General features: G+C 31.3%; 14 protein-coding genes and 1 long non-coding RNA gene across 31 annotated transcripts; 6 read left to right on the top strand and 9 right to left on the bottom strand.

Moving 5' to 3' along the window:
• Positions 1–2,696: 2,696 nt before the first annotated feature.
• On the bottom strand, positions 2,697–4,221 carry LOC108345286 (ethylene-responsive transcription factor TINY). The gene has a single exon (XM_017583877.2). The coding sequence runs from the start codon at positions 3,968–3,970 to the stop codon at positions 3,305–3,307; it is 666 nt and encodes a 221-aa protein (XP_017439366.1). The 5' UTR covers positions 3,971–4,221; the 3' UTR covers positions 2,697–3,304.
• A 12,494-nt stretch (positions 4,222–16,715) lies between these two features.
• LOC108344761 (probable glycosyltransferase At3g07620) lies at positions 16,716–19,980 on the bottom strand. Of its 2 annotated transcripts, XM_052867578.1 has the most exons (5): positions 18,868–19,980; positions 18,649–18,779; positions 18,023–18,356; positions 17,060–17,500; positions 16,716–16,977 (listed from the first exon to the last, which is right to left on the bottom strand). In XM_052867578.1, the coding sequence occupies exons 1-5, from the start codon at positions 19,534–19,536 to the stop codon at positions 16,945–16,947; spliced, it is 1,608 nt and encodes a 535-aa protein (XP_052723538.1). In that variant the 5' UTR covers positions 19,537–19,980; the 3' UTR covers positions 16,716–16,944. The 2 variants fall into 2 exon arrangements, with proteins under 2 accessions (XP_052723538.1, XP_017438737.1); XM_017583248.2 differs by having other exon boundaries at positions 16,716–17,500; positions 18,868–19,977.
• Positions 19,981–25,943: 5,963 nt separating this feature from the next.
• On the top strand, positions 25,944–27,479 carry LOC128193626 (uncharacterized). Its single transcript, XR_008244999.1, has 3 exons — positions 25,944–25,984; positions 26,063–26,152; positions 27,426–27,479. It is a non-coding gene; the product is annotated as an uncharacterized LOC128193626 (long non-coding RNA).
• Positions 27,480–46,359: 18,880 nt separating this feature from the next.
• On the top strand, positions 46,360–55,065 carry LOC108345655 (protein phosphatase 2C and cyclic nucleotide-binding/kinase domain-containing protein). Of its 3 annotated transcripts, XM_017584310.2 has the most exons (16): positions 46,378–47,203; positions 47,318–47,985; positions 49,345–49,479; positions 49,587–49,817; positions 49,998–50,123; positions 50,320–50,382; positions 50,795–50,877; positions 51,305–51,536; positions 51,611–51,924; positions 52,050–52,128; positions 52,203–52,269; positions 52,722–52,999; positions 53,099–53,164; positions 53,766–53,887; positions 54,167–54,323; positions 54,460–55,065. In XM_017584310.2, exons 1-16 carry the CDS (start codon positions 46,837–46,839, stop codon positions 54,706–54,708), a joined length of 3,237 nt encoding a protein of 1,078 aa, XP_017439799.1. In that variant the 5' UTR covers positions 46,378–46,836; the 3' UTR covers positions 54,709–55,065. The 3 variants fall into 3 exon arrangements, with proteins under 3 accessions (XP_017439800.1, XP_052723537.1, XP_017439799.1); XM_052867577.1 differs by lacking the exons at positions 52,050–52,128; positions 52,203–52,269; positions 52,722–52,999; ... (2 more) ...; positions 54,167–54,323; positions 54,460–55,065 and having other exon boundaries at positions 46,364–47,203; positions 51,598–51,738; XM_017584311.2 differs by lacking the exons at positions 49,998–50,123; positions 50,320–50,382; positions 50,795–50,877; ... (7 more) ...; positions 54,167–54,323; positions 54,460–55,065 and having other exon boundaries at positions 46,360–47,203; positions 49,345–49,484; positions 49,587–49,790.
• Positions 55,066–57,293: 2,228 nt separating this feature from the next.
• LOC108344995 (E3 ubiquitin-protein ligase ATL42) lies at positions 57,294–59,116 on the bottom strand. Its single transcript, XM_017583542.2, has one exon. It carries the CDS (start codon positions 58,745–58,747, stop codon positions 57,449–57,451), a length of 1,299 nt encoding a protein of 432 aa, XP_017439031.1. The 5' UTR covers positions 58,748–59,116; the 3' UTR covers positions 57,294–57,448.
• Positions 59,117–61,037: 1,921 nt separating this feature from the next.
• LOC108345898 (ninja-family protein mc410) lies at positions 61,038–64,328 on the bottom strand. 3 transcript variants are annotated; one of them, XM_017584745.2, is made up of 4 exons: positions 64,169–64,328; positions 63,816–64,039; positions 62,045–63,153; positions 61,038–61,738 (listed from the first exon to the last, which is right to left on the bottom strand). In XM_017584745.2, exons 3-4 carry the CDS (start codon positions 63,033–63,035, stop codon positions 61,242–61,244), a joined length of 1,488 nt encoding a protein of 495 aa, XP_017440234.1. In that variant the 5' UTR covers positions 63,036–63,153; positions 63,816–64,039; positions 64,169–64,328; the 3' UTR covers positions 61,038–61,241. The 3 variants fall into 3 exon arrangements, with proteins under 3 accessions (XP_017440234.1, XP_052723535.1, XP_052723536.1); XM_052867575.1 differs by having other exon boundaries at positions 63,816–64,303; XM_052867576.1 differs by lacking the exon at positions 64,169–64,328 and having other exon boundaries at positions 62,045–63,051; positions 63,816–64,151.
• Positions 64,329–66,295: 1,967 nt separating this feature from the next.
• On the top strand, positions 66,296–72,207 carry LOC108344868 (probable lactoylglutathione lyase, chloroplastic). 5 transcript variants are annotated; one of them, XM_052867573.1, is made up of 10 exons: positions 66,297–66,468; positions 66,752–66,950; positions 67,048–67,181; positions 67,291–67,355; positions 67,559–67,771; positions 67,860–67,907; positions 69,054–69,161; positions 69,334–69,448; positions 71,616–71,663; positions 71,818–72,207. In XM_052867573.1, exons 1-10 carry the CDS (start codon positions 66,369–66,371, stop codon positions 72,078–72,080), a joined length of 1,293 nt encoding a protein of 430 aa, XP_052723533.1. In that variant the 5' UTR covers positions 66,297–66,368; the 3' UTR covers positions 72,081–72,207. The 5 variants fall into 5 exon arrangements, with proteins under 5 accessions (XP_052723530.1, XP_052723533.1, XP_052723531.1 ...); XM_052867570.1 differs by having other exon boundaries at positions 66,296–66,468; positions 69,334–69,474; positions 71,616–72,207; XM_052867571.1 differs by having other exon boundaries at positions 66,298–66,468; positions 67,048–67,172; positions 69,334–69,474; positions 71,616–72,207.
• Positions 72,208–73,737: 1,530 nt separating this feature from the next.
• On the bottom strand, positions 73,738–78,717 carry LOC108345936 (casein kinase 1-like protein 3). Of its 6 annotated transcripts, none has more exons than XR_008244998.1 (18): positions 78,531–78,716; positions 78,372–78,412; positions 78,163–78,232; positions 77,881–78,029; positions 77,536–77,631; positions 77,354–77,424; positions 77,055–77,116; positions 76,907–76,970; positions 76,720–76,804; positions 76,519–76,645; positions 76,105–76,187; positions 75,973–76,030; positions 75,762–75,877; positions 75,401–75,594; positions 75,112–75,308; positions 74,586–74,721; positions 74,209–74,293; positions 73,738–74,118 (listed from the first exon to the last, which is right to left on the bottom strand). XR_008244998.1 is itself a non-coding variant. In XM_017584797.2 (15 exons), the coding sequence occupies exons 1-14, from the start codon at positions 78,604–78,606 to the stop codon at positions 75,412–75,414; spliced, it is 1,281 nt and encodes a 426-aa protein (XP_017440286.1). In that variant the 5' UTR covers positions 78,607–78,717; the 3' UTR covers positions 73,776–75,308; positions 75,401–75,411. The 6 variants fall into 6 exon arrangements, 1 of the variants encoding a protein (XP_017440286.1); XR_008244997.1 differs by having other exon boundaries at positions 74,702–74,721; XR_008244994.1 differs by lacking the exon at positions 74,586–74,721.
• A 707-nt stretch (positions 78,718–79,424) lies between these two features.
• Positions 79,425–80,852, bottom strand: LOC108344983 (probable xyloglucan endotransglucosylase/hydrolase protein 26). Its single transcript, XM_017583528.2, has 4 exons — positions 80,656–80,852; positions 80,434–80,534; positions 80,110–80,303; positions 79,425–79,987 (listed from the first exon to the last, which is right to left on the bottom strand). The coding sequence occupies exons 1-4, from the start codon at positions 80,837–80,839 to the stop codon at positions 79,579–79,581; spliced, it is 888 nt and encodes a 295-aa protein (XP_017439017.2). The 5' UTR covers positions 80,840–80,852; the 3' UTR covers positions 79,425–79,578.
• A 2,592-nt stretch (positions 80,853–83,444) lies between these two features.
• On the bottom strand, positions 83,445–86,180 carry LOC108345487 (aldehyde oxidase GLOX1). The gene is made up of 3 exons (XM_017584069.2): positions 85,774–86,180; positions 84,787–84,947; positions 83,445–84,624 (listed from the first exon to the last, which is right to left on the bottom strand). Exons 1-3 carry the CDS (start codon positions 85,966–85,968, stop codon positions 83,445–83,447), a joined length of 1,536 nt encoding a protein of 511 aa, XP_017439558.1. The 5' UTR covers positions 85,969–86,180.
• Positions 86,181–92,914: 6,734 nt separating this feature from the next.
• LOC108345407 (protein SPEAR3) lies at positions 92,915–95,024 on the bottom strand. Its single transcript, XM_017584008.2, has 5 exons — positions 94,667–95,024; positions 94,437–94,550; positions 93,704–93,771; positions 93,508–93,559; positions 92,915–93,372 (listed from the first exon to the last, which is right to left on the bottom strand). The coding sequence occupies exons 1-5, from the start codon at positions 94,892–94,894 to the stop codon at positions 93,256–93,258; spliced, it is 579 nt and encodes a 192-aa protein (XP_017439497.1). The 5' UTR covers positions 94,895–95,024; the 3' UTR covers positions 92,915–93,255.
• Positions 95,025–109,747: 14,723 nt separating this feature from the next.
• LOC108345606 (polyprotein of EF-Ts, chloroplastic) lies at positions 109,748–116,533 on the top strand. Of its 3 annotated transcripts, XM_017584227.2 has the most exons (7): positions 109,764–109,916; positions 110,116–110,149; positions 111,311–113,086; positions 113,274–113,363; positions 113,633–113,872; positions 114,312–115,035; positions 115,545–116,533. In XM_017584227.2, the coding sequence occupies exons 3-7, from the start codon at positions 111,361–111,363 to the stop codon at positions 116,176–116,178; spliced, it is 3,414 nt and encodes a 1,137-aa protein (XP_017439716.1). In that variant the 5' UTR covers positions 109,764–109,916; positions 110,116–110,149; positions 111,311–111,360; the 3' UTR covers positions 116,179–116,533. The 3 variants fall into 3 exon arrangements, with proteins under 3 accessions (XP_017439715.1, XP_017439716.1, XP_052723529.1); XM_017584226.2 differs by lacking the exon at positions 110,116–110,149 and having other exon boundaries at positions 109,748–109,916; XM_052867569.1 differs by lacking the exons at positions 109,764–109,916; positions 110,116–110,149 and having other exon boundaries at positions 110,171–113,086.
• Positions 116,534–116,981: 448 nt separating this feature from the next.
• LOC108344816 (uncharacterized) lies at positions 116,982–120,499 on the bottom strand. Its single transcript, XM_017583318.2, has 9 exons — positions 120,343–120,499; positions 120,163–120,219; positions 119,569–119,666; positions 119,301–119,370; positions 119,011–119,059; positions 118,380–118,468; positions 118,246–118,293; positions 117,591–117,650; positions 116,982–117,358 (listed from the first exon to the last, which is right to left on the bottom strand). The coding sequence occupies exons 1-9, from the start codon at positions 120,400–120,402 to the stop codon at positions 117,236–117,238; spliced, it is 654 nt and encodes a 217-aa protein (XP_017438807.1). The 5' UTR covers positions 120,403–120,499; the 3' UTR covers positions 116,982–117,235.
• An 862-nt stretch (positions 120,500–121,361) lies between these two features.
• Positions 121,362–122,704, top strand: LOC108345167 (uncharacterized). The gene is made up of 2 exons (XM_017583750.2): positions 121,362–121,767; positions 121,870–122,704. The coding sequence occupies exons 1-2, from the start codon at positions 121,565–121,567 to the stop codon at positions 122,450–122,452; spliced, it is 786 nt and encodes a 261-aa protein (XP_017439239.1). The 5' UTR covers positions 121,362–121,564; the 3' UTR covers positions 122,453–122,704.
• A 9,415-nt stretch (positions 122,705–132,119) lies between these two features.
• LOC108345176 (uncharacterized) lies at positions 132,120–133,366 on the top strand. Its single transcript, XM_017583757.2, has one exon. The coding sequence runs from the start codon at positions 132,265–132,267 to the stop codon at positions 133,192–133,194; it is 930 nt and encodes a 309-aa protein (XP_017439246.1). The 5' UTR covers positions 132,120–132,264; the 3' UTR covers positions 133,195–133,366.
• Positions 133,367–144,179: the final 10,813 nt, after the last annotated feature.

The following is a 144,179-nucleotide window of genomic DNA, read 5'->3' as shown; positions in this document are numbered from 1 at the left end:
TAAAGTGCACTACGGTGTTCATTGGGGATCTACACTACAAATATATGATGTTTACTGTTTGCTATATGCCTTAGATAACCAAACCTAATTTCTCAGTTTCAACCAGAGATCATAAAATTTTCTGTATACTTGCATAATTAATATGTGTATAGATTTTTGTTCCAACAAATATATTGAAGAGAAGAAAAAGACGTTGATAGTAAAAAAAGAAGAAGACTATCATTATAAAAAGAAAATAAAAAATATTGATAACAATGATTTTATAAAATAAACATTAAAATCAACTTAATCTTATAAAATCAATCTATAAATAATTTTTTTTATTAAATTAACAAGTTTTAACTAATTTTAATATTATCTTAAAATTTTAAATTTAATTCAATCTTATAAAATTTATTCATAGTATATTTATATAATATAAATTAGTCTTGTTACGTGAGATTTTTTGAAAAAATGTGATAAAAAAAATTTAAAACATTATACTCTATTGACTAAAATTTGTTGAAAAAAAGATATTTTTATTTATTTCATAAATTTCACTCACAATATTTTCTATACGTTTTAAGAAAAGAAAAAGAAGATGTTAGAGAATGAATTGCTAAAACTCTTCTTATTAAAGAAATCAGTACATAACACCTCGATTTAAATTACCAAAGACATTTTCAATCTAGATTTTTCGACACGAAAATTACCTTTGATGATTATATGATCATCTTGATCCTTATGAATTTTCATAGGACTTTTTTTTTTCTTGTAAAATAAAATATTTATTACAAAAAAATTATTAAATAACAATAAAATTTAGAAAAATAATAATTCATCATTATATTAATTAAGTTGGACACTATTTTATAAGTTAAAAAACTATTAGTATCTAAAATAATTTTTTATTATTAATAAAAAATTATAATTGATTTGTTAATTAAAGTTTACATTAATTTATAATATTAATTAGTTATTTATTATTATTATTTCTTTAAATTAATTTCTAATTTAAAAATAAAAAATAACTTAAAATTAGTAACGAAAATTTTCATATTTTAATGTTAGAGATTAATTTATTTTTTAATTTACAAATTAATTATATTTTTTTACTAATAGTAAAAATTATTTGAAGTATTAATAATTTTCAATGTAATTAATATAATAAATAGTTATTTGTTTCTAAATTTTGTAATTATTTAATAATTCTTTTAGTAACTTAAATATATGGACTCATTAAAAAAAATGCAATAATCACTTTAATTTTAACAAGTTTTACTGATATTTAACGTTATAGTTGTTAACAAATTCCAACAGTAATAGAAAATATATCATGTTAAAGAATTATTCTTCTCATTTTTATGACTTTACAAGAAACATCAGTCACACTGACACTTGAGCAGACATTTCTCTGGCTCATTGAGAACCATACATGCAACGATGGCAAAGAAAAAATAAATAAAAGGTTGTTATCCACCACCACCGATATAATAATATATATATATATAATTAATATTTTATTTAAAAATAAAATAAAATTTAAAATATATGATTAAATATAAATTTTTAAATTAAATTTAAAATTAATTTTTTAATATGATATTATAGAATTATACGTTAAATTCTATCTTATCATATTATTCATTAATATCTAATTTTATATTTGAAATGTATAAATTAATGTGAAATATATATATATATATATATATATATATATATATATATATATATATATATATATATATATATATATATATTTATTTATTTATGTGTATGTAGTGTTACTTTATGATTCAAGCTTGAATTTGTGTGTGTTTGACCATATTGTAAAGTGTAGAAATCATAAGCATACAGCCACACGCGTCACAACAATGCCATCAAAATAAACTGTCACTAGAAAGAGCTATTACAACCCCACAACGCCACTAAAGTCAGGTGCATATATAAATGATGTAGAAAAGGGGAAAAAGTACTGTTTTTACTTTTTTTTTTCTTTAGATTTCTTCCATCATTTCTTTTATTTATGACAAAATATTAAATAAATAACACTTATTATTATTATATAATCAGAAAATCACATGTATCATGCCTCTAAATTATTGCATCTAGAAGTAACTAGCGACCACAATGTTAAGGCTAAAGTAGCAATTAAAATGGAATATACGTTAGTTCAAACAGTTCCATATAATAATGCAATAATACTTTTAGTCAAACAGTGATACCATTAAGTATTGATTAAATTCCTGCTACCTGCTATCAACATATTTATAATGTATAAATAAATCTTTCTTCCAAATCATCGCATCACATTAAATAACACAAAATATCCTAACATGGGACAGAATAAAAAGTAAAAAAATAGGAAAATTCACTTTCTTTTTTACTTTCTGTAAAAAAAAAATAGAATAATTGAGGAAAAAACATGAATTTTAAGGTTGCGTGTGTCGAACCGCATCGCTTCATTGCTAGCTGTATGTTTATGTAGCATGACTCCATGAGTTGAATTTGTGTTCGAAGCTTCATACTCTTTGAAAACATATTAAATAAAAAATGAAGGGTGCATGCAGTACATTAATCATTATTATGGTTGTTTTATTCGATCACACATACGATGTAGACTTGTAATTTTGTTACCGTCAAGAGGGTCATTTTCTGGAAACAGAGAAACCAAAAAACAATGAAAAGAGGAAGAATGAGCTGTAAAAAAATAGAAATAAAAATCCAATGGAGAATCTCCCTTTAACCTTTATTCTTGTCCTCTAAAAGCAGAACTATATAATGTAAGCTTAGAACAACTTTCTACACGTATCTTTCGCTGCATTTCCATCGTCATTATCATCATCATCGTAATGAAAAACCACAACACCAATCATCTACCACCATTGTAATCGTGTATGAAGAAGCTCAATAACAAACCAAAAGAAGGAGAAGAAGAAGAAAGAATAAACAAAGTAATTACAAGCAAGAAACAAAAAAAAATTCATATATTATGACCCTTGAAAGGAAAAATTTGCCGAAGGGCCCATATAAGTACTATGCAATTCAGGAAAAGGAAAAAAAATACAAAAATAATGAAAACTGTTGAACCTAAAGTTCCTAATCGAGAATTATGGTATAATTTCTCGATATATTGTATCGATTTTGGCAGGTCAATATAGATATTATTTTTCTATTCAATATACATGAGCCTGAAAAATCGAATTTTTTTACCAAATACTTAAGAAAACACGATCATGAACTAAATACCACACACAAAAATATGAAGAAGAAAAAAACCATACTTCAATGGGTAGCATTAGTGTAATAATTTGTTTGCCGGAGTTCAAGGCCATAAGGAAAGAACCATGCTTTCTGACTCTTGCATTGAAACCATGTTCATGTCGCCGATGAAGTACCCACCGTCATAAATGCCGTGACACCACGGTTGAGGATAGGGCCACCCTTCATCCGGGTCGACGAACACGAACTCCGTATTCGGGTCGGGCGAGTCGAAGATGGACCCCAGAGGCGGCAGCTCCACAATCTCGCCGAGGTCGTCCTCCGGCGCTGCGGCGGGGGAGGGAGGGGTCCGAGGAGGCGGCGCCTCCATGGAGGCGGCCTTGGCCGCCGCAGCCTGCACGTCGCGGGGGGAGTTGGAGGCGGGGCGCGGCAGCGAGGCGGCGAGTTCGGGGAAGTTAAGGATGGCCGAGGAGCCCTTTATGGTAAGCGCCGCCACGTCGTGCGCACGCGCCGCCATCTCGGCGGTGGCGAAGGTGCCGAGCCAGATTCGGTTCTTTTTTCGCGGCTCGCGGATTTCCGACACCCATTTCCCCCACGTCCGCATTCTGACTCCTCTGTACACCGAATGCTTTCTGTCGTTACTACTACTACCATTGCTGTCGTTGGTTCTTCCTCGTTTCTTAGAACTCGACGACGACGATGACGGCGAAGAAGCAGAACTGACGGCGTTTCTGGTCTCTGATTCTGAGGATGGTGCCGGGTCGACCATTGTTTAAGGAATAGAACCTTGTTCGTTCGTTGTTGTTGTTGTTCTTTGCTTGATGTGTAACAATGTCCCTATGACAGTGACACAGTGTGATGAAAGAGTGAGAAAAGGAGATGAAGAGAGTTTGAGAGTAAGGAGGGGTTTTAGTAGAAGGAAATTAATTGGGAAGAGAAAAGAAAACGTGGGGGTGTTATGTACGTAAGCAAGGACCCTCCAGAGACCCACACGAATGGCTCTGCTTTCAAAACCCCATCATCAAACATACAAGCTTATCTATCGTCAATACAAACATAAACATCCTTAAGTATGGTTAACAAAGTAGATTTTAAATTTTACGTTGGAACTCTCACGTCGACGATTACAAAAATTTCACCTTGCTAATTTTATAAAGTTGAATTAAGGATCAAAATCTATTTTCTAATGATATGATTTAACATCAGAGTCTATCTTTTAATATTATATTTGAGTATATTCTAAATTTACTTTATTTCTAGATTTCCAACATTACATTTTTATACTTAATTTCTTTGCAGCTCCCGAAGGATGGAGGAAGCTCACCACACAGCCTGGCACTTTTTTTCATCCCATGCCTAATATTTATATTTATAATCTCATTTTTCTCTTGTATGTATCTGGGGAGAACCAAATCTCAAGCGACAGTAAAAATCACTGAAACAAAAACTAATGTTAAACATTAGTTATGTTGTTTTGTTTTTGCGTTTCACCTATCTATCACCCTTTGGTGGTATAGGGATACTGTTATTGTCCCATTCTATGTTTTTTTCTTTCTCTCTTTTACTACTGTTAATGACACGTTTCACATTATTATTATTATACGCGAAGACGATCCTATGTAGCCACGTCTTTTGTCCCCCTCTGAGAGAAAAGAAGAAGGAAACAGTCGTAATTGTTAGTGTGGTGGTGGAATTAGATTAAAGTGCAGAATTAGTTAGGATTATGTCATGTTATTAAAGTAATATATTGTAAAGTATGTCGGTGACATTACTATAGATTATATATATATATTGAAGGGTGGGGTTGGGGAGAGATTTTAAGAACTATAAGGAACTGTTATGGAGTGTTATAGAACCAATACGTAGAAGATGAACAAGCTTCGTACAACATGAAAGTAAATTTGGAGTTTAATTTTGTTCCTGTATATTCCCCTTTTGTTCGTGTGAATCGAAATTCAGAATTTGAATTCTTTGCTAGATTTTTTTTTGTGCTGAATAAATGTTACATTATAGACAAAATTAAACTTATAAATTTGTGAGTATTAATTTTAGTTCGACTTTATTTTAATTAAAAAGCATATTTTAATTTAAAAATTAGGATTAAGATGAATTTGGAAATGTGATTATATCCGCTTTGAGTTTTGTTTTTGCGCAAGTAAAATAGAAATATTATTAAAACATCATCGCTTAGACTTTTTTCAACCCACCTTATTATTATAAGTTTAAACTTGTCAACAAAATTATAAAATTTTACCAATTTTAAATTTGTTTTGAAGTTATTCCAATTGAACAAAAGTTTACGACGAAAACCAAATGCATGATTAAGCAGAAAGGATAATTATGTGCATAAAAATATCCTTTTGTCCATTAAAGGTAGCTTTATTTTTATAAATATGCTTACATAAAGAAAATTATTATATTTTATTGATAGATCATATTAAATGTTATAATTATCTTGTTTGTATAATTTATTTTACTACAAGCTTTCTTTTCCAAAAGAAACATTAACAAAACCCACCTTTTAAAATTAGAATTTTACATGTATAATTAATAGCACATTTGATTTCTAAATACTCAGTATTTAGTTTTTATAAAAAAACTGACAGTAGATATATATATATATTGTATGTATGACCCAGCAATAATAGTCGTACCTCAATTTAATTTTATATAGCCAAAATGCAATATAATAATATAATTGGTTAGGAAAGAGGAGATGTATTATATATCATTAGTTTTAAAGAAATGAATAAACTAGAAGTCTCCTCAAACAATAGATTATTTCAGAGAAAAAGAGACGTGTACTAATTTAGGTACACATAAGTTTATATTGCAACGATTAAAAAAATAAAAATAGTAAAAAAAAAAAAAGAAGCAAGTGAATATTATTTGGACCAATTGCATTTTAAGGTGTCCTACCAAAGCATAACATAGCTTATTGATCCGGTAAAGGTGGCTTAAATTGAACAACAAAAATATATTAAATTTTCTCTCACTCAAAATTAATGATTATTTAGGCAAAAACAATTTAGTTTTATGACAGCGTTCTTTTATTTATAAATAAAATAGGTATAAATCATTTATTTTTGAATAATAGAAAATTTTAGTTACAGAGAATAAAAAATAATAACAAAATATAAATATAATAACAAAACATGATATATCTCCTAAGTTATAATATTTTTAATTAAATGTCATTTATTCGAGGAACGAACATAGGTCTAATTTTTGGATTCACAACTTTATATTGATCTTTAAACATATTATTCATCAAAAATCAGATTTAAATTTTAGCTCCAACATATCCTATAATATATATATATATATATATATATATATATATATATATATATATATATATATATATATATATATATATATATATATATATATATTATTGAATACAATGAAAATTGTGTATGATTAATTTTTTAAGTTGAATATATATATTCTATTTATAATAAAAGAAATACGAATTAATTTTTTATTCTAAAATTTTTCTTAAGTTAAATATATATATAATTTTGTAATTTTTCAAAATTTTAAATTTGTGTCTAAATTTTTGAAATCTGGATTTACAAATCTTTTTCTGAATTTTCTTAAATTTTGAAATTCGATTCTAAATTTTGTTGTTGATCTTAGATGAAAGAAAATGATAAGAGGAAGAAGGAGGTGCAAATATGAGACACAAATGAGATAAAGGTTATAAACCATAATGAAAATCAAAGTCTAAAAGGTGATAGGGGTAATATTTGGAATAGAGGAAAGTTTGGGGGTGTAGGGGAAGAATATGGGGTGCAGGAAGAAGCGCCCCTTGATCCTCCAATGCAACCTTCATTCTTCGAACCTTGGTGCTTGTCAGTTTAACTTGTTTGCATTGTATTCTTAAAATCTGTATATATAAATTTTTAATTAATTAATTAATATGCTTAACTAATAAATTGAAATAATTATTATTTTTACTTGTTAAATTGTTTTATCGTAATTAATAATTTAAATTTAATTTGTGAATATAATATTATTGTATATATGTATTTTTTAAATAATATAACATAAAAGTGATTAATTGACTGAATCCACGAATTGACCTATAATCTAAAGTCTAATTTATCATCAATTTATTACATTTTTTAAATTTGAAGATATTGAGCATATCCTTCTTTTCTATCTCATATAGTATTGTTATTCATTATATCGTTTCTTTGTAATAATTTAATTAAGGTCAAGTGGTAATAATTCATATTAGTTTTATATCAATGCATTTATCACATTTTGTAATTCTTGGATCGTGATTTCTCACTTTACTTTACAATATATTGATTTGATTCGCTGATATAACTTGAATTGTTAACTATTGTATGACTCTCTTTGAATTCTATTTTTACTTTGTGGATATAGCAAAAATAAACACAATTTTAATTGGTTTGCCTAAATATGATTGTTGCTTTACTTTACTTTCTGGCTGTTTAATCTATATTTTTTATCTCCAAAACTTTATGATATTTGAACTTTTGCAAGAATAATAAAATTGTTTTTTTGTTTTATAAGAAATATATTATGGATATATTGATGAGGTAAAATAGTAACAGAATGTTGTTCTTTTAAGGAATTTGAAAATGAAATTAAATATTTAAAGATAAACTTTATAAAATTTTGTGAATAATTTAACATATACAAGAAATATAAAAAATGTTTTAATAAGTTAAGTGATAAAATTATATATTTTTTCTTATGATTAAAATTAATAAAAAATGAAATATAATTAGTTAAAATTAATTCAAAATAAAACTTTGGTGATTTTCTTAATAAAAAAATTAATAAGTGTAGTTAATTTAAAGGGAGTTAAGAAAAAGTATTGAAAATATATATATATATATATATATATATATATATATATATATATATATATATATATATATATATATATATATATATAACAACATGATTAAAACATGTAATATATATCACCCCTAAATTGAACCTGTGCTATCAATCCCTCCTCTGTTAAATACTACCGTAGATCATTTCAACGAAAATGTTCATAATACTCATTACTAAATAACAAACGATCCTTGGTTATCTAAATCTTACCACTTTTTAATTTTATTTATTTTTTGTTTAACCTTTCACTTTTAAGTTTTCAAATTTTAAATTCATTACTAATTAAATTGATAATTATATTTTGTTTAATGGTTTGTTTTTCATCAATTAAAATAGCAACTAAAATTATTAAAAAGTGAATATAAGTATAATTCATCTTCACAATATTATTTGATTTGTAAGATTTTATCATTTACTAAGATCACTAACTCATTTCTCTCTCTCTCTGACACACACACACACATATATATATATATATATATATATATATATATATATATATATATATATATATATATATATATATATATATATATATATATATATATATTGTATGAGATTAAATATTTATAGATGATTTAATACTGGATGATACAATAAACATAATAATCTTAGCTAAAATGATGTCTATTATCATACTAAAAAAATATATTTAATTAAGTTAATTTATTGTTAAAAACTTTATATTAACTGGAAATAAAATTAATTTAAAATATATAAATAAATATAAACTTCATTTTACAAATAATTTTTTATAAAATTGAATTAAGCTTAAAACTCACTTTTTAATATTTACATTCACTTTTGTTTCACTTCTATTTATATAGAAATTGTTAGGGATTCAAAGGATTTTTCTTCTATTTCCTACCAATTTTGGATAATATAGTTAGAAATGCCTGCAATTATAATGAATGTTAGAAGTGTATATGTATTATCCATACGATAGAAATATATTTTTAAACGATTTCTATTTTTAAAATAAACAAATTAATAATTTCTTTAAATTTAATATGTTAACACCATAACACTGTTATCCAAAAATGAAGGATATTAGACAAACACTTCAAATTATGTCGTACAAAGACAAATTTATGTTCTTAAATATTTTTAACTTATAAATCAAATAAAATTCAGGATTTCTCTGTATACCAAATGCATAAACCCTAGCAGTAAACTAATTATTGATTTGTAGAACACATATCTCATTTTTTTAGCAAAATTTCAAATCTTATAGAGGAAAACAATTTGATATAAAAATAAAAAGACATTATTTGTCAACCAATTAACATTTGTTGGAATATATATATATATATATATATATATATATATATATATATATATATATATATATATATATATATATATATATATATATATATATATATATATATATATATATATATATATATATATAACCTAACCTTATTATTGCATTGTATATATATGATTGGAAGTTTATATATGTTTCCAAATTTAATGAGTCTCTAATGGAGTAAGCCTTAATGATGGAATATCTACTGTAGTACTTTTGTAGTTGAAAACCTATTAATGCATGCTCTTATTACAATATATTTTTTCTAACATATTATTTTAATGTATATTTTATTATTAGTTCAGTTTTCATTGAGATTAAGTAGGGTTTCCTAAATACGTAGTTTTACAGGTGTACTTTATAAGTAGATTTCAATCAATAATTGAGTACTATCGCTCACTTAATTATTTAGATAAATATGAGAGATTAATTACATTATATTTAGATATAAACTAATTACTGAAATTCTTTTATATTAAATTATTTAATAGTTATTGTACCGTATGGGTCGAATGACCCTGAAGGGTAGGGAGCGGCAAGACGATCTAAAGACAAGATACTAGGAGTTCGACAATTAGGACCGGACGAATATTAGTAATGTCGGATGGTTTCACTTGAGAATCGGTCTTCTCATCAAAGATTAAGGTAAGTACTATTAAGAATATTAGACTGAGATTTGACTGATATTAAGGTCTCACTAATCTCAAATTTATTTCAAAAACTATAAATAAAGGTTAAAAATAAAAGGTAAGTGATCACATTTACTGTGCATTTAAGACTATTGCTCTAACTCTTGTACGGATTGTTTATTGACTTAAGCATCAGAAAATCAGGTATCCCTCTAAACAAGCAAAGGTAAAGACAAACCGAAGACACAGTCACCGCACGACTTTGAAAAAGAAATTGTGAAAATGTTTAAAGTTACTTTGTCGTATAGCGAAACCGTTACTTTTAGTTTGTGAAGCCATTTATTTTCTTTTCCCTTCCGTGACATTTTGGAAAAAAGTGACCTAAATTATAGATTTAACATATTTGAAATAATGATATGTTTTATCGGTATTAAAAATTTATAATATTTCACGTTTGATTACGTAAAGATGTATAAAATAGTTTGAAAGTAATATTTGATGACACTGAATTATTTTATTTATAAAATATTTAATTATAAATAGATTTTATAATGTTAATTATGGGATTTGGCTTTAAATATTGGAATACAGTGAATACTATCAATGAATGATGATTTTTGTTGAAATGGTGAATGTTAAGTTGCATACAAATTGAGTTTTTTTTTCATGTAACTGTTAGGTTACTGTTTTATTTTATATGTGAATATGTGATATGAAGAAAAAAGGAAACACTAATGTTTTTATGGTGATGGTGATGATTTCCTGAATTACGTTTGATATTATATTTAAAAATAATTGTAAATTTATGAATTTTTATTGTAATATGATTAATATTTTAAATTTTTGTATTGATAAGTGTGAGTATATAACTTGTTAAATTTTGGCCAGCTTACCATTTTGTTTATGTGGTAATGTTCTATCAATTTACAGTTATCATATATTATAGGTAAATGTATGATAGTAGAAGAGATGAGTAATGAAGAGATTGTTGAGAAATAGTGAATAGTCATAACTTAGATATGCAACTCTTGTATTATAGAAATCTCTTAATTTTTAGAATTATATATATATATATATATATATATATATATATATATATATATATATATATTATTTTTCAAGTTATAATTTCTTATAAACAACTATAAATATATGTATATACTTATAAGTGATTATGCTATTTATAAGAATTTAATTAGTAGGAGGATTATACTTCAAAGTGTTACATATTATAGAATAGTGGATTTTATAACAATAATTTAAGTTGGAGATAGATATTATTGCTGAAATCATTTGTGCTGTTATAAAGTTTCTCAATAAATGAACAGTTGATTAAAATCCATGGAATCGGATAGGATATATATATATATATATATATATGATCACTATTAATTTCTTCGAACATTATTATGGTTAATAGTATGTATCCTATAAATTCCTGTGGTCCACTCTTTAATTATTCTGAGAAATATTATATTTTTTATTTGCTCTATATAACATATAATAATTTGTTAATATTAATAAAATAATTACGATTTTTTTACTTTTACATCACAATAAACAAGATTTATTGAATACTACATGAATATTTCTTTAAAAAGTTCGACAACTAAAAATAATGAAAAAAAAGCACAAAATAAGAATTTTAAGTTAGATAGAGTTTTTTTTATGTGATAAAAGAAAATTAAAGTTTTTTATTATTATTCAAGCAATAAATTAAAAAAAGTTGAAACTGTGTTACTTTTGTTTGCAAAACAAAAAGTTAAAAGCCAAAAGGCATATGCATTTTGTTTATTATGTTCTCGTAACATTCGTAAAGTTTCTTAACACATAGTAGTATAAAATTGTAATAGTTGAATTCCTTTATAATGATTTTGAGTGGAATTTTTTTTTATGAATAAATTATGAAGCTAAATTTAGTACTTTTTAAATATGGTTATGAAATCATAGATTGTAATAAGAATAATCAATTATCTTTATTAAAAAAATGTTTTTTAAAGATACACATTTAAACAACTAATATGAACAAGCCTATTTTTCACATATTTATTGTATAATAAACTATATTAAAAAATAATTAATTATTTAAAGATTTCTAAGCACGTATTTTTTTTAAAATAATTGTTCAAGTATAGTTTTAAATGATTAAAAATATCTTGGATTGCTATCTGTTGATGAATAAACAAAAATATAGGTTTTATTCATTTCGAATTCAGTGAGTTTTGTTATGTTATATGTAAGAAGGTTTTGCAGAATATATTTTTACTAAATTAATTTTGAAAGACTGCTAAAAGATCATTCAGAAAATATGTTTAAGTTATAGAATAATTCTTTTTAAAATCTGGCACAAAGGTGATATATTTGTTTATTATTTTTCTTCTAAATTAAATATGTAAACTCCTGAATCAATATGTCGTATTTTTTTTACTCTATATCAACATATACAATACGAAGGTTTCATAAAACTCTTATCTTAATGTTATGTCTCAATACGTAGTTCATGCAATGACGATATTCTAAACAACTTAAATGATTGCATTGTATTCCTTTCATAAATAAATTACAAGATTAAATTTAAAATTAATATTTTGATCAAATACAAAATTAAAATATTTTTTAAATATTTAATATAATATGAAAGAAACGGATATAATTAACTTGAATGGAGTTCAAAAGATATACTAACAATATATTAAATATTTAAAATTGTAATGAAATACACACTTTATTAAAGAGGATTAAGGAAGTGTGCTCTAATTTAGTATACACACACACATATATATATATATATATATAGTAAAATTATTATTTTTAAATATATGTATTATATTTTATATTTATTTATACATGAAGACATTTTATTTAAAATTAATATTATTTAAATGTTGAAAATAATTAGTGGTTTGAAAGTGAGATGGAAGAAAGAGAAAGGTAATGTACTAAGAAGGACCCAAAAATTTAATCTCATAAATGAGTGGAGCCATTTGGTTATTGGCTTTCCTTTTCCTCTTAATTTTATTTTGTATAGATGTCACTGCCATTCACATGCAACTTCATCTACAAGGCTTCCTCTTAGTACAACTACATTCTACTTATAGTCATGCCATTTCTTCTATCATCTTCTTTCAACTTTTACACAAAAGGAAACTTTCTTCACTCAAATTAATGCCCTCTTTTATTAAACAATCAATTCTTAAAACATTATAACAATATCAATCATCCCTTTAGATATGTGTGTGCTTGTTAATAGTAACCATAACTTGAAAAATAGTAGATTTAGTTAGTAGCTTTGATTCTATAAATAAGTTTATGATTCATTTTAATCTTTATATTTTCTTTCTAAGTAATCTAGTTTTAGCATATTTTAAATAAAGTTAATTTGGTCATTTTTATTAAATTAACATTAATGGTATTGAAATACGTTTCATTAAATTATTCCAAAAATATCACGTGTCAAAATTTATAAAGAGTTACATGTCAAACCAAATGGGTCATAAGATAGAAGATGATCTAGATTTTGACACGTAACATCTTTCAAACGATGATGTCAATTTAACCGTATGGTCCAAATTAAATCTATTTAGACATATTAAATTTAACTCTATTTGAAAGTTGTACCAATGTCAAACTATTTGAAAAATATTACGTGTAAATATTTGATTATTATAGGTTAAACCAGTTAGGTTCTAAAATAGATGATGTTCTAGCTATGTTTTGATACATGATAACTTTCATATAATATTAACATCAATTTAACTTAATAGACTAAATTAATTCTATTTAAAACATATTACATTTAATTGAATAAAAAATTATAAAACTAAAATGAACATACTACTAAATATACATAATAAATTATTAAGTTAAAATAATATAAAGTTTCTTTTGGATGAGAAATTAAATATAAAGATTTGATAAAGTGAGGAAAATGTTTACTTATAAATCATTAGATGTTTGGAGTAAGGTTATACTTTACTTTTAGGTAGAATGATGAGTTTGGTTTCTTTATTAGGTTGGTTTTTTTGTATTGTCTTGTAATATAAATTCAAAATTGACATTTTAAATTATATTATTTTTTTTAACATATTAAAATCAGATACACTATAAATAATATTAAAATCTCAGTAAAAACTCTAATTATGTTATGTAATTCTTTAAATATTTATATAGATAAGTTATTGGTATCTATACAAGGTCACCAACCTTCCAAAACTGATGATTTATTTGACAGAGATAAAATAAAAGAGATGAACAAAAAAGAAATAACATATAATTATAAACACAGAAATAAAATAAAAATGAAGTCCATAATCAATTATAACAAGAAATAATCAGGAATCCAAAAAAAGCACTTATTTTTTCCTGATTTAGACGAATTTCTTCACAATCATTCAATTATAAAATATTTTCCATCTCTTTACACATTGTTCATCATTTTTCTATTTTCATTTGAAGCAAAACGAGGATGATGAAACTCTACGAACCAAATTCTGAACTTCAATAACTGCGTACGTATGAACTGGTGAATCGAATTGAATACTGTACATTTATAAATGTTAATAGACCTGTTCCCTTTTTTGCATTAAATACACATCCTTCATTCTTCCTCAACTCCTCAAATATTTATGCGTTTTTGTTGTTGTTGAAGGAGCAATATTATTAGAATAATTTTTATTTTTCCCTTTTTTTTATTCTTCTAAATAATTAAAAAATTTACTCTTCTTTATTGCTTTCTTCATTTTTTATTTATTATTATTTTTAATAAATAAATTTTAAAAATAATTATAAAAAGTTAGTGTATAAAACGAGGTTTATACTCGATAAATTTGTCTTATTTTAGTAAATATAAAATTTCTAGCACACATTATTGTATATAGGACATATACATATCAAATGTGAGATTATATACTTAGAAAATCTGATAACAAATAATATAATAGGTCAACAAAAAATAAATTTTAATAAGATAGACTTCAGACGACTTTGATACTATTTTACAAAATGAATTTTAAGTCTAACTCAATATCACAAAATTAAGTTATAGAATTATATTCACTTATATATTATATATTACTCCAACAATAAATATATTTTATAATCTAATTTTGTTGTGGTTGAAGCTATTTGTTTGAATGAGTGTATGAAAGTGATTTAATTTAAAATATTTTCAACTAAATAAGGTACCCTAGCATTTATTTCATTTATTAATCTATGAGTGCATATGCTTGAGCATAACACAAACTTATAAATGGGAATCAATAGTGTAACCTTATGTTAGGGAATAAAAAAATGTTCCAAATTGTTCCTAAAACAAGTGTTAAAAATAAACATTGATGAGCAAAGTTTATTTGTGAACTTAGACAATGTTTTAACTATTTATATGTTGATGTTTAGTTGGTGATAAATGAATAAAGACCATAGAAAAAAAGACTAGAAAAAGAAAAAGGAAGAAGAAGAAAACAATAAATTGGTTGTTATTCAAAGAAAGGAAAGGTGGAAAAGGAAATGAAGATTGAAAATACAATGAGAAAAAATAATTGTATGTTTAAAGTTTATTTTTCATATTAATTTAGAATTTTGTCCCATAGTTCAAATATTCCCATAAGTTTTATATATCCTTTTTACATCTCTCATTTACTTTAATTACATTAGAGTATATTTTTTTAATGATAGAAATTTGATTTTATATTTTAAAATGTGAGGGTTCGATGGGCCCAAAAACATGTAGTACAATTAGTAATTAATGCAAACAGGGCATTTATGGAATTAGTCTTGTCAATTACGATTCCTTAGAATGTACACTCTACGGACTATAGTACAACCCACACATTATTTCGAACCCTATTTTCTTTTTATATAAAAATATATTTATATCATTTCAATATTTTTCAAAAATCAATTTGAAACGACAAAATACAGTTTTAGGTATCTGAACCAACCAAGCTCTATAATCTATTTATTTCCTTTCATAAAATTGACACCTTTTTGCCTTCAATGTTTGCACTGGTGACAAAAAAGCCTTGTGTTGGACTTTCAGCATGTCAAGCAAAGCCTTTGTCTTCCTGCACCCCATAATTTCAAGCAGCACCGACGTGCTGCAGTGAGTAGAGTATTTAAGTTTTCTTTTTCTACTAATATAAAACGCAGTTAGTAATAACGTGGGTGCATAAATAAAAAGCCCACTATAAAATCTGTTAAAGGCCCGCCCAGTGATGCGCATGATAGTAGCGGTTAACAAGATCCTTACACACACAAAAACTATTTTGTTCTAATATTTTTTTTTATTTTATCACGAATTTTCTTAATTTTATTGAATCAGACATTAATTCAATTTAATATATACCATTTAATCAGACATTAATTTTTTATTTTATCAGAAATACCATTTAACACACAAAAAATTAAACTTGTTAAACTAAAAAAAGTATATACATTCATTTTTATAAATTTGATAACTAAAATATATAAAAATTTGAGACATGAACGGATTCAAATTTCACTTCTAAGAAATTAGAAACATATTTAATCTTAACATATTTTTTAAGAATATCTTATCATTCGAAGCATGGTATAACTATTTTGATATTCATATTTTTCTGACATTCCTTAATTCTTTTTACCATTATACAGATATTTTAATATCAATAACTTTTCAATGCATAGTGCAGCTTAAGTTCATAAGCCTTATGACATAATGAAAACATCAGAAATAACTTTCTGCAATTACTTTATCCAGTACATCATTTCTACAGTTTTTCAAGCTGATTTCTACAAATTTTCAAGAAACTTATTCACATCAATGATATCATCACCTGGGTCTGATCTGAGAAAGCCTATTGTTCCATACTGCGTGAAGAATCATGTGAAACAAGTCATACTTAACAGGAACTTTGTGCCACAGAAAGTGCTGCCGAACCTTCTTCACTCCCAAATGCAGTGCAAGGTACTTCTCTTCTGAGATTGAGAGAAGCATGTTTCTGAGACTAGGAATATCCTTCTCAAGAACAAAAACAGAAAAAGCTTCCCAATTCAATACCTCAAAGAAAGGAGGCACATAGTTATCTGATATGATGACAGGCACACACTCAGAAAAAATGGCCTCAATGATTCTTGGTGTATGAACTTCATGACCTCTAGCACATATGCAGTACTTGCTGCTATTCATGTATTCCATATACAACTTTTTACCTTCCAAATCTCGTGGCATTGGACCAAAAATTTTCATGTCAGGTTCTTTATTCTTCCAGTGTTTTAGCAGGATTGGACGGAGATAGCCATGCATGTTTCCTGCAAAAAAGGCCAGAATAGACCTTTCTGAAGGAGGTTTTCCTATAAATTCTCTTAGTGGATTCATCACAGAGTGTATGTAGGTGACAGGTAGAGTAGTGTCCTTCCCTATTTGGAAGCCTTTAGCAGCATTGGAATTACAGAGAGACCTTATACAACCTTTCATTGGTTGCCTTGTGATTTGTGAGGCCTGCATTGTGTTCATCATCACACTATGTTAACATTGCAGAAAATTCAAGCTGCATCATATATCCAAGTTCAGCAACATGAAGAAATATAATAACTTGGGGACATTGTCTCCTTTCACTAGATACATAAGCCCTATGTGGATCATTTTCAAACAAAGTTCTTCCATGACTATGTTATAGGTTTTCTAGCATGAGAAAGTTCTTCCATGACTTAGCAGACCAAGTATTCAACAACTATGAGCATTGGCATTACTCTATTGGCTTAAGGTTTTAAGGTTTAAGGTGATATCCTGGTCTTTTGTATGGGTTAGTTCACAAAACCTTACCGTGGTATCAGAGTTTGGAACACGACTCATTGGTGTTGAATCTCCTTAATGGCTTTACTCAAAAAACCTCATGTTATATTATTGTTTGCTTTTAAGAATTTTTCTAAAAGGATGCCAATCTTAAAAGAGAATTATACCAGCACTATGGTGTAAAAATGTTACAATAATACTAATAAAAGTGATGCATTAAAAGCTCACCCAATCATGACAAGCAACAAGAAAATGGTCAGCTCCATCAGTTCTATTCCAGAAACGATATTTTCCTGCAATTAACTCCACATATTTCTCAAGGTATTGCTCCATCTGCTTCTGGTTAGGAAGAGTAGCTCTTAGTATTTGTGAACTGAATGGTAGGTAAAACAAATGAGCTTTCCGGGGATCCTTCACACTGAACCTTTTATTTCCTTCCATCAATTTCATAAACCAACCCTCTGAGGCATAAATTCCTCTCATCTTAGGTTGATGAAATATAGGTTTTGCTCCCTCCCTATAGACAAAAACTTTGAGCTTGCGCTCCATCAGAGCATAACTCCTGAACAACAAATTCATAAATGTGCTTCAGTATAGACCGAGCTTAACTATATAAGAAATTAACATAACTTTCTACTCAAAACCTTAAAGACAATAAATTAATGGATCTTGAATCTTATATAATATTATACTTTCTCATTTCTACAAATGTGGAACTTAGATTCATTCTTAGAATTCTAACAATAACCTAAAGGATATAAAAAGAGCAAGAGGGTGACATGAGAATACAAGAACAAAAGTAAAAGACTCTAACACAATGCTCAACAATTAACATAAAAGAATTGCAAGGATACCTTGAAAACTTGGAAACATTAAGGAAAACAGGTGCATAAAGTTCTGAAGAATTTGATATGACACGGGCATTTTCAATCTCTAGTTTTGCAGAAAACAGTTCCCTGTCCGGTCTAGAAGACCACCTTGGCCTCTGTCATCAATAACGTAACACATGAAAATTAGGATCCATAAAGATTCCACGCTGGCTCAAATTGGAACCAAAAAGCTGAAATCCATACCATAGAAGCAGAATTAAAACTCTGAAGCAATGAGCTCATATGTGTCATTGAAGTTGGCCACACCAACTTACTCCTGTTTGATGAGGCATCCATCTTAGGTTCCAACAGTTGTGGTTCCATTTCCACACTCTCTATTCTACTGGCAGTGGAATGTTCTTTTCCAACAAGAAACTCATCAGACATGCCAAAACCAGCATCTAGAATTTTAATGTCCTCAGAAAGAATCTCTTGTGATGCAAATTGCACATTATGTTGAATATTGTGGTTGTCATCCACAAGTGCATACTTAGGTCTTTTTTGAGTGAAACCTTCTATTGCATCCTCATGAATTCCCACTTTGAAACCCTTATTGGGGAGGTGTCCCTCTCTTGAATTTTTCCCCCTATTAGATTCCAATTCATGGTCCAAATCAGCTTCTTTCTCAGAAGCATATTCTTCTGAATGAGAGGCAAAAGTGAGATTAACCATGACATTGTTTGCTGTGGATCTATACACACCCTCGTTTTCTGAATTCTCAGAAATGGAAACTGCAACTGGGAATGCCCCTGAGCTCCCATCAGCATCCAACATAGATTTATACGTTGTCCAACAACATTGGAAAACAACTATCACAACAACGAGCACGCCAACAATTAACAACCTTCTAATTGTCATCAGACGCAACTTCATAGCTACAACAGAGAAACCCGCTTCATGCAAAACTCAAGAGGGTAACTTCCCCAGAAACTGAATCAAATGCAAGCACAGCAGCAACATATTTCGAAGAAATCTTCCGTACTAGTTACAAAGACTTCAACTTTGGAAACTTAACCAAACACCCTTTAAACATAAAACACTGGAAAAAGGAAAATCTAGGAACATTACCTTAAAAGCCATGCCATTTCAACGGGTTCTTATTTGTGTTGATCAGAAACAGCAGAATATAATATACCCTTACCAGTGCAAATAACTACGCTGTTGCCACTGCCAAACGAAAGAATGACATCGTTTTGTCTCATTGCCGAAAATATGAAAAAAATTTGTCTTGAAAACAAGAGTTGATTTTTAGAAGAAAAGAACGAACATAGGATAATGTTGGTCTCCTGGAAGTCTCACATCGGTTTGGATTTTATTTTTATATAGTTGAACTTATGTTAAGTCCAATCTAACATTTACATGGTTTCTCTTCTTGTAAATTACACTTATCATTACTTAATATAAGATTTTTAATACACTTTTTTCAAAATATATATATATATATATATATTATCATTTCCATTACCGACTTACAAAAAGAAAACTCTCCTACCAAACTTGTCAACGAAAGCCATTGAGATCAGTGTGACAATAACAAGTTAAGTTTAAATTCATTTCTATAAAATTTATATAAAATTACTTACTATTGTTTTTTATCATAATTTTTTACGATTTTGAAATAAAAAAAGTAATGTTTTAATTTCTTTTAGATTTTTTTTATTATGATAGTACCTTAAATCGTAAATTTTAAATTTAATTCTATTTCACAAAAATCAGTTTATAGTATAAATGTAATATAAATTAATTCATCTTCTCCAACATCAATCTTCCTTTGTGAATTCTGTTGTGTTCCACAAGACTTTGGGTGTCTCATAATGTCATAAACATCCTCCAATGTTAAATTGTACATAATTTAGATTTATGATTCTCATTTTTTTTAATTTGATACCTTAAATACTTTATTCATGTTCTATTTTAATAAATTTTGTGATTATGAAATTAGAAATCCATTGACTTTATTGTTTGTGCAATAACAAAATCAAAAGTATATTCCAACTAGGAATAATAATAGATTGAGTTAGTTACTCACAGTATTTACCAACTATTCGATCTAAAAAAAATTATCTTTTACTTATTTTTGTTATAAGTTGAATATCCTTTTAAAAATTATCTCTCAATATTTTTATACTCGTAGATATTTATAAATACACGTAAATATTTAAAAAAGATATTTATAAATTAAAAAAATATATAAAAAAATAAAAATTTAATTTTAATTAAATTTAATCTAATAAAATATAAATCATTTTTATTTTATTTAAATTTAATTTAATAAAATATAATCTTTTAAAATTTCTTTTTTAACAATGGATACTTGCTTATACTACACATCCTATCTATTTATAAATATATATTAAAATACATAATAGATATATGTGAATACTTACGTGAATTTAACATGCTTATTCGAGGAAACAAACAATTTTGTAATTTTAATTTCACTTAGTTAGTTTTATTAGTGTATTGTTTCTAAGAGATATTATTCAATTTTTTGTGTAATTCTTTATTGAAGGAACCTTTTTTGTGAAAAAGAAAAAAAAACAATTTTTTAGTCAATGTTGAGATTAGAGTTGTAAGGGTAATTAAATGGTGGGTTCTGATGTTATTAGTACCATGAATAACAAGAAGACCACTCGTATTCTCAATGTTTTCAACTATTTTATTATTTTTTTTAATTTATTCTACCTATTGTTTGCATTGTTTTCGATTATTTTTATGGTGGACTTTTAATAGTCTAGTGTATTCTAATTTGTTTGTTTAATTTCATATAATAGCTCTGTATTAAAATAATTGATTCAATTGTTGAATATTTTAGTGTCAATTCAATAATTATATACACCAATACGATATTTGTAAATATAATTTTATACTCAATATTTACTTATATTTCAAAATATATATTTATGAATTAAATTTAACTTTTTCAAAATATTTAAGTTGCTAAAAATTTAATAAATAACTACACAAACTTGGTTTATTCCATAAAATTTTCCATTTATATATTGACAATCTTCCATTACTTTCAATATGCATTGATAGTTTTATTTGATACACATCTTATGTCCACTGGGTTGTAAATCATATTTCTTCAGTCAAAGTATACTGTGTTTTGTTGTGAAATCTCATAAAATTTGTAGATTAGTGAAAATAATAATAATAATAATAATAATAGTAGTAGTAATTTATTATATGATAATAATAAAATAATTTCATTAATATTACATTAATTTTTTTTATAACATTATTCCTTTTGACTGATTTAAAACAATTCCATTTATATACTAACTATTTCCTTATGTAATTGTATTCTACATTATATAACCTTTTTCTTTACATTTCTCAAACCCTTTTTAGCTTGACTTTTGTATATCTTGTTTCGGTAAAGGAAATTTTATACAATGGATTTTAACTTGCAAATCTTTCTTGCAGTTTTTTTATGGTTTTTTTTTTATTTCAAAATTTGGTCTACATAAATTTTAAGCAACTGTGCTATATTATTTCCTTGGATTAATTGAAAAATACACATAATTAATTTATGTATTCTCAACAAATTTTTTTCTCACTATACATATATAACTTAATGCTTTTCATTATTAAAAGACAATTTTAGAAATGCATAATAACATTTTCACATTCTTTTGTTAATTAATAATACTATTTAATTATAATAAAAATAAGTTTAAAATCATTAGTAATATGAGAAAACAAAATGTATTTTTTTTTAAATTTTCAAAGAGTAATAAATGCATGTGTGTGTATGACTTTTGTTTAAAATTTTCAAAGAGTAAAGTTGGATGGTTTTATTATTTGTAAGAGGGTAGAGATAAAAAAATAAAAATACATTTTTCGTTCACATTTTTTTTTTTAATTAGGAACTACTGATAATAATAGTGGAATTATCCAACTATATATAGAGATAAAATTATATTCATAACTAAAACCAAGTGTAAGTCGTATTTAACTTTATATTTACTACTGTATTATATATAATTAAATGCGTTATACTTTCATTATGTTAATTTGTATTATATTGCATTATGTATCGATACTGTCATATTAACTCGTAATAAATATCTTTTAGTCAATGCTAAAATCAATAAATAATGTACATAGTGTAATAGCTAAAATAAAAAATGTAATATAATAAATCGAAAAAATAAAGGAAAATATAAAAGTAAATAAACATGTCTCATCTACATTATGAAATAATTACTTATTGTAACATCCCAAAAATATAACAAATATATATTATGGTAGTCCACAATTCTGATATAGGAGAACAGTTAGGAGTCAAACTTGCAGCTAAAGTCTTAATAATTACAGTCATCCCAAAAATGATTATAATTTAAAACTTTAAACACCCATAAGAGTATTTCAAGATAGCATAACTTAACTAAGAAATCCTAACAAACTAAGCTGCAACATCAACACCATCCAGAGCCTGCTCCAGGGGTACCTCATCCACCTCTGCTCACATCCAAGTGGATGATCATTGCAACAGAAACACGACACAAACAAATGACAAACACAAGAAGAAGGGTGAGCTAGATATACAAAAATCATGTTATACAATCACATACAATAAGCAATTAGAGACAGATATACTAGACTACACAAACATAACTTGTTGCACTTGACACTTGACTCGTCCGGACTTAAAATGATTACCGAGCTATGGCGGGTTATGCACTCGTGGTGGCTTATGAAACTTGGGTTCCCCACCCTACCACACTCACGAGGTTAGCCTGTTCCGGGCCTTGAGGCATACTGGAAGCCCCCAAGACCAAGACCTCCTACTACTCCTCACCACATGGTTCAATCCTCTCTACTTGAGAATGAAAGACCATTGGAGCGTCAGGATAACCCCCAAGACTGAGCTTCCCTGTAGATCATTCTAAACACTAGGGCACTACCATGAATCTTCTCCTTGAAGATCATGGAATTACGTCCAATGACATAGGGCACCACCATGTATCCTCCCTTTGAGGTCCATGGAATTATGTCCATTAACCATACTGTTACACTTACGCCAATCATAACTTTGTTTCATACATACTTCCAAATTATCATTCACATACAATACAACATACTTTCAATCATGTAGCAAAATCAAGCCACCCAAATCAGTTATATAGACATACATACATCTTGGCGGTCAAACAACATCAAACAACTCAAACAGATGAGGAAAAATGTGAAACTCACTACACCAGGTCGCACAGCGCACCAAGGTGCAAGGCAAGACAGCAAAAATTCGCACAGCGCACCACCCTTGGTGCGCTGAGCGAATTTTCCTGACGGGGGGAGTGTTTTTCAGCTAAAATTCGCATAGCGCACCACCCTTGATGCGCTGGGCGAATTTTCCTGACAAGGGGACAACTAAAATTTGCATAGCGTACCAAGTTTGTGCGTTATGCTAAACTTAAAATTCTAATACAAATTATCACACCCTAAACTCTCGCATAGCGCCCCAAATTCGCTATTGGAATTAATTTAGCCTTTTCTCAGGCAACCCCAGTCGCACGGCGCCCGGATTCGCTATGCGAATCACCAAACAGAGAGCAACCCTCTCTAGCCATTCGCACAGCGCACCAACTCGCTGTGCGAATGATCAAGCAGAGAGAACCTCTCTATTAGGGCTGGGCAGAATTAACTTAAAATACTTAAACTATAGTTAATTTATACTTTTTTAAACTTAAAAAACTAATAATACAGTTAACTAAAAACTAATTAACTAATTAATGGTACAGTTTAAAAATACTAAACTATTTTATATTAAGTACAGTTAACTGCAGTGCAGTTTAGGTTTATACATCCTTTCCCAATCACAGCTTCATTTTGCTTTCTGCCTTACATCTCACTCGATGCTGCTGTTGAAGGTTGCCGTTGTTGAAGGCTGCCATCGAGGTTACCGCTGGTGAAGGTTCGCCACCGTCGAAGGTTCGCCACCGTCGAAGGTTCGCCACCGTCGAAGGTTCACCGTCGTCGAAGGTTCACCGTCGTTGAAGGTTCTCCGCCGTTGAAGGTTCGCCGTCGTCGGAGGCTCACCACTGTCGAAGGTTTTGCCGCACTCTGCCGTCGCCGAACTGTCGAAGGTTCTACCACCATCGTCGAACACTTCTGAGAACACTTCTCCTAAGGTTCTCTTGTAGCTTTCCCTTCTTCACTGTTTGGCAAATGCTGTTTGTTTGAGGTTTGAGTCAGTAGTTCTTTCTTTCTCTCTCAGAGTGTTTGGTTGGAATTTTTATATTACAGGTTTGATGATTCTAGTAAACGTGTACATCGATGCTTGTTGATTCTATTTGAATATTTCGTCATTGCATTCACAATGCAGTTTGATATTGATTCAATGAAGGCACAATAGAAAAGTAACATCCAATGTTTTCAAACACTTAATTAGCACAACCTTCACTTTTCTTTATCTCTGTTTTCTGATTACATCGTACCACTTACCATGTTTACTTATTTTTATCTTTTTCATAAGTGTCAAACTGCATTTTCAATGTCCAAAATCATTTTAGAAAACAAATAAGGACAAAAGTCATGTGATTTTCATTAAAATTTTTTGTTGTATTCTCCTATTAAATTGGATTTTACCAAAAGCACTTTAAAGAATTACATCTTTCTCTAAATAGAAAAAACAAAATTAGCCTTGTAGTAGCCCTTTTATTCTCTTACACAATGAGGTTGAAACTATTGATTTTTGGCTAAGAACAGAAGGTGGGATAGTTGAGGGCGTTGTTGTTTAATGCTTCTGGCTAGAAATACTTAGGATACAAGTTTTTGTGACTGAATAATAACAAAATCAAACGAAAATGCAGATGAGTTCTTAGAGGGAATCTGCAGAATTATGAGGTTCTGAAACGAATTTATATAAAAGAGAGTTCTTTATTTAAAGTGATTATCGGTGACAAAGTTTTAAAATGAAACACGCACTCAATTTCAGATGGTACTTTAAAGTTGAACTAAAAATGTAGAGTTGATGATGTTTGAAAATATGAAGCACTGTAGTACAAAAAAGGCTCTCAAGTATGAAGTAAATATCAAGTATGAAGTAAGCTTAATTAATACATGTTCTTCATCGGCTAAAGCTTATATATAAATTATATAAATTATACATTGTTTTTCCTCTAATTATGAATTCTAATAATGTATTTGCCATCTCTTGTAACATTGTTTTTCTGCTTTATTTCTGTAAGCTGTTGGCCAAGTCAAAATATAATTTTGTAATGTTTTTTTTTCTCTGTAGAGTATATCCTCTGCACAGGCTAAACGATTCACAAAATTCAGGGAAAGGAAAGGGCTTATTGAGAAAGATGTGGTAAGCTAGTGGAATAGATTTTAAATTTGAATGACTATAAATGAACAAATAAAAGATGCTACTGATATACTGTTGAAGGTGAGAACTGATAGATCGATCCTTTCAAATATTCTACGAGATATACTGTTGACCTATTCATTTTACAACTTTGATCTTGGTTATTGCCAGGTAACTATGTCGTGCATTTTGGACTTAATTTTAATTGCTGTGAATATTATATATATGGAATATATAAATGATGTACTCCTCTTACTTTAAGAACTAGTTTTTTGGATTCAGTAAGGTAAAACTCAAATTTTTAAGAGCTAAACTTATCTGCACTGAACCATCATGCATCTGTTATCAGTAATTTAATTGAAAAACTAATAATAGCTAATAGCCCCTGTACTATTTTTTTAGCTAATAATATGCAAATTTTAGAAGACCCTTGTGAAGATATAAATTTATTCAATATAGGAAAGATCCTTTTGTCAAATGGAGATTTAGATTCCATACTTAAGTCCATTACATACAATAATTAGAATAACAGTAGCAGTGTTTGTTGTTGTTTAGGTTACATAACATGTTACAAAGCTATATCATCATCATTTAGATTTTTTCAGATCCTATATCATCATCATCATTTACAAAGCTACCATGTATTGACTACTGTTGATTAATATTACTATATATCCTAACTTTGTTTGTGCATGTTTTCATTCTACACAGTTTGGTTTGAAAAGGATTATGTGCTGGAGTTTAAGTTACATTGATTGAATTCAGTTACATTGATTGAATTTGGATGATGGCACATATCATGAATCAGGATCGTTTCACTTATTGGTGTGTATAGCTCCTTTGGACCCGTTGTAGCTCTCTCCTGGTAGTTGAAATTCTGTCCAGAAAATTTCTCCTCTCAACAGTTTCCAAGATGTCACAGCTAGTATTGTTTTCCTTTGGCCATGACTAGGGACACTCTTTTATTTGTATCTTCTATATGTCATTTTAGAAATGTCTCATAAATTTTGGAGAGACAACTTCGAAGATCTTGCTAGTGTTTCATAATTGCAATCTTCAATTTCTTCATTTCTTGATGATGTAAGCTGTCTTTTGGAACAGATACTTCAGAACTTGTTTTTCTCCCTTCTATGTTTGTTGCTGCATTTCTTTTTTGCACTTTTTGTCAGTTGAATGGGTGCGGGGAGTGCATTCTACAGTATGCATATTAGAATAAAGTGAATTCTTGTACACATTTGGTATGCCAATAGTTTTTTACTCTATAAATATAAATTCTTATGGATCTTAACATATTCATAGAAGATTATCTTAATTCTTGAGTAATGAACTATAGGAATATCAAACTATTCAAAGTTTTTATCAGGATGAAGTGTTGAATCTTATGTTTATTTTGGAGCAATGCACATTTCATTATAATTTTTTTGAACTTTCTGTTTATTTTCAGAGCAAAAGAAACAAAAAGTTTCTGAAATAAAGACTGGAATTGATGAAGCTGAAGTTTTGGTACTTCTTTTTCTTCTGCATTGGAAAGCTGTATTTATTTTCTCTGTAGTCTGGTTCAGATGGTTTATTTAATGAATCTGTAGATTCGAAAAATGGACCTCGAGGCAAGAAGTTTGCAGCCAAACGTCAAGGGTGTGCTTCTTGCTAAGTTGCGGGAGTATAAATCAGATCTAAACAATCTTCTCATGTTTAATTTACAGGATGAAGTGCAGTTTTATTAATACAATTTTACTAGTTAGTGCTATAGTTGTTAGTGTTGTATAGTTAGTGCAGTTCTTGGTTAAAATTAGTATAATTTAGTTCAAAATTAGTATAGTTAGTAGTTTAGTTCAGTTTATAGTGTAGTTTAGTACAATTAAGTATAGTTCAGTTCGGTACAGTTTAATAAAACAAAAACAATTTAGTTCAGTTTTTCTGAACTATTTTTTAGTGCAGTTTAGTTTTTCTGAACTAGTTTTTAGTTTAATACAGTTTTTAGTAGTGCAGTGCAGTTTAGTTTGATTTGCCCAGCCCTACTCTCTATACGAGGACTCGCTATGCGAAAACATTCGCTTAGCGAGTCTGCATAATCTGCAGAACGTAAGTTTTGCTAAATTATGCAACTCACACACCCCTTACCATTTCTAATCATTTTTCCCAACATCTAACACCTCTAATTTATATTTTATACTTAATTAAACTTGTCTAGATGATCTAAAACCTTACTACTACCATACTAAAGTAATTACAACTCAAATTCAACTCTAAAACGTAAATTTCCACCACTTAGGGACCCAAATTCGATTCAACCATTTTGCACTTGTTTTTATCAGTTTGATGACTCTAACAAGTCACAAATAACCTCCCTATATTGTCCCAACAGAATACAAAAGCCCTAGACCCTTAACTCTCAAATTCACTATCCCACTTCCTCTCAAAGTGACCTAAGAACTATATAAACTCAAAATTTCCTATCCAACCAAGGTTATACAGACTTCACACTTCACTCACTTCCAATTGATCAATTATAACCATTCCAAACCCATCCAAATCAATTCCAAACATCACAACACAGTTTCATAACATATGAACAATACGTACCATTTCATACACTCAAAACTTAACATATAATCCAAACAGCAGAATATTACAGATTTCATCACACATGCACACCATACAATAAAAATCAAAGAATGTCTAGCTCTCCTTACCTTGTGGTTACAGTACAGCTCACAACAATAGCAAGGCTTTGATAGCTACACAACCAGCACCCAACAAGACCCTACAATCCACTGAAGTGGGGACAACACAACTCTTAGAGCTAGAATGGACAGAAAATCGAAATGGGGCACCACCAGTTGCATGCAACCAGTAGAGTTGCATGCCCTAGGTTCAAGAAAAGTGGAGGAATTGACTTACCCGTCCAAATTAGAATTTCAATCGGATGAAAGGGAAGCTCTCAACTCCGTGAACGAGAGCACACCACCTATTTGAAATTTCAACGGTGGAAAATGGTGGAAAAGTAGAGAGAAGTCTGTTGAGACTTCGGCAAGTGTACCGAATCGTTCAAGTAATAAAACCGGTAAGACCGGGTATCGTTTCCCAAGAGACTCGTGTCCTAGACAATCGTATAATATCTAACTAATTTAGACTAAAGAATGATTCCATGTTTTTGTGATTTTCATGCAATTGAATTAAAGATAAAACATAAAGGATAAAAGTGATCTTTGATAACGCAAACACTTAGGAAATGAAAGATTAGAAATGATATGGAATGGTAATGTTGGAGGTTGATTTCACCTACTTCACTCTTATGTACAGAAAATCACTTCCTCTTCATTAATTAGCCAATGTCAATCTTCTAATTTACTCAAACCCAATCCCTTGGTAGAGAGAGCCTAGACTTACTTCTTAAACTCCAATCCCTTGGAAAACCTAACAAGTTCATCCGCTTTAAGAATTGAGATTCAAGACAACCAAAGGTCCTAGTTCTATCCCTAGATACAATTTCCTTTAGGTGTTTAATCCAGTTCTAGATTCACCCAATATTTCCCAATATCAAGCAAACCCTAAAATCATGATATGGTTGAATTACTCATACAAGCTTTAAGTAGAGGAATTAAAAACTAACAATCAATGAAAGAGGCATATAATCATTCAAAACAACTGTAATTACATAAGAGATCCGTGGTTACATCAATCCCCAACAAGAATGAAACTAGCTCTCCATGAATGGAGAGCTTGAGCTTACAACAATGGTGGAAATAGAAGAAGGAGGAGGACCCAAGGATGAAGAAGGGCTGTTCCCACAGCTCCTAGCTCGCCTCTGGACGCTCCAATTGAGAGAATTTGTGTCTGGGATGCCAAAGATATCAAAGTCCTTCTAATTTGGGGTTAAATAAACCCAATCTGCCAAATCAGCAGCAGGCGCGCTTGAGACCGCGCTCCAGCGCGCGAAAACAGGAAAAAGGGCGCTCCAGCGCCCTTTTGTAGGGGGCGCTCCAGCTAGCTCCAGTCCTGGTGCAGATCCCGCTCCAGCGCCCATGGAAAAAGGGCGCTCTAGCTAACTTTTTTCCAGATTCTGGTTCTTCATATTTTTGCTGTTTTTGCTGTTTTCTTGTTTTCTCTGGTTCCAGCACTCTTCATTTGATGCAGAGACTTCTTCCAACTAATTAACTTGTATAAATAAAGGGGTTAATGATCAATTTATCTAATTAAAGCTTAAGATGAAACCACTTCTTAAACTAAATGAAAACTAGGATTTACAAGGTAAAAAGGATGAGAAAGAGTTGATATTTTCTCTAATTCAATACTGAATTCATAGCAAAATATGCCACTATCAAAGTCAGAGCAAGAAGAGGAGAATGGAACTGAGTTTAGAGAGAGAAAGAGTAACTGGAAAATGAGTTCAGAGTTGGAGAATGAAGGAATCCCTTCTAAGGTCATGGTGCCTTTGGCCCTTTGGGCTTGGCTGCCTCAGAAAATAAGGTCCCATAACCCATACAGTTTTCGAGGACCTTACACTTATGGGCAAAACTGAAATACAATATAAGTTATAAGAAGTTAAATACTTGAGATATCTTGTAAAAAAAGACTGCAAGTTGATAAAAAAAACAACAATTATATATAAAAACCTACTAATATACTGAACAAGTTTTCAGTTGTTAAAAAAAAGGTTAAAAAATAGTTAAAATATTTAACCAATATACTAATGAATTATATAGATATAAATGTTTCGGTTCTTATTAAAAAAAATATGTTTTTTTAGTTTTTCTTATTTTGTAAGCATATCAATTAATTATATTTCTATCTTGAATATATTATAAAATACGAAATCAATTGAACAAAATTTTAGTTTAAATAATATAAATTTAAAAGAAATTAGTATTATATTAATCTGAAGAAACTAAGCATTATGTTGATGCTATTAGTCTCTTCACTCCCCTGCCTATTCAAAAATAAAATCAAGTAAGGTTTTTAAACTCTAAAGTTGGTCCATATATTTAAATTAATTAACACTTCTTTATATTTAGCATTCAATAAATAATAATTTGATCTTTACCATTATCTTATTATTGTTCACATAATTTTAACATGTTAAATGTCCATTTTTATTGAATTAAATTATTTCCTTAAGAAAAACATTAAATTAATATTTGACTCATAAATTCATGTATTTAAATTTTTATTAAAAAAATTGCAATTTGAGATCTCCTTATAACAAATATGCGATCTATGTTATATGTGAATGAAATGAATTACTCTTTTTTACATGTGATATTGAATGAATTACAAATAGAAAACAATTTAAAGTTATTTAATTATTAAAGTTTAATTAACAATTTTGCAAATTAAAACTAACCTAAAAAAAGGATGAAAAATGTTTTAACATCTCAAGATTTATAAACACTGCCCAATACAAGAGATAAAATATGACAAAAGTATGCCATTAAAATATGATTTTTATTTTTATATAAAACTAATTTTCTGCTTAATAAACAGGGTCATCTTGTTGTTTCAAACTTTTTTAAATGGTATTATTTTTTTACCTCCAATACATTTTTACATACACTTTATATTTACTGTTGATACTCTAATACATATAAATCATATAATTTTTTTACATTTATTTTATATATTATTTTCTTTTTTTTAAAATATAAAAAAATATTTTTTATTATCATTTTATCTTTATGTATTAAACAAATGTAAATATGTATTACTTTTTTTAAAAAAAACTGACAATGTTCATGCATAACATTTATTATCCTGAAGGTTAGTCAAAACTTATATAGGACGAACATTACAACATCACAGTATCATTACACAATATACCTTCATTTGACTGTGTTTCTTGTTCACTTTTTGACAAGTGCATGTTTCTAGATTTATAAGCTGATAAGGAAAGACGCATATCAGTTGGCTGGAACAGAATCTACCAATGACAAGATATTGATCAGACACTAAAAGTGAGAGGTAGATCATGTATATATATGTTGCCAATGTTCCACAGCCTACACATTGTTTCACCAAACACTTGTGTTTCTCTAAGAAAACAATGGCAGAGGGTTCATCAAATGATGCAGGGAAGGGAAAAAACATCGTTGAAGACAAAGATTATGAGAGAGAGTTTCAGTACAAGGATGAGATGCAGTTGGAGTTCGTGTTCAATGTTGGCCATGTTAAAGACTTCGAGTTGAGCATGCCATATAGGGCACAATTGACCAACGACAAGTGGAATCTTTTTCTACGTGGGCCCTACTTCGAAGATATCCTCCTACAGTTCCTCAAAGAGGAAGAAGATGTGAAAGAGGGACTCCCAGTGACAGTGTATGACAAAGGGGGACATGAGTTCCCAATGATGCTGAAAAAATTTGACAAAGATTCCATCACTTACTATGTGCTCAATCGAGGGTGGTTCAACTTTTGCGACCAAAAACGATTGCAGGAAAACGATGTTGTTGCACTGCGAACTTTTCGACATGCAATAACTGACGAGTTATCCTTTGTTGTTACTTTTACAAAAATGAGGTGAGAAACCAGAAGAATCTTATGGTGTATTAGGGTTTTTGCATTGCACATTTTTTAGTTTTTTAATAAGCCATGTGACTCTTTATATAAGAAACATGCTCAAGTGTATTGTTACAAGAAGGTGTATGAATAAAATAACTTAAATGTGATTGTTTTCTCCATTTTCGTTCCAATCACCTGCATATATGCTTATTATAGTTTTTCGATTTGTTTAAGAATGTCTTGATATTGGATACAGGACAAATTTTCAAAAATGAAATAGTTTATCGTCTGCAGATTACAAAGATGGAGTGATTGACTTAAAAATTACAATTTAAAGATAGTCATGACGATTTTTCAATTGAAGTCATTATGAGTATCGATCACTTCTTCATAAAATTTTAAAAAGTGAAATCGTCATGAGTCATGATGACTTCTTTATAAATATGTTTAGTTTACAATCTAAAGATAGTCGTTATGAGTTATTACGATTTTTCAATTGAAGTCATTATGAGTACCGACGACTTCTTTATAAAATTTTAAAAAGTGAAATCGTCATGAGTCATGATGACTTCTTTATAAATATGTTTAATTTTAAAAAATTGTGCACAACTGAAGTCGTTACGAGTTAAAATAACTTTAGTTCGATTGAAAGCCGTTATTACTATAGACGACATTCTATAAATTAAAAGTCGTCACCACTCCTAAGAAGTTTTGTTCAACATATTTATAAAGAAGTCAGTACTCACGACGACTTGGTTTTTTTAGAATTTTATGAAAAAAATCGTAAAAACTCATATAACTTCAACTAAAAAATCGTTAGAATTAATGACGATTTCAAGGACATATTATCTTATTTTTAAACAAATTTCACGATGTAAATAGGTTTATGTTTTTTAAGAAAACTTACATGGTTTTTTTTGAAAGGTGAAGACTTGTAGGGATTATTCATGTTTTGACACTGTAGAAGCCTTCATAGGAATCCTATTTTTGAATTCCGTGATTGGAAGTCAAAGTTCATGCAGATGAATAATAAAATGTAGGACAAAGTCTAAAACAATGTAAAACATCAATAAATAATTTATTAGATATTAAGTATATTCAGAACACTTGACTGTTATCACATTTTAAAATTTATGAAGATTTAAAATCAAATGAATGCAATCAACTATATTAAATATGAAAACTGAAAAAAGAACTTGAAATTAAATGAAAACTTATCAAACCAAATAATGGTATGGAAAATATTAGAAAATTCAATCCTCAGTCAGTAATCAAGAACTCAATATGATAATTTCAAATTTAAAAGATGTCTTTTTTGTTGTTGCAACTTCTAGTCCAAAAATAATCAAATATTAATAAACATCTTCAATTGTGTCAAGATAACTTGACATTTGAAAAAGATTTTTTTTATTTTACTTTTATGATAACCTCTAATCAGAAAAATGTATGAAATATATATTCAAAATTTTGATAACTAATCATTTCAAGATTTATCAAGGGATTACATTCAAAAGCTTGTGTTCTTCTCTTTTCATTGATGCTATAGTTATAATTATTATGGAATCTCATATTATTATAGATTATATCCTTCTAAATGATCTGATAAAGTTATAACGTTTTGATGAAGAAAGTAATTAATTACTTATAATAGTGAATAAATTGTGAAGATATACGAGTTTGTATGTATGGTGTTGAATAACAATATATTTATGAATAAAAGGTTGGATAAACAATTATCATATATGTGGATCTCCTTTTTATTTAGTTAATAATATTTATTTTCGTTCAAATCCAATCTTAAAAACCGATATAGTTTAGATAAACTTCCAGTTTTAGACTTATTTTTCTTTGAATAGTATTTAATAATGACAAAATATATAATAGATTCCACAACAAATTTAAAGTTAACCTATATCATTTGTAAGCCAAGAATAGTCCTAATCTTTTTTTAATATATATAGTTAAAATGGCTTTAGTACATTTGACCCAATCAATTTTTTACTCTCTAAAATAACTAAATTTCTTATTTAATACTTCATACAAAAAATAGTTATTCAAAAAAGTTCCATCTTCATCCTCAATCTAATTTGATTAGTTGACATAAGAAAAAATATATGCTTTATTTATAATGAAATCATTAATTACACGTGTACGAGAAATAGACATTTATATTAATTAATTTATGTATAAAAAATCTACATATAATTAAAAAAGTGTGGTAACATTTTTGTAAATAAAATAAAATAATTATGTCATATATATTTTTGTCCAACATAAAATAAATAATGTTATGTCAAACATTATAAAGCTTGACATAAATAATTTTTTTTACGTATTCCAAAATGATGTTTGACATAAATGTGTTTCTATATATCATAAAAATGTTCCTCCTCATTCTTTATTGACTTTGTTTAGTTGTTGACTTTTGTTTTTTTCATTTGTGATGGTAAGTGCGTAGCAAAACCTTTATAGAAATGTATAAAAACTTCTGGATACCAAATATATAACCAAAATCAATTCTCTCTTTGGTTCATTTCCACCATTAAATAAAAAAATATATATTAAAATGTGTATTCTTAAACTTATTTCTATTTGAAATATTATTTATCAGAAGAAAGAATTTCTTATAAAATTAGAAATGAATTGGTGAACAAGACAAAAGTTGAGTCATTCTAGAAGATTAAGTTCAACAAATTAAAGGACACCAAGTTCTAAAAGGTAATAAATACCTTGAACTTATACAACTTAATTTACTTTTGGTGTAATCTAACCTTTTTTTTTTATATAATTTTAGCTTCTTTATTCACTATTTCTTCTTCAATTTTATCAAAATTATCAAAATCCTTCATTTAATATGCAATATATTAAATTAAAAATGTTCATATCAACGTAACTTTTTTATTGGTTACCAATTTTTTTTTATCAGACCATACTAGGTCCAACATAATATTGTGCTTTTATGTTAGATACGTGAAAATGTGACAAAAATTTATGTCAGATAGTATCAAGTCTAACGTTAACTTTAAGTCGAACACTACCCGACATAAATATACGTCGTGCAGTTTTTATGTATCATAAATTTATGTGTTTTGCAATAACTTTAGACATTTCTCTAATGTAAAATAGTAAAAAAAAATAACTTACATAAGCAACTTTCTTGTTATTGTGTTAGTGATTTTATGATTATTTTCTCCATGCTATTTTTCAAAGGATTAAAAATAAATGTATTTTTTGGATAAGTAATTTCTTCAAAATTTAAAGGGATAAAAAAATAATTATATGAATTTTAAAATCCAAAAACATTTTTAATTCTTAAATATATATCATTAAAAATAAAATAATATCTGTATCATATAAAATATTGACTGAGTGGTTATAACCGGATTTTCAAGTAATCTGTTTATATCTTATTCTGTTTATATTTTATTAGGCTTATATCAGCTTAGGATCCAATTATAAATACAAGGCCAAGACCGAAAGCGAGGTGCGTTCCACTTACACATTATTTACTCTACATGACTCTCAAATACTCAATAGTAAATCACACGCCTAACTTGAGCGTTTTTTATGCCAACACCGATCGGCCAATAGCAGGAGTTTGGAAGCGAGCGATTTAGACATATCAGGTTAGTCTCTCAGTCCCACAAAATATCAACCGAAACAATATCTATAAATTAAAAAATGCCCAACAAAAATGATTGAATTGGTAACGGTTCACATTAAAGAGAAAAATAAATATCTAAAAGAAAAATAATACTTTAAATTCAAAGATCTTAAAAATGGTTACTTTATAAAACCCATTATAGTCTCTATCGTATTCAAATCCTCACAATAGTTATTCACGTGGTCATGAGGAAGATCCTAGTTCATCAAGAATAACCTAAAATTCGCAGAAAGAATCGTGATTTTCTGCAAAAACATTGATGGCAGGGAGTTCATCAAATTCAGGGAGGGCGAAAAGCGTCGTTGAAGGAAACAAACACGCAAAGGAAATCCAATTCAACGACGAGTTGCATCTGGAGTTCATACTCGATGCAGGAATCGTGAAAGACTGCGAACTGAGTTTGCCGTACGGGGTGCAATTGACGAATGACAAGTGGAACTTGTTCTTGCCATTGTTAGGGTTTGAAGAAACCCTAATAGGGTTTTTGAGGGAAGAAGAAAATGTGAGAAAAGGGATCGAAGTGAAGGTGTACGATAAAGGATGCCATGAATATGAAATGATGCTTTTGAAGGAAGAAGAAGATGTGAGAAAAGGGATCGAAGTGAAGGTGTACGACAGAGGAGGTCATGAATTCGAAATGATGCTGAAAAAATGGGTGATAGACTCAAATCAGTTCTACGTGCTCAACAGAGGCTGGTTCAGTTTCTGCAACGAACATGGTTTGGGACAAGGAGATCTCGTAGCTTTGCGTGCTTTTCGTCATTCCATAACTGATATGTTATGTTTTGTTGTCACTTTCAGAAGAATGAGGTAACAAAAACATAGTAATTTGTTAGGGTTTTTTGTTACAATCGCATTTTTTACTTTATTAATTACCTTACAATATTATATTATTTCTTAACTTACTTGAACAAATTTTCAAATTTACAAAAAATATTAAAATATATAAACTACATTTTAATGTTTTTATTAACTTATTTATGTTTTTGATCACATAATTATTACCATTAACTTATTTATACGCTTGACAGTATATATATAGAAAAAATATAATAAACTATGTGAAAAATTATGGTTGCAAAGTAAGATAAAATGCACAATTAAGTCTTTCTATATTAAAATTATTGAAATGATATTGATATAGACAGAAATCAATGACTTATTAATTATTCAATTACATTCTATTTTGAAAAATTGATACTTCTTAAACACGTGCAGTTATTAATAATATTCTATTTGTAATTGTTGTCATTGCCAAAATATATACTTTCTGAAAATGAAATTTATTAGATGCAATTCTTTTAAGAAAATATATGTAAAATTAAATAATATAATTAAGTTAACAATGTACCTAATCGAATATGAAAATTATTATTATTATTATATATCTTGTTAATGATAGATAATTTACTTTTACTATTATCAGCAAAGAAAATTTATATGTATCCACATAAGTGATTTCTCAAATTCATTATTATTAACAATCAGAAAACGCATTATAAACCCTCACCTACGTGAGAATGAAATATAACATGTTAATTTATTTTTTTATGGTTAAATATCTTTTTTATCCATAAACTTAAATATAAAATTAGAATTCATTTTATCTAAAACTTAAAAAATAAATATAAAAAACTTAATTTAACTTTACAAAATCATCTTATAATTAAATTTAAATTTATATAGGTAAGTCTTATAAGACTCCATCAAAGCTAAATGTAAAAAAGTTATAATAATTTTGAACCAGTGAATGGTACGTATAGAGGAAAAATCAAAATAAAACAGAGATTGAATGATGAAAGGATCAATACAAAACAGGAATTAAATAAATGATATTTAATTCCCTAATTCTGTATTTTAATGTGTCTGAATTTCAATAAACATATTTTTGTCTTGAAAAATAAAAAATTGAATGAAGATGAAAATGTTAATACCATAATTAAAAATGTTATGTATAAACAAATCTTTGAAGTTTTTTAAAATGAAACATGTACAACATTTTGCAATAAATCTAAGGTATATATCTTCTTATTTTATTCTAATTATAAAATATGTATATCAAAGTTATGTTTTTGTTTAGTTTCTTAGTGGATTAAAGACAGAAGAAAGATGGTAATAAAAGTTCTCATTATCAATGAAAGTCTTTTTATTTCAATACAAGGTTTTGAGGTAATGCAACATTCCTCGTATCTATTTCAATTACAAAAACAATAATATTTGAAACTACTCATAGATTCCAGAAAACCTGATTTAAAAAGTTTCTGAAATATATGTTCTTAAAATCACTTTTCCAGACAAAAAAAAATGATCATTTTAAAAATGTATGAGATTGCAAGGAGGAAATTATAAGTAAAAGGCCAAAATAAATTTATTAATATGAGATAAAATTATATTATTTTTCAGTCATTTGTAGGCAACGTGGGTAATTAACGTAGGACGGTGTGTGGGATGAGTTTTGTCTGAAGCTGATGTGACTTTAAATGATAAAAGGAGAGAGGACATGCTCAATGGAATGCCACTAACGCCTCTTCACCCTCACAAAATGATAAAAATAGATTATGCACAAAATATCTTATCTTAATCACTTTTAAATAAAAAAATTATCATTAATATCAAAAGAGACCATCACAGATACTAAAAGTTATATATAATTACTTGTTTTTTTTATAAAACACTAAATACATTACTTAATTAATTACTTATTTTCTCAACTTAAAATATTTTTAATTCAAATATTAATGATGTAATAAATGTAATTATATTTATAGTATTTATAGTAGATGTGATCATTTATCTTTTTTACCTCATGTTGTTTTGGAGTAATTAGTAACTGCTTAATTATAGTTTAATTGTTGGTAATATACTTTATTTTTAAGTTATTTTAATATAGATAATGATACTTTGACAATATTTTTTTGACAATATTTTAACACCATCTACATGTCATTCTGTGCTTGGTTCATGTTTGTGTTTATGATTATTATTATTGATTGTGGAGTAATTTTGGATCAATCAAAGAATGACACGTAGATGATGTTAAAATATTGTCAAAAAAATGTGGTCAGAGTTTCATTATCTTTTTAATATTGAAGTTAATTGTCTTGACTATATATCTATTTGTCAAGTTTCACGATTATTTGACCTGTAATAAATTGTTTAAATATCTTTAATATTGACTGATTGTCTGTTTTATGATTAACCGATCAATCATACCATAAATTAATTAATATTCTCATTTCAAATAATAAACTATAATAATAATTTCTTAAAAGTTAAAAAAAAAACATGAAATGTAAGATAACAGAGAAAAGGGAGAAAGAGAACCAGAGAACAAAGAAGAAGAGAATGGTATTGAAGAAAAGAATGAATTCAAGTTAAAAAAAAATACAACGAGGAAAAGGTATATATACAGCAAGTAAAAAAAAACTTCCTAGACCGAACGTCCTAAAAGGGAACGATCGATACAAAGAAGACAAACGGAAATAATAAAGGAAAAGGAACGAACGACAGAGCAAAGGACGAGCGTCAAAGGACGAGCGTTCCTGTCGAGCAGTGTGAACGACAGGCACTCGGACGAGCGTTCTTGTCGAGCGGAACAAATGACAGGCACGATGTCGAGCGACCCTGTCGAACGGAACGAACGACAGGCACGATGTCGAGCGACCCTGTCGAACGGAACGAACGACAGGCACGATGACGATCGTACCTGTCGAGCGACAATAACCAGATGAAGACGAACGGCAAGCGGCAACGACCAGATGATGACGAACGACCATAATAACTCTATCATCCCCCCTCAAGATGAACATGAATGTTATGCATGTTTAGCTTGGAAGTAACCATATTGAAAGGAGAAGGATAAAGAGATTTAGTGAAAACATCTGCAACTTGACTGGTAGAGGAAACATGCAGAAGTTTGATGAGACCATCTTGAAGCTTCTGTCGAGTGACATGACAGTCTATATCAATATGCTTTGTTCGTTCATGAAAAGTGGGATTCTTGGCAATGTGAATGGCAGAGTTGTTGTCACAGTAAACAGAATAAGGTGTCGGGCACGATATATGTAAATCTTGTAAAAGATATTGCAGCCATTGTAATTCACAGGTTAATGAAGCCAAAGACCTGTATTCAGCTTCAGAAGAAGATTTGGAGACAGTGGTTTGTTTCTTTGATTTCCAGGAGATAAGAGCAGTGCCAAGAAAAACGCAAAAACCAGAGATAGATCTTCTAGTGGTAGCACAGGTAGCCCAATCAGAGTCAGAATATGCGTGAATGCGGAAGGAATTATTAGCAGCATATAAAAGACCAGAACCGGGAGCATTCTTTAAATATCTAATAATTCTCATGGCTTGTTGCATATGAGGTTGGCGAGGAGTGGAGATAAACTGACTGAGTTGTTGAACAGCAAAGGAAATGTCGGGCCGTGTATGAGTGAGATAAAGAAGACGACCAATGAGACGGCGATAAGAAAAAGGATCAGTAAGAAGAGTGCCTTCATCAGCATGAAGTTTGATGGAAGGATCAGCAGGAGTAGAGGCAGGTTTACAACCTAACATACCAGCTTCAGAGATTAATTCAAGACAATATTTTCTTTGATTAATACATATCCCAGCTTGAGATCTAGCAATTTCAAAACCCAGAAAAAATTTGAGATCTCCAAGATTTTTGATGTGAAACTTGTTGTTTAGATGATCTTTGACATTGGTGATTTCAAATAGGTCATTTCCAGAAAGAAGAATATCATCAACGTATACCAGAAGAACAGTGATAGCAGTAGGAGAATGTTTGATAAAAAGAGAGTGGTCAGCAGTGCTTTGTTTAAAACCAAGAGAAACCAACTCATATGTGAGTTTATGATTCCAGTTCCTGCTTGCTTGTTTTAAACCATAAAGAGACTTGTTAAGTTTGCAGACAAGATTGGGAGCAGAAGAACGAAGACCAGGAGGAGGCCTCATGTATATCTCTTCAGATAAATCACCATGAAGAAAAGCGTTGTCGACATCCAATTGATGGAGAAACCATTTATTTATGGCAGCAAGAGCAAGAACGAGCCGAACAGTAGTGATTTTAACAACAGGTGAAAAGGTTTCATAGTAATCCAATCCTTCAGTTTGAGTGAAGCCTCTTGCTACTAAACGAGCTTTATATCTATCAATAGAGCCATCCGGTTTGTGTTTAATACGATATACCCAACGACAACTGATAGGTTTCTTTCCAATAGGAAGATTAACCAAAGTCCATGTCTGATTTCTTTCAAGGGCAGCAAGTTCAGAATGCATAGCCTGTTGCCAACATTCAAACTTGCTAGCTTCTTTAAAAGAAGAAGGTTCAACTTGAGCAGAAATATTATGACAAAAAGAAGTATGGTTAGAGGAACAATTATTATAAGAAAGAAACAAATGCATGGGATATGGGGTAGTATGAATTGGTTGAATAGCAGAAGTGATACCACAGTAATAGTCATTTAGATATGTAGGTCGAGTTTTATTTCTAAGTGAGATTCGTTGTTCAACAGTAGGAGTAATGATATTATCAGTGGGGTGAGGAATGTTACAAGGAGAATGATTTGTAGCAGTGGAAAAAGGTAGAACAGTAGGAAAATCAAAGAGAATAACATCAGAATTATCATCATTTGTAGGAGAAGAAGAGGAAGTAGAACAACTTTTATAGGGAAAAATATGTTCATGAAAAATCACATTTCGAGAAACGATAATTGAGTGGGAATACAGATCATACAGTACAAACCCTTTGGTTCCAGATTTATATCCAAGAAAAATACATTTAGTGCTTCTGGAATCAAGTTTTGTACGTCCTGCAGTGGCAGAGCTGGAGTAAGATAAACAACCAAAAACTTTTAGATTTGAAAAATCAGGTTTGAGTGAATAAACTAATTCATAAGGAGATTGATTATGAAGAAAAGGTGTTGGAAGTCTATTAATGATGTGAATGGCAAGTTTGACAGCATATGACCAGAAGATATTAGGAACTTTAGATTGAAAAAGTAAAGAACGACAAACATTAAGAATATGTTGATGCTTCCTTTCAACAATGCCATTTTGTTGAGGAGTAGCAACACAAGAGGTTTCATGAAAAATACCTTTAGTAGAGTAAAAGTCATTAAGAAAAAATTCTTTGCCATTGTCAGACCTTAGAATTTTAAGTTTACATGAGAACTGATTTTCAGTTAAGAGAATAAAGTTTGGAAGTAAGTTTTTAACATCAGATTTTTGTTTTAAAAGAAGGATCCATGTAAAACGGCTATAGTCATCAACTATAGTTAAAAAGTATTTGTATCCATCAATAGAAGAAATAGAGAGAGGACCCCAAATATCAACATGAATTAGATGAAAGAAACAAGGAGATTTAGTTTTGCTAACAGAAAATTGAAGACGTTTTTGTTTAGCAAAAGCACAGGCGTCACAAGCATCAAAAGATTGAAATGAAATATCAGTATATTGAGAGGCTAAAATTTGAAGAACTTTATTTGAAGGATGTCCAAGTTTCATATGCCACAAATTACAGGAATCATTAGAACTGTTATGAAAGGCAGAATGAGAAATATTCAATTCAGAAGTAGTGGTGACATTATTACTAAGAAGATAAAAAAGGCCCTTGTATTTCTTAGCTACTCCAATCGTCTGGTAAGTATCCATCTGCACAATGAGACAGCTATCTTGATGAAAAACAATGAAGAAATTATTTGAATGTAATAATTTTGAAATAGAAATAAGATGAACAGAGAAGTTAGGAACAAAAAGAGTGTTATGTAAAATCAAATTGCCTAAATTTACAGTGCCAGAAAATTCAGCAGTAACAAAACTATGATTTGGTAAACGTATAGAAATAGGAGTAATGGGATGCAAGGAATGAAAAAGAAATTTAGAAGAACATATATGATCAGTAGCGCCACTATCTATAATCCAAGAAGAAAAATTAAATGAAGAAAAAGAACCTGATGACTGTGGAGTGCATTGATTAACACTGGCCTCCTTAGTAGTAGGAGATTGAGATTGTTTCAATAAACTAAGAATGGCGTTATACTGATCTTGAGAAAAAAAATGTTGAGGTTGAGTTTTATCAGCAGAAGAATCATCATTGGAATTATCAGTAGAGGTGTGTGAATCACCATTAGTGATGTTGGCAGAAGAATTGGAGATAGCTAAATGAGGTTTGATGACGGGTTTATAACCTTGAGGAAGACCATATTTGAACCAGCAATTATCAGAAGTATGATTAGTTCTTTTGCAATGATCACAGTACTTAGAACGACCACCAAATTTAATATTACGTCCTCGTCCACGACCAGAAAAAAATACCAGAACGATCAGTTTTATAAGATTTGTGTTGAGGATCGTAAGAATTGAAATTGGCCATAGAATCTTGTGGAGTTTGTGAGGACGAATTATGAAATTCACGTTCTTGTTGAAGAATCAAAGAAAAGGTTTTGGTAAGAGTTGGCATGGGTTCCATTAGCATGATTTGAGAACGTACAGAAGAGAATTCATCATTTAATCCACGGAGAAACTTGATTACAGAATCATCATTACGATCTTGTTGAATCTTGACTAACAATCCACAATTGCAAGGAGAATGGCAGGTACATACAAGAATGGTTTGATATAGAGAAAGCTCTTTCCAAATTATTTGAAGACGAGTATAATATTGAGATACAGTGGAATCACCTTGTTTGCAAGAATGAATGGCTTCTTGAAGATCAGCAATACGAAACTTGTCACCATGAGAAAAACGTTGAAGAAGATCAATCCAGATGTCATAGGCAGACTCCATCCACATAACAGATTGTTTAATAGGGAGCGTCATGGATCGTGTCAGCCATGAAATCACCATCTTGTTACAACGTTTCCAGGCTTCGTGAAGAACATCATCAGCAGCAGGGCAAGGAATAGTGCCAAGAACGAATTTTTCTTTATTCTTGGTTTCCAGAGCAACGAGCATATCATGGCGCCATTGTTGATAGTTGTTGTCAGAAAGAAGAGGAGTAACAAGAATAAGAGCGGGATTCTTACCGGGATGCAGAAACAGAGGGTTGGCAGGGTTGGAGAGATAATCAGTGGTAGAATTGGAGAAAGCCATGAGAAAAGTATTTGTCTACTGATACCATGTAAGATAACAGAGAAAAGGGAGAAAGAGAACCAGAGAACAAAGAAGAAGAGAATGGTATTGAAGAAAAGAATGAATTCAAGTTAAAAAAAAATACAACGAGGAAAAGGTATATATACAGCAAGTAAAAAAAAACTTCCTAGACCGAACGTCCTAAAAGGGAACGATCGATACAAAGAAGACAAGCGGAAATAATAAAGGAAAAGGAACGAACGACAGAGCAAAGGACGAGCGTCAAAGGACGAGCGTTCCTGTCGAGCAGTGTGAACGACAGGCACTCGGACGAGCGTTCTTGTCGAGCGGAACAAACGACAGGCACGATGTCGAGCGACCCTGTCGAACGGAACGAACGACAGACACGATGTCGAGCGACCCTGTCGAACGGAACGAACGACAGGCACGATGACGATCGTACCTGTCGAGCGACAATAACCAGATGAAGACGAACGGCAAGCGGCAACGACCAGATGATGACGAACGACCATAATAACTCTATCATGAAATCTAAAACATTTTGCAAGAATTAAAATTGGATAGATTTCATATATTATAGGATTTTAAACATATTTTCTAACTTAATAGACGATTTAAAAATAATAATGTTAGTTTAATACGGTGACATTGAATATTATAATTTGTACTATAATAATCAGTCACTTTTTCAATTCAATTACCATCTTTTATATATTCCATTTAATTGATTCAAGAATATCTTTCATGCCCAAAAAGTGTCCCATGATAAATTCTTGATAGATAAATCGATAAGCATTAAGGTCAGAGAAGAAGAAAAGAAAGAGTAAGGACCACTTTTCCCAAACTAGAAAAGGAAATGATGTGAAAAATTACACTTTTTAAATATCAATTTCTCATATTAAATAATATCCAAATTATTTTTTTATCTCTATTAAACCTTCAAAAATATATTAATTTTAATATATATAAAAAAATGTCAGAAAAATCTAAATTAATCTGGAAGTATCATGCATGGTGTGTGAATGGTCACTTTGTAAGGGGTTATGATTCAGTGAAGAAGAAACATGATGAAAAAATAACACTGAAACCATCAATGAATAATGACCCTACAAAAGTTGATCAATCATACAGCTCAAAATTCATTGCCATCACCACTAAATTTTTAGCGGGTCCCTTTTTCCTATCATCATATTCATTATTTATTTATTCATTTAAATTCCAACTGCAACGTTATTATTCACACATCTTCTTTTGTGAAATCAACTAAATTAATGTCAGTTGACTCAGAAAAGTTATTACATTCAAATTAAACCGTTTCGTTTGAAAGTTAGCGTACGTTTACATTTTTTTTTCATTTTTATTCTACGAAACCAATAAAAACGAAAATACATTAAATTAAACATTAAATGAATTAAATATATTTTCATTACTTAACTTTCATTAAAATTTAAAATTAATGATTTTGATTCAATTTAGACTCTTAACTTTTTGAAATGTGTGAGTTTAATTATGTAAATAATTTTTTATTAAATTTATTCAAATTTCACATCTATTTTATGATAACATTTGAGTATTGTTTGATATATTCTCTTTTAATATTAATTAAGAAATATATTTAAATTTTTAAATAAATTAAACTAAATTAATTAGAAAGATTAAATTCACATAATTTTAAAGATTGAAAATTAAATTAATTTAGAATTTTAGAAAAAAATAATTCTACTTTTTATTAAAAATTAAAAGATTAAAAAAATATTTAACCTAATATATATTTAATAGTTGTCTACACATATAAATATATAAATTAAATATATTTTTACTTATTAAAATTTAAAATAAAATTAAAATTTGTGTCAAAATTTTTATACATTAATACATTTTTGTATGTAAAAAATTAATAAATTTACTTATCTTAATTCAAATATATTAATTTTTTCATGTTAAATACGTTTTATTTTATATAAAGTATTTTAATTATTTATATCATTTGAACATAATCTATTTATTTTTAAATTTAGATAAATAATATATTATATTATTGGTTATGTTAAAGTGAAAGTTGGCGCGTGAAGATGTTAAACACACATGAGCAGCACCACGAAAACAAAACCTGTGACTCACTTTCTCTCTCTCTCTGACCTTACACACATCACATGCACCAGTCATCGTTCTCATCCACTACTAATTAAACACTGCAAATTCTTACAAAAACTTGTTCAAAACTTAACCTAATCCTATTCTTCTACTGTAATCTTTTTCTCTTTTGCCTTTCGCTTTTAACCAACCACTAAACTCCATTCGGTAGAAGCCATTTTAAACAAAACAAAACCAATCGCAATGCACGAAAATCCGATTTCGACTAATTTTTGCACTGCATCAGTAAGCATAATCTCATTTGTCATGCTTCCTGCTCATTTATTGCAAACAATTTGTGGTTCGAAATTCCTTCCTCCTAATAATTGAGATTTCAGATTAGGACACAACTTTTGTTACCCACACCACTCTCTCTCTCTCTCTCTCTCTCTCTCTCTTGATGCCAAATTTAGCATCTCAGTTTATTACTTCATTCTTCTTCTTCTTCTTCGTTTTCTTTTACTCGCTATGGGTTGCATTTACTCGCGAGTTTGTATAGGTGACAACTGCAGAGGCTCAAGCATCAACGGAGACCCCATAGCCAGAACCACCGACGTTGGAGAAGTGGCTAATTTCTCGCCCACCTCTTCCGACGTTGAAGAAGGTGAAATCAGAGACCAGCTTAACCAATTGAGCATCACGAGGGACTCCGAAGCGGGAATCCGGAGACTAGCTAGGGTTTCAGCGCAGTTCCTGCCGCCGGACGGTTCACGAATCGTTAAAGTGCCTTCTGAGAACTTCGAATTGCGATACTCGTTTTTGTCTCAGAGAGGTTACTATCCCGATGCACTTGATAAAGCGAACCAGGATAGCTTCTGCATCCACACGCCTTTCGGTACTTTTTTTTTGAAGTTGTGTTTTCTGCAGTTTCTGTTTGTGGCTTTGGCTGGTTCTTTTTGTGGAGTGTGTCTTTGGTTGTCATTGTGTGTGAGGGTTTTTATCTCGACAGGTACGAGTCCTAATGACCACTTTTTTGGTGTCTTCGACGGCCATGGTGAGTTTGGAGCTCAGTGCTCGCAGTTCGTGAAGCGGAAATTGTGTGAGAATTTGCTCAGGAATTCTAAATTCCGTGGTGATCCTGTTGAGGCTTGTCATGCGGCGTTTTTGGCGACGAATTCGCAGCTGCATGCTGATGTTTTGGATGACAGCATGAGCGGGACGACGGCGATCACGGTGCTGGTGAGGGGGAGGACGATATTTGTGGCGAATTCCGGCGATTCGAGGGCGGTGATCGCGGAGAGGAGAGGGAAGGAAATTGTGGCCGTTGATTTGTCGATTGATCAGACGCCGTTTAGGAGTGATGAGCTGGAGAGGGTGAAGCTCTGTGGGGCGAGGGTTCTTACTTTGGATCAGATTGAGGGGTTGAAGAACCCTGATGTGCAGTGTTGGGGCACTGAGGAGGGTGATGATGGTGACCCTCCGAGGTTGTGGGTGCCCAATGGGATGTACCCGGGGACGGCTTTCACAAGGAGTATTGGTGATTCTATTGCGGAGACTATTGGGGTTGTGGCGAATCCTGAGATTGTTGTGTTTGAGCTCACGCAGGATCACCCTTTCTTTGTGCTTGCTAGTGATGGGGTGTTTGAGTTTCTCTCTAGCCAGAGTGTGGTTGAAATGGTATGGTAGATCTCTTTTATTGTTGTGTCCCTCGCTTTTCTTTTAAGCTAGCTTTTTCCTTATTCAAAGGCATACATTCTTTTCTCTCTTTTTTGAGGGGTTTCGGTTGTTGAAATTTGCTTTTATGTGTACTAAAGAAGTTGGTGGCAGATTATTATTTCGTTTCAGTGGCAATCCCGATCTGGCACAATTAATATTGGGTACTGTGTCTCTCTCATATTTGGAATTAGAATCAGGAATTAGGGACTAGGAATCTTTCTCAAAATTAGGAGACCCAACTTATGCAGCTGGGGACTTTTTGACAGAAAATTCAAATTCACTCCTTTGCATAAAGCCACATGGATGTCAGGGGAAACAGAATTTTCCATATAAGGTTGTCGGGAAAGAAATTTTCAGCTAATAGTTATGGATTTCTAAGAATTGAAATTATATTCCAGCCCAACTTTAGCATCAGAAAACAAAGTTCCAAACCACTTCATTATTCCTTCTACAGTTGAAACCATTATTTAATAAGGAAATTTTTTTGGGTGATCATTGTTTGTAATAGTCACTTTGGTCATAATTCACTAAAACATATTCTTTTCATATATATATTTTATAAAATGGGAGGGAGCAATTAGTCTTTTCACCATGAGCTGTTTTTCTGTTTCATGCAAGACTTGCTTTCGTAGAATCGCAAGAACACTATCCAATTGAAACCAAGCTCACCATTTTGTGACTGTAGTTGATTTTAATGAGAAGTGATTTTTAGAAGGGTGCAATGCGCCTGCAATAGTTCCAACAAGTTTAACATTTCATTGGTTTCAGTTTTAAAATTTGATATTCTGCTATTAGTCTAATAATCAACTGGTCAAATTGGATGCAATTTTGTGTTGAAATTCGTGTCTGTTATTAAGCCTAGTAGTTGAAACGTTTAGGATTAACTGAATACTAAGTTTGAGACGTAAATTACTTAACTGCATCATACTTTTGTTGATTCGGGGCTATGTAAGTGGAGTTTTATGGAGTAAATTTTTCTCCCTCATGATAGATAAGGATATTAAAAGAACACCTTTTTGGGTAATGGTATTGTCAAATTGTCCAGGTGATGTGGAAATGTATCTGGGCATGTCTTCATTCACAGAAGCTTGGTCAGAAATTTCTATGTTCAAACTAGGTTGATGCATCATTGACCTTGGAACTATCTTTCCAAAGTCTAATCCTTGCAGATTTCTGATAATAATACGTGTAAATAATAACCATGTGCATTTGATCATGGAATTGGGTTTTGTGAATTTAATTTATTGCAACTTTAAACCTAGATATGGTGTAACATCCAATTGAAGTAAAATTGTCTCTTAATTGCCATTATGTTTGCAGGCTGCAAAATTCAAAGATCCTCGTGATGCTTGTGCTGCAATTGTGGCAGAATCTTATCGACTCTGGCTGCAATATGAAACTCGTACAGATGACATCACAGTCATCATTGTACATGTAAATGGGCTAACTGCTGAAGTATGGTACTTTTCCTGTTTTATCCTGCTTCTCTTCAATTATATTCCTAGAAATAGTCTCTCTTTCATTTACTTTATTGTTAGAACTGATCTAATCTTCCAAATCAGTCTACTGTTGCTCAGTCGGCTAGTTATGGTGATGTTTTGCGAAAACCTGTGCCACAAGTCGTAGAGGTGACAGGTTCAGAATCCCCTTCCACCTTTGGCTGGAGTGCTAGAAACCATCGTGTAAGACATGACTTGTCAAGGGCACGCCTCCGAGCACTTGAAAATTCCCTAGAAAATGGGCAAGCTTGGGTTCCTCCCCCTTCTGCCCATAGAAAGACATGGGAAGAAGAAGTAATCCCCCACTTAATCTTTTAATTTTACAATTGATTTAGCTCTTTTATTTTTCATTTTTTTATTTATTTAAATCGATAACAACATTGGTACTACTATTAAGTAATAGTTTTAGTTTCTCCCTATGGAAAGTTTAATGACTTTGAACCTTTGCTGGTGCTTCATCTTCATATGCCACAGGCACACATAGAGCAGGCATTGCATGATCATTTTCTCTTCCGAAAACTTACCGATTCTCAGTGTCATGTTCTATTGGATTGCATGCAAAGAGTGGAGGTCGAACCTGGGGATATTATAGTCAAACAGGTGAGTTTTTTAGTTGAAAGTTGAAAATAGAATTGTGCACAGTCCAACCTGGGGATATTGTAGATTCCAGGGGCAGAAATTGATGTTTACCATTCTTGAACGGAACATGTCTTTGGATCTTGTTAAAAATTTCTCTTTATATTGACTTTGATTATATTATAATTTGCACAATTGTGACAAAAGTTATACTTTGCAGGGTGGTGAAGGTGACTGTTTTTATGTTGTTGGTAGTGGAGAATTTGAGGTCTTGGCAACTCAGGTTTATAAACTTTGTCATTTGATTGCTCTATTGATTTGTGATGACTGATATTCTATTAGGAAAATATTGAAAATTGTACTAGCCAGAGGCAAAAGGCAAGGGTCGTGGCACCTTCAGGCTTTAAAAACTTCTTTAAATGTTTCTTAGATTTCCATGCTAATAATGTTTTGTTCGTGATAAAGTTCTAGGATTTAACATCTTTCAAAAACCCGCCTTATTTTTTTCTAAACCCGAGTCCATCATTTTAGCTTAATTGGATTTTTCCTTGGTTTAGTCAATGAAATCATGTTTTGAAGATCTTCAGTCATGTAACGAATGCTGCCTGTACCTAGTCTTTTCTAATATGTTGTGTGTTTCTATTTTGTCAATGAGATATGTTACTAATCCTGTTCAACATTCATTACTATTGCAGGAAGAAAAAGAAGGCGATGTACCTAGGGTTTTGCAGCGCTACACAGCTGAAAAACTCTCATGTTTTGGAGAGCTTGCTCTAATGTAAGTCACTCAATCATACATGTTAGCATCTTGTGGTTCTTCCACTCAATTGAAGTTATTCTTTTTCGCATGAAACATATCTAGTCATTGAAGTTTCCTCTCGGTTAGGTATTAATATTTTTTTGAGAACTGTTATCCAGATAGGCATATGAAGTTCAACTATAATTATTCCAGAATATATGAAATGTTATATAAAATTTTCAACCAGCTTTAAGAACTAAGTTTTTGCAACCTATTTTTTACTGAAAATGTGCAGAGTCATTTTTATGAGGGTGCCTTCACACAACAAGGCTTAGTCTGTTGTTGTTATTGTATTTAAAGTCATTTTTTTCTCTTACTCTTTTTTCATATGTAGCTGCTATGACAATATTAGCTTTTTGCCTTGCCAATTTAACACTTTTTTGTTTTTCAAAAAATGGCATTACAGGTACAACAAACCACTCCAGGCTTCTGTACGTGCTGTAACAAAAGGAACACTTTGGGCTTTAAAACGAGAAGATTTTCGTGGGATATTAATGTCAGAATTCTCTAACTTATCCTCATTGAAGTTGCTTCGATCTGTAGATCTCCTCTCAAGGTTATCAATTTTACAACTCAGTCAGATTTCTGACTCCCTTTCTGAAGTTTCCTTCTCAAATGGGCAGACAATAATAGACAATGTAAGTTATTGCTTAATTGCTTTAATCCCTTGTTCTCTTATCTTTTCTTAATGACTTTCAGTATGTCTTTGCAGAATGAAATCCTTGCATTGTACATTATACAGAAGGGATGCGTAAAAATCACTTTTGATTCTGATTTGTTGACGAGTCCAAATGCCTACAGCCTCAAGCCTGACATCCAAAACGAGGAGAATGATGTTCAGAGCAGAACAGAACTATCAATAGAGAAGCCTGAGGGAAGCTATTTTGGTGAATGGACCCTTTATGGTGAACGTATTGGTTCCATAAATGCTGTTGCTGTGGGTGATGTTGTATGTGCTTTGCTAACAAAAGACAAATTTGAATCTGTTATTGGCTCCATACAAAAGATTTCTCAGGAAGATCACAAGTACGTTTTAGTATGTGCATGTGTTACCATGTGTCAGACGACAGCTATGCAGTTCTGCTTATATGCTTATACACTGAACTTAAAAACAAAGTTTCATATAATTGACACCATTAGTTTCATCATAGGTCAAAGGATAATTCAATGGAGTTGACTGGAAGAAATTATGATTTTTCATCCCTTGATAAAGTCCAGCTTTCAGATTTGGTAAGAGTTTTCTGTTGCATTCAATTTTTTGGAAATGAGATCCTCAAATTAGCTTATGGACCATATTTTGGCAGGAGTGGAGAAAGACACTATATTCCACTGACTGTTCCGAAATAGGGGTTGCAAATTTAAAGGAATCAGGTACAAAAACATTTCTCCTATTCTTGCATGAAAAATAACTATAGAATTATTTGATCCTGGAAATAATGGACTTTCATAAATTTAATACATCAAGTGATCAACAATCAATTTCCAAATTTGATTCAATCAAGTCCTTTTGTAGATGAACTTGATATAAACCTACCAAATCTTTGGAGGATTTGTTCCCTTCTTAATTAATCAAATTTGAAGAATGATGTAGTTAGTGGATGTGAAAAATATTTGAAAAAGGACTAAGTGGATGTAAGCCTAATGTTTTAGTTGCCAAAATATAAATATTTTCTTAAAATTGTGACTTTTTTCTTCATAGGTATCTTGGTTTCCTTTTCCTACATTGATTAATAGCCTTTAAATGTATTCCATAGTGATAAAAAATGTGTATGCTGGATTTCTTTTTCTAATGAAATTTTCTGCATGAATACATTTTGGTGCAGAAAATTTGCTTACTTTGAAGAGATTTTCTAAGCCAAAGATCAAAAGGCTTGGAAAGGAATCACAGGTCTTGAAAGAGAAAGATTTGATTAAGGGTTTGGGCTCTTCAGTTAGTATACCACAGGTTTTATGCACTTGTGCTGATCGCATGTATGCTGGAATACTGCTAAATACTCACCTTGCTTGCCCTTTGTCTTCCATACTTTCAAGTCCTTTTAGTGAATCAGCCGCACGGTTTTGTGCTGCATCTGTTGTCACTGCTTTAGAAGACTTGCACAAGGTCTTGTATCTAAATAATTATTGTCTTCGCTTTTTGTGCCTTCTTTGGCTAGTCGCTAAGGTTGCCCTTTCCTTTATTCATTTCATACTTGAATTTCAGAATGGTGTTCTCTACAGAGGTGTGTCACCTGATGTTTTGATGTTGGAGCAAACAGGACAGATACAGGTTTGGGAACTTTTGTTTGATTTCTTTTCAACATATCCATGCTTATCAGTTGTATTGATGGTAAATCTTCTATAGTTATGGCAGATGACATCGCGGTAAATGATGGATGACGTTAAAGACTAAAAATATGCATAATATAGATACAACAGATCTAACACCTCATCATTAATTATGAAGATAATTCAAATGTTCTCTAACATGTCAAACTAAAATCATCACAATTCCCTGACTGTAATATAAATGCAATCAGAGGTGACACCAAGATTTTAATGCAAGTGTGACCCAGAATAAAGTCTAGTTAGAGTCTTTTAAACATTTGAGTTGAAGGAAACTTAGTTATAATACAGTATAAGTATAAAATGAAATAAACCTTCTTCTTAATTATCATGTAAAACTATTCATAGTGAAATATAAGAAACCATTAATACATACCTTCAGCTCTTAACCTGTGATGTGATCGGTGTTGTTTCATGGATGTGTAGTAACGTATTTTGGGGGTATTAATCCTTTAGAAGGGTATTAATCCTGATACAGGGATATGTATAAACAGTTATTCATAATATAGCAGTATCTGATTATTTTGTGTATGCACTGATTGCAGCTGGTCGACTTCAGATTTGGAAAACAGCTTTCTGGCGAGAGAACATTCACAATTTGTGGGATGGCAGATTCTCTGGCTCCAGAGATTGTTTTGGGAAAAGGCCATGGTTTCCCTGCCGACTGGTATAAATAAAACCTTGTCCAAACACATTAATTCTCGTTAAACTACACAAGTCCTCGTCAGTAGCAAGCTTCTGTCTTTATTTCCTTAATATCAAGAAACCTAAATTAGCATAGCATTTACTGAATGCATAATTAAAGCTTTCTTTGAATTGTAATCAATAGGATTGTAGTTACAACTGACTTTCATTACAACAAATTGGATTGAAAAGTTTTTAATTCATGGTTCTTGATTGCATTTTATGGATGTCAAGATGGCAAACTTTTCTTGTGATTATGCAGGTGGGCATTGGGGGTTTTAATATATTTTATGTTACGTGGTGAGATGCCATTTGGATCATGGAGAGAAAATGAACTTGATACAGTTGCCAAAATTGCAAAAAGGAAGCTACACCTTCCCGAGAGTTTCAGCTCTGAAACGGTTGATCTTATCTCCAAGGTATTGCAAGAACCAAGACTCTCTTTCTCTAAAGATAGTCTACGTAGTTTGCATTGCTTGAAATATACGCAATGCATAATTGGGAACATCCATGCATACTTTCTCTAATTGGATTTTATTTGACTGATTGGTTCAGCTACTTGAAGTGGAAGAAAACAATAGACTTGGAAGCCAAGGTCCTGATTCTGTCAAGAGTCACCCATGGTTTAAGGGTATTGATTGGGAAGGAATTAGAAGCCGCACTTTTCCTGTTCCTCAGGAAATTATTTCTCGTATAACACAATACTTGGAAGTTCATTCTGAAGATTGTAGTACTGTCTATCCGGGCTCGCCTTTGCAGGAGGTAGAAGAACTTAATGTGCCTGAGTGGCTTGAGAACTGGTAGAAGGATGACCATTACTTTTTGTTTTCTTTTTGAAGTTTGGCACTCCACCAATATTTACCATTGCTTATCTGGACAAATTGCAATCCAAGAATGCAGTTAACCAGAAAATGTGAACAGCGCAACAGATGCAAAATATTCCCTATAGTTTGAATCTTTTAGTTGCAGACTGGGTAGGGTAGGTTTATTAGCCTCTTCATCTCTTCCCTTTTCTAAATTTTTTTGGGGGTAATTCCCTTCCCCTGTAAATATTATATAAGTGTAAATGATTGAATTTGAATTCAGTCAATTGCAATTCAAGCAAGTTAGTTTTGTCATTGACCAAAATTCATACTAATACATAAAAGGGAAACTTATTTTTGTTCTCACGCAACTTTTGTTGCGTCCACATCAAATTTGAGGACAATTTCTCTTTCTAACACCACTTTCATTTGATTTATCATTTTGATAAACGTGTTTTATTCATTTGATCGTTTGAGTATTAATAGAAGAAAAATTCATGATATATATAGTTTTATTGTTGGTTTAATATGTTTAGCAAAGCAACACAGTGACAAATATTTTCAGTCAGTAGTAACAATATAGCAACCCAGTGTTACTTCCAGATTATCACGTTTGGTCATACGGTAGACTGATCCAAAGTTGTCCCATGAATTAAAGAAGTCCTTCCAATTTTCAGTAACATACTCCAACTGCTTTTCTTTCATGCAAATGCAAGTTCATTTTAGTACTTATCTCCTTTCTTCTAATATACTAGGTGATGGTGGCAATTCAAAGTGAGTGATCTTTCACATCAACATTCCAAATACATATTTTCTTGAAAATAAAATAAAAATAAGCCTCATCATTAAGAGAAAAAGTAGGGGAAAAGGAAATAAAATGTACTTTAGCATTCAAATTGGTAGCATAGGCACTAACGTCATGATAATGTATTACTTACATGTTTTCAACTTTGTTTATATTCAATAGCTTTCCCCCATAATCCAAACCAAAATATTTTAATCTGACAACGACAAGGAGACCTACCCCCTAAAAAAATGTGACCAATGTAAAACTACACTGACAAATGTAACAATACTTAATGTTAACATGGTACATAAAATACTCTTAAAATAAGTTTTTATGCAGCATGTAAGCACCTTGTCTATGTAGCACCTAGCCGACTTTGGATCTGCTTAATACTAAACTATTGCCATAGCAGACAGAGTTAGTCTGTTACTGAGGTCACATTTTGGCAATGGCATCCTTCATTTGGGCTTCAAGACAGTAGAATAGGGTTTATTTTTTGCGTGTTGTATTGCCTCTCTTTCGCCATGAATTAATATGCACACTTCACACACAAGAAACTGACAAAAACTACCTCTTATTTTGGAAAGCTTCTTCGGGTTATGCATATTATGGCCAATTATTCAACCTGATCACATAAATTGCAGACTTCTCTTTTTTTGTTTTTCTATTGATTGGCTTGACGCAAATTAGTTAATTGGCCAATTTACCACTGGTTATTATATACTTGTTAGATTTGATCCCAGGAAAAATTGAAGAGAAGAGATATGTAAAACTTTGGAAAGGTTAGAGATTTTTGGATTGGTTAAGCATGTAACGACTGATGAATTTGCATAATCAAATATCAGTACTTTAAATCTTTCAACTTTTGGGACTGATTCATTTTCTCCTCTTGTTTGATAAAAGTACTTACAAAAAAAAGTAGAGATGTCAAGCTTACACAAATTGAGTTAAAATTGAATCAATCTGTTCGGACAATTTTTTGGTAATCAATACATTTTATAGTTTTGTTCATTTACATATTGATGAGTTATATAAGTTGACTTAACTATATTTTGTTTTTTTAACTTATTTTATATATTTATTGTGGTATAATAAAAATAGATTGACTAAACTCATCTATCATAAAGTTAAATTATTTACCTATTTTATCAGTCATTATTATAAAGATGGTAAGTGAAAATCAAATTGTCTACCTATATGTAGTTGGACAACCAAATAAATTAATCATTCAAAACATTCAAACATTAAAAACATTCTAGTCTTAAAAAAAAATCAAAATGTGATGCTACATGATTAAAAATAGTAAATAATTATAATGAAAAGTGATGAAAAAATATAAAAGATTATTATTATGATTAAATTCGAATTGAGTTAAGATAAGTCGAGTTTAATTTGATTCACATCTAAAAAAAACTATTTTTTCCAACCTTCAGGGTGGGATAGAAAGAACTTGTTTGATTAACGAAACCATGGCGTTATTCAGCCATTTGTTGCCTAAGTTCAGTTGTTAATAATGTGCAATGTTTATATGCTAGGAAAAAGAGAATGGAAGGGATATAAAATATGACCAAGACGAACATATTTAAATTAAAGGGCTGACACACATATACCCAGCATTATTGAGCACAACGGCATGAAGCTGTCTTCTATTATTCTTGTTGAAAATCAATAGAAAATTGATTATGAGATGAAAAAGAAGATACAATTTTAAGTTTAAAAGGGTTTCGATTACTCTGCTCACGAGGGCTCCTTAAATTTTCTGCCATAGAAAGATTAAGTTTTTATGCAGATCATAAGAATTAAAGAAAATAGTGGTTGATTGAAACGAAAACAAGGAATCTGTACCTGCTTTGCTTAACTGTATACTATTCAACAACAAAAAATCTGACATCTATACGAAGTTGTTGAACAAGGACTGAAACCAAACATGTGTACCTCAGAAAGGTTGCATTGGTTATACATCTAATGGTAGTTGTTTATCCAGAGATAGCTGAGACCTTCTTTCTCTATTCACAAACCATTGAGCTGTTCTTTTAGCTATTGGAAACCAAATCTGTCTCATTTTTTCCTCTTTAAGGTTGTTTTGGACAGAAGAAGAATCCTTGAAGACCCTCATTTTCGTGCCAAAATCTCCAAATCTAGAGACAGCAGTGATTTCTGACATTGACCTTTTCTCACCTGGGTTTGCATACTTTGGTGTATGATTTGATTTTCCTGCAGAATCTGATGTAAAAGGAGGATCCTTTTCTGAAACTGATTTGAAGTTGCTAAGAGCACTAACTTTGCTCTCGAAGGAAATCTTCCTCTCCATCTCCTCCTTGATGTTCTTAATATGATCATTTTCTACCACCTCTCTTGGGGTTGACATCAGGTCTGCATTTGATTCGAAGTTGCTGAATCTGTTGCTTGATGTAGCATTCAGCATCTCCGAGTTCAAAAACATGAGGTCTGAAGAACTGACGTTGCTCCACCTGTGCTTGAACACAACATCAGATATAGTAATCATGTGGTTGTGTTTATGATACCCCTTCTGGTTACCATCACTATCTTCTGCTCCTTTTTGGATGAGCAATTCTTCTTCCTTGACACCCTTTCCCATTTTCCGAAAGCTGCTTCCAACACTGAATCTTGATGAACCATTATGATCTTCCTCTCTCTGGACAAAGATCTCTAAGTTAGATTCTTCACCTAGACCTGATTGGTTTGCTAGCCTCCTTAAACTGTTTGAATATGTGAAGGTAGTGTGGTCGTCAGGGTTGACCTTGTGCCTGCAAATAGGACAGCTAGAGTGCCTTTCAAGCCAGTGGTCTATGCAATCAATATGAAAAGCATGCTTGCACTTTGGTAGAAGTCTGAGAACTTCGACATCTTCAAACTTTGATAAGCACACTGCACACTCCAGCCCTTCCTTTGACCCTTTGAGTGAAGAGAATCTAAAGAAGGGGAGTGATTCAATGACAGTCTTGTCAATTCCTGAAAATCTAGACCTTGATCTCACAAAAGTTGGTAGATTTTCTTGGTCTCCAAGAGAAGCTGAAGCTCCGCGGTGTTGACAGAATTTTGCATACATGAGAAGAAAGAATGTCAGTAGAAACATGACACCAAGGATTCCTATGACAACAGCAAGACTTGGTTGGAAATTGGACACGGCATCTCCTGAAGGTGCAACAGTCTGTGCTCTAACATGGAGGAATAAGACTGAGAGAACAGAAAGGATAACACCAAGCTCATTCATGGTTCTGGTTTTCCTCATGCATTCCGCAGCAGAAGTTTCCAATTGATGAGTTGGAGGCTTATGAATTTATAATGGGGTTGTTGTGCATGGACATTATTCAACGATTCTCCCCCAAATGGTAACCTTTCCTTATGTCAGTTTTCTTGGTTTCTTCTCAGGTTACGTTTTGCGTCTCAACTTGATTCTTCATTTAAAATATCAATTAAATATTCGGGACTCAGTAGTGACCACAAGGTGGTGGGGTTGGCCTACAATTGTATTTAACTTGGGCTTTTTCTGACTTGGTATGTGTGTCTCAATGACATATGGTATGACAAAACAAAGTTTTGTTGTTTAATCCTTACGCCACCTTGCTGGTAATAACATGGAATATTACTCCTTAATCTCACCTTGCGTATGAAATTGAAATTTGAACTTAACCTCGTTTTGGTTTTGTCTGTACTGTTTAATCTGATACATGAAGAGTCCATATCTTTCAATAATCAGTACGTTAGTCTTTTAAGAAAGGTTAATATGCATTCCATATCAACTAGTTGAAAATCTTCTTAGATATGACTTTTACAGTAAAAATGACAGACTTACTATATAGGATGATTTGTGTAATTAAATCACTTCGTATAAGACATTTACACTTTCTATATATGTATTGTTTATTTTTCAAAATTTACATATGGGATTTGACAATGTCAAAGGTAGGAAACCCCACAAAGGATTGGGAACAGTGGTAGGTAAAAGCTGTGCTTCAGGGGAAGAAAAAAGTCATTTTGTGAGGAGGGTTTAGGCCATGCCTTCATGACCAAATGGTGGGGTAATAGCCTTGGAAAACCAGGAAAAAAAATGTCAAAGGTAGTTATCACATCACATTCCATTAGTCAAGGTTTAATCTACCTTTGCAGCTGCTCTTGCAGCTTTGGCAAACCTTCAAGACATGGATTTTAACTCACCAGAAATGCCACACGTTTTTTTAAGAGAGTTATTATGATCTCATTATCAAAATAAAAGTACTTGAAAAATTAGATTGAGAAGAAAAAGATAATCTGATCTGTCTGCATCTACTGTAAATCCGCAGTTCTGTTTGAAAATATGAAACTGATATAGCTTTTTGTGAGGAATTAAATATTATCAATGCTCAATGATGATCATGAATCCTTCACTGACCTTCCTAACAACCTGTTATATTCCTCTCAGTACTTATATTTTACTAATAGCGGCCAAGTTAACTGCATCAGTTTCGCTGACCCTGCAAAAGAAACTTAAAAAAGAAAGTGTTGAAAAAAGATGTTATTATACATATTCCAAGTTTGATTTAGTCAATTATAATAAAGCAATCAATAAAGGACATGCTTGTCTTGCTGCTGCATAATAAAAGCTGTGATGTTGCTAGACTTCGTAGCAAAGAGGTAGAAGGTTATGTAACACGTTTGGTCAAAGCAATGCTTTTTTTTTTCCATGCTTGTGTGGTGACAGCAGCAGCTGAAAAGATAATGCTAATGATACGTGGTAAACACGAAAGAAAGGGTGATATTATTGCCCTTTGGCATGATGCCATATTTAAGCTCTCGATTTAAAATGAACTGCTAGATTTGGATGATTATTATTTATTACATGTTGCAAGATAAGCAAGATAAGGAAGAAAGAGTTAAAGTAAGAGTTAAAGTAAGAGTTTAGTTCAGATATGGTATTATCCATGTTGAATCACGTGTTACTACACTTTCAAACACATGACTAGATAGGAAACTAATACTGTAAGTTTGCCATGGCAACAAAATGATATCAACAATAAAAGAAAAATTAGGTGAATATTTAAAGATTTGAAGCTCCCTATCTAAAAATGGAATTTGCCACAAAAACTCTTCATCTCTTATTATATCCTTTGGGACAAGTGAGGCTCCGTTTGAGCATGGGAAAACAAAGGGAAATGGCAGTTCAGGAGGGTCATTAATTCCCTCGAGAAATGGAGTTATCTAGAACTGATTTTTGCCCATGCCCCTTTTGAATGGGCTTGCCACGTTTCTAGAATGGGGAGTTTGGAAGACAAAAGCATTGGTTGAAGAGGAAAGTGGGTGCAGATTTTCTGGAAGTCTGACGTTCGATAATTGAAAAGGAAGCATTACTTTCAGCAGCAATGACAATAATAGTATATACCATTCAAATTAATGTTTAATCTTAACCACAATGTCGTGAAATTAAACTTCGAAAAAAAATTCTGTATAATAGCATCAAATAATGAATTCGAAATAAGTCTTTCAATTCTTACGGTTGTTTAGATAAGGAATCATTACTAACTGCTACGTCCTTGAACAGATAATGCTAGCAGGCCCATTATTACATACAAGTGCAAACTTGATTGCATTGGCTACAAGTAAATAAAGAGGAATAGCCAAACAAGTTATCAAAGTGTGTACAGAAAAATGGTAGGAAACTCATTCATCTATACAAAAATTAAAGCCCGATTTCCCTGATTCTCCTGTTGGGAACTTCAATACTAAGGTACAAATTAGACGGTACAAGACTAGCCATGGGAAGGGGCAGCAGGATTGCCGTTTGCTACTGTCCCCAAAACTCCGTTGCCCTCTGCAGCTGCTTGGTCTTCATTTGCATGGCGAACAAACTCCTCAGGGGTCATGTGGGAACCATGGCATGCACAGACAATTCGAACTTGGTTAGTGCTGTATCGGTAAGTAACACCAGATATTGTCCTGCCATTTGGACCTGAACCTGAGGTGGATACCCAAGGCAGATTTGGATAGGAACCACATCCGCCAAATTTAACATCTGCAGCAAGACCGGGCTTAATATTTGAAAAATCAATGATGGAACCTTCTCCTGCTGATTGGTCTGATATATCTTTGGCCCTAAGGTTTGTGCTTCTTCCTTTCGCATCTTCAGGTTGCGAAGAGGAGCCTTCTTCAGTGACACGCTGTTTACCATCTCCTTTGGAACGATCTAATGGCCTTCCTTCGTATGGTATTGCCTCGGATATGTTGTTTGAGATTACTTGGAGTGCAGCTATATCCATACAATAACATTATAATTGAGCTTGCAATTAATACAGAAACATATTAAACTGCAGTCTTCACAGATATACAAACATTTATCAGTGATAACTTTTCTGACATAAACGGGTTATAAGTTTAATATTTCAATCTTATATGAGATTTAACATATTTGGTTTAATTTATCAATCTTGCAACCATAATGCACTATAGATTAAATGCACAGTCCAAAACATTTTAACAATTTATCAATCACTTTTACGGAGGAGGTTTGAATTAGAAAGATTTTACCAATATGTTCGATTCATATAAAGAGTACCTGGGTTAGTTGGACCCCTGCCAACATAAGGGTGTAATTGTTGAGGACGAGAAACCAAACCCCATGGTTGGTCCTCCAACAAGGGAAGCTGAACAGGCGGATATCCAAACATTACCGGCAGGTTCCCATTATTCACTGGTTGGGTTCCTGCACGTTCACCAGTTGCAGCAGGCATTACATGCATCACTCCATGTATCTGAGGGCCTGGTGCCCCAACAGGGCTAGACTCTTGTACTGAAGAAGGGTAAGATACATTCATCATATTTACAGGTTGAACAGAAAAGGAAGCACCGTAATTCATGTTTGTGTGCTTAAAATCTTTTTCTGATGACCCATTAAACCTCTTCTGCCCGTTAAAGTCAGCAGCATTTGAGTCAGCACTTCCACGAACTTCTTTTGCTGCATCAGAAGAAGAACCAACTCTGATGAATCCTTTGGAACCATCACTGTGGTGTGAGATGGGCCTGGAGGTGGAGTTCTCAGTTTCAGAGTCAGCCACATCTTCATTTTCTGCAGTTGAACCGTCCTCTGTTATAGATATATGAGATGTTCTAGCCCTGTCATGTAAATCAGGGTGGTGGACATCACTGTCATGCTTCTTTTGACTATGTATCTCATCAAAAGGCATTTTCCGCTTATTTGCTGCCTCTGACCGTTTTTCATCCTCAATTTCAAGAGGTTTACTATTCTTTGCTACCAGAAATCCTCTTCCATTTAAATTCAAAGAAGCATTCTCTTCTTTGGCCTTTGAAAGGTCACTAAAGAAGTTCTCCTCAGGCTTTGGGGAATCAGTTCTCCGCGTCCCACTAATAGATTCAGGCTTCTGAGGAGCATTATCAAACAAGCTCTTAAAGTCATCCACCATTTTGCCACCTCTACCAACTTCTTCAGCCCTACTATCTGAGGAGCTACCATTCTTACCTTTGGGTTTGGCAGACGAGCCACCACAAGACAAACCCAGGCTGAGCTCAAGCCCACTCTCATCCTCCATATTCTAATATCCAAGCCTATCAAAATCAAAACAGATCAAACAGCTTCACGTTGTATTTTCCATAATAATTCATCGGATCACGCACACCTTTTCACCACAAGCAACCGTCCTCAAATATCTGCATTTATGTTTGAAGTCAAACATGGCAAGCAATTATCAATGGCACAACGCAGGTTTAATAAATATATGCATTTTTAGTTCGAAATCAAACAAAACAAACATTACCAATGGCATATAACAGGTTGATGTAGTGAAAATTATTAACATAATCATGGTTTTCACTAAGGATAAAGCTTAGATACCGTTCCTTAAGCACTGTTTGTATTGTTCTCTGATCAAAATTGAAATTTCACCTCAACAATCCACATCATACATGAAACGATTAGGTGGTATATTAAGATGAAAATCAAATTCTGATTGGAGAACAGCACAAACAACACCTAAAGAACTATATCTATGTTTTATCCTTTCACTTTAAGAAAGGAAACATAATAACAAAAAACTTATTCCTATCTATATTACCAAAGATGGGACAGATATCATTAAAAAAAAATGGGGAAGCTAAAGACCCCTTTGAAGCATCATACACCATTTAAGGTACTTCACCGTCCAATAAACAAATAATTAAAAAAAAAAAAAAACCAAAACCAAACACTTTCAAATAGAACTTCAAAATCTACAGCAGATTATAAGAATAACAAATTTTCAAATCAGAATAAAAAACACATATTCAGTCAAATTTACTGCAAGCAATGATGTGAATCAAGTGAAAGACCTCACCTTACTCGTGATCCAAATCTTCCCTCTCTCTCATACTCTCCCAAGGGGTGTGGAATTCTTGCTTCTGATCCCCCAATCTGAAGAAGCCAAAAGCCATAGGCCAAATCAGCAGCTACAAGAGAGTGCCTTTTCCCCCCTCAATTTGGAACCTTTGATACCCCAAAGCGTTGCTTGAAGGATAAGAAAAAATGGGTAAGGCTCCAATCGGAGATCCAAAGCTTACTCTGTAGATGCACGTGGGAGAGGAAGAAGAACCATCAAAGCAAATTAGAATCAAGGAAAATAGGGTTCACATGCCAATCATTGAAAAAACAAAGAAAGTGGTGGTATAAGGGGAAGAAGTATATATATACCCGAAATCGGGAAGATGGATGATCAAAACCCTAGGTCAAGTCTGCATCTCTCTGTGTATCAGTGGAAGATTAAGACTGTAATAGAGAAAATGCTTTAAAGGATAATATATTTTTTAAGAAAAAAAAATAGCAAATTTTTAACGTTGGAATTGCCAGTGTGATTCTTACGTTGGATCCCATTTGATATATTCACATGTTTTTCTTTTTTCTTTTTTTCATATTTTATAACAAACATATACCAGTATTGAGTAGGTGGGTCAATCAGATGTCTTTTTTAATCAATTCAACACAAAAAACTTATTAAATTAGATATTGATATATATTGATAATTTTATATTTTTGTGATGACGTTTTAATAAATATCAAAGAAAAGAAAAAAACATCACATGAAAACGTGTTTGCCTATTATTTATTGGCTTTAGATTTTGGAGGATTATGGAATTATACATAATAATTATTAACCATCAATTTTCAATTAATAATGAAATATTTATATTTTTCAACGTTTTAAGAAAACTCTAAATTCAGTTCACTCATTATGGTGATTAGGATTTTGCAAGTTGAGTTCATTAACTCATGATTTCAGCCAGAATATTAATAAATTTGATTCGAATATTTTTCATAAGAAATATAAATATCTTCATGAGAGATGTATATATATATATATATATATATATATATATATATATATATATATATATATATATATATAAGGTACGGATGATTAAATTATTTTCTACTTTCAAGTGACAAGGTATATTGATTTAAAAGAAAACAAAAATAATGTAGTAGATAGATCTTATAATTAATAGGGTGGTTTAAAGTAGAAGCCACCTACCACTTTATTTATTTTATTTTTGGTGTTTTGTTGTTGCCATTATTGATTGACCAGAAATAAGATAGGAATATAGCAAAGGTTAGAAATTTGAGTTAATTTCCAAAATTAAGTTTGTTTGGTTAGTAAATCAATACATATTTAGTATGTATTAGGGGCTAAATAAATAGTTAGGTTGTTCAATTTTTTGTTGTAACTGATTTTTTAGTTGTGATGATCATGTTGATTATTACTTAATATATATATATATATATATATATATATATATATATATATATATATATATATATATATACTTAAAAATTACTTAATATATATAAGTGGCTAGACTTAATTTGTAATTTTTTAGTTATATATATCAAGTAATTTTTTAATTTTCATTTTTGCATTTATTTATTGTTAAAAAAGTCTTATGACACAAGAGAATATAATGAAAAACTTGAGATCTTCATGAGAGAGTATTCCTTTTTATTTGTCCCTACGACATTTCCTAAATTATATAGAACGAATTAGATTACTAACTCTAGATTTTCTTAAAATTTTGTAAATACAAGTCTCACCTTTTCTGTTTTACTTCTAGACCTCTTGTAATTATTTTAAGAAAATGTTTTTTAATTGTTTGAATAATTTTATATTATTTTTACTTCTAATATGAATTTTCTTACTTATTTAAAAAAACTACACTAATATTTTTTTTTCTTAATTGCTTGATGACATTGTGTGAAATATCATGTAAGAGATATTTAAGTAACCAATAAAAAAATATTTTACTACATATAAATGTTACTTAAAAATACTTACAATTTACTCTTACACCTACTATTTTTTATAGATTATATATATATATATATATTATTCATAATCAAAATAATTTAGTTTCTAAGAATTAAATGAAATTTTAAATAATATATGTAAGAACTTAAATATGTATTTTTAAATAAACAAATAATCAAACCATAAAAAAAATTAAGAGTTATATTATAACTATTTTTCTTAATTTGTTCTCTAAAAAATATTATTTTAAGTTGAAATAATTTTGTTTTAATTTTAAACCATTAATTTAAATTTAAATATTTTTTAAATTAAAATAAATATATTATTTTATTATTTTAAATCATCAGTTATTTCAATTTTTTAATTTTTAAAACTAAATTAATTATTTATAATATTTATGATACTTGTTTAATATAATATTTGTGATACTAGTTTATATATTATATACCATTTATTTTTTATATATTATATACCATTTATTTTTCTCTAGAACTTTAGGTGTGATATACCATTTCTCTCATTGTAATCCCTTTCATTAGCCTAATATTATTCTTTTGTTTTTCTACCTTCACTTCACTCTGTTTTCTTGCCATGGCTTCTTCCTTTCGTCCCTCAATTTCTTCCTTCATGTTACCCTCCCTTTCTTCTTGCAACCCTTCTCAAAAGTTCTCTCTTTTTCATCTGGGTAGCGGTAAGCCATAACCATCTCTCTTTATGTCTTTGACCCTTTTGCAAATAGTCCCCAAAGATGCCATCTTTTTCATCTACCATGTGATCAATCAAATATTTTATACCCAATTTAAAAGGGATTTAATTTTTTCCTATTTTTATTATTAAATCGTGCTTGTTTGCGTTAATGTTGCATTTGGTATGTTCTTGTCACATGTTTTTAACAAGAATTAACACTCTTGCACGATGAGGTTGTGTGTGTGATTTTTATCAACTGAGATTGTTCTTGGATTGTTTTTATGTAGGTATTAGACGGTTTCATGATTTTGGCCTGAAACCTTCTAAGTTTTTGAGGCATGATGATGATAACTGCATGAGGGCGAAGGCATCTGGGAACACGTCCTCAATTGCTGCACCAGAAAATGCCCTGGATTGGGTCAAACATGACAAGAGAAGAATGCTTCATGTTGTGTATCGTGTTGGGGACTTGGACAAGACCATAAAGTATGTCCAAGATTACGTAGTTAGAACTTAACGATCTATATAATTTTCTACATTCGTCATTCTCATGGGAAAGACAAACTTCTTGTCGAGATTTCAGATTTTATACAGAGTGCCTGGGAATGAAGTTGCTCAGACAGCGTGACATGCAAGAGCAGAGACATACTAATGCCTTTCTTGGATATGGGCCTGAGGATGCACACTTTGCTGTTGAACTCACATACAGTAAGAGCAGTTGGGATTCCTGATAATTGCAGAACTTTGCATTTTCTGAAATTTATTTTACATTATTGAATAGTGGAAACCCTTTTGCTAATGTTGCTTTTCCTTTAACATGTTCCAGATTATGGGATTGACAAGTATGACATTGGAGATGGATTTGGTCGTTTTGGTCTTGCTGTTGATGATGTGAGTTTGCCAAACTTGTTGCTATGATTTGTAAACATTCTTCACTAGTAAAAAATATGTTTTTGTGAACTATTCCAAATGTGTCACTTTGTTGTTATTATTGTGGGCATGAAGATTCAGTTGTGGTTATTACTTGGGATTTCTATGTTCTTTCCAATCAATGTATAATATAGAATTATCTAGTCTTTATAATTATTTATTAGATCTCAAGAATAGTGGAACTTGTCAGAGCTAAGGGTGGAAAAATTACTAGAGAGCCTATGCTTGTCAAGGGAGGCAACTCAGTAAATGCATTTATTGAAGATCCTGATGGTTATCAATTTGAACTTTTAGAAAGGGCTCCCTCTCCCGAGCCTTTGTGCAAAGTAATGCTTCGAGTTTGTGATCTTGACCGTTCCATCAAATTTTATGAGAAGGTGAAGGTCAATGCAATTTTACGTTGGTTTGCTGTGTTCTTATTTTCTATACAAAACATTTATTCATTTGTGATTACTTGCTGCTTAGGCTTTTGGTATGGAGCTACTTCGAACACAGGATGATCCAGAATCCAAGGTGCCCTTGATACTCATTCTGTTACAGATATTTGGAACTGAGATTTTTAATGTATCTTGTGTATGCTCTGCACTTTAAACTAAAACATAATAGATAAGCAAGAATTCAGGGTTTATATCCCATTGTGGGGGCCCTGCTGTCCTTGTTTCTGATACCATTTTATCTGGGTGGAAAGTTAATCTTCAGGGCATGAGGGACAAAATCCCTTTCTGATCTATTCTTTAAGGTGCAATGATCTCTTTCTGGGGTTGTACCATGAAAAGTTAAAAGTGACATTGCGATTGTATGAGCTATGGCATTTTGGTGTGTGTTTTCAAAACCCAATTCTATTGTTTGGTGGTGTGCAAAAATATGTTCAGTTCAGCACTATCCTCAATCAACTTATTTAGAATGGAAGAATTCTGCGTATGTGTCCAACCAAATGACTGTTTGTGTATTTTATTGTGTGAAATCATGTATCTGAGTGTGCAGCTATCAACTTGATATAATTAAGATTGTGTGGTTATCATGTAGTTGGTGGTGAAATTTTTTCTCTTTTTCCCTGGGGCTATCAGAGGTTTGTTGAATAACTTGTGCCTTAGCATAAAAGTTGTATACAGCATCTTTTTTCTTCTTTTATCGATTTATGATTCCATAAGTTTCTATCCATGTTTTAAATACAAAACAAGAATACCAACGTTAAACCAATGATTCCTTTTGTTTCTGCTTCCCATACAATCCATCTGTATCTATATGGTTTTAGATGTCACTGAAACCTTCTATGTACGTAATTGTCCTTAAAATCACCTGTGAAGGTTAGCAAGCCCTTTTTTTGTGAGCTTACAATTGTCCAGAAAACAGACACCAACATTAAGAATCATCATCCAATGTGATTATGGACATGCACCCGTATGGCCTATAAATTATAATCCTGCTTTCAATTTATTCCCTCATATTTTTGGAAAGATTCTATATATTTTAACTAGCATATGCTTTCAGATTTATGTTTCTCTTGAAATACATGTATCATCCATTAGTCTTTTGAGGTTTAAGCCAGTTTTGCCAGTTGGTTCAATCTTGCTTGCTTTGTTGGCCTGAAAATTGTTCCCATGGCTTGTTTGATGCTTTGGCATGTGATTGTATAAAATTTTCTTCCCTTTTTGGTAGAACACAATAGCAATACTGGGATATGGTCCAGAGGAAAAATGTACTGTCCTGGAGTTGACTTACAACTATGGAGTCACGAAATATGATAAAGGAGATGCTTATGCTCAGGTAAGCAGAAGTTCCTAGTATTTTTCATTCGAATCTGCTAAGTAGTATTCATTCTTTCAATTTTACCTTTTGTTTTCTGATGTAAAGATATGGCTGAGTTTTCATATGAATTTTTTCATTGAAATGCTTGCTACCATGTGTTTCTTTGTAAACAGTTTCTTTATGTTCACAGATTGCAATTGCTACAGATGATGTGTACAAAACTGCCGAAGCAATTAAACTTGCAGGAGGGAAGATTACTCGGGAACCTGGACCAATACCTGACATAAAGACAAAGATCACATCATGTGAGGATCCTGATGGTTGGAAAACTGTATGGTTCTGTGGACATTTTCCTCTCTACTTCCAGTCTGTTGTCTATTCATCATTTTTATTAAAATACGCTTTTGGTCCCTCCTTATACTTGGTTTTAGTTTAGTCTCAAGTTTGGAAAGTTTTCACATTGGTTCCATAAAGTTTCTCTGTTAGACCAAATTAGCTTTTTCATCAGTATACCACAAGTAGTTCACCCTAACTAATACCATTAGTATGACACTTTTAAGGGAGTTAAAATGGAAATTCTTAAACCTAAGGACAAAAAACTAAAAGAAAAAAGATAATGAACTAAAAGGGTATATTAAATCATTACTTCTTATAGTGAAACATTTGTGACTAACTTGTTTTTATCACCTCTTATGTACAGGTTTTTGTAGATAATATTGACTTCAGCAGGGAGCTGGAGTAGTTTTTATGAGTCATCATGGCAATTTTGAGACTTGCTCAAAATTTTGGGGCGAGGAGAATATTTGTTTAATATTTTTTTATTTAATTTATTTTTTTTGAAATCTTTCATTCTTTAAAAACATCTTTTATACGAAGATAAAAATATATTTATTTATTATTTATGTTTAGGAATTTAAGATTGAGATATTGTAAATAATTAATATTCTTTCACATTTTTGTTTTATATATAAAGTGCATAATGCATGAATAAACTAAAACAACAAGCTTCTTATAACATTTTTTATCTCTTATATTTTCAAAATCTTGAAAAAATTCAATAAAAATGTTTTTTTTTTAAATTGTATATCATGCAAGTCCATTTTTTATTCATAGATAACTGAATAACGACTCTATACAAATGATCCTTTATATCTTTTTGCTTTAATACAGTTTCAATTATTTTGGTGATAACTGATTTTATCTTAAGACATATTTAAGGATTAAAAGAGGAAAATCCATTTAAATTGTTCTTGATTTTTATTTTTAAATAATGTGAAACTATTAAGATACCAAAAGATAAAGAGTTATCAACACATCCTCTTATGGCATTATTAATCAGGATTCTTAAACTCATAAATAATATAAGATTATTCAGATACAGAAACAAAAAGTATTATCAATCCACCTTCTGTTAGCATTATTTATCAGGAAGGAAAGTTACATAGCTAATCACAATCTATTTTGTTGACTTTTATGAGTAATATTAAAGTCATATCAATGATGAACTGCAATTAAATGGTAGGTAAAACCATTTTGCACAAACATGGTACTCTATTTATTATGTAGTTAAAATATATTTAGGAACAAACTTGATTGAACAAGTTTGGATATGAAAGATAGCCAAATTTGATATGGAGAGTGAGAGTGGACTTGAATTGTGATAAGATTTAGTGGTTGAAGTGAATGAGAGAAAGCAATGATATTGAATCAGTGTGAAGTGAAGTTTTACCTTCCTAGTTAGTAGTATACATCATTCTTTAAGTGCTGCACAGAAAAGGACAGGTTTGATTCCCACTCATGCCTCTGCTTTAGCCACTCATTATTCCTCTTCCTCCTTTACAATGTCCATTCACATTTATTCAACCATTTCAATCTCCATTCCTCACATTCTAAGAAAATTGACATGATTGAAGAAATTTGCAAGATTACTGTTCAATGGCATTTGAACATGTTTATAAACACCCTTAATCAATCATAACACACCCACAGAATAATCACCTTTATCTTTAAACCTATACTCAACCAGTTTCATCAATCATGAATGTACTCAATTGTGTCTGTTTGTAAGTGTGTGAGTTAAATGCCTCAACAAGCATTCTTGCCTGAACAAGCATGTGTGTTAAAGAGAAAGGAGTGGTTCAGTGGAACTTCAGATTATAGATGTTAATCAAATATGAAGTACCAAAAGGGAATATAACATGTTCTGCAAAACTACAGAAGTCAAATATACTATATAGTAAAACAGCAGTGTGCAGAAGATGGGACCATACATAGTTAACCAAAAAATATTAAAAGTATTAGGCCTTACTCAGATTTCTAAAATCAGGGTCCAATTGAATTATGGCCATAATTACCTTGTTTTCTTTCTTTGGTCCATAATCACCTTATTACTTTTACCCTCTTGGTTTTCTTCATTTGGCCAAAGGGCATGCACTGATTTACTTATATATCAACTTCCTTTGTTCTTTCAAGTGTTACTCCTCAGCATCAACAATGAATCATGGCAGACAAAGCTCAAAGGTACCCTTTGGAGAGAAAGAACTCTTCACTTCATCATTTTTTTCCTTCACCCTCTTCACACCAAATAATCACACCCTCTTCAGTTTCTGCCCCATGTTTTCTACCATTGAATTCAATGAGCTAAACAATTCCAATTCCTTCACACCAACTGAAGATTCATCTGGCTATTGTGATGTTCTTGAGGACCTTTCTTATGCCAAGTCAGACACAGATTCATGCAATGAGGCATGTGGTGATGAATCAGATGAAGAAGTGAGTTTGGAGGAGTTGCTGCAAGATGGAAAAACAAAGGAGAAAGTTGAAGTATTGGCTGCAATGGTTGGACTTGAAACTACTGATCCAGCAACTGTGCTGAATGAAGTAGTGAGAGTTCTTAAGGTTTTGAACAAGATAAATCAGTATCAGTTAAGTGCTTAAATGAGGTTAAGAATTTCAGTTCTTCTCATATGATGGCCTCAACCATTTTTTTACTTGTTGAAATGTGACTTGTGCACTATTTCTCATGTCTTTGAATCTAACACTTATAAACTATTGAGCTTCATAATTTTTCAGTTGGTTATTTCAGCTTTGTATCTCTCCTTTTTTCAGAAAGTTAACATAAAAATTTCATCATGAACAGTTAAGAATTTGTGTAAATAATTACTTTAATAATCCCAACAAGATCTCCATGCGAAAAAATGTTATGGATCACAACGAGAAAGATATACTGAAAGACAATATTAATAGTTGTTTTGACTTTTTCATTCTTTATCATGCACCAATAGTTTACTTTGATTCTAGAAAATACATGTAAATGGTTTAAAACTAAACACGGTCTAGCAAATATATTGTATTATAATTCACATTGAGATCTATTAATAGTTATAACATGTGAAAATTCTCACAAGCTTAAAAGATGTACACTTAAGAGGAACGTTTAGATATTTAAAGAATGTTAATTTTTCAACATTCTTTTAAGATATTATCTTCGGCTCACAAAGATTTTTTTTTTTCAAATTTGTGACAATTAATCAATGTCGTTATACATATGTTTGTCTAAATTAGAATTAAAAAAACAGGTTTAACAAGAGGATCCTAATACTAAGAATAATGGAATTAGTCAAAGTTAAACAATACAAACCTAAATTGAAATGGCCAAATTTTAGGTTGGATTAATCTATCTTCAAAAATAATAATTATAATTTAAAAAACTTAAAAATGATATTATTTTATTAAAACATATATACATATTAAATTATTACATCTAAAAGTTGAAATTGATTTATATTTTACTAATTTTTTAAAAAATAAGTATTTTATTAATAACTTTAAATTATTTTAATTTTTTTATTTCTTTTAAATCTAGCTTAAATGAGTCTCTAGCCTCATTTAGGATGAAACCAAGACAAAACATTTTAACACATTTAAATTGTGAATGATAACAATATTATTTTTCATTTAATCCCTTAGATTAAACTGTTACCCAGTTTCCCAATTTTAACATTAAGTTTACCAACCATTACATTTTAATTTGGTATCTCAAATGTTTAGATCTTTATCATAAATAAAAAAATTGATATACGTTAAACCACTTATATATATATATATATATATATATATATATATATATATATATATCTTTTATGCACGCTTTAAAAATAGATCTCCATCTTAGTATTCTGCAGTAAAAATAGTTGAGACAAGAATTTATTTTTTTAATTACACAATAAAAATAGTAAAATTAAGAAAATTACATAATTGCAGTTTTTTTTTCCTTCAAAAAATAACTGATTTTTTTTTTAAAAAAAACTTAACAAAAATAACTATAAATTTTGTTGAAAATGAGATAAAGGAGAGGAAAAAGTTATCCTTAACACTTAAATTTTTTTCATTAGTTTACTTAATTAAAATATTAAAGTTTCCTGGATCCAAAGTGAAAGATAAAATTAAGAAATTCATCTTAAAAAAATTATGTAACGGTCATGATTGGTCAAGATGTCCAAATGGAGATATTTGAATTACAAACAGTTAATATAATCTAAATACAAAAATGCAAGTTTCATTTAGCAAAGAGTTATTAGAAGAGACCAATCAATAGTCAGTTACTTCAAACTTTGCTTCTAAGAGAATATCTACAAACGTTAAAAATGTCTTTAACTGAAATAACTTACACAAGGAATTAAACTTCGTTTCTATGCATGTATTTCTCACTCTACGAAAATGAACTTCCTTTCTATGCATATATTTCGATTTAAGAGGCCTACTTATAACCAGCAAGAATAAACTCAGACCTTCGAAAATCTTAACCAACATCCATATCACAAACAACATCAAAATCAATTGTCAAGCTTGTCACAAGTACTTCCCCAAAGTGCTATGTACGAATAGGTATGTTCCCGTTGACAATGACATCCGTATAACACCAATTGTCACTCATATCTCACCCTTCAGACAATATAGGTTGAAAAAAGAAATCCTGCAAAAGAGAAAGTGTGAACTGATTGATAATTAAGCTGCTCATGCAATTAGTTCTATCATGCACTAAAAAAAATACAGCAATCCGAACCTTGAACTACATTGACACAACCAGATTTCATTCATCCCAAGAATGACTATAGTTAATCTGGCTGACCGTCAAATTCAAGCTACACCTACAAGTAAAAAAGTGCTTTTTGAGCAACATAAATAAAATTTTGAAAAATAAGAAATATGAAAAGAGGTAATCTAAAAGAGCAAATCGTTGTTTATCAACCATGGATAATTGAATAAAATTCAAAATTTGACAGTGACAGGTCCACTGGAGATTTTTCTTGAATAGCATCCAGATTTAGACTAAAATGGAAAAAACCAATGATGAAATACAGATCTTAGAGATTAGTAATCTCAGACTAACATAAAACTACAAGTTGGAAGTATTAGGTAGTAACTGCTACCAAAAACTACCTTTGGTTTCTGTTAAGAAATCATTATTTCAGGAATCATTCTGCAATGATTATGCCTCTGATTTGATAGTTAGATTCTCTTAAAACATGATCACTTTGACAGGAATAGCAACTTACCATCATCGGAGGCAAATGATCTGACAGTGATAGAAGAAGTCAGAACACCAAAATAGTTGATAAATATTTATGAGAAAAACTCAGCTAAAAATTAATGGCTAACAAAAGCCAAAAACTAAAAATCAAATATATCTTATCAGACCCACCTGAAAATATACTACAATTCATAATATCATCAATCAATTTAAACGAAACTGTGCACCATATATATATGTATTTATATATCATATGGCCAAATGATAATTATCATCAAGTAAAAAAAAGGGGAAACAAGGCTACATTCACGCATTAATTTTACATAAAAACATGGATACACAAGATTGCTGCGTGTCACATTTGAATTCTATCTACATCAAAGCAGCCAAGCCTGGGTAGTCTGTAATTTATACCAAACAATCATTTGCAGTCACCTTAGGAAAAAAAGCAACACAGATGGTCTCAGAAGATGACTAGCGTTGAAATTTATCATCCTGGCAGCACATTTGCAGTCTCCTGGATAGATCACTTGAAAATTCTTGACCAAAAATGTAAGGTTGAAGCAAGCAAATATCATGAATTTTTGCAGCTTCATAAATGTGTACGGGAATCTTCTATATCAGAACCAAACCTGGGAAACAGCATAACAGGAAGTCAGCGATAGATTGGGGCACAGTGATAATAACACTCGCTGCAACACATTTATTACGAACCATAAATTACCATATCGGTTTTCATTTGGCAGAAGACATGCGCTGAACAGATGAAATCCAGCTACTTGAAGGGCCAATTTTATTACTTCCTTGCCCGTTTACTATGTTTGCAGCTTCAGTGGACAAGGCAGGCTTCAAAGAGTTCCTTTTTGAGGTGCCAGCAAGAGAGTATGAGGTAGAGGGTATATTTGCTTCACCAAAAATCTACAAGTAAATGAACAAAATAATTAAATCATGCCTGTTAAATGTTAAAAACTGATCTCTTCCATATTGAAACATAATAGCCTGCAACTGCAACTAATGAATTGTCTCTTAAGTGTTCTAAGACGATCATAGCAAAATTCATAAATATTTATTCAAAGATGACTTACATTCTTGTCAAGAGGCTTTTCAGAACCCAGATTTTTTAAACCAGGTGATTTAAACTGAATTTTAACACCGGAACCAGTTACATTGCCTGATTTAATTCGTTCTGCTGAGACATCCCCTGAATAAGCATTAATGCAGGTCAATAAGTGATAATGAACAAGACATGTTTAAGCAGAATCACAAAGTTATATAACTTATTTCAGATGAACCAACCTCGATTGTTGTCCACATCCATTGGCACTACAGGACTGCTGCTTGCTCCAGGGACCGTCTGTAATATGACAAAACAGTATTATAAGCATGGGCGCACTCAAACCCCTATACACGTAAGGTAAATATACTTACAGACATGCGAGGTTGGGCCCTATTCTTTTGTGCCTGCTGGTACTTTAAAATAGTCCAATCAAATACATAATCAAAATCATAACCTGCACATACCAATAAGGATAAGTTACATAAATGTAGATAGAAAACAAAGACAAATTATTGGACACGAATGATGTTGCTTAGTGCTTCACACTAAGTATGTGTGTATAACATAAAGATTGCAGAGTTACAGATAGCATCTATATTGCCTTTTTTTTCCTTTTTATTTTAAAAACTCACTTCCTTTCTTTTGATATATTTAAAGGACATGTTGAATCTCAATTAGTAGTTATATTAATATCTTCCATGCCTAAAGATGCTATTCCAAAGGAATATAAACACAATCCTCCAAGTATGATTCAATATTATTCAAGAAATCTTCAAAATAATCACCTTCACGAGCAAATAGATCCCGAAACAGGCGCTTCAAGAATCCATAATCAGGTCGCTGATCAAAGGTCAGAGAGTGACAATAATGAAAGTATGAAGCAAACTCTACGGGATGAGATTTGCATAAAACCTGTGGGAAATAACAGACAAATAAGAATCATGACACTTCACATCGATAAATGTCCAAAATATCCAAATACTAACCTCAATAGGAGTTGCTACTTTCTTCTCACATATTTTATCATACTTTTGCTTCTTTGTTGCAGCCTTTAGGTTTTGCCAAGGAAGGCTAAACACAAAAGTTAAGTTATTTAAAGTTAACACATTTCATTGTACTGCTCTCAATAGATAAATGTTTGTGGAAGAAAAGTATCATGAGAAGAATGTCTACCTTCCTCTGAGAAAATACAGAAGCACATACCCAAGTGACTCCAAATCATCCCGTCGACTTTGCTCTACAAAATAAAATACAAATTGAACATAAGTAAAATTTGCATTTTATGCGCAGTGAAGAGCTTAAATAACCTTTTCCGACTTACCAATCCCAAGATGAGTATTGCAACTTGCATAGCGAGCAGTCCCTGTTAAGTTTTTGTTTTCCCTGTTCAGTACAATTTGTTAGCATTAATTCTGGCATATTTATCAGGGAAAAGAAGAGAATAAACAAAGAAAGAAATACTCTTAAAAATCTTAAGTTTTATTCATGAAAAATTACTAAGAAATCACTTGGATATGCAAGTAGAAGACAGGACGAAAATTACATGACTCCAACATCACACACTAAAGAAAAAGGAAAGAAAACTAATTCAACAGAATACTATAGTATAAAGTTAGTGACCTGTAAGGAATGTGGCGATTAGTTGAGGAGTCCCTATATCGTTTTGCAAGCCCAAAATCAATTATGTAAACCTGACAAGTACAACGTGAATACTCTTCAGTTGATGCCAACAGATAACTGAAGGAATAACAGTGCAAGTCAACCACAAATGAATGAAAACTTTAACATGACATGCTAGTCACCTGGTTTGCCTTACGACCAAGTCCCATGAGAAAGTTGTCAGGTTTTATATCCCTGTGTAGGAATCCTTTAGAATGCACATATTCGATTCTAGTCATCTGCACAAAATTAAAAAAGAAAAGCAAATTCAACATCAAATGCTCACTTCACCAACCTAGTATCACGACGCACAAAAACTTACAACACAGTGCCACCGACGGCAATTTCTTTTTTCTAAGAGACTAAATAACAGAACAAAGCTGTAAAAACAGGTTTTGCTGTCCTTTGAGATGAACCCATGGACAACTAGCAAACGACACAGTAATCCATATGTCCAACAATAATAATTTAAAGAGATGGCCGGTTACCATTTGATCAGCTAACATCAACACGGTTTTGAGGGAAAACTTTCTTCCACAGTAAACAAACAGATCCTCAAGACTAGGTCCCAGCAAATCCATAACAAGCACATTATCCTCTCCGTCGACACCACACCATTTTATGCTCGGGATGCCACCTGGATGAAACAAATGTAAAACTTCCAAACCTCACCATCTTCCTCACAGTAAAACCCTCGACCTCACACACATGCACCATACGGACAATAAAAATTAAGTCAAATCGCTTAAAGCAATCAAGAAAAAACATACTTCCTCCCTGTAGAATATTGTAGAGCTTGGCCTCGTAAAGCAATTGTGGATGCTTCGTTTTACTGTTCTCCTGCAATACCGAACAATTTTTTTTAACAGAATCGAACCTAAACCTCAAACACGAAATAACGCATCCAATAACAAGCGAATTGAGCAGAAACAACAGGACTTCAAATTAAACAAAAGAGCAGGAGTAGAAAGCAGCGTACGATCTTGACCGCCACAATTTCGAAGGTATCAATATGCGTCGCTGCGTAATTGAATTGAATCGCAATCAGAACCCAATAACATTAACATCATCAACAACAATTGCAACAATAATAATTAGGAAACGAGATTCGTGATGAAAAATCGAGTGAGAGAGAAACCGAGGTAGATTTCGCCGAAGGATCCGCTTCCGATCTTGCGACCTAGCTTGTACTTGGCGCCAATGATGCGTTCCATGGCCTTAACCCTATCGACGGCTGCTGCTACAACAATACAAACAAAGGCACGCTTCGATCCCAAAGCAGCAACACCCAAAACCAAACCAAACGAAATCACTGGTGGAGAACAGAACAAACAAATACGCACTACAGGGTATTTTTGTCTTTCCACCTCTTCATCCTATTTCCTTCTCATTTCCTCCAGCCCATATTTTTAAATCCAATATACTTAATTAAAAGTTTAAATTTCTTATTTTTGTAAACTTTAAAATACATATAAAATCAAAATAAAATATGTAATCATAACAAAATTAGTTTTTCAATCATTTTTATTACGTGTTCTGTAAAAAAAATCAAGTTAACTTTGATTTTTAATTAATAGTTTTTTTTAAGTAAAAACTAATTTAAAAATAAAAAATGACATTAAAATAGAAGAGATAAAACAATGACTATTTTGCTTACAGTTTTCTTTGTACAGTTTCTTTATTTTTTTATTAGCAAATAAAATTGACACAGTACAAAATTGTAAAGATTAAACGATGATTACTCTGCTTTATTACCTTGAGATGTGAATGTGTCATGTTTTGCTGCAGAGCCAACATCTTTTTGTTTGCATTATTCTGATTTGAGTTTGTGATTATTTGAAGATATTGACACAATTATGGAGTGTGACATCACTTATATATTATTATACTATGATAATGAAAGCCTCTATAGACATGATCGTCAACCTAGTAAGCTTTTAGATAAATGTATCAGTAAAATCATTGGCAACAGTAAAAATTTCTTCCAGAAGTGGTAAATTATTAATTTACTCTTTATTAATATTGGTGTGTGACTAAGTACCAATGACATGGAATGAATATGATGCTGATTTGCAGTACAAAATCCAGAAGGGAATCACAGATTGAAACACATACAAATGGAACAAAAACAAAAGCAATAATTGAATGAAAGAAAGCATTTTTGATCTTGCAAGTCTCTCTGGTGTTTAGAATTGTGACTTGAAGCATTCAGGAGGCATCTGTCCATGGAACCTTTTGGTATCTCTGCAATAATCATAGATCATGTAATTGTTTCTGACCCAATTCAGCTGACCCTGTTGAGCATAACTCAGTTGCTTGTATGTGGGAGAAGTCCACCAATTGGCAGGGATATTTGAAGAACATTGGTTGATGCTGATTGCTCCATTCCACTTGCAAGCCCTTGCTCTAAAATGATTCAATCTAGCTATGAATGGTGCACCATTCCAATTGGTCTTAACAAGTCCACCTCTTGTTGCCCAATCATCTGCATTCCATAGACTGGTATAAACCTTCATTCCTTGCTTGTTTGGGAAAGCAACCCCCTCATTTTCATAGTTACGGTACACCCTGATTGGTATACTATCAATGTACCACCTGAGGTAGCAAGCAAATAAATAACATAGATCATGTCATGACACAATTGAAAGTGAATAGTTCCTGTACAAATGATGTAATTAACTCAGTGCTGGGAGAGTTTTGATAGTTTATCTACTCACACAACTTCAACTGGGTTCCAGTGAATGGTGTAATTGTGAAAATCAGCAGTTGGGTCAAACCAGAGATAGAATTGTTGTTCCCTGCTTCCATTTCCTAGTGTGAATATGTTTGTATGCACAATGTATGGTTGTCCTGAAATGTTGCCTAAGAACTCAAAATCTATCTCATCATGTTGGCTTCCTGTAGATGAAAGCTGCACAAATTTATGTGTTAAGTATTTGGTCAACACTGCAATTTGATGAAGTTAACTGATTTGAAATTCACTACATGTTTTTTCAATAGGAAAAGATCAGGTGTTTCATTATCTGCACCATTGAACTTACATAATATGCAGTAACTGTTCCTGCAGAATTACCAGGAACCAACTTGATTCGTGATTCAATACTTCCAAATAAGAATGCTTTCTTTGTTTGAGCTGCAGATCCTGAAATTCAAATACAACACCAAATATTTCAGATTAAGATGATAATATAGAGTGATTAACTTCTTTTAACATTGTTTGTATTGGTTGTTAATCTTTTGCAAAACTACTAGAGTTTTTTCACCTGAGGTTTTATCCAACACAAGCTGAAGATCTTCACCCTGCATTGATGCATGTTGAGAACCCCAAGTGATATACATGCTTTTGGAGAAGGTGGCATCTACCATGACTATGCTAGATGCCACAGCACAGAGGAACAAAACCACCAACAATTTTTCAAATTGTGCCATGTTAACAGACATGAACATGTTTGATGTTTTAGAAGTGAAAACTCCAATGCATTGTCTCCTGGTTCTTGATGTCTTTATATAGCATTAGCAATGTCACATTCTCTGAGAAATATTTGACCTTTTCTTAGGATTTTGTTTTTGAAATTGTTATTTTATAAGATAGTCAAAATTCCAACAGAATTAACCTCAGCTGTCATAAATAAGTTTGACAACATTAGCTGTCCTTTTGGATTGTAATTATTAATATAAAGATCAAACTCAACTTTTAATACATACATTCAATATTCTTGTATCTGATGTTTAAGTACTTTAGACAGTTATCATGAATGGATCATAATAGTAAAGTTTATATTTGAAAACAAATATGCAGTAAAGGAGTTTAATCAGTAAAACAAACACTGCACTTTGATTTTGATGATCAGAACTTGAAATTTTGTTTTGTGATGAATTGAGAACATGAAAGCAAAAGAAAGAAAACAGACTTAGCTGGAACGCGGAGAAAAATGTCGTGCCAAAGTGTAGTGCAATGGTGGTAGGAAAAGTTATATCCAGCTACCATTGATGAGTGACCACCAAGGTCGTGCACACCTGATACAAGAAAATATTCTTTTTTAGGAACTGTTTGTGCTCTTTTTTTAAGATTAAGAACACTTTTTGTTTTTTAGTATATTATCTGGTGAAGTTGCAATTCATAATTTCTTTTTCTAAAGAAAAATTATTACCTTTTATTATTTTCTTTCTTAAAAAAGACAAAAATTTATTATTTTATGACCATTTTACTTTTTTGTATTGTATGTGAAATAAATATAAAAATGTATTATTATACCACTATTTTATTTTAAAAGAAACATTACCTTAAAGTTTAAATGAACAAAGATAAAAGTACACGTATTTCCATTTATTTGATAAGTATTACAAGATAAAAATAATCATAAAAAATAAATTTTTATACTTTTTAAAAAAAAATTAAAAAAATAATGATATCAAATTAATGTAAAATTTTTGTGTATATGAAAGCATCATTACTGGTTTATGGTTTTCCATATTGGGATTTCTTTTATCAAGAACAAATAATGCAGAATTGACTAAGTCAGTGCAAAATCTCTCATATACAATCCCATCTCAAACTAAGACACTGCAAAATCTCTCATATTATTGATATGATAAAGAAGTGCTAACATTTTTCTATACCCTAAATTTATTAAAATTAATTATTGAAGTCTTGCAGTTATATTTCTTGAGTTTCTTCTTCATGCTTCATTTTGTGTCTGTTAGTATTTCCATCTTATCATAATAATAAATATTCCTTTGCAAGTATTCAACCTTAAGTAATTAAGAAAAGTGTTCTATATATTCAGTTTATTAAAATTGAATTCATGATTGATTTTTGAAAATTCAACTGAAGACAATAGTGAATACCTCTATAAAATTGATAGTGATGGTTATCATTGATATTGAAATTTTGATTTTTGTTTGGAAAAATAAAGATGACTATTTTATTTAATTTTTAAATTTAAAACTCTTTAAAATTATATGAACTAAATTAATTTAATTTGTATAAGTAAATCTTTTAAATTTTGTAAAATTGTACTTAGAGTAAATATTAATTAAGTTGTTTAAAATATAGGAATTAATTTAATTTATTTCCAAGGAGTAAATATTTTAAACTATTTAAAATTATAGGAGTGAATTATTTTAGTCCTTTAAATTGTTTAAATTTATAGGAGTTAAATTATAAGAAATTTATAAAGATTAAATTGTAGGAAATATTATATGTTTGTCACTATTAACTAATAAGATTTAAAACTTGAAATTTTGTTTAAAACTATGATTTGGATCTTATAAGTAAACTTCTTAAATTATTATAAGAACTAAACTGTAGGAAAATTATTGGAAATAAATTATACATTTACTTCAAAGACTAAATTATAAGATCTAAACTTTGATAAATGATATATAAATGTAAAGTTTTATATTTATTTTAGTTGAACTAAGTCAACTGTGTCAAAATATATATGTCCATATGCTTTATATTTATTTTAATAATTTTATATTTAATTTTGTATTTATGGTATTGAACTTTAAATTTAATAGTGATTGGACATTTAACTTTTGGAGATTAAGTTTAACATATTAACTTTGATAGGATTTTGATTAAAGTAATTTATGTTATTCTTTGAATACATACTTGACTCTAGTGCATTATAAGTTATTATTTTCATTTTTGTGTAATTTTAAATTTAGTGTGAAAAATGCTATCATCTAAGAAAATAAACATAATTTATATATCACAATAAATTATAAGAAAATGTTAGACTTATTATATGTGTTTTCAAGAAGAATTACAAAAGTAAAAATGACATTATCGTATTATTACAATCATAATCAGTATTAATAATTTAAGTGAAAATCTTACAAACTCTATTATTCACCAACTTCAACACCTGCTTATAATAGTTGTGGTGAAGAAGTTGAAAAACTAATCATTAAGCTTGAACTAAAATACTTAAACTTTTACAAAGACTAACAAAGGGTGCGACAACAACACCATTTTTGTTCTTCAAAATAACATGATTCTCTAGATATGAGAAACTACAAAGAAAAAAAAAACTCCATGTTTGACCTACTGAAGATGCACCCACATTGCCTCGCTAGGAACCCCACGGTTGACAACGAACAACAAGTAATATCCTGGAGGAGCCACCTGAGGGAACGACGGTGCCTTTGCCAAAGCCCTGTAAATCCCTTCGGAGCTTGGAATGATGATAGTTCCAAGAACCAATAACCTCTGACTCATGGAGTAGCCATGAGTGGTAAAAGGAGGAAAATACAGGGTGATCTTAATGTCGTGCATGCCCAACTTCTGATTCATATATTTCATCCTGAACTGTGTCTCAAAGTTGTTTCCATATCTCAACCACTTCACAGAAGAATCCTCAATAATTTTGGGTCTATTTGCATCTAGGTTTGGGTCCAAGTAAGGAGGAGAGAATGCCTCGACCCTAGTCTCAGTTGGGAACTTATCAACATCCTTGTAAGTATTATGAGTGTTGCTACCACCAACCCAGATTTTTCCACTGGGAAGCACTGCTGAGGTTGAGTGATACATTCTGGCTATCGTGGTTGGATTCAATGTCTGAAACCTTTGACCCTTAGGCTTCTCTGGCCGATACAAAACTGGTGTGAAATTAGGATCATCAGCATCCCACCATGCAGCTGTTCCTTTCTGCGCACCATTGATGAACAAGAGTTGTCCGTTAGGGAGAACAAGAAGATCCCCCAAGGTTCTTGCTGAAGGCATGTCTTCACGGTCCCATTTAGGGTGCTTTTCTGTGATCACCATTCTATTGCAGTCTTTGAGAGCTGGAAGGAATTGTTTTACTGTTTCAGCCAAGTGGAAACTATCATAAGTGTTGCCACCACATACCATGACCTCAATCTTGATTTTGGAACTATCAATTTCAGTAGGGTCAAGATTTATGGGGAGCATAGCAGACACGCCTGAAGCAGGGTAGTTTCGAGAACCTCCGGGGAGCACTGGAAAGATGCGAACCACTTTGTTAGTGTTAGGGTTGAGGAGGAGGGAACGGTTATTGGCGAAGACAAAGAGATTGCCATCACTAGAGAGATGGACAAAAGGGTAAAGGTTGTTCTCATCAATGTCTGAGGTCTCATAGAGGAATGGAAAAAAGATTGATTTTTCAGTTTCTTGCCCCTCCTTTGGAAAGAACTCATAGCTAAAAGATCTACGACCTCCTATCACTATGAACTCTCCATTGGGAAGAATAACTTGAGTTGCATACCTAACATGCAAGAGTTCAAAAACATGTCAATAATACTGGTTTATGCAGAAAAAGGTAAAAGATCAAACCTGGTGTAGTTTTACACTGACATCTTCTTAACTGAATTTGGAAATTGAGCATTATTATATATTTATATTTATAGAAGTACATATATATATATACCATCTGTCTTCTTTAAATTTCAGAGGATATTCCCTCCAGTCACAAGTTTTGCAACCGTAGTAGTATCTAGAAGTTTTTCCTCCGTCACCGAAACCACCAGCAACCAGTAGGCTACCATCAGGCGCAAGCCCACCACATGAACACCACGGATCTGTCTTCACCTGCACCATGGTAAACTCTTCACATTTGGAAGTGTCAAAAAAAGGAAAAAAAGGATTCATGGTAAACATTACATTACCTATCACTCCTATTAATTTTATGTGATAAAAGTATCAGCTTGATACATGAAAAACATTAAACCAGCCTGGGATTTTGTGAGATCATACAAGTTTCTTTACTTGCATGTTTTCATTCTTTAAAGATAGTTTATTTGTCAGTATAATGTACAAAAGGTATAGTGTTACTTTAAGAAAAAATACACGCATGTTTTAGTATAAGAAAAAATGATAAATAACAAAGGAAGACATAAGAAAAAATGTATAAGAATAATAGTATAAAAAATAAGGATTGTTTTCAATCTCTAAACTATTACTTTCTTTTTACCACACTCAAGCAGTTTTACATAGCTTGCTTTTAGGAACTTTAAATTTTTTTTTCTCCTTCGATATTTCAAGATATCCCGATATCTTTTAAAAACAAAAGCGGGACGGATAGGTTTAAAAGCAAATAATATATTATATGTATGATGATTCATCTTAACGATGCCATTTAATGGACTTGAGATCGAAACATTGATGCAAACATTCACGCAAATCCTTATATCAATCTTTTAATGCTCTCACCTCACTTAAAAATTGAGATCTATGGATGTTTCAAATTGACATAATTTCACATCTAAATTTAAATTTAACCCTTCAAATAATAGTTTTTTGCATAATATATGGTATTGATGTTATGAATTATATTTTAGTTAAACAACCTATGTAGGTAAACTTTTCTAATGATCATTAATAACGTCAAAAAAGAAGAAATATGGATGGTACCAACCGTGAGTGCTCTAACTTGATTTGTCTGAATATCGTATTCCATTGCATGAGCATAACAATCATCTTTGTTTTGTTTAAGGTTTTCATCATAGAATTGAACACATGGCATTTCTGGTGGATAACGGAGTCTAGAGAGACGATAAATAGTGGCATCATAGACATTAACGGTGTTATCAGGCATCAATTGAACGTGCATGGCAGAAACACCCGAGTCTTTTGAAATTAATTCCCAGCTCCCTAAGAAATTTGTTTCATAATCAGGTCTGTCACCACCACCATCCGCAACACCAGACTCTTCAATGGCTGACAGAGGGAAAGGCTTCGTATGCTTTGGATGTGCAGCAATCTTATGGAAAATATTCTTCAATTTATCTTTGCCTTTATGTCCCTTCGCATCCACCACAAGGAACAAGACAGTGAGAAACAAAAGAATTATGTATAAACGTGTCATTGTTGGATCACTGTGTTTGTTTGATTTCATGAGAAACCTCGAAGATCTAGGAATGATGGACTAGACTCGACATGTTCTTTGTTGAGAGAACTTGGGTGTGCCTAAGTTCCGTTCTATGGTCTATGTTTCTATCTAATAAGCCTTCTTGCATGTGGGTTTTCCGATGATCATTGGTTGTTCAAGCATTTGCCAAAAGTAGTACATCAATGTTAGCCATTGGAGATAGCATTATAATATATGGTAATTAGCATTTTTCTCTTCTAGCATTGGATATAACACACGAGGTAGAACACTCGTTTTCTTCCTAACAAAACATCCACTTTTAGATAATTGTGTTAAATATCTCACATCAAGGCCTTTAGGAAAATAATACTATCAAGTAGGAATGGATTCATAAATCAGCCCAAGAGAGGAAGCCAACTAATTTTTTTTTAAGTTATTTACAAATAAATTTCTATCACCATATTTTAATTTTAGATTATATACTTATATATAATGATAATAATAATTAAAAATAATAAATTATTTTTTTATTAGCAACAACTAATATATAAATAAAAGAATGGAGTATTTAGAATGTCCCATTTGTATAAAAAAGCAAATATGTAAAAAGGACAAGACTCCTCACATCTAGACTTACAATCCTACTTGATCATTATCATGAGTAAGTTCATCTTTTGTCCTATTTTATCTTTTAAAAAATTTATTTGCATGTCATATTCAAAGGCAGAAAATGAATCTCTATTCAGTTAAGATTGTTAGAGTGTGTTCTATCAATGATCAAAATTCACTATATGTTGGTAGAGTAACTTGTGTGAAGTATAGTCTATAGAGTTTGTGAGACTTGAACATGTGTAAACTACCTTTTGGGAGTCTTATAAGAGCGTTTATCGAGGTAAAGGAAGCTAGTTATTACATTTAAATAGTTGTATTAACTTGATATGGTGAACTGATTATGTAATTGTCATTTGTATAGTAAAATTAATCTGCTTGAGTTTTTTTTGTTTAATCATGTTGATGTGTGAACAATGAATTGTGATTTTATTGATTGAAATATTGTTTTTAGGTTGTTTTAGTATTGTTGTTCGTGGAGCTTTGATTTGGCTAGGATTATCCAATATGATCTATTTGATGGTTATTTTGAACTAAAATAAGGTATTTTAAACTAAGAAGGAACTAAAGTTGCATAGATATAATCAAGTTGGATAGTTTATTTAAGTCAATTTGAGAGTTAAAACTCTGATACAACATCGATACCACAAAATCATTGGGTGCCACTTGTAGGATTTAAGTTAGTGAACTCTAGTGGTCCACAAAATTGGGTGCAACTTTAGGATCGTTGAACGCTCGACAATGAACTTCAGGGTATTAGATGGTTCGTTGGTCGTGTTAGGCACTCACTTGATAGTGAGCACCACGGAATTTGGTGTTAGGCACCAAGTGTAAGGCTTTAGACGCCATCTTGTTTTAGGTTATGTGTTGTATTAGTGAAATTTTGATTTCTGATTTGTTAGCCATTGGATTTGGCTTAAATTTTGATAGATGGTACTTGAAAATAGTTCTTCACTTTGATCGCTCAGATTGTCAATTAGAGGTTTGTTGTTGAAGAAATGATTTTTACCATTTAGATATACTTAATGGAAATATTGTAATTGAATATTATTCTAATGCAATAGAAAATAATGAGGAATTATTAACATGTAAATTGAAATAAGTAATAGGTGATTGATGCTATGAGATGAGTTTGGATTGCGATAAAATACATATGTATGACATGGTGTGATGATTTAATATTATATGAGAATGTGATTTATTTATTTTTGTTTACTCTGAATTAAGATTATTATGAATGGAATGATGAAGTAGTTATTCTTAAGGTGTGAATACTATAATGAGTTGATTTTGTGTGAGATGTATTGACGATAAGAACTAAAATGAGATAATCTTGACGCTACTAGTAATTGAATTCATATAGATGAAAATAACTAGTTGTGAGAATCGAAAGAAGTTCATGTCTAGAGTGTCGACGAACTCGTGAGATGTAGAATTTACCCTACTATATGCTTTATGGATTGGGGAACACTTCGTATATGTTATAGTTATAACTCTTGAAAGACATGAGTAATTGAACAATAACAAGTATAGGGTCTTAAGATGTTGTTTAATATACTAGTTCTCTAGAGGTTGTGATTGTGGTTCTTGGTATATATGAATGAGTTATGAGAGTCTTTAAGTTTAGATGTATTGTATAAATTGATGTAAAGTTATCTAGTGATTTTATTATTATTTTTATATAAGCTAAGTTTTTAAACTACACTAACTTATCATATTGTCTGTTGTACCGTGGTTTGTCCACCTATAATGATAGTATATTATACATAAGCATAAGATAGTACAATTGGGATATTTAGGTATATAATTTTGTATTGTATAGATTTTCTGATTAATGAATTATTAGTTATCTTTCAAGTTTGTTTTATTTTTTTCATTAAGGATCTCTAAATATATTTTATGTACTTTATATTGATGGATACTTTTTATTAATTATATCATATTTTAAATTAGTAAGATGAATTCTATTAAATTGAGATGCTAGAAGCAATCAATTTAATTTATCCATATAATTTTTTCTGAAGAATTAAAAACTTCAATTATATTTTAAATTTAAAATATAACTATTTTTAATAATAATATAATATATCACAAAATTTTCCATCAAAATTTTAATTTCATACAATTTACTACATTTTTTTCATTTTCCTCATTTAAAAAAATACTTTTTTTTGTACAAATGGATGAAAATATAATATTATTTTTTAGTTTCGTTATACATATTTATTATTAGATCGACAGAATACATATACAAAATTAAAATATATAAATATAAGAGCAATCTAAGTAATAAAATTCATATAATATAGTAATTTAAAGATAGAGTATACAATTAGTTTTTTTTTAATAGAGTGAGATTAAATATTTAGCTTCCATATTTATAATATTATATGACAAAGAATGGATTCTCTTCTTTTCAAAGAATGTATGACAAGACGGAGACATGATATAAAAAATAGAAATAAAAGGGAAAAGATGAAGGTAGAAAGTGATTATGTGAAAGTGTAGCTTTAATTAAGATTATTCCCAACCTTCGGTAAAAACATAAAAGAAGAAACAAGAGGATGATGATGCACAATCCCTTTCTTATCTTTAGAAACAGTGTTCAGTTCATAAATTTACTCGGACATTAATTATTATTTCCGTCGATATTTTTGTGAAATTTTATCCTTTTATTTTTCATTGCATATCCAATTGTTTTATGTTATCAACAAATATTTCAATTAATATCTCGTAGTTTTGAACTTGAATTGTATTTAATAATGTTCAATCATTAAAAGACGATTTACATTTGATTGAAATATTTTTTTGAAATAAAATTACCTGAAACTTACAGAAAAAAAATTGAATAAAAGATTTATAATTGAAGGTTATTTTATAATATATATAATTATGTTTTGAAGATTATTTTGTAATATATATATATATATATATATATATATATATATATATATATATATATAACGATGAGACACTTGGTGTACACTTTTATTTATTTATTATTTTACTTCTAATAATATAATTCTTAATATTAACAAGAGCAATTATATAAAATTGAATTATTTATTATATTTTATCCATTTATTCAATTGATTTTTATTTCTTCATTTTATTTTTTGGTTTTTATCCTATGCACTCTTTAATATTTCCATTGTATTGGTTCTTTTTAATATTTTTCATTTTTTATTTATTTTATTAAATTTTATTCTTTACTATATATTGTTCACTTACCTCGAAAAAATGAGAAAAATACTCAAATAGAGAGATAAAGATAGAAATTGAAAATGAATTGAACTTTAGTGCAATTTATAAAGAAGAAAAACCGTACATCCACAAAATTAAATAATGATAATGAAATACATGTCAAATATGATGTTCAAATGCAAGGATTGCAAACATGAATGACAAGTTATAAATTCACTATGAAGGAATTATTGTAAGATTCATACTCATAACATTAGTAAAAAATATGGATTTTAACTCGCGCATGTAATATCGGTTTGCAACCAAAACATAAAATTGTGCTGTAACAAATTTACAATTATTGTAAATATATATGTCTTAGTTCACAAAGAACCGAAGCCTACAGGATCTATGACCTTGGTTGTTTAGAGAACCGAGGTCATAGAGTACTTATGTTTCGGTGATACCACAAACCGAAACATAAAATAATTGAAGATATTTTTTAATTATTTTTTTGAGAAGCTTTAAGCAGCGGTTCTTAACAAAACCGAAGCCATAGAGTCCTTATTGTCTCGATTAATAAAATAACCGAGATAATGTCATGTTTACACTTTATTTTAACCTATGATTGTCTCGTTAGGCTACGATTTTTTTAGGGAACTATAACCTATACCAATATATGCTACAAATTTATTTGAAAAATAGTGTACACTTTGACAATATTTTAAAAAATGTCATCTCATTAACATATGCTACATTTCCCTATAACCATAGTTTATCCGCTCTATTGAATAAAAGGAAGTAAAATATTAAAATACATTCCAAAATTATTTACTAAACCTGTGATATATATATATATATATATATATATATATATATAACACATTCTTCAAAATCTCTCTTAAAATATCTCTCCTTAAGTTATATAATGTAAACAAAATTTAAAATTTCATAAGTCATTATTGTTAATGTATTTCTTAAACTCCTTTTCTTTTTATTATTCAGTAGGCATAATCTATCCTAAATAGATATTTTTTTTTGGGTCTTGTGTGTTTAAAATGCTGATTTTTAACCTTGAATTATGATATGCAATGCACTCTCATTGAAACTGGTGTACACATTTTTTATTTATATATCTTTTGAAAAGTATATATTTGATGTGAAAGCAAAATTGATCTTGAGATTCTTTGAGAATTATGTGCAAGATATGCACAGAATCAAAATGGAGTTAGCACTAATAATCAATTGGAAGATATAGCCTTTATGATCATTCATGTTTGATCTAATAGGATCCACTTGCAGTGATCTCTTTTAACTATTTTGTCTGCATTACTCTTTTCACTGATTGACATTAATACAGCTGGTTTTCCATCATTTCCCTCTACAAATTGATTCATTCATAGCTTTAACACTCTGGACATATGTTACCTCGCTACGGAAATATTGTAAAAGTAGCTTTCTTTAAGATCCATTCACACATGTTTATCTCAACCTATAAAAAACATGCACAGTCTTCAAACTGTTTTTTTTTCTGATAAAAGAAAGAAACACTGTGTTCAAACTTTTCTACACAGAATACAGCTTCCCTATCACCACCATGGTTCTATATACGATAGATAAAATTAATTTATAATATATAAATAAATCTAAATTTTATTTTATAAACTAATTTTGTGAGATTAAATTTGATTTAAAGTCCACTTCTTATAATATCAGAACTATATTAAAATTTATTTGAACAATATTTATTATTGATTGGACATATTGTTATGTTAGATGTCATCGTTATGTATGTTAGTCATTGTATAAAAAAAAGTCACCTAAGAGACACTTAAAGCTACTTATAATTAAAGTCAAAAACTACCATATCAAGAAAGTAACCAAATTAAGAAACTTTTGATCTGTTCATATGTACCAAAACTTCCCTATTTGTCAAAAATCTTAAACTTGATTAACTTCCAGTCTGCACGTGTCATCTGCAAAGACTTTTCTTGCTTGAGATGTGTTTTCTATTTTCATTGCCTAATCTTTGTCATTTTCAGACGTGAGAAACGAATTTCTCACTGGCTGCTTGTGGAGCAGACTTTTGTGATGTGAGAAATTTGAGAATCTTTGCAGAAATTTATTGGCAAAGAATTATTGGTATTATCTGCACTTGATTTTTCGTGAAAAATATCATTATTCATCATCATCAGTTAATGAAAGAAGAAGTTCATTATTCAACAAGTTGACATACACTTTCACAAACACATAATATTACAAATATGAGAGTTTTTCTTTCTCTTAAACATGTAATATATAATTTTTATCTTATATGTAAATTAATATATGAAACAAATATACTTTTCTTAGTCAGCAACAACATTAATTTTGATTTTATTCTCTAAAAAAACGACAAATGTGGTGATGAAGTAGAGACCAAGGGGCCAAGACCACATGTCCCAATGAAACTCCACCACTACTCATAAATTATAAGACCAAGAAGAAAAATCTTCTTTGTATATTTAGTTTAGATTTTGTCTCACTTGAGTTTAACCGAAAATATTTTGATTGGATTAAATTTCTATATATCCATTTTCATGTTGCTCTTGCATAAGCTTCTTAATGAGTATGACTTCCAAAAATCCATAGCTCAGCTGTACTTTGATAAAGTTCTCACGAAATCCACTTTTTGCACAGTAATTTGCTAATATTTTAATCTTGGTAAAGGTTTAATTTATGTTCATTACTCACGTTTTTAAATGTTTGTTAAGATATTTGTAAAAGAATTTAAGTGGTTTTGATTTATTAATTGCTATAGTATAATGTTCTTAAACATAAAATTGAAACAAAAGTAATTTTGGATGACCTTCTACAGCATGCATCCAAATTTGAAGAAAAGAAAATGAAGAAGATATTCAGTTCCGTATGATCTTTTCATGATCATTTCAGTACCATTTGTCACATATGGAGCCTTGAATGCATGAAAGATTCCAAACTAAGAGAAAACCAAATAAAATTAGAGCTAGCTATAATAAAAATAACTTCTCTTGAGTTTCTTTGATGATTTACGTTAAAAGAGAAGTTTGCATTGCTTTTATGCAAAGAGTAGTCAATATCTATATCTTCCATGACACAAGAGTATGATCCCAATGAAACTTTAAAACAAACACATTGGCTTGTTCATGTGCTTTTTCAATTCATAATTGTAAACAAAAGCATTACAATTACTAGAATTTGCCACTCAGTGGCAGCAGATCAAAGAGATAGTCTTAGCTCCAAATCTGGTTCTTGAGTGTCACTTGATTCAGAGTTCTGACTGCTTGCGCCCACTGAACCACTTCTATGCTTCTTGGTATCTATGTGTTGTGAGTCCTATATGATTATAGAAACCACCATAATCAAGGTCATTGTGAATTTAATGATGGATTCTCTATTGGGTGCCAAGCCAAATATATGTTCTATGATCAGAATATCAAATGAGATATACAATTTGAAAAGGTTGCTTACATATAGGTTAAGTAAAGGTCTTGTTTGAGCAGTGGAATTGGCATGCTCCCATCTGGTTTTCAACAAAGAATTTAACATATATATATCAGTCTAGAAATTCTTCAAGATAAAGAACAAAAATCCAACAAGTATAAACACATTTGCAGTTTAGTCATATCAACCAAAAGGGTCTAATAGGGCTGAAAGGTTGAAGTACCTTGCAGTATTAGTTGGCTGAGAATCTCCATATCTAATGCTTGTTCTTTCATACTCGGGTAGGGACATCTGCACAGGCAAACAGTGTTGTCCAATTTCAAGATCCACGATCCAAACTCACTCTTTCAATATATATATGTGTGTGTGTTACTACACTCACATGGACATGTTGGAAGTAGAAGAATTATTACTTGTACGTTTTTGCAACATTAGATGTGAAAGTAATCAGCAAAACTGTAACGACAGAGATGATTTGAATGACATTTTTTTGGTTCTTTTGATAACTTTTTGTAGCCCAGATGCTTTTCAATTAGCAGAACACCCCACACACAACCCTAATTAGCACTAACCTTGCACTTTCACATTCAACCAAACATATATACAGGAGAAAATGAATTCAGATTCTAGGGTTATATATATGCTATCTATCTATATATATACTTTCCAATATATAATAAGAAGATAAGTATCATGCCAACCATTTCCAGGAAAATAAAACAATGGTTAATCAAATTGCTTTGGGGATAACTTGAGTCTACTTGCATATATATATTTGCTTTCAGTTGTAGTTACTGACAATTATTATGAAAATATGTGTGGAAGATGTTTACTCATAGAAAGAAAACCGAAAACGAATAAGTTAAACATATGTGTACAAACAAAGCTATAGTGTGTCTGTAGAAGTGTAAAATCAATTGGGATCGGTTGAAGAAAAAGGCAAAAACTACACATACCACAATGTTGGGTTGGAAGCCATATGAAGCTGAGTATGAAGTAGATGAGGAGGAGTAAGAAAAAGATGATGAAGATGGTACTGATGAATAGGGTGTTTGCACCCTTGGATCTTCCTGCATGTTGACCAGGATCAATGAACAAAACCCCCCAATATTGGAATTCCGAAGATCCAAGCCAAAAACAGTGGCAGTTTTTGAGAGATTTTGAGAGAGAAGAAAAAGGGTCTTACATTGTTGAAGTTAGATGGGTAAGAAGCGTGCAGAGGAGGATGATAGGCACCACAACCCATTTGACCATGTAATCTGATTTTCTCCAATTGAGCAACTCCTAATCCTCTCTGTGGTTGCTTTGGCTTCTCTTGATTGTTCTTCTTCCCTTTCCTTGAAGAAGAAGAAGAAGAAGAACCACTTACTCTTTCATTTCCCATGTTTGCCTCTCCAAAAAAACTGCCATCCATGCTTCTTCTCTTCTCTTTTTCTGTGTTGCCAAATCCCTCAAGAACAGCTTCCACTTAATTTTCTGGCTGGGAAATCAGAGATCTCGTGTGGTCTCTTTTAAGCTTCTACCAAAACTCAGGAATAATTGCATCGCTGGATCAGATTGTGTATAGATTTCAATGTTAAGTTATATATATACGCCTAGATTCTATGCTCCTTATCTCTCCTTTCTCTACCCTTCAACTTCATATTTTTAACTCAATAATGATTACATTTTTTATTAGTTTTCTGCCCCATTTGTTATACGGACTTTGGAGACTATCTCTGAAAGCGATTGTCTCCCATTAAAAATCTTAAATAAGCTGTATTGGAAGACTCTACGTAGCCACGCGCCACAAGGTTGGTTGCAAATTATGTATGCACATTTTCTATTCACATCTTTCTTTAATATTCTCCATAAAATAATACACCTCTCATTGAATATTCGAATACATTTTTTTTTCTCACTAGTGCAACGCTACGATTCTTTTCAACGTTACACTATGTTTTATAAAATTCAAGCATAGTAAAAAAGAACTAAAGTTGAAAATGGTAACCTATAATCAAGTATGGACTACAATTCTATCAAATAATTATTCTTGCGAATGCAAGTATAAGTCAAAGTCTCACATTAGATAAAAATGAGAAAATAGGACACTATATAAAAGTGAAAGACTAGTTGACTCATTGTCTTAAGGTTTTTGGTAGAGAGTGGTGTCAATCCCTTATATGATTGGGCACAAATCTTATTGGTATTGGGTATCTCCGTAAACTTACTTCGTGTCCCGTTAAGATGACAAGAGCTTTTGTACGTGGTTTAGATAGAAATGAGAAAATAGGACACTATATAAACGTGAAAGACTCATTAATTCATTGTCTAAATGTTTTTGGTAGAGAGTGGTGTCAATCTCTTATGTAGTTAGGCACAGATTTCATTGATATCGGGTCTCCTCGTAAACTTCCTTCGTGTCCCGTTAAAATGAACAGAGTTTTTGTATGTGTTTGATGAAACTTTCTTTCTATTAAAATATTGATTAGTGTGTGCTACGCTATATATGCCGAGGATGATGATGAGGTTGGCACTTCTGAGACTCTCAGCAATCAGCATATATAGCCTCCTTCTAAAGTGGCATGTAGGTGATTAAATTATTGTCTTTGATTCTTCTCTACTTGATGGGTATTTTTAGAGGCCTTTTATATTTTGATTACACTGATCAAAGTAGATTACAAAGCTCTGTGCACCAGCAAAAAAATATATAAAAAGATAACAAAGCCTTAAGTAGGTTCCACTCTGCATGTGGTTTCCTAGTTCTCGGTCAATTTGTCTCAGCTGATAGTACCCTAAAGGGCCTTACCTGAAAAGCACCAGCTGTAAAATTCCATATAATTAGTAACTTATTGAGAAGGGAAAGTAATTAATAAATCATATCAGTAATGAATATTTTAGAACATTGAAAACAGTTCTGATATATATCGGTAATGAATTTCTGCAGTTTTATTACAACAGTTAAGTTAACTTCTGATACAGTGAATAACCAGAATCCAGAAAGTTAATTATGTTATCTTGATCTAAATCTAATAAAAGTAATAACCTATTGGTTAATTAATGAAGGGAGACATAAAGATTGAGATATATGTAGCTGAATCAAACAATGTAGAACTTGATGAGATACGAAATATATATGATTATAATAATAATGGGGTTATTATTAATTGTTAAGAGATACCAAATGATCTAACTGAACTGTTTCACGCATGGTTTGTGGGTCATATTTTATGAGTTGTTTGTGTGGTGGAAAGTTAGAATATCCTTCAATTTGTTAGCCAGACATGTGAACCCATACAAATTACAAGAAACCCCACTAACCCCACCAAAAGTATGTTATTTGTTGCTTAAGCAGATGACAGATTTATAAACATTTACAAAGTGTTATGGTTAAAGAGAGAAATATGATTTTGTTGCTTTACGTTATTTGGGGATCTGCTTCCTTCCCTTTCTTTTTCTCTTTACTTTCTTTACCTTTTCGTTCTTCATCTTCTTCTAATCTTCTAATCTTCTTCTAATCTTCTTGGGGGCTGATGGAATTGCTGACCTAAAAGCCACTCATTCTTTTTTTACTTTGTTTTTTATCCTCCATTTGCTGCATCCACTTAGAACTAATTGGTTGCAACTTCAGAAATGTTGACAATCAGATTGAACTATATACCTATCTGGGACCTCTACTCATTTCAATATTCAGTTTTCTCTTTACAATTATCATCAAACATATTTTACTCTTTTTTATATTAACAAATCTTATTACTTAATATGTTATGTAGTATCTGTCTGGTCAGTTATGGACTGAGTGGTCAACACATCTTGATCCATTGTGGAACACTCTATCGATTAGACGGTCGAACCACAAACAAGATTAACAAAAATAATATTCATGTTAACTGTAATTCAGGTCACCGTAATTAGATCGATACTATTCAGAAGTTCATTCCAAAATCTATAAATAGAGGTTTAATAGGTAGTTGATTATTTTTTTATTAGACATTTATTATCATAGTACTCAAACAAATACAGACTTTGACATTAGAGTGTTTTCTACAGATAATATCTGACATACCTAATCATACCGAATGAGAAAAAAAGAGTCGAGAGCTAAAACATTGACCTAAGCTTGAAACTTGAAGATTATTCGTGTAAGAAGACTTAATATATGTCTCCATAAACCAAAACATGTTACATCTGTAAAGTCAATTTAAAATTTTTTCAAATATTTTTCATGACACAGTATATGTTTCACTAAATAGTGGTAACCATATCAGAAGTCATCATCTTTAGTGAAAAAAAAATTACTCAGATTTCTTTCTGTATCAATCCAATTATAGTGACTTAAAGTGCTTTCTGATAATAATTTAATCTGGCATTTAAAAGGAAGAATCGATTGAAATTTGAAGGCTAAAAAATGTCAGTTCAGGCAACAAAAGTCACTAATTGACAGAGATCAAACCCTATTGGATATACTGTGTATTGAATTGCGTAAACAATTTGAGGAAAGAAAAAATGATCTTTGGCATTCAATACAAAATTTAAAAGCCAGCCAAAGTCAACAAACGAAAGTTTCTTATTCCCTTTAGTCAAAGTTTATCAGCTACAGTTTAGGTTCTGTAATTATGCCAATATAAAATGTTTTGTCACGTTTCAAAAATAAAAATATTAAGTTTGAATAAGTATAATATGTTTAAACAGAAAGGCCTAATTTTCAGATGATTGGTGTAGCACATCTTAACCATCTAACTAAATAAAAATTGTTTAAATTAAGCATTACTTGAAAGTCAGTTACTTAAAAAAAACGAAATTGTTATAAAAAAAAGTATTATTTGTTAATTAATGAATGAAAAAGTGTGTAAATTATGTTTTGAAATTATGTTAATGTATTATATTATTAATTATTACGATAAACAAATGTATTAATACCCATATAATTAGTAACGAGTACACTGTTAATATAATAAGTTGAACCAAAATTATAATTTTAAAAAATATTTTTTTACTATCATGTTCTCGCTATAATATAGCATTCTTGACTATATCTTTTTTAATTTGTTTATAATTTTAAATGTAAAATTTTGAAAATTTTTACATTTGTAATCGTTTGTAAATCCTCATAATTAGGCTACTCGACAATTTTAAGATATAATACAACCTTCTTCGACCACATTCATTTTCAACTCAATATACAACTATAAAATAAAGTAAATTTATCAGCTTCGTTTACCTCTTGGACACTTACCTTCCAATAAAGGTCCAAAAAGGCCTCCTAAAGAACTCCAAAAACACCAAACATGGTTAACATCGTTTTTCGTATGAAGATTAATAACACAACAATGTTGTTATATGAGTAGGATTTTTTGTGTTCTAAAAGTAGAAGGTAGTATAAACTTATTCAAAGTAGCTTTGTGGCTAAGTATGCACTCTTATGTATAAGGATTGAGTCACTCTCTATGTCTTTTATATAGTTAAAAATTTCTTATCAATTAAAGATAATATCAGTTAAGAGTATATAAGTTAGTACAAACTTCATTTTATAAATCCGATTTTTGAGATTGAATTAGACTTAAAACTTACTTCTTAAGGTATATGAGACTGACACATTTATATTTTAGTTTATAACTATTAATTGGACAAAAGATAATTTTTTAAACATTGTTAAAAAAAACCATTTGTTATAGTCTAACAATATAATATATAGTCTTGTTAATGATTGAGTGTCCTTGTTGTTGATGAGAAAATCACGAAATCACTTTTATTTTTCAATCCTTCTTTACCAAAATAAAATTATACGTAAGATAATAATATATAAAAGATAAATATTTACAAGAATAAAGGAATTTATTTTGATCAAAAGAAACACATTTTTAGTTATTTTTAACCTATTTTTCAAGTCTTAATTAAAATCATTAAACTACTAATTTTTTTCTTGTTTTTGAAAATCACGTTTCTTGGGAATTATATTTTCCGGAAACTAGAAATATGTTAAGTACATAGAAGATATTTTCAAGAATGAAAAACATAATTATATTAACAAAAATTCCTCTTCGTACGAATTTTCTATAGGGAGTTTTAGTGAAAAACTATTATTCGGAATGTTAGATTCCTGAAATCGATTTTTAAGATATTCATATCAAACCAAAAAGGAATTCAAAATTTCCAACTTCAAATGAACTCTCTTTTTTAAATGACTGAAAAAATTTGAGAATGGAAATAAACTGAATTAAACTATAAAAACCAACTTTTTTTTATAAAGAGATTCGAACTTATTATAAACTTACGTATTAGAACTTATTAAACTAACTTTTAAACTAACTTTTAAACTATGACTACCGTAAAATTTCTAACTTTTTAAACTAACTTTTAAACTATGACTAATTTTTCAAGAACAGCAAGTCTTGAAAGACTTAGTCAAATATATGAGGCTAGTAAAAATGGTTTCAACAAGGATCATTATTGTATTGCGCGTGATACTAAGCATTAAGATAATCAGAGTCTACGCAGCTATTATTTATTAACGGAAAACGTATTCAATCAAATCATGAAACAGCTGGTTCAATTTTATAATCCTTTTTCCCATATCGAAATAATCTCATTTGTCAAACTTCTAATACATTCATGACACGTGCACTCTTTCTCATCATCTTCAGGTGTCACTAAAAAAATACTTTTTTTTTTATTTTAATTTTTCTCATCTCAATTAATAAATTGGTTGGATAAAAACATAATTTTAGTATTTTTGTAGTTTGATTTAGTTTCACATTGTTTGTTTGATAGTGTGAGATTGAGCTCTTTATCTTGTTTATATAAACAACTTATAAGATTTATAAATACATCAAAATAAACATACTTTTTAATACAGTGTAAATAAATATACATATTATACGTCAAATCATGTTAAAGTTTTGTGGTGTTTATTTCTTTCTATTTATTTTCTTTCTTTTTTTTATTGTCTTGTTTCTAGCAATAATTTTGCGTTTCTTTCACTAAGTTTCAAGGTTTTGATTTATAGCTCTAAGGGATAACATAGAATACTGCACATTTATTCATCCTATTAATTGTTGAATAGTATTTTGGTAAACCACAATGTCATCCATGGAACTTGCTTCTAATTCAAGATGTTCAATGCATGCTTCGTTAATTTTACTATTTGTTTCAACAAACATATGCTTTAGCTTTAACAAGTAACGTCGGATCACACGTGTAAAACGTGGGAGAGGAAAAACCAATAGCTTATATACTTTTTTATTTGCCCATATTCTTGAACATATTTTATAATTTTTGTTTGATGAGTTGGAGCTTTAAAGTTTATTTTTTTTTATTGGTGAATGAATAAAGAAGTATTTGGGTACTTCAACCATTTTAAAAAAACATATTTACATGTCACAAAAACATAAAATACAAAAACCTAACTCTAGACCTTAAAAAAACCCTATTAATAACTTTTTGTTTGTGTACAATTTAAATATTAATTGAAAATTGTGACATTTTTATTATTTTTTATACTGTTTAAGCTGCTTTATGAGTTATGAATATAATAATGATTGTGATTAAACTGTAATTAAACCATTCAAAAGATAAAAGCTAATTATGAATAATATAAATAGAAAAATTTAAGGTAATATATTTACTACTATTACTATAATATTTATTATAATCTTTACTCGAATTTTAACTAATTTAATTGTCTGAGTATCTTTTATAAGTAAAACTCGAATGATGTAAATGATAAGAAAGATTAGAGATTAATTTCGTTAAGTCTCCACCCAACCTTGAGAAAACAACATCAATATACAATGGTATGTGGATTTAGTATTATGTAAGACAGAGAAATATAATGGAAATAAATGTTTTTTCGTGGAATGCTACATATCTTACATGAAAGATAATCATATTCAACCTATCAAGAGCACGGTATGAAATAATGTTTATAGTATTACTTTTGTAATGTTTATATGTACAAATACAATGAAAATAAACATTATAGATGACGTGATATGATTGACAAAAATAATAATCATGTTTAAGTTGGTAAAAAGTACTATAAAAAATAATGTTTTATTTTAAAAAGTTTTTTATTAATGAAGATATTTTATGTATATATAAACTCATGTTCATATTTTGTTTTACCTAATGTGTGATTTTGTTTGAATTCTAACATAGTTTAACGAAAATACTTAATTGAGTCTATGTGTTACCTTAGTTTTGAATCCTTGAAAAGAAAAGAAAAGAAAAATATAGGATGATAATGATTGTATGAACAAAGTGGAGAAGAAAACATGGGATTATGTTGATTGTGTGTGTTAGAAATAGGGCTAAGAGGACGATTGTGTGGTGATGTGTATGCGTGTGTTGCATTGTAAGAAATAGGAAAAGAAAGACAAAATGAAGTGGAAAGAGATGTTGGGAATATATGGTATCTACTGTAGATTTGTGGGCACATGCAAACTCTTACATCTTCTAAATTGCTCTGTATTAATATCACAATACCACAATCTCTTATTATATCAGATTCTCATTTCTTTTTCCAGATTACACACACGGGAACTTGTGCCTACCTCTCATCATGCTCAAGACATACACTTTAACTATTCAATTCACACTATTACACCCTTTTCCCTCTCTTACCAGTATATGTCATATTTTTAGCAGCAATGCCATTGATCATATGGTACTTTATATTCTTTTCTGTTTCGTATTGATTAGTTATAAGTTAAATTTATAGTATATAAAGTAAATATAAATTTTATTTTATAAATGAATTTTATAAAGTTGTACTATATTAAAGTCTATTCTTTAATATAATATTAGAATATGGGTTAAAATCTGTCTCATATGGACTATTAATAAAATTAATTATTTACAATATATTATGTGATTGTAAATTTTATTTTACAAATTGATATATAGATAGATTTTTCCTACAAAGTGGTAAAAACCTTACATTAGAGATAGTATTAATCCTTTATGTGAAAAAATTATATCTCATTTTTTTTCTCAAAGTTTTCTTTCAAAAGACTCAACATGATATTTGTGATTTTCATATTTAATTTTAAGGAAAACATAATGGTATATATTATAATGAACAAGAGGAAACAAGTAATTTTTGTTTGAAATCTGAATTAGCAATATTATATTAATCATGTGATTATTGGATTTCACTATCATTCTTGGTTTCGACGGAGAAGCTTTAATCACGAAGTCAATGATTTCTCCATAAAAAGTAGCTAGAAACTAGGAATCTGTCAACTTTTAAGATTTCTCATTTTTGTTTTTAAGAAAGAATATATTATCCACAAGATCTTCCATGAGTAAAAATGTATGCTTTAATTGTCCGATTCTCTATTTTATAAACGGAACCATACAATTTCTCTTCTGTCACAAGGTGTTGTTGTATGTGGGCATCATAGATTTCTCCTAATGTGCAACTATTAATAACAAGGAGAAAAATGTTTTGTGAAATATAAAGTACAGAACAATAAATTATTGTCTTTTTTTAATTTTATAATAAATGCATAAAAGAATTTTAAAATATATATAATTAAGGGTATGAGTAGATGACAACAAAACTCGTGTTCACGTGTATCCGCAGATAAAATTCGCGACGAATAATTGGTTCTAGCGGATATTTATTATCCGCAGATTACTGGTATTATAAACGGATTGAGTGTGATATTATATTATTCATACAAGCAGTTATCCATTATTTCGCAAAAAATAAAAATAAAAATTTAATTTATATTTTATTAAATTTAATTTAATTAAAATTAAAATCAATCTATATTTTCTAAATTTAATTAAATTAAATTTTAATTTATATTACATTTTATATACTTTTTTTATATTTTATTTTAAAAATTTATAAAAGTATATTTTTTAAATATTTGTTTTAGATATCATAAATATTTAATATTTTTTAATCGGATATTCGTAAAAGTAACGAGTGATTTTTTTTTATTGAATAATGAATAAATATTATATGTGTCTATTCTCATTTTAAATAAGAGTGTGTCTGTCCTATCTCATAATTAAAATGTATGATTGATCTGTGTCCTAGAAAAATTATTATTTGCAGATATCTTTTCTTAAGATGCTTAGGAAATATTTTTGTAACATGTAATCCATATTTTGGTTTGGCAGAAGATTTTGTGAGAATAAAATAAAAGTATAAGAAGGGTGTATGAACAGTATCCATAAAAATAATATATTTGGCACAACTGTACTGGGACCTTGGAAACTTCAAGGAATGGTGGTGGAGAGAAAAATGGAAGATTGAACACTTGGCTTAGGTTTAGATATGAATCTTGAATATAAAATGTTTGATGAAAGTCCCACTTATTACTTGGAAATGAGGCAGCATTAACATGATAGGTCCTCCTTGTCTCACAAAACCAACATCCCCTAGTGCTCTTATAATCTATCTTGGATATCATTTTCTGATACACTTTAATTTTTCTGATCATGTAAATGTCAAGTTTCATTATTTAATGTTCCATCTAATTTCATTTGTTGTGTGTGTGCTGTATTGATTAGGAGTGAGCAGCTTCTCTTTGCATTATTTTATGCCTCAATCATATTATTAGGGTTTTTATATTTCAATTCCACCTTTATTCATTTGCTTTCTTTAATTTTGACAAGATACATGCTGGAAGGATTCAATGGCACAAGTACAGTGGTTAACAACATAATATTTAATTCATCATATTAGTACGAAAAGCTGTGATGTTATCATGTTAATTATTTATTAGTATAATTAACATTTCTCTTGTCTGTATTTAATTCATCATGTTTCTAAGTTCTATCTTACCAAGAATTTTGGACAACCCCCAAATTCTTCAATGCTCATAAATTTGTTTATATTTAAAATATATATATAGACTAGTGCTCGTATTTGCTAAATATAAAAAAAATTAAACATTTATTAAAAAGTAAATTTTATAATTTGTAGAATAAAATTTATATACTCTCTGTTAACCTTATTGTATAGAATCTCACACATGCTCTCTTAGTAAAATAAATACCATTTATTATTGGTCCATTGGATGTTAATAGGGTTTGACCAAATTACATTCATTTGACATTGTAAAATAATAATATTTTAATTATATTTACATTATCTTTTAATTTAAAATTATAATATATATTATTGCATTATTAAGAAAAAGTGTCAAATGAATATAATTTTAAAGAGAGTGTCAAATAAAACCTTTTTCATGTTACTATAATTAAATACATATATCACGATTTGTACAAGATTTTCTATATATAACATCATTTAAAAAAAAATGAGAAAATCAAATCAAATGAAATTCTCAAAATATTAAAATTAATTTATAGAAACATGTTTATTATATAAACTAATTTTAACTTATAATATATATTATCATTTATTAAAGAAAATGTCCAGACATATATTCCCTAAATCTTTCTATACTAGAAGTGCGGTAAAACTCCAACAAAATTAATGCATAATTAGTTTGTTAAAATGTATTAGTGGAGATTCGATTATATGATCTCATGTAGAATTATATTTTTTAATGTTGGAAGTCTCACATCGACTAAAGATAAGACTAATTTATAGTTTATAAATGGATACAAATTTCATTGTGTAAGTCGGTTTTGTGGAATTAAGTTAGACTTAAAATTTATTTCTGATTGAAATGTATAAAATCTGTTTTGATGATTTTTATATTTCGAACATTATTTCCAAGAAAAAAATGGCATGCATCAGAGAGAGGGAATATTAACTATTATTACATTTAACATTCAGTTTTCTGAAGTTCTTTTATTATTCCTTCATCATTTATTTACGTAGAGATGTACGTACATACATACATCATACAGCCTAATTTGAATGTATTTTTTTGTTATTGTTTGAAAAGTGTGAATAGAAATTGTTGAATTGATTAGTTGTGCGTAGTATTGACTGAAGGAGCAGCCACATTCGGTCATGCATGACATGACAGATACTCTGTCCTTTTCACGTGTCATAAAGATTTTCTTCTCTGAGATTAATTTGGTCGTTTTTTTAATACAAGAATCACCTCGAACCTTATTTTAAACAACAATTTGGTACTTACACTTAATTTATAAACGCAATCTCAACCATACCCATGATGTCATTTCCCTCAATCTTCAAACTATTATTCAGACTTCCACACATGCTTCACTTAATTACTTTAATTATTAGGCATGCTCGTTCAATTGTATAATATCCCCGTGTCTTTCACGGAAAGTGAAAAACCTCCCTTCTATACATAAAAAAAATAATCTTAAATTTATTTCATATTATTACCAATATTTTCCTTAATGCTGAAGAATTACATAAGGGCATCACTTTTATCACTTTGGTCCCTTCACAATCTTTACTATTTACCATCTTTATATATTCAAATCTAAATCAATGGTATTTATTGATTTTATCCAGATCTTGAATGTAGGTTTTAGATAAATGTAAGATTTTAACGGTAATTTTCACCATACTTGTAAGTTTGAATAATATTTTTGCAGAGGAATGTTCGGTTACAAAATATTTTTTCACGTTTAAGCTAGTAAGAGAGTTTATAAATTTTTTTAAAATACTAACTGTATTTATAAAATCAAAATGGATAATAAATATATTTTTATTAAAATAATGCTTAAATGATAATATAGTTAATAATAACAAAATGGTACATCATCCTAAATAATAACTATAATACTAAATTTTTAATATTAGTTATAATATATAGATATGGTCTAAATAGAAATAGATTTAAATTGTTGCATAATAATAAAAATTTAATGAATCTTATTGGACAGCATTATTGAATCTACATATATATAATAAAACTATACAATATCTTTATGAAACTTAAAAAGGGGTTATGAAAGCTAATATCAAATTCTTAAAATGTGTTTCTTCCCAATTAACATATAATTGATGATGTGTTGGTGTTAAATGAAATGGTTGACGTAACATTGAGGAATATATAAGTATTTTTTTAATCTAATGAAGATTTTGAAAAAGGGGTTATGATTCTGTTGATTATTTTTTGGAATATTTTATGATGGGAAGAATGAGATTCTATGAGAAATGTGGAATAATTTTCCCTTTTCTGAAAGTTGAAATGATCCAAGAGCTTTAAGTAAAGAGAACCCTTTGTTCCTGTCCTTGATTCATGAATAGGGAAGAAACATTATATATATATATATATATATATATATATATATATATATATATATAACGAATTGATTAAATTTTTAATTAATAACTGGATTGGAAATTTTACTTTTCAATATGTTTTTTTCGATGATAAATGATATGTTCAGAATCTATATTTTAGATAAATTTAAGTTTCACCTACGAAAATGTATTTTACTAAATGCTATTTAGAGCGTTAATTAATAAATTATTCCCTAAATTTTTATTTTTGTTTTTAAAATTTTAAAAGCTTCTTTTGAATGTTCTTATTTAATAAAGAAATTAGTTGGAAAGAGATTATATAGATGTGATCGAGTCTTACCAGATATAAAGATTATCATTATTTTTAATTCAAAATTGTAAAAATAATAAATTTACGAGTTTTCTTTTATGATGTTTAATTGTGTTATTTTTATTCTATATAAAACTTTAACTTACATTTAAATTATTTCCAACATTTTTATATTTTTGAAATACTTATACTTTTATTTTTCTAAATTGATGGTATAATGACTAAGTATATTCATAAATATTAGGTCATGTGACAGCCACACAATAGTTTGTGTAATAAGAACGATGCACGAGATTTATGAAATATTCCTATATTACTAACATGCAACACATTAACCATGTGAGAAATAGTGATGGTAATAAAAAAATGACTTTTGTTAATTCTACACACTTATTATAAGTTGAAAGTATGAAAGTTTCATACGGAATAAAAATAAAAAATTAAGTGAGATATAAGAAGAAAAACAAAACTAATCATAAATATAAAATGTCATTATCTTTTATATAAATAATTCTAAAAGTGATAAAATTTTCAATCTAGTACAATATTTTCCACCAAAAACAACTACCTTTGGTTTTAGTTATTAAAAAACGACTTTTGTTAGTTTCACACATTTACTAATTTTGATTTCAACCTTTAATTATTTTTTTATCTACAAACAGTAATATAAATTTATAATATACAAGTAAATATAAATTTCATAAGTCTGTAAAATTAAATTAAATTTAAAATTGATCTTTAATATAGTATTAAAATTGTTTAAATTTTTTTATAGTAAATTCTATAATTTATAAAATTTATTACATTAAATTTTTTTTGGGTTGATATTTCATCTTCAATGTCGTCTTGCAAATCATTTAGTGTTATTTGAGTGTAAAAGAAGATATTTTCATTAAGTCTTTATAGATTATATTAGTAATTAACATGCTTGATATATAAGATTTGTATGCACTAGTTTAAGAAAGTGTTAAATATATTATCTTTATTTTATATTATTTCTTATTTGTATTTTAGATTTAAGTTATATTTCTTTTATTATAATGCATTAGTTCTAATTAACAAATATCACTAGGATAGACTTAACCGGATAAGGTGTTAGAAGTAGACTTTAAGTCTAATTCAACCTCACAAAACCAGCTTGTAAGATGAAGTTTTCACTCACTTATAAACTATAAATTGACCTTATCTCTAGTCGATGTGGAACTTTCAACGAAATCATACACATGAGTTTTAAGTGATTATAAACTTAATCAAGTGCTTATAGAAACCTAATACAAAACAAGACTAGGTAGTAGGTATTATGATTAACCTAGGATAGCAGTGAAAAGTAGAGAATAAAATTCACAAGCAGTTAAACATTGACAAATGTATTTGGACATTGTGTGTCTGATCAAACCCAAGTAATTAACCTTTGTCTCTTACCCACGTTTCGAATATATGCATGCACCGTACACCAATTCACGACTCAATGTTAACCTAATTACTATTATATTATTATTATAAATAAGATTAATCTTTAATTTGGCACGCTAATCTGGTCATGATTGGAGAAAATTAAAGGTTGACAAATAAACAATTTTGTTGGTTTTCAGTTAATAGTCTCCTTTTAAGAAAGTTTATCTCTATCATGATATCATATTCTATTTTTTTTTTCTTTTTTACTGTTGTAGCTGTTGGGTTCACATCATGACTAATAATCTATTATTTCTTTCTATTATATAGTATTCTTTTCACATTTGAACTTACAATCATATGACAAATTAAATATTATTGTGTCTATTAGGTGTGCGTGTAGCATAATAAATTATTTTGTACACGTGTCGTGAGATATATTTTTACTATTCTTTTGCTATGTGCAATTATGCTTTTCGAGTAAATAATAGATTGAGTTTTTTTTTCATATTTTTATTGGTAGATAAATTCATTTGTTGAGGGTTCAAATATAAAACGAATACAATTTGTATGAAATGATAGTTTTCTTTTAACAAGTATTAAATGTTGTACTTTCAATGTGTCGTTTTTTTTAATTAATAGAAAATAATCGAGGACAAGTAGTTTATTATGGATAAACTCTTACTAATACCTAATGCAGACACACAAAAACGTGTTCTTAATAGAATGTTTAATTCAACATTAAATATAATATAATATGTATAGGTAAGAAGATTCATATCAATTAAAAATAAAATTGATTAAAAATAATATTAATTTAGAATATATATAAATACAAATCTTAGTTTATAAATCTTGTAAGATTATGTTAGATTTAAAATTCATATATCTTAATATATTATCTGAATCATGGGTTAAAGTCTTCTTTCCTAACAAAATATGTATTTATTAAACATATAATTTTATTTAAATTTGATCATTCATTAATATTTAATTTCACATTTTTAACTCGACATAAATAGTATCATGATTCATGAGAGAAAATATAACACTACATATTCATATTTAACTATATGAGGTCATACGAAGAAAGATAAATACAACATTTAAACACATAACTGATTATTCAAATTCATTTTTTCAATTAAACAAAAAAGATTAATACAATACTATAGTTAGATTTCATTACATAAATGAATAATCGAATTGTGATTTTTTTTTGGTTGACAAAATGCGGAGTATAGTTATTCTAAAGTCCAAAGTGGCTAAGCCCAACTATAGGCCTAATTTTCGCGGACTTTACCAATTTGGGCTCTGAAGCCCAATCATACGGCTCAATGATCAGCGTAGCTAATTCGGCTGAAGCTGAAGCCGATCAGCTTCAGCGTTTATTTGGAACCAAAGACAAGAAACAACAACGTTGGCTCAAGATAAGGATTTAAAGCCTCGCCATTCATTTCCCTCCTTCCACTTCCACCCTCTATCTATCATCATCCATACCCATTTCGTGTTTCACCACAAAGACTTCGTTTTTCACTCTCTTTTTTTTTGTCCCAAATTTTCTGTGATTTTTTTTGGCCTTTTGAAGCTTCCGAGGTACATATTCTGCTTCACACTATGATGGGTCGTTCGTGTTTTCACCGTGCCACTTCTTGTCGTTGCTTGAATTTTGCAGTACTATGTTAAAATTTCTTAATTGAGCTTCGAACATGCTTATAACTGTTGCAAAGTGTACTCGGAACATTCCTTTTCCACTCTCTACTTTGAAATTGAACAAGAATATATTCCTTCGCAGGTTACTTCACCAAGCTAATTGTGGAAAAGGATTGGTGGGGTTTCATGACCTTGCCGATTATATGCTTGTGTAGTGTGGTATTTCATGAAATGAACTTAAGAAAACTTGTTTCATTGGTTTAATTTGGAGGCCTGATTTACATTTGTGGGGTGTGGTTTTCAAATTGCCTTTACTTGTAGTGGTTTTAACAAGTAATGGTATGTGGTAACATGCAATGTTGCTTGCTACACTCATATAGAAATGCCAATTTTCACTGGCTGGTAGTTTGTGTTTTTGTTATTCTGTCATTAAAATCGATGACACTAAGGAGATAACTGAACATGCTAGAGTTGTAATGGAAAAACCAGATATTGAAATTCAGCAACTCAGTTTTTTTGATTTTGAACAAGGTCAAATAGTTGAAAGTGGAGCTTTGTAAACTTCTAAACCTCATGTATGAGTAAAGCAAATAGATGAAAGTAACCCAATCATATTGTAGGGGTGTCGGACATGCAATTTTAAGAAAATAGTAGGTTCTCATTGATTGAAGAAAACAATTTTAATTTCTGTTTTCTGTTATTCTTTTCACTAATACTACAAAAATGCTACTTTTTTTTTCCCACTGAGTTTCATGTTAGCAAACTGTATGGAAAAGGGTGAGATTTTGTTGTTGTTGTTGTTTCATTGATTGTACATATTTTTTGGAAATAGGAAATAAACTTAAAACAGGACATTTTTTTTATAATTATTAATGAAAATGGGAAATGAACTCAATATTTTCTCAAACCAAACAGACTCTTATATCATTAAAAACTGCATTTGTGAGGTTAATTACCCCTCTACCCTAAATGGAAATCCCGAAATACCACATCTCCAAGCATTTGTCATGTGGCCTTGATTCATTGATTGTCTTTGTTGCAGTAAAATTCAAGTGGATAGTTATCATGGAGTCTTTTTAACTGCATTGTAGTCAAGAATTTATTCATGATTTGTAAAAGATGTGATTATGGTTGATGTTTTTATGAACATTGGTACTGATATATGTAGCAGGTTATGTAATGTAATTTGTGTATTTATAAAATTATGCTGATTAACGCATTTTTTTCCCAACAGTGCCATAAATTTATATCGTTATATAGGGGCCACATAGGTAAAAACTTGTTACCTCAGTTCTTACTGATGTTCATATCCTTCATATGTTTTCTCAATGTGACAGATGAACTGATTCTGAATATATATAACTCAAGTTTTAAAATTCAAGCCAACATGAATCCTGTAATACCATGCTCTATTGGTAATGTTTCAATTATTCCTGGATTCACCTATTCAGCAAGGAAGAATAACACTATAACAAGACTCAACTTGTCACGGGGCACTGTAAAACCTGGATCATCATCTTGGAGATTTCTTTTACCTTCATTTGTTGCCAGCAGAACGTTTCCTCAAAACAAAAGCATCGGCTCTTTTCATAAGAAGTCCAGAACCTCCATATCTGCCACAGAAACAGATGTAGCAGTGGAGGAACCAGGTCCACCTGTTGCAGATGAAGATTCTGGTGAAATTTCTTCAAATGAAATTGGAATAAGTGAAGATTCATCTTCTAAGTCTGATGCCAACCCTGATACAGCTAAAGCCAAGCGTTCAAGACCTGCAAGGAAAAGTGAGATGCCTCCGGTAAAGAATGAGGATTTGATTCCTGGGGCAAGTTTTACTGGGAAAGTAAAATCTATCCAGCCATTTGGTGCCTTTGTTGATTTTGGTGCCTTCACAGATGGCCTTGTTCATATTTCAATGTTGAGTGATAGCTATGTTAAAGACATTGCAAGTGTTGTTTCTGTAGGCCAAGAAGTTAAGGTGAAACTGATTGAAGTGAATAATGAAACTCGGCGCATTTCTCTCTCTATGCGTGAAAATGCTGACACTGGTAATCAACGAAAAGATGCACCTGCCAAGACCGAGAAAGCTGGATCTGGGAAGAGGAGCAATTCAAAACCCAGTTCAAGGAAAGATAATGTGATGAAAAGCACAAAACTTGTCATAGGGCAGCTACTGGTTGGTTCAGTGAAGAATCTGGCTCGGAGTGGTGCTTTTATATCTCTTCCTGAAGGGGAGGAAGGATTTCTACCAATATCCGAGGAACCTGATGATGGATTTGATAATGTTATGGGAAACACTAGGTTGGAGGTTGGTCAAGAAGTTAATGTACGTGTTTTGCGTATCAATAGAGGACAAGTAACATTGACTATGAAGACGGAGGAAGATGCTACAGATTCGAGTACAACATTTAACCAAGGAGTTGTCCATACTGCAACAAACCCTTTTGTGTTGGCTTTTCGTAAGAACAAGGATATTTCTTCTTTTTTGGATGAGAGGGAGAAACCTCAGAGTGAAGTTCAAAAGCCATTACCTGGAACAACTTTGGAAGAAATTAAGGAAACTGTCAAGCAAGGGGAAACTGTTCCTGACGTACAGGGTGAACCAGTAAGCAGCAAGTTGACAGACGATGTTCCCCCTGTAGTCAAACAAAATGCTGAAGGTGATATTTCTGCTATTGAAACCAGTTCAACGATTGGCTCTGCAACAGCTATTGTGGATGATGAAAGTAACCAAGTTAGCAATGTTTCTAGCCCAACAACAGGTGTAGATACTCCCTTGGAGAAGGAAGAAGAGGCAGTTTCTGGAAGTTTGACTCCTGAAGAGGATACACCTACTGTAAATCCAACAATTGAGGAAGCTATTCAGACAGAGGTCACAACAAACGATTTGCAAACTGACTCACCTGTTGAAACAGCTACCGAGAACGTAATAGAAAGTGGAGTTGACGTAATTGTCACAGAAGATGAGAAACAATCACAAGTTCCTGATGCAGTGGAAGAATTTGCAGCTGCAGTACTAACTGATACTGATGCAGTTGGACCTAGCCCTGATGAAAATGGTACTATTACTGAATCAGATATTGCATCGAGTGCCCCAGCCCTGCAAGAAACTTCAGGTTCTGTTTAATCCATCTCCCACTTTCTCTGCTATATAAATTATCTATCGATTTGTCTTTCTAGTTTATTCTTACATACAGAAATACAGATTGTAAGTCTAAAAGCAAACATATTTTGTGCAATTAGATGCATGTACCAGAGCTTTCCTATTAATTTATCAAATAATGTTTCCTTTGCATTTACCAGCAACTGATGACGTTGGAGCAGTTCCTGAGATCAATGATGGTGACACTAGTTTGAGTGGCGAGTTGTCTCCTGAGGGAAGCTTGAATAAAGGTTTATGCTTCAATTTTTTTATAATTCCTATATGCCTGGTTTGTTTTGGCTAATGAATGAGAATCGTATTGAGTTTCCCAAAATTGATGTTCACATATTGCATGGTATTGCATCCATTTCATTTCCACTGAGATCCCAATCAACTAGTTTTATGTAACTGAAACAATAGGCCAGATTATAATTTCCTTATCTTGCAAACAGATTTCTTTTCCTTGTTCAGTCTAGTGTTATGAAAGGAGTGCTCTTGAACTGTTAATATGTGTCAACAGATGAAACAGAAGAAAATGATCAAGTTCCTTCTCCAGAAAGTTCTGCCACTGAAGTAGTAAAAACTTCCACTGATAACCCTGAAGAAGAATTGACCAAGCAGACTCCTGTCACAGAGAATGAAAATTTGTTTACCTCACAAGTTGAAGAGAAAGAGATTGCGGTTGTATCTGAGAAAAATATCAGTTTATCTAATTCTGATGGACAAGCTGTCGCTACTTCAGGGGAAGGCTCAAGTAAAGGTTTAAATTTCATCTGATTTTCATCCTATTTCATTTCATGTTTTTTACGTCAAACTGAAGTATGTTAGCAAGGCATCAATTTATACATGTATTTTAGTTTTTATTTAAACATCTGGGGTGCATAGTTTCTGTATGTATGTAGTTTAACTGCACACTACATAATCTCTATGGTTCTCATTTTCAATCCTTTTATAGTATTTATATATAATAAGTTTGCTACATTGGCACTAGGTCCAACTGTGAGTTGGACTAACCAATGCAGGGCTGCATTTCCAGGTGGATCAATGGCATTGCCTTTGGGGAAATAAATTATGACAGTTGTTACAAACAAAACTTACGTTCATCATTATTTCTTTGATTTCCAACTTTTGACTTTCTTCTTTGCATTCTAGCATAGGATTTCTAATATTAGTCTTTCCCCCTTTTTTTGGTATTGCAGCAACTATATCTCCCGCACTCGTGAAGCAACTTCGGGAAGAAACAGGAGCTGGAATGATGGACTGCAAAAAAGCTCTGTCAGAGACTGGTGGAGATATTATTAAAGCACAAGAGTACCTAAGGAAAAAAGGCTTATCGAGTGCAGAAAAGAAAGCAAGCAGGGTAACTGCTGAAGGAAGGATAGGTTCTTACATCCATGACAACAGGATAGGTGTTTTGGTAGAAGTAAACTGTGAGACAGATTTTGTCTCCCGAGGTGAAATTTTTAAAGATCTTGTTGATGATATAGCCATGCAAGTGGCTGCATGCCCTCAAGTAGAGTATCTTGTTACTGAAGACGTTCCTGAGGAAATCGTTAAGAAAGAAAAAGAGATAGAAATGCAGAAAGAAGATCTTTTGTCAAAACCAGAGCAAATAAGATCAAAGATTGTTGAAGGGAGGATAAATAAAAGACTAGAGGAGCTGGCATTGCTTGAGCAGCCCTACATTAAGAATGATAAGGTAGCAGTAAAGGACTTGGTCAAGCAAACTATTGCTACTATTGGAGAAAATATTAAAGTTAAGAGGTTTGTGCGATTCAACCTTGGAGAGGGTTTAGAGAAGAAAAGTCAGGATTTTGCTGCTGAAGTAGCTGCACAAACTGCAGCAAAACCCACACCTACACCAGCACCTACACCAGCAGACGAGCAACCTGCTGTTGCAGAAGCCAAGGAGACAGAGCCAACGTAAGCATTTCTATGAATTCTTTTTTATTAGAGTGATTAAGTTGTGAAACATAGGTGATTAGTTACTGGAATGTGCTTTATTAAGATTCAGAAACAGATGCTATAATTGGCATAATCATGCCATATGAGACATTATGTTGGTGATGGCATTAAATTTTGAAATTACTCAGTTATATCTTCAACGGTGGAAGCAATGGGTGATAAAGTAGTGCAAGACTACATATTGTATCTATATGTTTGATCTTACATTTTCTAGCACGTATTTACCCAAACCTACCCGCAACATGGTGCATATACACAGATATAATTTTTGGATAGCATTTATTCATTTCACTCTCTTTGTATACATAATAATTCAAACTATCTCATTTCAAAAAATTAGTAATGCGGCATAAGACTACATGCTTATACACAAATATTATCTTTGGTTTATTCTTGAAACAGGTGAAAGTAATATAGGTTTCGAAGTTACTTCTTTTGCTAATTTTAAATTGTTCATTCTGCTGCAGGAAACCAACAGTAGCAGTCTCAGCCTCATTGGTTAAGCAATTGAGGGAAGAAACTGGAGCAGGGATGATGGACTGCAAGAAAGCTCTAGCTGAAACTGGAGGGGATCTTGAAAAGGCCCAAGAATACCTGAGAAAAAAGGGTCTTTCCTCTGCCGACAAGAAATCGAGCCGGCTAGCAGCAGAAGGCAGAATTGGTTCATACATTCACGATTCACGCATTGGCGTTCTCATTGAGGTGAACTGCGAAACTGATTTTGTAGGTAGAGGTGAGAAATTCAAGGAATTGGTTGATGATCTTGCAATGCAAGTGGTGGCCAGCCCACAGGTGCAGTTTGTATCCATTGAAGATGTTCCGGAGACTATTGTGAACAAAGAAAAGGAACTTGAAAGACAGAGAGAGGACCTTCTTTCAAAACCAGAGAACATCAGAGAAAAAATTGTTGAGGGAAGGGTCTCTAAGAGGCTCGGGGAGCTTGCACTTTTAGAGCAGCCTTTTATCAAGGATGACAGTGTTTTAGTGAAAGACTTGGTGAAGCAAACTGTGGCTGCACTAGGAGAAAACATCAAAGTGCGGCGATTTGTTCGGTTTACCCTTGGAGAAACCACTGAAAAAGAAACAGCAGTAGCAGCATAACTTTAGCAGAAGTTCCATCAAGCATGAATAGTACTGGGGAATCCACATGCATGTTATAGAAGCATATGGAAGATTATGGGACAGGGAGGGACCATTGTTGGAAACAGCAACTTATTCTTCATCTTAATAACCAAATGTGCAATCGGCAGGGACTTATTTTCTAAATCTGTATCTACATTGAGGATACACGAGGACTAAATTTTGTGTTAATTCTCTACAGTTTGTATGCTGAAAAATATTAGTGGATGCATTTTTGAGTTACAAGTTTTGTAAGTTTCGAATTACTGAATTCATCAATTCTTGACTCGTTACTTCCCATAAACAATCAATCTGAAACTACATGGTATAAGTTGAACTAATCGATGCAAAACCAACTTTGCTTTTACCATCTCTTCTACGACAGGCTTTTGTTGCTCTGAGAAGTCAAATAGTTTTCATGCCATGTCCAAAGTGGAGTTCAATTTGTGTCATGTTCTTCTATTTATTGCAAATTCATCTCGTAAAGAATAAGATTTACAATTAGTAGATAATTGAGTTTCTTATATGCTTAATTTTCAACCACAGAATAAAACCCAGATCATTTCCTCACCCTTCTTTTTCAATAAATAAATTTATATATTTTCACAATTACTCTTGAAATGCAGATACTTTTTTTCTCACTAAACTAAATTAAACAGTGTTTCATTATGGATTACTCCATTTTATATCGATTCACTTAAGTTTTCTTTTTTTCAGATTAAAAGTAAATACTCCAAAACAATAGTACTTACGAGAAAAGTTCAACGCTAAATTGATAATCCATATGAAATAGAAGGAGCATAATATTGTCTGATATAACTAAGTTTCATGATATAACCAACTTCTGGAAGATCCCTGTACGAACAAGCAGAAAGAGCACTGTATCTTCTCGACCATTGAATTTATAGATACACACAACTAAAAGAAGTGCCATCGACCAATTTTACGTGCAAGTGCTTGTCACATAGAGAAGGTTTCTTTCTATAGGTACCCAAAATTTTCCTTTTTCTTGCAATCTTATCATACATTCCAATACACACTATCCTTGTCTGCATGAAGTACTTCTTTGATGACTTGCTGGAACAAACCGCCAGAGGTCCACAGCAATATCTACTTCCTTCTTCTTATGAAATTTGTACATTTTTGGTACATCAAACCGAAGCTGCCAAAGCAAGAGGAAAAAAAAGTTCAACCGTAAGAGTCTGGTAAATTGTATATTGGTTACTATACAAATAACTGGCATAAGAACACTGGAGTTATTGTTCCTTATGATGAAATCAATAGGAAGAGGATTATACATTTTTCATGCAAGAAAAAACATGAGTTTATACAGGAACAAATTAACTTTAATTGCACGATTAAAAAACATCAGATATGAAGTAAATTTCACTCACCTCACATATAACTTCAGCACTGCTAGCATTGAAATCCCTTAGTGCTGTTCGTTTCACATGCTGCAATCAGATAAAACTGAATTACGGTACTGTCATATATGAGAAGAAAATCATATCATACTGTTCAAATGCTACACAGAATTGTAGATTGCGATCGCATGCTCATGCATTAAACACAGAAGAAAAGCAATCAGTGATAAAGACATTGGTGGTGATTGTATTTTGTAGGGGAATGACACTTCTAATACTGCAGAAAATTTCCGTCGGGGAAAAACTTCTACAATGCTTTGATAGGAATTGTATTTAAATAAGTATATGTACTTAACGATAAATCAACATATGAAAAAGCTAAAATTTCATATTAAACCCGCAACCTGAACCCTCTAATTGTTTTAGTCTAAAACCATATAATTGGTTCATGCTGTGCCTCTACTCAAAATGCAAGCTAGATTCAAAAACTATAACTAGAACTTAGTATAGAATAAGCTTGATAGAATGATACCACACTAGTGAAAATCAAGTGCAAAGGTTCAAGTAGTAGAATATGATGGTCAGTAACTTATGGCTTCATATACCTCGTGGGAACAAAATAAACTAATGTATGGCACAGGAGATAATAAGTTAATAATTAGAATTTAAGATGAAGATGACTTACATCTCTTGTTGAAGTCTTATGCAAGGAATAAACAGCTTGAGAAGCAACCTGACAAAGCAATATATGGTACATAGGTAATATTAGAATTTCCATCAGTCCTGCGTTTATTACCAAGCTTTGATGTTTTTGCTTACCTTCAAAGCAACAGAGAGAAAATCCAAATCTGCACCTTTTTTACGAGTACCAAATGGAGGATTCATTATAACTGTATCAACAATTGAACCTAGAGAATACCAAGATAACCATGAGTTTGTAGGAGGAAAAAATTCAGCAACACGTAAAATCAAGAATTAGAATTTTTTTTATCCAGCTTTCCCCTTAAATCGGTGAATGGTTCACTTGAACATTTTGTTTCGCAGCAACTAGAACAAGTCATTGATAAATGAGATACTTGTAAATAACATACAATGTCCATGAGTCATATAAATGATGCATAAAGAATATGCATGTTACTTTAGGAACTAAGGACTAAGGATTCAAACCAGAAACACAGTTTAATCAATTAACTCTGAATTATAGTTTCTAGAGCCATAATTATAAGCATCTTGGAGAGGAAAAAGAAATTTTGCGGAAAGGTGGGGAGATCAGTAAATTGCACCACGCAACAAGCTTTCATTCAAACTGGTGTTGCTCCAAAAGCCCAATAATAATTGCAAACTTCAAAGATAAAAGTTACGTTGCATGTACCCATCAACAATATTTCCTCAAGAAGCAAAATTGTATAATGTTATGGTATTCTAAGAAAGAGATGACGTGGAAAGCTACCTCTCCATCCCAAATCCAAGACATTAGACCGAATAAAATCGATATCAAGCTGCAGTTTCAATAGAATAACAAAGGAATGTTGTGCATCAGTCATCAGTAGTCAACTTTAACATAATCATTGAATTTGATAAAAACAATTTATTCTTTGCATCTAAAGAATACTATTCATATCCTGTTATTCCAGTTTTATGTTAATATTCAAAACAAACAGAAAATTATTATTCCTTTTCTCAAATAACAGACTCAGTAATTGAAAATCGAAACCATAACAATAGGCAGAAAGACAGTACCTCAAGTTCCTCTGCATTAACAGAAGCTACTTCAAGAGATTCTGGATCAATGTCAATGCTGAGAACATGTCTGATCAATGCTAAGAAAAGTCAAGAGAATATTAGATACAGTAATACAAAAGCATCTCATTTGATTTAAAAATCACGAAATTCAAAATTTTGTAATAGCCATACTGTGATTCTAATCTCCACTCTGATTCAGGTTAGGTAACAATAAAAAAGTAAGGGAATGAGAAACATAAAGTAGGCAGGGAAAGATGCAACTCACTCTGCACTCAAAAGGGCAGCTGCAACACCTAACGTACCACAGCCGCATCCAAAGTCAGCCACTACTTTGTTGCTCACATCCCCAAAAGAATTCTCTGCCTGATTCTCATGAACAGCAAAGGAACACAACTTTAACAAAGTGGAAATTACTATAACTATTTCACAACCCAAAAACTATTCCCTACATATTTTGCAAATCCACACACACACACACACACACTCGCACACAATTGAATTGATTTCTTAAAATACCCTCCCCATATTTCCCTGATCCATACCACAGAACTGCAAGCAAATGCCCCAAAGACGGTCTTAAAACCCAAAAGCCAATCAAAATTGTCACAAACAAGAATCATAACTAAATGTTCCCAATCACATCATCACACAAGCAATTGTGACCAACACAGGTTGCACTGCATATACTAGGCTGACCAAATTCCACAAACAGACAAACTCTAAAAAACACCCATTAACGACCAAAGCAAGATGAACATGATATAAGGCAAAAGAATCCAACTTTAGCAAATTTGATGAGTAAAGATAGAAGGGAGACTGAAATAAAAAAGGATTGCGAATAAAGGGAATGAGGGAACACAGTGAAAAGCATTCGGGAAGCAATATGGGGTCCCGTTGGATACTGTTCAAGCTCCACCTGCATGCCATAAGCCACAACCACAAACAAGGAAGAAGTGAGTGACCAATGTTAATGTGATAATCATAATTCAGAAAAGGAAGTGAGATGGTGGAAAGTTTGAGAGAAAGGAGAAAGATTTACCTTGGGTTGAGGGAACTGCTGGAGACCACCAAGAAGGCCTTCCAACTGCTTCAGCTTCATCTTTTCCGATTCAAACTTTCACTGCCATTTTTTCTTCTGCCTAAATTTTCTATCATTCCTTCTTTCCCTTCATTCTCTGCTTCCACAGTTTCAGTCTCTGTTAAGGCCCGGCCCAATCATACTGCAAAAAACAAATTGGGCTTACTATTTTCTTCTTTTTCTTTTCTCTGTTAAATATTAACACAAGTAATTACCTTTTTTATTACTCAATTATTATTATTTTATAAATTTAATATTTAAGGTTTTTATATTTTACTTTTAAATTTTCACAAATTTTACTTATTTGTTAAAGGTGTAGCATGTGAAAAGTTGAAAAAATGTCATTATTATATAATATATATATTTCACAATAACGTCATTTTATATATTTTTTTTAAATAATACATTTTTAAAGTCTTATTCTTATCATACAACCACACACTTATTTAAATAATCAATAAAATATGGAAAATTGAAATGTGCATTTGTACAGTTTTTGTTTTGGGCATAAATATTACAGTGACAAAATGGTTTTAAATTAAACTTTACAATTATAATCCATATCAATAATAATTTCAATAACAAATATTCTCAGTATTCAAATAAAATAAATTAAGGGTCCCTATATATATATATATATATATATATATATATATATATATATATATATATTCTTTTCCATCCCTGGTAATTATAATTGTAATCCACACTCATATAAAGGAATTGAATCAGTGGAAGGAGGAAGAATCAAACAGGTTGATGAATGGAAAATATATATTACAGTAAAAAGTTATGCACTAATTAGATGCTACAATGATGGAGAGAAAAGTGGCTTGGAAAAAATATGATGGAGAATTAGATGCTACAATGATTAAATTAATAAGCGGAAGAATAACGCTACCAAGTGCAGAAGATTATACTGTACTCTGTGCATCTATATATAGAATTTTGGCATGTGAACATAGGCAAACCACAGAAAACCTAAAGTAGCTTATTCACCCATTATTACTTCTTTTAGTAACTGCATATACATATGCCCTACATCCTCCTATATTTGCACACCATATTTCTCTATATCAATTCGAGCTTCAACCCTTGAACTACATACAAATCCATTCCAATCTTGGGGTGGAGTTGTGGTGGTGTTGCTGTGCGGCGTATCTATTTTTTATATAATAAGAAGATGGGAAACAGTCTTGGTGTTGTTGTCGATAATTATATTGGAAGTGTTCCATATCCTTGCCATCTACAGCTGGGACCATCCACTTCCATCGACTTGTCCAGAAATTTGCCGGAGCCGCCAGAGAATGATTTATTTATGGAGAATGAGACATGGAGTGTGACATACAGAGTAGAAAAGAAAAGGTGTCGTGTACAATTAATAAGGTATATTGATTTCGTGTTGGTATCATATGTCCTCTCGGACTCCTTATCTGGGACAACTAATGTGACGATTGATATGGAAATCATTGATTCCAATTATATTAGGATATACCCTACCAGCTGGAGTACTGAGACAGACTCCATCTTATGGACAAAGAGAAACACTAGTTTTGATGCATGGGGGGCTGTAAAGGAAACACAAGTTGACTTGTATGGGAGTGGAGGCAGATGGGGTCTTCTTGCTGTCGAGTCAAAGAGAAACAAAAAGGAGCAAGAGGCTGAGGTGGTGACCGTGATGCACTACATTGTTAAAAGTAGCGGAACACCTTTTTACAGATCTACTGGAACGGATATTGGCCTTTCCGTGGTGGCAAAGTTTCGAATATCAAATGGAAAATTTCAGATAACAGGGGAAGGCCTTGAGCAGCATCCTGTCTCTTCATTACTTTACATGTTTGATGAAGTCAAGAGAACTGGGATTTGGAAGCCTACCATGTGCCCTCATTGCGATCATAAACGTAAGGGTAAAATGTTTTGGCAGTCTGACAGTGAAGACAGTGACAGTGTTTCCATGCCACTGCTACCTGCCACCCTGAGAAATTCAAGAGGGGTCTCCAATGGTGGAAGGTTCCGGGGAAACGGTAATGGTAATATCTATGAAGGCAATGTTATGGTTTACAAAAGATGATAACAGTTATCAACTCAAACAAGACAAGACAATCTTGGGATAAGATTTGCGTTTTCTTTTTGTTAATTGACAAGAATTTGTCTATGGTTGGATATTATGCAGAATCCAATTGTAAACAACTAGTGTTTGTACTTTATGTTCTCTTCTTTAATAATAAATTTGGTGTTAGTGTGTTCCTTATGTGATTATCTTAATCACACAAGTGGCTATGACTGTATACATACAATCCATTTGTTTATCTTTTGTATTTTTTAACTTGCACTTATTTATTGATTTTTGTATATTAATTAAAAACGGAGTCACTACCATGAGCATGACAAAAATTCCTTCTTTCACATGTTTTACAACGAGAGAATGTTTTTCTTTTCTCTCTTCATTATCGTTTGTTTTACAACTAAATATATCTGATATTTCTTTTAGAAAAAAAATATTCTTAAGTCATTAGGAAATTGATCGTAAACCTGCATTTTAATTTTTTAACCTGTTAAGAGAAATCAAACAAACATATTATAATAGCTAAAGGAAAAAAGTTAAGAGAATCAAACAAATTAAAATGGAGCTACATGTGTAGAATTCTATCCATAGAAAATACACGTAATTGTAATTTGGATTATCATCGTTGTCCTTTACTTGTTAACTGAAATTAGAAACAATAATCAAGTGTTACTACTGTTTTACAACGAGAGAATAAGTTTTACTATCTGCTTATTATCGTTTGTTTTTGTATGTTTCTTTTTTTTTAGCATGAGTGCAACTAAGTATCTGATAGTTTTTTAGAAAGAAAAAATATTCTAAGTCATTAGGAAATTGTTCGTTTTCCTCCATTTCAATTTTTTAACAATCAATTTAAAAGAATGGAACAAATTCAAAAAGAGCAACACAATGAATGGAGAAGATATGCATGGTAGTGCGATAGAAACACAGGGTAGAGAATTAGATGCTGTGAAATTGAATTTGTCTGCGGATGAATAACGCTATAACGTTGAAATATTCTATATATTGGTGAAGAATTTGATAAAAACACAATTTAAATAAATTTTCTTAGGTATGAATGATCAAATGATCACAAATTATTCACAGTGTTTGTGTGAATCCTCCAGAATACAATTTCCAAAAATTTCGAGATATCATAACTAATAGGAACAACTTTTTAAAAAAGGAAATATAAATCAAGAATAGAAAAAAAAAGAGAGAGAACAAAAGTGTGATAAACATAAACGGGGTGCTTTTGTAATTTCATTTTGAGTCTTATTTTATTTGGCTCCTACCGTTTGTAATTTCAGTGTTTACTATCTGTATTTATTTGATTTGTCACAATCACTGTTTTTATACCCGGTTAGTCATTATAGTTAGCCCATTAGGGTTTCTAGTTTTATTCTTGTACTCGATCCTGCGTCTATTTAATGGCATGAGACATTCAATCAATTACAACATAGAATTACAAAGTTCAATATCAGTGTGTGTCGCGTTTTCTATTTTACATATTAGCATTAGAGTTTTATGTCCTAAGTGTACGAGTGAGAGAGGAAAAAAGTTAAACATTGAAACAGTGTGTTTCAGTCTCTGCAAGAAAAAGATAGTGTGAGATGAAAAATCTTGTTAATGATATATCCTTACCAATTCTGATAATCGGAGTTTATAGATAAAGGTTTTTTTAAAATCTCAAGACATATATAAAAGATGTAATAGAGATTTGGTATTAAGAACCAACAGATGATTAAGAGCAAATGATAGCCCTGATTGCGTATTTGAGAAAGATGTAAATAAAAAATAAATAGACTTTGTATCTATTGTACATGACAGTGGATGAATCAGATTTTGAGAAGATAGTAAAATTTGCCTCTTTAAGGGAAGTGTAAGAGATTCTTTATATAAAAGAGACAACCTGTTAGGCAAGTCCGTAATTCGGGTAAAGAAGGTGGTAAACGAAGATTGTTTTTCTCTTAAAATTTTAATATAGGTAAGATTTAATTTATAAATGATCTATGATGAAGTTGGTGTAATTCACTGACGAATAAAGTAGAAAATACCTTCACTGTCAATACATATTTTCTAAATTGTAAAGACTAAAATGATAGAAAATAAATCAAAATTACGGATTAGAGGGTATCCAAATGATAATTCAACCTTATTTTATTTGTTATTTTAGCAGTTATAGTTATTGTTTTATGCACAAATATTGAAGCCATCAAGAAAATTGTTTATGAACTGTCACGTGTTCTTAAAAAATAAACAACCTCTGTGACCCAAATTTGATATAAAAAGATTGAATTAGTGGAAGAATGAAGAATCAAATAGGTTGAAAAATGGAGAATATATAACAGTAAAAGGTAATGAACTAGATAGAAAGTGGTTTGGAAAAAATACGATGGAGAATTAGATGCTACAATGATTAAATTAATATGCGGAAGAATACTTCCAAGTACAAAACATTATACTATATTGTGTGCATATATATATATATATATATATATATATATATATATATATATATATATATATATATATATATATATATATATATATATATATATATAATTTTGGCATGTAAACATCGTCACCGGGCAAACCAGAGAAAACCTAATCTAGCTTATTCACCCATTATTATTATTTTTAGTAACTGCACATACATGCCCTACATCCTCCTATATTTGCACATCATGTTTCTCTATATCAATTCGAGTTTCAACCCTTAAACTACGTACAAATCCATTACAATCCTCGTGTTGAGGTGTGGTGGTGTTGCTGTGCTGCATATATGTTTTGTATAAAATAAGATGGGAAACAGTCTTGGTGTTGTTCTGGATAATTATATTGGAAGTGCTACATTTCCTTGCCATCTACAGCTGGAACCATTCACTTCCATCTACTTGTCCAGAAATTTGAATTCGAAAAAGGAGGAATGGTTGGTCGAAGACATGTGGGAGGTGACATACACAGTAGATGAGAAAACGTCTATTGTACACCTAAAAAGGTATAATCTTCTTCGACATGGCAACCTCGAGCCGCTAACATATGTAGTATATGATTTCATGGACTCCTTATCTGCGACAACTCACGGGAGTATTGAGATAGTAATCACTAAGAATAATTATCTAAGGACAAGCCTTCCCTCGTTGAGGTGTTTAACAGACTCCACTTGTATGGGAGTGGAGGCAGATGGGGTCTTCTTGCTGTGGAGTCAAAGAGAAACAAAACGGAGGAAGATGCTGAGGTTGTGACCGTGGCGCACTACATTGTTAAAAGTAGCGAAACAAGTTTTTACAGATCGACTGGAACAAATATTGGCCTTTCCGTGACGGCAAATTTTCGAGCATCAAATGGAGAATTTGAGATAACAGCGGAGGGACCTGAGCAGCATCCTGCCTTTGCATTACTTTACATGTTTGATGAAGTCAAGAGAACTGGGAATTGGAAGCCTACCATGTGCCCTCATTGCGATCATAAACTGGAAGGGTAAATTGTTTTGGCAGTCTGACAGTGACAGTGTTTGTTGGTATCTAAGAAAATTATCTCTTTATTAAGAAACTTTGAAATACAAGCTCACACAGAATACTTCACTCTTTCTTTCTCACAACACTCTAAAAGCTTACATACACCACTATATTTCTCTCTTCCTTCACGGCACACTACACAAGCACTATTTATTTTTCTTTCACTTCCTTGATATTTTACACACACACACGGTGCTTCTATTTATAGCAAAGCATAGACAAAACAATCCAAAACGTAGTGGAGTAGCTGAAAATGGTGGACACTAAAATCCAAATTTGAGTGGTATGGTGGGCAACTTAATGGAGCAAAATGGATGGTGCAGAATGGAGATAATGGTCAGAGTGGAAGACCCATGATGGGTGGTTGGTTGTCCACTAAGTTTATTTTACAAAACTCCTCCATAAACTTAATGGACTTTGTATCCTTCTGTCATGCCAATCAACTTCCTTAAATCTTGGAATGACCTTGTTGGTAATGGTTTTGTGAATATATCTGCAATTTGCTTCTTGCTTTCTACATGTTCAAGTTCCACGCTTCCTTCTTTCAACTTTTCACGGATGAAATGAAAACGAACATCAATATGCTTGCTTCTCTCATGATTTACCGGGTTCTTTGCTAACTCAATTGCCGATCTATTATCTACTCGGATCAACACCTTTTCTTCTTGCATTATCTCCAAACTTTGCAACAGGTTTCTGAGCCATATTGCATGTCGGACACTCCAGGATGCTGCCACATACTCAGCCTCACATGTGGATAGCGTCACGATGGGTTGCTTCTTTGATAGCCAAGTAAATGCTGTATCTCCCATGAAGAAAACATAGCCAGTTGTGCTCTTTCTATCATCTATATCTCCACACCAATCACTATCTGAATATCCACTAAGCCGGTAATGATCTGAGTTGGTGTACAATAATCCAAAAGACATGGTTCCCTTTACATACCTTAGTATCCGCTTTAGTGCTTTCCAATGAGAATACCTTGGCTCCTCCATAAATCGGCTTGTGATTCCTACACTTAGCATCAAGTCTGGTCTTGTATTTGTCAAGTATCTCAGACTTCCAATCAAACTGCGATACCTTGTTGCATCAACTCGATTTCCATCTCCGTGTCTGGACAATTTTGTTCCAGGTTCCATAGGAGTAGAAACCGGATTGCACTTCATCATCTTTGCTTTCTTCAATATCTCCTCAGCATACTTCTTTTGAGACACAAAAATTCCTTTTGTGCTTTGGTCCACCTCCAAACCAAGAAAGTACTTCATAACACCCAGATCAGTCATCTCAAATTCCTTTTTCATCACCTTCTTAAACTCTACGACCAACTCATTTCTGCTTCCCATGAAGATTAAATCATCTACGTATAGAGCAACGAACAACATATCTCCTTTGTTCTTCTTTAGGTATAGAGCATGCTCATACGGACACTGCTCATAACCATTCTTCTTGAAGTAGGTGTCAATTCTCTCATTCCAGGCTCGAGGAGCTTGTTTCAAACCATACAATGCTTTCTTCAGCTTCAACACCTTTTTTTCTTCACCTCTTCTCATGTAACCAAGAGGTTGCTCTACATAGATCTCTTCTTTTAAAATTCCATTTAGAAATGCTGATTTCACATCCATCTGCTGTATCTTCCATCTGTGTTGTGCTGCTAAAGAAAATAGCAGTCGGATTGTCTCCATTCTTGTTACTGGAGCAAACACTTCATCATAGTCAATTCCTTTTTGCTGTTTATAACCCTTCACCACGAGACGAGCTTTGTAACGTTCCACATCTCCATTTGCATTGATTTTCTTCTTGTATACCCATTTTAAGCCAATTGGTTGAGCTCCTATGGGTAGATCTGTCAGTTCCCAGGTTTCATTTTTTTCAATTGAGCTGATTTCTTCGTCCATTGCTTTCTTCCATCTTCCATCGATCACAGCCTCTTCAAATTTGACATCTTCTGCTCCTGCCAACAAACATATTACATGTACCTCATCAGTGGAGTTGTAAATGTCTTGTAAACTTCGAGATCTAGGTTGCACAGGCTCATCTTCTTCATCAGAATAATTGTTGATTCTCTCAGCTATAGTCTCTAGGTTTCTTTCAGAAGCTTTCTCAGATATTGTTGAGTTCTCTTCTCCAGACTCCGAGTTCCATGATGACTTCTCCTTCATGTTGTCCCAGCTCCATTCACTTTCCTCATTAACTTGGACATCCCGGCTTACAACTACCGTGTTTGTAATTGGGTTATAAAGTTTGTATGCTTTTGCTTTTTCATCGTACCCAATAAAAACATATTTCTTGCTTTTGTCTTCTAGTTTTGTTCTGTGCTGAGTAGGAACATGACCATAAGCCATGCTGCCGAAAACCCTAAAATGGCTGACATTCGGCTTTCTCCCTCTCCATGCTTCTTGTGGAGTTATTCCATCTAGTTTAGTATGTGGACACCTGTTTTGCACATAAACTGCACATTGTACTGCTTCTGCCCAGAACTTCTTTGGCATATTCTTCCCTTTAAGCATGGTTCGAACCATATCAAGAATGGTCCGATTCTTCCTTTCAGCAACACCATTTTGTTGTGGGGAGTATGGAGCTGTAAGAAATCGTTTTATCCCATGTTGTTCACAGTATTCATTAAACTTTGTTGAAGTGAATTCACCTCCCCTGTCTGATCGGACAGCTTTTATCTGTTTGCTGGTCTCCTTCTCCACCATTAGTCTGAACTTCTTAAATGCATCAAAAGCTTCTAATTTCTCTTTTAAGAAATATACCCAAGTCTTCCGAGAGAAATCATCTATGAACGAAATAAAGTATTTCTTACCACTGAATGAATAAGGAGAGATTGGTCCACACAGGTCAGTGTGTATCAGACCGAGTTGTTCTTCTGCCTTGAACTCAGTTGACTTCGGAAACTTAGTCCTCGGATGTTTTCCGAGTACACACTCTTCACAAAACTTCTTTTCAAATTCTACATCAGGTAGTCCGCGTACTAATTGCTTCTCTAATAGTTCAGTCAGACCTCCAAAGTTCAAGTGGCCAAACCGGAAATGCCATACCATAGCTTCGTCCTTCACATCAAGCTTCAGACACTTGTTTTTCAGAATATTCAGCTCCAACTTATACATCCGGTTTTTCTTCATTTCTACTCGTGCAATCAGACGACCGCTTTTATCTTTCAAATATAGTACTCGATCTTTTATCAGAACTGAGTTGCCTTTTTCCATCATTTGACCCATGCTTAAAATATTACTTTTCAACTCGGGAACATAGTAGACATCCCTTATTTCTCCAATCCGTCCATCCTTCTGTATGTGTCGGATTGTTCCACGCCCTTTTACAGCCACCTTGGAATCATCTCCAAATGAGACATGTCCGATTTCAACTTTGATGAGTTCGTTGAACAAACTCTGATCTCCGCACATGTGGTTACTTGCCCCTGTGTCTAAGTACCAAACAGAATTGTTTGAACAGTTTGGCACAAGCTCAGCTTCTGGATCTTTTGACATCAATAAGATCCCAATTTCTTCATTGGTTTCCTCAGTAAGAAAATTTGTTTCCTTTTTCTTTTCAGCCTGACAATATTTTTCTATGTGGCTTGGCTTCCCACAATTATAGCAATTCCCTGATCTGCACTCGTTTGCGTAGTGGCCAATTTTGCCACACCTGAAACATTCAATTCCTGACTTAGATCGACCTCCTCGACCTCTTCCTTGACCACGACCACGCCAATTCTGTTGTCTGGTCTGGTTTGTGTCGGCTTCAAATTCACCTCTGCCACGTCCACCTCTGCCACGTGTACCGCGTCCTCGGCCACCTCTTCCTCTTCCTCTAGGATCTTGGCTCTGAGTGTTCCGAGTTCCTCTTAAGTCAAGTTGCACTTGTAGTGCTTGGTCAAGAGGTTCTTTCATTTTTCTTCTCCTTTGTTCATGGGCCTCAAGTGACCCAGTAAGCTCTTCAACTGAGAGTGTTGAGAGGTCCTTCGATTCCTCAATAGCACAAACTATGCTTTCGAAATCATCTGTTAGTGATCTCAAAATTTTCTCTACCACCCTGCTGGCTGGCAATTCCTCTCCATTTTTACAGATTTGATTTGCCACTGCTTCCACCCGAGATATATACTCGGTTACTCTTTCTTTTTCCTCCATTCTCAAACTTTCAAACTCGCCTCTGAGTGTTTGAAGCCTGACTTGCTTAACTCGGTTGTCACCTTTATATACTTTCTCCAAAATCTGCCATGCTTCTTTTGAAGATTTAGCATTTACTATCTTCTCAAAGCCAGATTCATCCACAGCTCGGTACAATATGTATAGAGCTGATTTATCCTTCACACGCGTTTTCTTCAACGCTGCAAGTTGGGCAACCGTCTGTGCTTCGTCATCTGTGGGTTCTTCGTACCCACTCTCCACTACATCCCATATGTCTTGGGATCCCAAAAGAGCTCTCATTTGCACACTCCAATTGTCATAATTAACTTTCTTTGACAATTGGGGTAGAGACATACTGTTTGCAAAGTTTGCCATTTCTCACTCTCTTTTTTTAACTCGAACACTCAGACTGTGAAAGCTCTGATACCAATTTGTTGGTATCTAAGAAAATTATCTCTTTATTAAGAAACTTTGAAATACAAGCTCACACAGAATACTTCACTCTTTCTTTCTCACAACACTCTAAAAGCTTACATACACCACTATATTTCTCTCTTCCTTCACGGCACACTACACAAGCACTATTTATTTTTCTTTCACTTCCTTGATATTTTACACACACACACACGGTGCTTCTATTTATAGCAAAGCATAGACAAAACAATCCAAAACGTAGTGGAGTAGCTGAAAATGGTGGACACTAAAATCCAAATTTGAGTGGTATGGTGGGCAACTTAATGGAGCAAAATGGATGGTGCAGAATGGAGATAATGGTCAGAGTGGAAGACCCATGATGGGTGGTTGGTTGTCCACTAAGTTTATTTTACAGTGTTTACATGCCACTACCACGTGCTACCCCGAGAAATGCAAGAGGGGTCTCCAATGGTGGAAGGTTCCGTGGGAATGGTAATGGTAATTTCATTGAAAACAATGTTATGATTTTCAAAAGAAGATGATAACAGTTATTCAACTCAAGACAAGACAAGACAAGACAATCTTGGCAGAAGATTTGTGTTTTCGTTTTGTTAGTTGACAAGAATTTGTCTATGGTTGGATATTATGCAGAATCCAATTGTAAACTACTAGTGCTTGAATTATGTTCTCTTCTTCCTCAATAATAAATTTTAGTGTTAGTGTCTATTTTTCTTATGTGATTATCTTTATCACACAAGTGAATCCATTTGTTTTCTTTTGTATTTTTTAACTAGCATTTAATTATTGATTTTTTTTATTAATTCTTTTTTCCAAGAAATATATATTTATAAAAGAGTCACTACCATGAGAATGAGAAAAATTCCTTCTTTCACTTTTTTTACAACTTGAGAATAGTTTTTTTTTTATTATTATCTTCTCATTTTTACAACTAAATATTTGATATATTTTTCAGAAAGTAATATTCTGAGTCATTAGGAAATTGGTCGTAAACCTCCATTTTAATTTTTTAATCTGTCAAGGGAAATCAAACAATCATATTAATAGCTAAAAGAAACCATTAAGTTAGAGAATCGAAAAAAATTAAAAAAGAGCAACATGTGTAGAATTCTATTCTTAGAAAATACAAGTAGTCCTAATTTGACGATTTTGTCATCGTTGTCGTCTACTTTGTTAACTGAATTAGAAACATTCATCTAGTGTTACTACTGCTTTACAACGAGAGGATGATTTTTCTTATCTGCTAATTATCATTTGCTCGTGTATGTTTTTTCAGCATGACTGAAACTAATCATCGGATACTTTCTGAGAGAAAAAAAAAAAAAAACCCTAACCATTAGGAAATTGGTCGTAAACCTCCATCTCAAGCGTTTAACCTGTCAAAGAAATCAAACACGTATATTAAATAGATAAAAGAATCAAACAGGTTAAAGAATCGAACAAATTAAAAAGAGAGCTAAATAATGAGTGAAGAAGATACGCTGGTAGTGCGATTGAAATACAGGTTATGGAATTAGATGCTGTGAAATTGCATTAGTCTGCTGAAGATCCACGCTTCCTTTACAGATAACGTGGAAATATTCTATACTCTACACACTAAGTGTTGATAAATATCCCCATGAACATCCAAAGCAAGCATAGCAGAGAAAAACCCACTTCCATTAATGGGTTGCTGAATTCCCGAGTCTATACAGTTCCCTTTTACATATTTGCGTACCATCATCTCTCCATTCAAATCTTAGTCTGGTGGCTTTAGATGGGAAACATTATTCGCAGAGTTGGTCTTCTCAGTACTGTTGGCGCTGGAGAGGATGAACCTTTCCATTATCAGCTAGGAAGAAAAGTCTTCGTTGACTTGACAGAAAGAAAGTTTGAGCAAAACCGTAGTGGAAAGTTGATTACGAAGTGGATCATGTCATACACCGTAGATGTTTCAACTTGTAGCTTCACTCTATCGATAAGCAAGGAGGATGGAGTTGCCAAGGGTTTACTGTTACAACTCCTCAATGTAATACCGGATGGAATTGGACAATTTTCAAATTACAAGTTTGATTTGGATGTACAAACAGTCACCGAATCAGATGCTCTGGCAAATCCCAACTTTAATTTCAGTAGCTATGATGGAACGACTACAACAACTATAAAAACTATTGAGTATGGCAAGCAGATTCATGGAGGCAGCGTTACGACCACATATGTTTTTTTGTTTGGGAGTGTAGACAGAGGGTGTCTTGTTGTTCTGGAAAATAAGAGAAAGATTGAGGAAGAAGGACCTTATGCAGTGACTCTGGCACACTATATTATTACCAGTGCTGGTATTAATCATTATTCTGGAACTAGATTAGATGTTGGTCTTTCTGTAGTAGTAAAGATTGGAGCTTCCAATGGGAATTTGGATATAACGGTGGAGGGCCCTGACCAACACCCTCCTCATGGATTACGTTACCTGTTTGGTGAAGCCCTTAGAACCAGGATGTGGAAGCCTAGCATGTGTCCTCATTGTTATCATAAATTGAGGGGTAAAATGTTTTGGCAGTCTGACAGTGAAGACAGTGATAGTGTTTCCATTCCACTGCCACGTGCCACTCCGAGAAATGCAAGAGGGGTCTCCAATGGTGGAAGGTTCAAGGGAAATGGTAATGGTAATATCTATGAAGGCAATGTTATGGTTTTCAAAAGAAGATGATAACAGTTATTCAACTCAAGACAAGACAAGACAATCTTGGGAGAAGATTTGTGTTTTCTTTTTGTTAGCGGACAAGAATTTGTCTCTGGTTCGATATTATGTAGAATCCAAATGTAACCTGCTTGCTCTTTTTATTTTCTTTCTGAATAATAAATTTCCGTGTTGTGTATGATGTGAGTATCTTTATCACACAAGTGGCTGACTATATACAATTATTTTGGGTATCCAGTATTATAATAAAGTTTTGTTTTGCCTCTTAAAAAAGTTATCTTATTAAAAAAATAGATGATAAAATTCTTAAATAACATAAAATATATAATTATCACTAGTAAAAAAACTGTTTTTTAACTGGCGCTATATGCTTCGGTTTAAGTGAAACTGAAGTCTATCAAAATACGGTGATATTTTTGTAGTTTAAACAAACTTATAAGTCTCGGTTTAAGGGGAATTGAAGCATATAAGGTATATTACCTCAGTTAATACTACAACCGCTGTCTAAAAGCTGTACAATCTCTGAAATTTGAAGCCTGCACAGAGTTTATGGCTTCGGTTAATTCAGAATCCGTGCGTATAACCATTTCATTTTTTTTTTTGAGGACTATATGCCTCGATGGAGAGTAGAACCGAGACATATGTGTGTATTGCTTTGGCTGACCCGAGGTAGTATTACTTACCTCTTAATCTCGCTCTGCCTCAAAAACATAACCGCAGTTTCATTTCCATCTTCCTCGAGAAACAATTGGCCTCTTCCCCTTTTCCTCTTCTTTTCCTCTACTCCAAAAACATAACCTACTAGTCCAAAATCTCCTCCACGTAGAGACTCAAGGTGACCAAACCCGAAGCCGAAAACGAGATCCCTTTGCCTTCCTCTTTATTCGCCAAAACCCTACCGTTGGGAGCTACCACCACCTCGTCGTGCGACGGCTGCGAGCGCGACTTCACCTCGCCTGCAATTGCGTCGCCTTTGGAGGGAAGAGCAAGTGGTGGCCGTTGGGAGTGAAGTGAGGTTGCTCATTCGCGGCAGCCATAGAGGTTGAACGGGGTTGCGCCATGGAGATGAATATGGAGGTTGGCGGCGTTGGGGTTTTTCTGATGTTGATGGTGGTGGTGCGAATTAGTGTTTGATGACGGCGGAGGAGGACGAGAAGCGACAGAGGCAAATGCAGAGGGCGCGACAGAGGCAACAACGATTGAGGTGGTGGAAGAGGAAGCAAACAACGTCTCTGCGGCTCTATAACGGAGATGAACGACACGAGGACGGGGGCGTTAGGGAACTCGTGTTGATTCATTCGTTGGCGTCTCTGCAGCGAAGAATGTTTCGGTCTGAGAAGGTGAGATTTGGGTCTGGGATTTTTGTTTGATCTGCGTTTGGGTTTCTTTGAGAGCTTAGAGCTTCGTTGCATCTGTTTTGTGTTTGACTGTGAGGAAGTCCACCTTCGAGGTAGCCAATAGCCAGTGACAACGAACAGGTTCAGACTGGATGGCAGTAGACTCTTGGGTTGGGGGCGGATTGAGATTAGTTGGGTCTTATGCAATTTTGGATGGCAGTAGACCATGAGGAAGTCCACCTTCTATTGTGCCGCACACTTCAAGACCTTTGTGTTGCATTCACCGCCATTTTAGTTTTCTGTCTCTGCTCTTATAGTTCAAATAAATATGCCAAAGTTGTGTTTAGGAAAATAGTGCAGTAATCAATGGTGTGTAATTAATTGTGTTCGTGTGTGAAGGTGAATGGATTTGCCTGTAAGGTGTGTAATTAGATTTTGTGCATTATCAGAAGAACAGTGGAGATAGGCCTACTTCAGTGCTTTCTGCTTTCAACAGGCAACTTCCCGAAACATTTTCTGTAGCTTGAAAACCACTATAATGCCTCGGTTCAGGTCCCAACCGAGGCAGCAGAATCCAAGATATTGACTCGGTTCAGCAGGAACCGAGACAAAAAGAAGTAGACTTTTTACCTCGTCTGTATATATCTTGGTTACGGAACCTGTGTCTATAAGCGAAAATAACCGAAGTCATATCCCTTGAGTGCACTAGTATATGCTTATTAAAAATAAGTTAATGCCTTATGACTTATTTATGAGGCATGTTTGTCTCTTAACCTTACCCTTTGGAATATGTGACTTGATCATTTAGGAAAAAAATTATTATACTTTTTATTATTCACAATTAATTAAAAGTTAAATATATTTTTAATTTTTAAGTTATGAATTTAAATTTGTTTAAGTAAGAAATTTTGATATATTTTAGTTTTCAAACTTTTAAAAAAATTAAATATAATTCTCTTAACTCAAATATGTTAAATTATTTTAATGTGTTAAACATTTTTTTAACTTACATCAAAATGAGATTGTGTTAAACGAGGTAAACAATTTAAAAGTTATCATTTAATTAAATTTGATTCCACAATTTAAGAATTTAAGAATTGCAGCCATTGAAAGTTTTGCTATTAAAATAATGAAAAACAATATAATTTATAATGTTTTCAAAACCTTTTCTGTTAACTTATTCCAAATCATTTTTTGCTATTTTTAATTTAAGTAAAAAACATTGTTTTACTTGTTTTTCCTTTTTCCTTTCTAGCAAATGTTTATAGAAAAAGTACAGAGTGGGATTTGATTTATGTTAAGAAGAAATTCAAACTAGTTAAATCTCAATGAGATTGTTTCATTCTTTAGGTACATTTTGGGAAGCCAGCAAGAAAGACATTCATATTAAATTGAAGTTGGATATTAATCAAAATCAGATTAGTTTATAAATTTAGGATGTTAAATAATTTCTTAAAAGTAAGGGTTGGTTTTCTCTTAAATTTTAATATAGGTAGGAATTAATTTATAAATGCTCTATAATGAAATTGGTGTACTTCACTGACGAATAAAACAGATTAATCTTTCTTTATCTTTCCCTGTCAAGACATATTTTCTATATGATAATTCAAAATGATAGAAAATATAAATCAAAATTACGGATTAGAGGGTATCAAAATGATAATTCAGCCTTATTTTATTTGTTGTTTTAGAAGTTATAGTTATTTTTTTTCTGCAAAAATATTGAAGCCATCAAGAAAATGGTTTAGAAACTGTCATGTGTTCTTACACTAATACAAAAATGGTTTTTTATACCTCTTAAAAAAGGCTTTTTATACCTATTTTTTAGTAGGTATAGAAACAAGAAGTATAGAAAGTTTACGATCTTTTATACCTATTTTTAAATCGGTGTAGAAAGTTTTCATTTTTATACCTGTGTTATTCATAATAGGTATAAAAGTCTTATATTTACACCTAATACTATGGGAGCAGGTATAAAAAGTCCTCCTCGATGTTAGAGAGAAAATTTTCTTTTTATACCTACTGGTGCTATAATAGGTGTAAAAAGTGAAGTTTTTTTTTAAAATATTTTATTTTTATGTACTACTATCCATATTCAAACCTGTATAAGATTCAATCCCAAAATACAATTTAAATAATCAATAACAAGTAAAATAATCAATATTATTTTCATCTAACACATCAAAATGTAATATCTACCTTACAAAGTTCCTAACTATATTTACCTAACATAGTTACTTAACATATTACACATAAAATAGTTCCTAAACTCAAAATGTAATATTGAAACATCCAATCATTTACAAATGGTTAAAAGAAATGTAGCCCATTGCTCCCGAACATCCTTTATGACATGTTGTTCCATTGGAGACGTGTCATCAAATATCTACATAATGAATAGTTTGAGTAAAGTTATAATATTAATAACTTAATATCTTAGTTATAAAATGTTCACATTACCAATTTCCATGAGTCAACGATATTTGCGGATATAATTTTCTGCATGTGCCTCATGACATAATATCCGCACTCAAAGCTTTCCGGTTGACGTGAGCACTACAAGTTAAATTTATAAAGTATCATAAAATTTATAATTGTATTTATAGTTTGAAAGATTAACTACTTACAGTTGGTGCAATGAACTGCAACTTCTTTCTAGAGACGATATGTGTTCCCTACAACCTTGAATATGCCTCAACCACTCTATAAAGTTAAATGTACATTGAAATGAGAACTTAGTAAAATCAGATATGTCTACACTACAAATAAATTATTAAAAACTTACAATATTAGTGTATTTTTAATAGCCAAAGTGTGAGGTTTTTTGTGCAATGAACATAAGAGAACTATAAGAAACAGTTGAGGAAGAATTAATAACAATTGTCAGTGACCCCTGTAGATTCAAACAATAATAGTGTTAAATAACATTTACATAAATAAAATTTATTAATAAAAATTATATACTTACTGTTGCAAATAAGGTGCTAAGTACACTTGCTTTTTTCCGTTTACAAAAGCCTCTAAGAGGTAGTTTTGGACCTCTTCACCTTTATTCCCAACTCATGGCAACAGGGTCAATAAAACCATAAATGTGATCATTCTTCTTTTCAATGGTCAACCGATGTAAATACCTTAAACATTGAAAATGAATAATGTTAGAATAAAATATTGAATATATTTAAACTTCATAAATGTAGAAATTTACTTACAACAACCAAAGTTGTAATATTGATATACATAACATATCAGTGCCAGAGAGAATTTCAAAAATATCCCTTTGACATATGAAGAAAGAGAGAATTTCAAGAATATGTTGATAAAATTAAGATAAAATGAATTTACTTTTCATATTAATTTAGTTATATTTAATGATACAATATTTTTTATTGTTAAGTTAATTTGCTTAGCATATTAGTCATCATATTATTAACTATGATATATTTGTTAACTTAAATACTATGATATACTTTTTAAAATCTATGTTAGCAACAAAAAATTCTACAACTTTTACTTTTTCATATCTACCTTAATATCCTTGTAAAATAAAATACAAGTAGTATTATGTTTTTGCTATATTTAAACACATAATATACTCATTCGTTATGATTTTCTAGTTGTATCAAATCTTCCTACTTTGAAGGCTGATATGTTTTATTTAAGTCGAAGTATTTATAGATCTAAAATATATTTGTTAATACACTTTAACACCAAAGTCAAATATTTATGAAAAAATCACAAAAAATGTAATTATGAATGCATAACTTCACCAATATTATTTATAATATCTTTATCGTAGAGTTTTGATGTGATCTTATATTATGTAGGTTATTATCTATCATGTGCTTTTTTAGATTTTTACTAACCTGACTTGTTCACCAAATCTTTAATTAATCATATTAACCTTAAATTGGTTTCTACATTTTAATTTATATTTATTGTTTGATAATAATTTTAATATACATATGTCTATTTTTATTGCATGTACGGCTACATTTATAGGAAAAAAATTATTGTTATGTAAAATGGAAAAAATTTGAATTACACTGAAATATAATTAACGATAGTTTGTTTTGTTTAGTAAATGTGAACAGTACCTTTGTTCACGTTTCAACAGGCTTCAGTGAAATTGGAATCACTTTTCAATAGGCTTCCAAACCAGTCAATAATTTCATGATTGGAAGTACCAAAACAGCAATCCTACAAAGGAAGAGATTGGCGCAACCAGATATTACAAATCTGCACTTCCAAAAACAGCCCCTGCACAACTAAACACACCATCCAAGCAAAAGGAAACATGCCACAAAGTAAAACAAACCATACCTGATAGCTTGGGCAAAGAATGCTTCTTCGTGTCAAGAATCCTTACAGTTTAAAAATGTCTTAAAAAAGAAGAAGAAAAAATTAGAAAATAGAAATTAACCCTTTTGTGGTTCTTATTCTAATAATTGGCATGAAAAATTATACCTACTTGAATGACGGAATAAAAATAGATGAAAAATTATACATATCTTAGCAGGGGATGCAATTGATAAAGTTCATGGACCATTTTTTCCAGTTTCTTTGATTTATTATTTGAGATACAAGAATTTGTTCTTGAAAAGAAGAGTGAAATATTTTGACTCTCAATTCAGGATATAATCTTTTCACTAATCTTAAATATTAATTTAGAATAAAATCTTTCAGCTGGTCCACTTAAGGTAGAAAATTCCTGATTTCCTGTCTCAGTTCTTCTTAGTTCTAGCTAAGTTGATTATTTTTTGGGAACTAAACTTTGATTAGCTGGAACCAAAGGTTGACTAATCCCAAAAGGTTGATTAATAATTCTAACATTATGAAATCTCAGCCAGAAAATCTTGTAAACTTACGGGAAATGAGCATTTTATTCATTTTCCAACTAGAATTTATATCTAAAGCAAATTAGAAAAGCCATTTAAGAAAGATGACTTTTATTGCAGAGAGCAATTTATGGTGTGGAGGGATACTAGAACTAGATGTTTATGAAGGAACATTACTGATATTGCTTCTTTGATTAGATGAAAAACCAGTTAGAGCCAACAATGTTGTGTCAGGAAAAGCAAATATTTTTCATGTTAAAGAAACTTGATGAATGGTTTTGTTTATGCTGACATGAAACCTTATGAAATTTGATCCTATATATGAAGAACTGAAATGTTTTCATAGCAGTGTAAGCAAAATGACTGACCTCAAGAGCCCTGTTCTTGGCAAATGCTTCAGGATCAGCAGACAATCCAGCAGTGTCCCATCCATAGTCCCTTGGGAATTCTCTAGTTAAATAAGAGGGAGTTTAAGCCGAAAAGGTTCCCAAGTATTTCACTCTGTCTGGATCGTACCACAATTCATTTCTCTGCTCACTCATCAACACAGATAACACTACATATTAGTCACACAACACAACCCAAAAAAACCAAAACCAGTAAGAAAAAATATGAAAAGCACAAACAAACAAACACTTGAAATTTTGTATTCTCAACTTTCTTCACTTTTCCTAACTTCTTCAACAAACAAACAAACAAACCAACATAAACAAGGAGGAACTTATGAACTCAAAGGTTCACGTCTAAACATAACTAAGATCCAATCACATTTCCAAGACTAATTTCAAGAGGTTTTCATCACATAATTCAGATTCCAAACTAGATTCAAAGTGTTATATAAGAGAGTAGCAATTCTACCTTATATCAACTAAACAAAGATCTATCCATCAAAGGAAGAAATTTGAAATTTGGATCTTAAACAAATTTAAAGTACACAAGTTGATACGTTTAAATTTACTAAAGATAAGCCAAGATTAACCAAAGTATCATTGACAGTTAGAGTGAACAACATATTGAGTGTTAAACAGCAAAAAACTTCACGCCTGTTTAAACAACCTACTATCAGATATATACTCTTTATACATAACTACTGACAATTATATTCTACACATAACTTCCATAATTGTCCTTGATGATCAGTTCCTATTATATATAACTTTATAGTAGCAAAATGTGATTCAAGAGAATAAATATCACTCCTTAATACCACGTGAGTCATTTTCTGGTTTTTAATCTTGTTTAACATTAGTTCATTGCTAAAATTCTTGTCAATCTGTTCTAGAGTCATTGCAGACCTTTCCTTCACATTGCAAATTGCAGAACTAGCTTGTTTAAATGCTTGTTACTTAGTATAATGGTCAGAAACGAATTTAAGCTGTGTGAGTTGATCAAACTAGGAAAAGGCAAAGCTGAAAAAAGAACTGCACATGTGATTTGGATACCTTGAAGAATGTTTTATCATTGAAAATTAATATTTTTATAATTATATATTTATTTGATAACTTATTTTCAAGAATAATGGAATTATCAAAAACATATTTTTATAATTAAAAATAAAATGAACAAAACAACGAATGTAAGTGATTGTATAAATTTATTTGGAATTCATGGTATTATTGTGTAAAGTAAATAAGAGTGAAAAAAATTTGTTTGAGGATCTTCTTAAACTCAACACCTCTTTAATAATATAAATATAATCAAAACATTATTATTTTGTAGTGTTAAATAAATTAAATTTTGTGTTTTGTGGTGTAAAAGTATCATCCGATAAGAGGCATTTCAAATGACAAGTCTGCAACATAATACCACAATAATTGCCTCTGTTATTCCTTTGTGAGCTAAAGTATCTTACAAAGTTAATCAAAAGTTTTGTCCCTGATCAACTAAGATGTACAAAATAAACAACACAAGTAAAATTAGAATTAAAGCTAACTAGCTAGATCTATTCTGCTATTCAGATTACCCATGATACTAGCTTAATTAGACGACATGAATAGTTAATGGCTTTCTAAGAATACAAAAAAACTCAGATGTGTTGATTTCTACGAGCAACACGAAAAGCTACTCTAGCTGTTTGATGAATCTGTGGTTGGTTTTGGGTATGAAGAATAGCCTTCACAATAGTAAAGAAAACAGTCGTAGAACCCTAAGTTCAATACCTTGAACACCATATTAGCCACCAACCGCTCTACTCTACTACTTTTAGGATAAGGCTTTTAGTTTCTTATAATGGAGCAGTCACCGAGGGATACCCTAGCTTAGATCTAAAAGAATATGTATGCAGTTGCACACTTCCTCAGCCAAACAACATATAAAACAACGAAACAGATGTCTGCAACAACATAAATATTTTGCACACAATGATACAAGCGAAATTGATTGCCTTAACAGAAAATTTGGAGAAGAATTATCAGTATAAACCCTAATTCATAAAAATGTACCACCCACGGCAGACCACCTGACGACGGCACACCACGGCAAGGGTTTCACCTACACAGCTTGAAACGCGGACGAACAACTTCAAACGTGGACCAATAGCTTCACCCAACCACCTCGACAACTTCAATAATAATAACGAACGATAACAATGACAGGAGAATGAAGAAGAATGGAGGAGAAGAAGGAGGGAGAACGAAGGATGGGGAAGAAAGGAGGGAGAATAAAGGAGGGAGAACAGGAGACAAAACGAAAAAGAAATTGCACTAAGGAAGAAGAGTTGCGGGAGGGAAAAGAAATTGAATATGTAAATAATCCATACCTGTTATAATTTTCAAGCGGTGTAGATCAATAATTTATACCTATTTTAAGGTTAAGAGGTATAAAAATAAAGGATTATTTATACCTATTATCATTGCAACCGGTATAAAGCTATTTGTATTTTTTACAATTTTGCCACCGTATCAGTTTTTATACATGATTTCATTATAACCGGTGTAAAAATGTTTCACATATTTACAAAATTGCCACCACATCAATTTCTATAGCTAATGAATTTTAATAGGTATAAAAATTAGCTATAAAAAGTATATTATCCACTAGTGTTAAAAAACAAACACCCTATGTGATCCACACTCGACATATAAAAATACAATTAGTGGAAGAATGAAGAATCAAATAGGTTGAAAATTGGAGAATACATAACAGCAAAAGGGTAATGCAGTAGAGAGAAAGTGGTATTGGAAAAAATAAGATGGAGAATTAGATGAAATTAATATCCAAGTGCAAGAGATTATACTACTGTATTGTCTGCATCTATATAGAATTTTGCATGTGAACATCGTCACCATCAGGCAAACCATAGAAAACCTACCATATATTTTGGTGTTAGTGTCTATTTTCCTAATGTGATTATCTTTATCACACAAGTATGACTGTATACATACAATCCATTTGTTTTTCTCTGTATTTTTTAACTTGCACTTAATTATTGATTTTTGTATATTAATTATTTTTTCCAAGAAATATATATTAATAAAGGAGTCACTACCATGAGCTTGAGAAAAATTCCTTCTTTCACATTTTTTACAAAGAGAGAATGTTTTTTTTATCTCCTCATTATCTTTTGTTTTTATATATTATTTTTTTATTTATTTGCATGCCTGCAACTAACTATCAGATATTTTTTTGAGAAAAAAAGATTCTAAGTCATTAGGAAATTGGTCGTAAAACTCCATTTTCAATTTTTTAACCTGTTAAGAGAAATCAAACGAGCATATCAATAGCTAAAAGGAAAGAATCGAACAAATTAAAAAAGGGCAACACAATGAGTGAAGAAGATACGTGGTAATGCGATAGAAACACAGTTACGGAATTAGATGCTGTGAAATTGAATTAGTGTGCGGAAGAATAACGCTTCCTTTGCAGATAATGTGTAAATATTCTGTACTCTACACACTAAGTGTTGATAAATATCCCCATGAACATCCAAAGCAAGCATAGCAGAGAAAACCTAGTCAAGTACCCATATCCATTAATGGGTAGCTGAAATCCGGAGTCTATACAGTTCCCTTTTACAATATTTGCGTACCATCATCTCTCCATTCCAATCTTAGTTTGTTGGCTTTAGATGGGAAACAGTATTCGAAGAGTTGGTCTTCTCAGTACTTTTGCGGCTGGGGAGCATGAACCTTTCCATTATCAGTTCGGAAGAAAAATTTCCATTGATTTGTCAGAAAGAAAGTTTACAGAAAACCGCAGAGGAGGATGGACTGAGAAGTGGACCATGTCATACACTGTAGATGTTTCAACTTCTACACTCACTCTAACTAGAACTGGTAAAAGTGAGGGTGCCAAGGGTTTACGGATACAACTCTCCGCCGTAATGCCAGCCGAAACTGGAAATTTTGGAGAGTACGGTTTAGGTGTGGACGTACAAACAGTCAATGAATTGGATGCTATGGTACGTAAGAACTGTTACAATACAGGTAATTCAACGGTATCGATTAACAGTAACGAGCAGTTTCATGAAGGAGGAAGAGTTACAGAGACAGAATTTTATTTATTTGGGACTGGAGACGTAGGGAGTCTTACTGTTTTGGAAATGAAGAAGAAGAAGATTGAGGAAGAGCGATGTTATACAGTGACTCTGGCGCATTATTTTGTTACTAATGCCGGTATTAATGATTCTTCTAACAATAAAACAGATGTTGGTCTTTCTGTAGTAGTAAAGATTCGAGTATTCAAGGGAAATTTGGAAGTAACGGTGGAGGGCCCTGACCAACACCCTGCCTTTGGATTACGTTACTTGTTTGACGAAGCCATGAGAACCAAGATTTGGAAGCCTACATTATGCCCACACTGTGCTAATATCCAGAAGCAACGT

The sequence above is a fragment of the Vigna angularis genome, chromosome 8 (genome assembly GCF_016808095.1).
Source record: "Vigna angularis cultivar LongXiaoDou No.4 chromosome 8, ASM1680809v1, whole genome shotgun sequence".
Lineage (NCBI taxonomy): Eukaryota > Viridiplantae > Streptophyta > Magnoliopsida > Fabales > Fabaceae > Vigna > Vigna angularis.
This window is presented reverse-complemented; position numbering and strand designations above follow the sequence as displayed.

Coding starts and splice junctions, on each gene's coding strand:
- LOC108345286 (XM_017583877.2), bottom strand. CDS start 3,970: ATGGTCGACCCGGCACCATCCTCAGAATCAGAGACCAGAAACGCCGTC.
- LOC108344761 (XM_017583248.2), bottom strand. CDS start 19,536: ATGAAGTTGCGTCTGATGACAATTAGAAGGTTGTTAATTGTTGGCGTG. Junction 18,780..18,867: donor GTTTTAATTCTGCTTCTATG/GTATGGATTTCA, acceptor TATTGATGACAG/AGGCCAAGGTGGTCTTCTAG. Junction 17,501..18,022: donor TTGTTGCTTGTCATGATTGG/GTGAGCTTTTAA, acceptor AACACAATGCAG/GCCTCACAAATCACAAGGCA.
- LOC108345655 (XM_017584310.2), top strand. CDS start 46,837: ATGGGTTGCATTTACTCGCGAGTTTGTATAGGTGACAACTGCAGAGGC. Junction 47,986..49,344: donor GCCAGAGTGTGGTTGAAATG/GTATGGTAGATC, acceptor TTATGTTTGCAG/GCTGCAAAATTCAAAGATCC. Junction 49,480..49,586: donor TAAATGGGCTAACTGCTGAA/GTATGGTACTTT, acceptor CTTCCAAATCAG/TCTACTGTTGCTCAGTCGGC.
- LOC108344995 (XM_017583542.2), bottom strand. CDS start 58,747: ATGAGGAAAACCAGAACCATGAATGAGCTTGGTGTTATCCTTTCTGTT.
- LOC108345898 (XM_017584745.2), bottom strand. CDS start 63,035: ATGGAGGATGAGAGTGGGCTTGAGCTCAGCCTGGGTTTGTCTTGTGGT. Junction 61,739..62,044: donor CAGGGGTCCAACTAACCCAG/GTACTCTTTATA, acceptor GTATGGATATAG/CTGCACTCCAAGTAATCTCA.
- LOC108344868 (XM_052867570.1), top strand. CDS start 66,369: ATGGCTTCTTCCTTTCGTCCCTCAATTTCTTCCTTCATGTTACCCTCC. Junction 67,772..67,859: donor CCATCAAATTTTATGAGAAG/GTGAAGGTCAAT, acceptor CTTGCTGCTTAG/GCTTTTGGTATGGAGCTACT. Junction 67,908..69,053: donor AGGATGATCCAGAATCCAAG/GTGCCCTTGATA, acceptor CCTTTTTGGTAG/AACACAATAGCAATACTGGG.
- LOC108345936 (XM_017584797.2), bottom strand. CDS start 78,606: ATGGAACGCATCATTGGCGCCAAGTACAAGCTAGGTCGCAAGATCGGA. Junction 78,413..78,530: donor CTTCGGCGAAATCTACCTCG/GTTTCTCTCTCA, acceptor TCAATTACGCAG/CGACGCATATTGATACCTTC. Junction 75,595..75,761: donor AAAAGCCTCTTGACAAGAAT/GTAAGTCATCTT, acceptor ATTTACTTGTAG/ATTTTTGGTGAAGCAAATAT.
- LOC108344983 (XM_017583528.2), bottom strand. CDS start 80,839: ATGTTCATGTCTGTTAACATGGCACAATTTGAAAAATTGTTGGTGGTT. Junction 80,304..80,433: donor GAACAGTTACTGCATATTAT/GTAAGTTCAATG, acceptor AAATTTGTGCAG/CTTTCATCTACAGGAAGCCA. Junction 79,988..80,109: donor TGGAACCCAGTTGAAGTTGT/GTGAGTAGATAA, acceptor TTGCTACCTCAG/GTGGTACATTGATAGTATAC.
- LOC108345487 (XM_017584069.2), bottom strand. CDS start 85,968: ATGCACGTTCAATTGATGCCTGATAACACCGTTAATGTCTATGATGCC. Junction 84,948..85,773: donor ATCAAGTTAGAGCACTCACG/GTTGGTACCATC, acceptor ACCATGGTGCAG/GTGAAGACAGATCCGTGGTG. Junction 84,625..84,786: donor AAATTTAAAGAAGACAGATG/GTATATATATAT, acceptor CTTGCATGTTAG/GTATGCAACTCAAGTTATTC.
- LOC108345407 (XM_017584008.2), bottom strand. CDS start 94,894: ATGGATGGCAGTTTTTTTGGAGAGGCAAACATGGGAAATGAAAGAGTA. Junction 94,551..94,666: donor ACCCATCTAACTTCAACAAT/GTAAGACCCTTT, acceptor GTCAACATGCAG/GAAGATCCAAGGGTGCAAAC. Junction 93,373..93,507: donor GACCTTTACTTAACCTATAT/GTAAGCAACCTT, acceptor ATAATCATATAG/GACTCACAACACATAGATAC.
- LOC108345606 (XM_052867569.1), top strand. CDS start 111,178: ATGCTGATTAACGCATTTTTTTCCCAACAGTGCCATAAATTTATATCG. Junction 113,364..113,632: donor TGAGGGAAGCTTGAATAAAG/GTTTATGCTTCA, acceptor ATGTGTCAACAG/ATGAAACAGAAGAAAATGAT. Junction 115,036..115,544: donor GCCAAGGAGACAGAGCCAAC/GTAAGCATTTCT, acceptor ATTCTGCTGCAG/GAAACCAACAGTAGCAGTCT.
- LOC108344816 (XM_017583318.2), bottom strand. CDS start 120,402: ATGAAGCTGAAGCAGTTGGAAGGCCTTCTTGGTGGTCTCCAGCAGTTC. Junction 120,220..120,342: donor AGCAGTTCCCTCAACCCAAG/GTAAATCTTTCT, acceptor TATGGCATGCAG/GTGGAGCTTGAACAGTATCC. Junction 119,667..120,162: donor CTTCCCGAATGCTTTTCACT/GTGTTCCCTCAT, acceptor CATGAGAATCAG/GCAGAGAATTCTTTTGGGGA.
- LOC108345167 (XM_017583750.2), top strand. CDS start 121,565: ATGGGAAACAGTCTTGGTGTTGTTGTCGATAATTATATTGGAAGTGTT. Junction 121,768..121,869: donor TGTCGTGTACAATTAATAAG/GTATATTGATTT, acceptor CAATTATATTAG/GATATACCCTACCAGCTGGA.
- LOC108345176 (XM_017583757.2), top strand. CDS start 132,265: ATGGGAAACATTATTCGCAGAGTTGGTCTTCTCAGTACTGTTGGCGCT.